This window comes from Ziziphus jujuba, chromosome 1, assembly GCF_031755915.1.
Source record: "Ziziphus jujuba cultivar Dongzao chromosome 1, ASM3175591v1".
Lineage (NCBI taxonomy): Eukaryota > Viridiplantae > Streptophyta > Magnoliopsida > Rosales > Rhamnaceae > Ziziphus > Ziziphus jujuba.
Genome location: NC_083379.1, coordinates 3,038,794 through 3,162,532, shown reverse-complemented (window position 1 = coordinate 3,162,532; position 123,739 = coordinate 3,038,794). Strand labels below are relative to the sequence as shown.

At 32.2% G+C, this 123,739-nt stretch overlaps 7 protein-coding genes, 1 long non-coding RNA gene and 3 pseudogenes across 11 annotated transcripts in view; 5 read left to right on the top strand and 6 right to left on the bottom strand.

The window, feature by feature from the left end:
- Positions 1-22,139: 22,139 nt before the first annotated feature.
- Positions 22,140-23,025, bottom strand: LOC132799285 (uncharacterized; annotated as a pseudogene).
- A 12,860-nt stretch (positions 23,026-35,885) lies between these two features.
- On the bottom strand, positions 35,886-41,453 carry LOC132799550 (uncharacterized; annotated as a pseudogene).
- Positions 41,454-43,090: 1,637 nt separating this feature from the next.
- Positions 43,091-48,938, top strand: LOC107404084 (vicianin hydrolase-like; annotated as a pseudogene).
- A 1,189-nt stretch (positions 48,939-50,127) lies between these two features.
- On the bottom strand, positions 50,128-56,393 carry LOC132799286 (uncharacterized). Its single transcript, XM_060811620.1, has 7 exons — positions 56,253-56,393; positions 55,346-55,426; positions 54,975-55,018; positions 54,542-54,599; positions 54,279-54,460; positions 53,662-53,741; positions 50,128-50,807 (listed from the first exon to the last, which is right to left on the bottom strand). The coding sequence occupies exons 1-6, from the start codon at positions 56,391-56,393 to the stop codon at positions 53,666-53,668; spliced, it is 582 nt and encodes a 193-aa protein (XP_060667603.1). The 3' UTR covers positions 50,128-50,807; positions 53,662-53,665.
- Positions 56,394-60,706: 4,313 nt separating this feature from the next.
- On the top strand, positions 60,707-65,399 carry LOC107404100 (vicianin hydrolase). Its single transcript, XM_060812470.1, has 13 exons — positions 60,707-60,981; positions 61,152-61,221; positions 61,697-61,755; positions 61,952-62,027; positions 62,240-62,317; positions 62,449-62,536; positions 62,621-62,874; positions 62,983-63,097; positions 63,249-63,463; positions 63,548-63,579; positions 64,519-64,639; positions 64,804-64,912; positions 65,082-65,399. The coding sequence occupies exons 1-13, from the start codon at positions 60,820-60,822 to the stop codon at positions 65,248-65,250; spliced, it is 1,548 nt and encodes a 515-aa protein (XP_060668453.1). The 5' UTR covers positions 60,707-60,819; the 3' UTR covers positions 65,251-65,399.
- A 13,400-nt stretch (positions 65,400-78,799) lies between these two features.
- On the top strand, positions 78,800-85,392 carry LOC107403645 (vicianin hydrolase-like). Its single transcript, XM_048467471.2, has 13 exons — positions 78,800-79,020; positions 79,292-79,361; positions 81,287-81,345; positions 81,453-81,528; positions 81,832-81,909; positions 83,044-83,131; positions 83,244-83,496; positions 83,704-83,819; positions 83,927-84,144; positions 84,311-84,342; positions 84,613-84,715; positions 84,838-84,946; positions 85,032-85,392. The coding sequence occupies exons 1-13, from the start codon at positions 78,856-78,858 to the stop codon at positions 85,198-85,200; spliced, it is 1,536 nt and encodes a 511-aa protein (XP_048323428.2). The 5' UTR covers positions 78,800-78,855; the 3' UTR covers positions 85,201-85,392.
- A 1,719-nt stretch (positions 85,393-87,111) lies between these two features.
- Positions 87,112-91,748, top strand: LOC107409957 (beta-glucosidase 17-like). Its single transcript, XM_048467470.2, has 13 exons — positions 87,112-87,410; positions 87,547-87,616; positions 88,682-88,740; positions 88,899-88,974; positions 89,073-89,150; positions 89,244-89,331; positions 89,474-89,726; positions 89,983-90,098; positions 90,350-90,570; positions 90,721-90,752; positions 90,853-90,952; positions 91,074-91,176; positions 91,411-91,748. Exons 1-13 carry the CDS (start codon positions 87,255-87,257, stop codon positions 91,619-91,621), a joined length of 1,563 nt encoding a protein of 520 aa, XP_048323427.2. The 5' UTR covers positions 87,112-87,254; the 3' UTR covers positions 91,622-91,748.
- Positions 91,749-100,474: 8,726 nt separating this feature from the next.
- On the bottom strand, positions 100,475-102,792 carry LOC125420667 (uncharacterized). The gene is made up of 2 exons (XR_007238893.2): positions 101,793-102,792; positions 100,475-101,662 (listed from the first exon to the last, which is right to left on the bottom strand). It is a non-coding gene; the product is annotated as an uncharacterized LOC125420667 (long non-coding RNA).
- A 216-nt stretch (positions 102,793-103,008) lies between these two features.
- LOC107410178 (O-fucosyltransferase 20) lies at positions 103,009-107,706 on the top strand. Its single transcript, XM_016017616.4, has 6 exons — positions 103,009-103,923; positions 104,233-104,401; positions 104,979-105,068; positions 105,346-105,629; positions 105,746-106,004; positions 106,199-107,706. Exons 1-6 carry the CDS (start codon positions 103,259-103,261, stop codon positions 106,427-106,429), a joined length of 1,698 nt encoding a protein of 565 aa, XP_015873102.2. The 5' UTR covers positions 103,009-103,258; the 3' UTR covers positions 106,430-107,706.
- A 13-nt stretch (positions 107,707-107,719) lies between these two features.
- On the bottom strand, positions 107,720-113,666 carry LOC107410360 (linoleate 13S-lipoxygenase 2-1, chloroplastic). Its single transcript, XM_016017780.4, has 9 exons — positions 113,181-113,666; positions 110,611-110,879; positions 110,269-110,506; positions 109,864-110,184; positions 109,689-109,774; positions 109,438-109,548; positions 109,052-109,353; positions 108,684-108,950; positions 107,720-108,579 (listed from the first exon to the last, which is right to left on the bottom strand). The coding sequence occupies exons 1-9, from the start codon at positions 113,578-113,580 to the stop codon at positions 107,820-107,822; spliced, it is 2,754 nt and encodes a 917-aa protein (XP_015873266.3). The 5' UTR covers positions 113,581-113,666; the 3' UTR covers positions 107,720-107,819.
- An 8,519-nt stretch (positions 113,667-122,185) lies between these two features.
- Positions 122,186-123,739, bottom strand: part of LOC107410287 (3-isopropylmalate dehydratase large subunit, chloroplastic-like) — a 4,876-nt gene continuing 3,322 nt past the window's right edge. For 3 of the 4 annotated variants that reach the window (XM_016017712.4, XM_025069586.3, XM_016017704.4), the window contains exons 12-15: positions 123,553-123,684; positions 123,177-123,224; positions 122,890-123,048; positions 122,186-122,602 (exon numbers count right to left, since the gene is read on the bottom strand). In XM_016017712.4, the coding sequence (XP_015873198.2) occupies positions 122,462-122,602; positions 122,890-123,048; positions 123,177-123,224; positions 123,553-123,684 (480 nt within the window). In that variant the 3' untranslated portion in view covers positions 122,186-122,461. The remainder of the gene's footprint in view (positions 122,603-122,889; positions 123,049-123,176; positions 123,225-123,552; positions 123,685-123,739) is intronic. The other variant, XR_009640845.1, reaches the window with a different exon arrangement.

The window sequence follows — 123,739 nt, the reverse complement described above, 5'->3', positions numbered from 1 at the left end:
TATATATATATATATATATATATATATGTACATATACAAATAGTGTCACTATACCGGTTTGGGAACTTACAAACTAGTGTCACTTGTCATGTGCAATTGAAGCTGGCTCACTACTTTAATTTTTTTTTTTTCCCAAAAAACAATCTATTTCACTTGTTTTTTTGTTCCCACCTCTCCCCATCTGTAAGTCAAATTAGAAAGGAATAACGTGACATCTCTATTTAAGTCAAGTGAGACATGGCAATTGAAGGTGGAGGTCTGATATTTATAACATTATTGTTTTGTTTAATCTACTGTCAAACTAAAATGGAATCCGCAATTCTAAAATAAAATTAAAAAAGAAAAAGAGTCATATTTTTCAAAATTTTCATCAATCACCGAACTTTTTAAATCAAGTTAACAAGGAGTAAATCTTTTAGGGTAAAAGGACCAGGATATTGGCTACACAATAGTTGTGTACAGTTTCAACACTAGCACTAGTTTTGGTAGAACTAATAAAAGTTGAAGGGTGTGGTTTGGAGGATTGGATTTAATTCTCTCTCTCTCCCTTTAATTCAAAATAGATAACTTGGTTTGGTGATTCCTTCCTTTTGAGGAATTGCTACATTTTTATGCTTGCTTTCTGGTTTTGTAACTTTTAATAGACATTCATAAAGGCCTAGTGTTGTAATTTACAATTACAACACGACACCCTTAACTAAAATAGAAATATTGCTAAAAATTTGACAATCAAATAGGTAAACCCACGAAGCCCAAGTATTTTCCAATTGCAATGTCTAATTTAGTAGGGAGAGTAAAGATAACGCGCAAAGTCCAATTCATGGTTAGTAGCTACATACAATTCCTTACCGAACATTCTTGGGTTCCTGACAACCTGGCTAGCCACCGAAGAGCTTCAGAACCCAACCCGACCGATGAATGGTTGGTAAACAATTTGATACCTTGACACGATAAATTTTTTATTTTTTATTTTTTGTTTAAATCTACAACCAGTCTAATAATCTCAATAATAATAATAATAATTTAGACCCACATTAGCCCTCTTTAATATCTTAAAATAAGCTGGAGATAAAATCTTCTTTATCCACCAGACAATACATTTAAAATAAGCCCAAGTTCTTTATCCACAACCTGCAACATTTTTTTAATTAAAAGGAAAATTTAAATTTAAATTTCTTCATTTTTGTTTCAATACTATTAGATCTATGCTTAAGAAAAATCATAATAAAACTCATCTATTAGTTTTTTTAATTAATTTTTAGAATTAAAATCATAAATATAATTATAGTAAAATTAAAAGAATTTAAATAAAATTTACCTTGGCTTCTTGACTATCCATGAGGAATCAGAGAGCTCGTATTGTATGTAAAGGATAACTGCAGGAATCTGCCAGTTTATATTACTGAAAATGGTTAACCAATCATTTCTTATATATGATATATTACTGAAAATGGTAAACCAATCGTTTCTTATATATGATCCATTAATATGTAAATAATAATATTTTGCTATTTAAAAGTTGCTATTTTTTTATTTTTTTGAAAGAACTATATAGATATAGAAATATATATATTCTAAAAGAACAATTTGTTGTGCCTTTAAAAAAACATTTAACGATGTTGCAGGTTTTCCCGAGGCAAATAATAGCACATTGCCAGTGAAGGAAGCACCCAAGGGTAGTATGAGGATAAGATACCTCCATGACCATCTCCTATATCTTTCAAAATCAATCATGTGAGTGTTCAATAGTGAGTGTTCAATTATTTTTTTTATATGGGGAAAAGGAAGATAATTAAGCAAATAATATTTTTAAGTCTATTTATCCAAAAAAAAGAATGGATTTCAATATTAGTAATTTTTGGTTTCATGGAGGGTGTAATATAAAAGGATATTACATATGAGCATTTCATGACAGTTTCGAATGGGTAGAAGGCTACAGCATTCGGTTTGGCCTCACTTACGTAGATTTCAAAAACAATTTAAAAAGATACCTCAAATACTCTGCTTATTTGTTGAAGCTGTTCCTCTTCAATTAATTAATATTTGTAATAGTCCACCCGCTCTACCTCTTCTGTAAAATCAAATCACCGGAACATTTACTTATATATTTGATATTTCTCTAATATTATCAATTTTTTAATCAAGAATATATTTCTATTTTACAATTTTGATACGGAAGATGGGAATATTTGAATTAAGAATACCTTTGCATAAGAAAAATTATTGGGGTGTTGGGGTTGCCCCTGTGAAGACATATTTTCTTTTTATTTGAACAATAATTGATGAGAAACTATAGTTAATAATATAGCAATTAATTAGCGACACGATGAATTAATAACACATAAATGATGATGATGATGAGTTTGGCTAATAGTCCATTATCGTTGATGATTTATGAATTAATATAGACATCTTGTATAATCCGTTCAGCCTTCATAGACAATTCATACAATATCAAAGTCCTTTGCTTTTTCATGCAGAAAAGTCGTATTTTAATTCTCCACTCTCAATATAAACAAGAAAAGCCTTATCACATAAGAGATAAGAATATATGAGAGCAAAGGGAAGCCAATCAATAGAAATTATGAACAAAAAACGTTGTCTGGTTTAATTTGTATTGGTGCTCAAACTAAAGATTGCTTTGCAATGCCAAGTACACTATAGCAAAAAGGATAATGTGAATGTTAGAGAGACGGCCAACAAGGACTCGATAGAAAATTTCAAATTTTTACGGTGGTTGGCAACACATTTTGTGGATCTGCCAAGTAGACTGTAGCAAAAAGGATAATGTGAATGTTGGAGAGACGGCCAACAAGGACTTGACAAAAATTTCAAATTTTTACGGTGGTTGGCAACACATTTTGTGGATCCCACGCTACACCACGTACATGACTCTGAGTGTTAGCTGCAACTACGAGTTTATGAGACCTTTAGGCTTTAGCTATTAGCTGTAAACTTTCCTTGTCTAGACAAAAATAAATAAAATATTCATTTTACTTTAATGTTTTTATTTTTTTTTCCTTTTCAAATCATTAAATTTAGAAGTCAAAGATTCACCTTTTTTTGGCAATGAAGTCAAAGATTTGCTTGCTGTCATTATACAAGATAAAAGTAATTTTGGTAGTATAAAGAGTTCGTAATATTGAATTGTTAGGAATTATCTAGTTTATTTTAATATTTAAATTTCTTTTGGAAGATATATGTCAATAAATATATTAAAAATTGAACCTTAATAAATTTGTAGAAATTAAAATAGTTATCCTTAAAACTTCATTTTCAATAAAAAAAATAATGTGTAAAACCAAATAAAGTAATTACTATGAGTCTTATTTTTATTGTTCATGTCATTCTGTTTTCAAAATCTATTAGGAGAGAGATGAATTTTAATTTATATTAATTACTTACTAAATAATTCAGAAATCGAAAAAAATTTAGTAATTTAGAAATCATGCCTTTTACCTTTATCTAATGCTTTAAAATAATCTAATTTTATTAATTGAATTTAAAATAGTTTAATCCAATATGAATACATTTTGCAACTCAATGTGTTCTTTAGTCTATCATTCATATTCACCCAAAAAATAAAAAATAAAATTATACCAATATCTTTTATTGGCAAAGAGAGATTTCATGTCAGGACTCGTCCAGAATTCTTTCCCGGAACCCTAGACAAGCCCTAATCCCAGGGAAATACCACCGAACCTTCCAACGGAAAATCCAGCAGCACCTCCCCTAAGGGTAAGACTTACCAAAAATTACCTGCACTGAAAACACACTTCTATACTCATCCCCTTATTCCTCCCGCAAAACTACAAATTGATTCCACAATTTACAGCACTTCATGACAATAACAACAGTCCAGTGCATAAATAAAACATAAGTGTCCAAATAGTATACAGAGCTTTATGAAATGCTAATCAACAGAAATACAACAAAGATGAAAGAAATAATACAACTGAAATGAATTAGTACAAAGGTACTTCTCGAAACACGATAGCAGCGGAAAATTGGTTCGCTCCGGAAGAACGTCTACCACCCCTTGCACCTAAGGGAACGGAACTTAAAAACGTGAGATGCTAATCATCTCAATGAGTGACCCTAACTACTGAACACTTTTAATGATAATAATAATAATAATATTACAAATAAGGGAATTGAATTAATACCAACAATTAATAAATAAATAATAACAGTTGGAAATGAAAATTTTCCCTCAAAACTCTCACCAATCACTCCGTTGGAAATGTTCCCTTTTTAAAACGATTTCACAAAACCCGATATTCGTACTTCCCGAAAACCAAGGGATCAAACCATTTGATAAACAATAAATAAATAAATACCCCAATATATAATTAAAATGTAATAAATTATAATAAACAATTTTTGAACACCTTTGGGGTTTTAAACTTTATCTGAAAAAAATTACACTTGACACACCACACCATATACCGGCGATGCCCTCTGATACCCAGCGTCCTGAGCACCGACTGGCGGGGAGATTAAAGAGAGAAACTTGCAAACGGCACTTCGGCGTCCCGACAGTACCGCTGCTGAAACCATCATCCCGGCCAAGGAGGGGGGCGGCTGTGGCCAATAACAAACTTGCCTGCCCACGGTCCAATGGCAACTCACGGGAGAAATAATAATACTTGCGCGCTGAACCACATATATATATACCAGAACACCAATACTGTATGAATGCGTCTAAAATAATTATTAAACCAACTGTACCGTTTTCCAAAATTACCGTGGGAAATATATCAAAATTTCACACTTACCATCCCACATATTTTTATTTAACAAACCGGTATGAAAACATTGATAACAAATAAAACCAAAATTTTCTCGTAATACAAGGTTCAACAGATAAAATACCGTGGGCATAATTATAAAATTAAACCACTAATTTAACAAATATTTTCATAAAATATTTAAACCAATTATGCCCAAAATAATAGTTAAAACCACATATGACTATTACCGAAATATACTTTGCTCATGCATAATAAATAAATTAAACCACAATAAAACCATAACTAAATTGTACCACATGAGCATAATTTAAATACCAATTAAACATAATTAATTGCCCAAAATATTTTTGAAGGTGGGTCACTCACCTTAAGCGCGTAAATCAGCTAAGACTGGCGGGTTTTGACTCCTCAATTCTCCCAAACCATCACGAATTGGCGGAAAAGGATGCCGGATTCGGGTTCAGGAGGTCGAACACAGTGGACAAAGACCGGCGGTGCGACTGGGTACTCGCCGGAACAGTAACTTCCGGCGAGCCGCCGCGGTCACCGGCAACCGTCGTCGGCGGCGGCGCGTGCAATGGCCGTTGGCTGAGATTTTTTGCAGATTTGTAGATCGAGGGGAGAGGATTCCAACGGGACCGGCGATGAGGCAAACGGAGGTCGGACGGCTGAGAAATCGGGGTTTGAAGATTTTCGGCACCTCGCCGGAAAACACTTCGATCCCGGCGCGTCGGAGGTCCGGTGGCCGTGAAATTTGGTGGGCTGGTCGGAAATGAGGAGGTGGTGAGGGGTGGCTGGCACGTGTGGCTGGAAAACGGCCGGAAAGGGGTCAAACGGCGGTGGCCGGCGGTGGAGGGAAAAATCGCCGCCGAACTTCGCCGCCTCGATCCGGGAGCGTCCGGCGGCCAGCGGTCGTGAGATTTTGGGGTTTGGCTGGAAATGAGGAGAGGCTTCCGTCTGGTCGGCGCGTGTAACGAGAATCGGCCGAAAAATTGGTCGGAATCCGGCGGCCAGCGGTCGTGAGATTTTGGGGTTTGGCTGGAAATGAGGAGAGGCTTCCGTCTGGCCGACGCGTGTAACAAGAATCGGCTGAAAAATTGGTCGGAATCCGACGGCCGGTCGGTTTCTCTCTCTCTCTCTCTCTCTCTCCTCTCTCTCTTTCTCTCTCTTCCCCGAGATTTTTGTCAAATAAAAGCCACAGTGGTGACACTGTTCATCCATGTGGACCAATCAGGTGATGACACATGGCATTTAACTGTTCATCGACTCAAAAACATTAAAATATTACGGTATCCGGCAAACTTCACGCGTCCATAACTTTTTAACCGGATGTCCGTTTTAAGCGTGCCGCTAGTCTGTGAACTCGTATCGACGAGCACTCCACAACCATGCATGATTCAAAGCTCATTTCTCCATAAATAAAGAGTCAACTCAGGCACCTCTTGGACAGTTTGGACCTCAACTTGTTTTGCTCATAACTTTCAAACCGTAGCTCCGTTTTCAACATGCTACTAGTCTACGAACTCGTGCCAACGTGTACTTCGTAACGGTACCTCAGTCAACCTAGAATTCCATCCGGGTCAAAAAGTCAACTTTTGATCCCTTGGTCAACGGTCAAAGTCAACAGTCAACAGTCAACCTCGATCAACGTGCAAAAATTCCGACATGGTTCGGGATGGAGTGTTACATTTCATAACAATATTTTTTATTGCCAAAAGAGGAAATTTATTTGTCTGGGCATGTTTGGCTCTAGGTTCACCGACGCACAAAATAGGAACATTTAATCGAGCTTGCTTTTTCCAGTATAAGACTCACCATATGCTATTTCTGACGATCGATCAGATTTATGTTTTTGGCTATATGATTGTTATTTGACTCCAGAGCAACAATATTGTATTCATTATTGTGGTATTTTATATAGTTAGAATCTGTAAACAGTTTTTTTTTTTTTTTTTTTTTTTGATAAATACGATGCACTATATATATGAAGATAAAAATTCACATGAGATTAGGCTCAATGAGATATTCTTTCTTCTAAAATCTATCTAGTCTTTTATCTAATTTCATTTTTATACCTTTCTACTCTATATATATATATATTTACATACGATAACATTAGGCGACAACATTAAGACCAAAATCATCTTATCAATTTTTAGCAAAAATTAATATTGTATTTTTCTATTAAAATATAGAGTCCACTAATAATTAAGATTAAATCGAAAGTAAAACTATCATATTACAATTAATCAGAATAAAACAGTTTCATATGTGTATTGTTTAATCTGAATAATCTACTTTTGAAATTACTCCACATTGCAAATCTTGAGCCTATAAATAATAATAATTTATTAGTTATTTTAACTTGCATAAAGTAGCTAATTTTCAGAGTTGGGCAGATCATTATGTCCTCCATTGCAGAAGAAAAATAAATAAAGGCTCTCCTTTTCACCAAATAAAAAAATAAACAAGAGAATTATTAATTATAGATCAAATATATGTAGTTGACTAGGGTAATTAATTAAAGAAAAAGGCAGAAGCACGTTTTGGTTGAAAGCAAATCCGGAGGTTTTCTATGGAGGTAGGTGTGCAAGTGGACTTGTCGATCGCCTAAGATTATATATATGTGAAAGAAATAATACGTATCTATAATATCTTTTTATTTTAATCGATAAGAGAACCCATGTAACACTCCGTCCCGAACCATGTCGGAATTTTTGTACGTTGATCGAGGTTGACCGTTGACTTTGACTTTGACCGTTGACCGAAAGGGTCAAAAGTTGACTTTTTGACTTGGATGGAATTCTAGGTTGACTGAGATACCGTTACGAAGTACACATTGGCACGAGTTCAAAGACTAGTAGCACATTGAAAACGGAGCTACGGTTTGAAAGTTATGAGCAAAACAAGTGGAGGTCCAAAACTGTCCAAGGGGTGCCGGAGTTGACTTTTTATTCATGCAAAGTTGAGCTTTGATTCATGCATGGTTGTGAAGTACTAGTTGATACGAGTCCGTAGACTAGCGGCACGTCCGATTTAGACATGTGGTTTGAAAGTTATGAACCTGTAGAGTTTTTCAAATACAATATTATTTTAATATTATTTTTAAACGCGTAACGATGTGCCACGTGTGACTTAATAAATGTGACCATGTGTCACCATGGTGAGATGCCACATGTCAACCATGCTTAATACCAAATTATTTTATTGTTATTTTATATAATAATATTATTTTTAATATTATTTAATTATTTTTATTTTCTTTTTTTCTTTTTCTTTTTCTTTTTTTTTCTTTTCTTTTCCCCCACGTGGGAAAAAAGGGGACCCAGCCCGAATTTCTTCTTCTTCTTCTTCTTCTTCTTCTTCCTTTCCCTTCCTTTCTCCCTCTCAGGTCTTGCCATCTTTTTTAATTCCGGCTACCACCTTGCTACACGCGTCGGCCAGTAATGAGCGGAGGGAGGAGGCGAGCTCGGCCGTAAAATCTCACTGTCACCGGCCGCCGGACGCGCCTAGATTGGGCCTGTGAAGTCGCGGCGGCGGGTTGAATTTTTTCCGGCGATTCAGCCGTATTCCGGCCAGCCCAGTCCAAATTGCCACCCCTCTCCCCCTATTTTGGATCCTTTGAGTTCAAATATGGCCTTCAATTTCCAAAATTCGATGTGGTTTGTGAGATGCGAAGGAATCAAAACCGGCCGAAGCTTTCCGGCCAAATTCCGATCACCGCCGGTCGAATTGAACTCAATGGAGGTGGGTAATGTGATCCTCATCTCACAAGCTTTCCATAAACATATAATTTGTCAATTTTGGATAACGTTTGTGTTTGACCCCCCGGATATCGGGTATTATTTATCCGAATAAAATATTAATTTATTTGGCTGTGTGTGAATTGTGTTCTAGGAGCACGGGTGAGTCATGGAATTGATCCCATGGTGGATCTTGGATTAATTGCGTGCTCTGGGTGAGTGACCCACCTTTGAAAATAGTTTTGGGGTAATTAATTATATTTATGTCGTGTTAATTTGATATCTGCAGTTATGCTCATGTGGTGTACTTTAAATATAATCGGGAAAAATATTATTTTATATATATTTACCCATTGGTGCTATATGGAATTTTGGGGTCATTAAGAAATTCCCGATTATTATTTTATTGTGATTAAATGGTATTTATTACACATGAGCAAGTATTTTCAGCAATTAATTGTGTCTGGATTTTAATATTATTTTCGGGCATAATTGGTTTAAATATTTTGTGAAAATATTTGTTTAATTTGGTGGTTTAATTTTATAATTATGCCCTTGGTATATTATTTGTTGAACCTCGTATTATGAGAAAAATTATTGTTTTACTGTTATCGATGTTTTCGTACTGAGTTGTTAAATGAAAATATGTGGGATGGTAAATGTGAAAATTTGTATATTTCCCACGGTGATTTTGGAAAAACGGTACGGTTATAATTAATTTAATAATTATTTTAGACGCACTCATACAGTATTGGTGTTCTGGTATATATGTGGTTTAGCGCGCAAGTATTATGTCTCCCGTGAGTTGCCATTGGACCGTGGGCAGGCAGGTTTGATATAGTGCACATAGCCGCCCCCCTCCTTGGCCAGGATGACGGTTTCAGCAGCGGTACTGTCGGGACGCCGAAGTACCGTTTGCAAGTTTCTCTCTTTAATCTCCCCGCCAGTCGGTGCTCGGGACGCTAGGTATCGGAGGGCATCACTGGTATATGGTGTGGTGCGTCAAGTATAAATTTTTCGGATAGAAATTTCAAACCCCAAAGAGTACAAAAATTATTTATTATAATTTATTACATTTTATTTATTTTTGGGGTATTTAATTATTGTTTATTAAGTTGTTTAATCCCTTGGTTTTCGGGAAGTACAAATATCGGGTTTTGTGAAAATGTTTTAAAAGGGGAACATTTCCAACGGAGTGAATAGTGAGGGTTTTGAGAGAAAGTATTACTCCAATTGTTTATTTATTTATTTAATTGTTCGGTATTGAGTAATTAAATTCCTTTATTTGGTATATTATTAATATTAAAGGTGTTCAGTAGATAGGGTCATTCACTGAGATGATTAGCATCTCACGTTTTTAAATTCCGTTCCCCTAGGTCCAGGTTGGGAGACGTTGATTGTCTGGGGCGAGCCCAACGTCTCAGTTCGTTGCCGAAAGTCCAAGAAATATTTCTTCCCTTTTTCCTCTCCATCCTGTATTACTTCTTATCTGTCATCGTATTAATTTCATATTTATTTGTATAATGCTCTGTATACTGTATTGGACATGTAGTTGTTATTTATGCACTGAGTTGCTGTTATTCTTTGAAGTGCTGTAAATTTGTGGAATCAATTTGTAGTATTGTGGGAGGAATAAGGGGATGCTTTTAGAAGTGTGTTTTCAGTGCAGGAAATTTTTGGTAAGTCATACCCTTAGGGGAGGTGCTGTCGAATTTTCCGTTGGAAAGTTCGGTGGTATTTTCCTGGGATCAGGGCTTGTCTAGGGTTCCGGGAAGGAATTCTGGACGGGTCCTGACAACCCATGTGATCCTTCTTTTGACATTAATTGATGGTTCCCTAAAACATTACTTGGAAGGTGTTTGCAATTGATTATGGTCATTAGATATTTTCACATGTTTTTAAACATCTCATTTAACAATAAATTTCATCACTAACAGCTAGGATGTCTATTCAACAATGTTAATATGTCAGTTTTTATCTATGTATTTTATATATTATATATATATATATTAAAAAAAAAAAACTCTAAAACATACATGCTCTAGAAAACTAGCTTCTCCAATATTCTTTTCTTCATAAAATTTCTTCAAATTTGAACAAATAATTACTGGTCGCTTGACCTTAACCAGGCTAACTAAACTTTGGATTCGATATCATCTACCTACTCATCTAAATTTAGTTCATGCATTGAGTTTAGAGCCAGCTAAATTAAGATTTGATCCTACTTTTTTTGTTTTTTTTTCTTTAACATTTAATTGGTGTTGAAAGAATTAGTAATTATTTATATAAAAGAGTTTTAGAAGTTTAATGTACTTATAAAAACTACTAATATATTTAAAATTATTTTGAAATTTCACCTTTCTAGTAATACGGAGGCTGTAAATAAGGTTCTACTTTTAAATTATGAAGATGTTTTGATGGGGTAATTTATTGTGTACAATTATGTACGTACGTCTGCTTTTGCTCTGTTTTTTAGCAAATTTCTAGTGCTCTCATAAATAAACTCCCAAGATACATCTTCTATGTGGGACCCACATATGGGGTCTATTTGAATGTATTGTGTTGTTTTACCTTTTTCTAAAGTTTTTATTTTTTATTTATTTTTTTATTTTTTTAAAGATGTTTTCTTTTTATCATGAAAGTCTAGCATAATTAATTTTAACGTGAAACATGAAGAAATGGGCCATAGAACTTTTAGACACTTAATTGAACACGATAATACTGATTGCAATTTCTAATCTACTGTGTTCGTGGATTTCTTTCTAAAAGAAGAATGCTTAATTGAATAAAAAAAATCTTTAAATAATAAAAAGGAACAATTTCATGGATATTCTCTTAATTAAAGATCTCATAATTAAGCACAATACTAATGGTCGGTTCTCGTAGTCCTTGGCTGACTCTGTTTATAAAGATCAATGCTGATTTAAATTAATTAAAAGCTATAATTTTATGGATGTGATGTGCTCTTAAAGTTGATACGCCCCGTTTGGTAGTGCATAGAACTTCTAAAAGCTATACTAGTGTTATCCTTATATTTGGTCGGATTAAATAGCACCTAATAGTTAAAATGATTGTTAATTTGTTCCCCCCCAAAAAAAAAAAAAAAAAATTTAATAATATGGGAAATTTGTATTTATTTTTAAAAAAATTCGAAGTTATTTTTAAGTTTTTCCAAAAGTTTCAACAATTTTTTTTTTTTGAAAGTTTTTTATTAATCTCAAAGAATAATGGAATTTTCTTTTCTACTTTTTCTTCCTTGTACACTTTATTTTCTTGAAGTCCATTATTTTTATTCTCATTTCAATCAGTTTATTCCACATCTCTTTATTTATGGTAAACTAAAGAAATTAAATTATTTTATATCGAAGTTGAACGAAGCGAGGAGGCTCACCATAGTGGACGACTAGCGCGAATTAAGAGTTTAACATCACAAACAACCACATCAAAGCTATTAATATGGTATGATTCTGAAAATTATTTTAACGGTATATAACAAGAAAGAAGCAACTAGTACGTTTGATACATAATACTATACTATATTAATTTTGTCGAACTGGATTGAACTTTATAGCAATACTGTACAAAGTTTAATATAACTGTATTAATATTGTACAACATTTTGTGTAGGAGTATATTATACTTTAATTTATTTTGCAAAAAAAAATATATATATATCTTTGTCAAACTAAAATTGATTGCTATTATTCATTTAATTCTCTTAATAGTAATATTACTCAAAATAGAAAAATTAATTTATTATTAATATCCATATAAATTTTTTTATAAATTAGAAAAATAAATTCATTTTTTAATGTTACTCATGTAACTTTTAAAAAATAATTACATTATTCTTAAAAATAAAAAAAAATGAAATAGTCGCTTAGGTATTAACCCAAACCCATGAATTTATTTCGTGCACTTTAATCCACTTAAATAGTGAAGCCTACAACATTTTGTGTGCCCAGACAATCATGTTTGTCAGGACCCGTCCAGAATTCTTCCCCAGAATTCTACACAAGCCCTGATCCCAGGAAAATACCACCGAACCTTCCAACGGAAAATCCGGCAGCACCTCCCTTAAGGGTAGGACTAACCAACAATTACATGCACTGAAAACACACTTCTATAAACATCCCCTTATTCCTTCCGCAAAACTACAAGTTGTTTCCACAATTTACAACACTTCACAACAATAACAACAGCCCAGTGCATAAATAATAACTACATGTCCAATACAGTATATAGAGCATTATACAACAATTGTTGAATTTATACAATGACAGATAAGAAGTAATACAGGATGGAGAGGAAAAAAGGGAAGAAATACTTCTTGGACTTTCGGCAACGAACTGAGACGTTGGGCTCGCCCCGGACAATCAACGTCTCCAACCTGGACCTAGGGGAACGGAATTTAAAAACGTGAGATGCTAATCATCTCAGTGAGTGACCCTATCTACTGAACACCTTTAATATTTACAATATACCAAATAAAGGGATTTAATTAATCAATACCGAACAATTAAATGAATAAATAAATAAACAATTGAAGTAATATTTTCTCTCAAAACCCTCACTATTCACTCCATTGGAAAAGTTCCCCTTTTAAAATATTTTCACAAAACCCGATATTCGTACCTCCCAAAAACCAAGGGATCAAACCATTTGATAAACAATAAATAAATAAATACCCCAATATATAATTAAAATGTAATAAATCATAATAAATAATTTTTGAACACTTTTGGGGTTTGAAACTTTATCTGAAAATTTCACTTGATGCACCACACCATATACCAGTGATGGCCTCCGATACCCAGCATCCCGAGCACCGACTAGCGAGGAGATTAAAGAGAAAAACTTGCAAACGGCACTTCGGCGTCCCAATAGTACCGTTGCTGAAACCGTCATCCCGGCCAAGGGAGGGGCGGCTGTGGCCAATATCAAACTTGCCTGCCCACGGTCCAATGGCAACCACGGGAGACATAATACTTGCGCGCTAAACCACATAATACTTGCGCGGTAAACCACGTGTACATACACCAGAACACCAATACTATATGAGTGCGTCTAAAATAATTATTAAACCAACTGTACCGTTTTCCAAAATTACCGTGGGAAATATATTAAATTTTTACACTTACCATATTTAACAAACCGGTACGAAAACATCGATAACCAACAAACCATAATTTTTCTCGTAATACGATGTTCAACAAATAAAATACCGTGGGCATAATTATAAAATTAAACCACCAATTTAAACAAATATTTTCATAAAATATTTAAACCAATTATGCCCAAAAATAATACTTAAACCACGTACGATTATTACCGAAATAAATTAAATCACAATAAAACCATAACTAATTAATACCACATGAGCATAATTTAAATACCAATTAAACATAATTAATTGCCCAAAATATTTTTAAAGGTGGGTCACTCACCTGGAGCACGCAATTAAACCATGATCCACGATGGGATCAATTCCATGACTCACCGGTGCTCCTAGAACACAATTCACGCATAGTCAAATAAATTAATATTTTATTCGAATAAATAATACCCGGTACCCGGGGGGTCAAACACAAACGTTAACAAAAATGGTCAAATAATATACCGAATCGAAGCTTGTGGAACGAGGATCGCATTACCGGTCTCCATCGACCCCAATTCCGCCGGTGGTGGCCAGAATTTGGCCGGAAAGTTTCGGCCGGTCTTGATTCCTTCGCATCTCACAAACCACTTCGAATTTTGGAAATTGGAGGCCATATTTGGACTCAAAGGACCCAAAATAGGGGGAGAGTGGTGGAAATTTGGATTGGGTTGGCCGGAATACACAAGAAAAGAGGAGAGAGAAATTTTTCCGGCCGGCGGCTTCTCCGGCCCGATCGGAGCGCGTCCGGCGGCCGGTGACCGTGAAAATTGGCGGCCGAGCTCGCCTCCTCCCTCCGCTCATCACTAGCTGACGCTTGTGGGTAATGGGTGGCCGGAAATTAAAAATACGGTGAGGCAGAGAGGGAGAAAGGAAAGGAAAGGAAGAAGAAAAGAAGAAGAAGGAAGAAGAAGAAGAAGAAGAAGAAGGAGAACGGGGCGGGCTCCCCTTTTTTCCCACATGGGGAAAAAGAAAAAAAAGAAAAAAGAAAAGAAAAAGAAAGAAAAAGAAAGAAAAGAAAATAAAATAATTTAATTAAATAATATTAAAAATAATATTATTATATCAATTAACAATAATAAAATAATTTGGTAACAAGCATGGTTGACATGTGGCTTCTCAACATGGTGACACATGGTCACCTTCATTAAGTCGCACGTGGCACATCATTACACGTTCAAAAATAATATTAAAATAATACAGTATTTGAAAAACTCTACAGGTCCATAACTTTCAAACCACATGTCCAAATCGGACGTGCCGCTAGTCTACGGTCCCGTATCGACTAGCACTTTACAACCATGCATGAGTCAAAGCTCAACTTTACATGAATAAAAAGTCAACTCCGGCACCCCTTGGACAATTTGGACCTTAACTTGTTTTGCTCATAACTTTCAAACCATAGCTCCGTTTTCAACATGCTACTAGTCTACGAACTCGTGCCAACGTGTACTTCATAACGGTACCTCAGTCAACCTAGAATTCCAATCGGGTCAAAAAGTCAACTTTTAACCCATTCGGTCAACGGTCAACAGTCAACCTCGGTCAACGTGCAAAAATTCCGACATGGTTCGGGACGGGGTGTTACAATGTTAGCGTTGCCAAACACGGAATTGGGGTATTTAGTACAATCCTACCTTTTATATGGTGTGCCAAAGCCATTCTTAACACATATATTTATATATATATATATATATATATATGGAAATTCTATGGTGAGGACGGTCCGCATAAGGACCGCAATATTAGTGACGGTTTTTCATAGTATTAACGATGGATTTTTAGAAAATCGTCACCAATACTATGAAAAACTGTCACCAATACTACGGTCCGCATGAGGACCGTCCGCACCATAGACGGACTGTATATATATATATACACATAAATGACATAGTAAGATATTTATGAAAATCCAATGGTCTTTATTCTCTCACGTTTTTGGTCCGTAAAGAATGCATGCGGTCGATCCTTACTCTAGACTTTCCCTATATATATATATATACAGAGAGGCTAGCCTGAGGACCGACCGCATGGGTTATATGCGGACCAAACATGTGATGAAATTTTCTGCCCTTCGATTTGCACTGCTGGCATCTATGGCCCAACTTCAAAGCAACTCTCACGTGAGAATGGCTGGCCAAATTTCCCCTGAGCCCTTCCCGCTCACATTCCCGCTCTCACCAGCTCAAAAGGACTTTGCCAAAATTTCCAATCGCACCAGCAGCAACCAGCATTGCCATCCTTGCAAACCCATCAGATTGCACCACCATACAGAGAGGCTAGCCTGAGGACCGACCGCATGCCTTACGTGTGGTCCAAAAATGTGATTAAAATTGGGCCCTCCGATCTGCACATTTGGCATCAACAGTCCTGGACAAAAGCTAGTCTCACTTGAGAATTCTCTTCTCTTCTCCCATTCGCAGCTTTGTTTCTCTGGCCAGATCTCCCATTTCCCATTTGTAAATTCCCTTCTCTTCTCCTCCCATTTCTCCTCCCATTCGCAGCTTCGTTTCTCTTCTCCATTCCAGTGACGTTGCAAGCCACCGATCTCCAATTCTTGGGATAGCCGTTCAGCCCCACCCATGCCAGCCCTACCCCAGATAAAATCTGCAACTTCTTTGCTGCTTCCATCGGTCACCGGCCAGCTCTACCCCAGATTTTCATCATTTTCCTTTTGCTTATCTTTGTTTTTGTTCTTTATAAATGAAATTCAGCAATCTGTGTTACTATAGTTTCAGATCGGTTACCAGAACAGTGGAGGAAAATATTTAAATTATTTTGACTTTTTTTTTTTGGTTCCCTATGAATATTGATAAGGTCTGTGTCGAAATGGTTTAATTTGTTTTTCATATTGAGAAGAGCTTTTTGTTCCCTCAACATCCAGATATGATTTATCAATAAATAGGCTTGTTGAAAGTTCAAACTTGGCTGCTTCTACCGGCCAGCCCTGCCCCTGATTTTCAACTGTTTCCACTATCGAGAGTGGTAAATTCATTTGGGCAAAAGAAGGGGAAGCTAAACTAGAAAAAATAGATGTACTTATCGGTGAATTTCATCGTTTATCTTTGCAAGTGGAGAAATCTAATAATATGCTTGAAGCAATTCAGAAAAATACCAAGAAGAGCGACTAATATGACATTAAGACTGTCATATTTCTTGTACTTTTATTATTTATTTTCTTTAAAATGTTAGCCTAGTAATGTAGTCAAGCAATATATATGTTTTTTCAGTTGGTAAACTAATTATGTAGCACCATATGTATCCTGTTAAGCTCGCTGTATGTTTTGTTTCTATTATGTTGATGTTCAGATTCCTATTTTGGTGAAGCTTTATCTGTACCTCTTGCCGTACAGCCATGCCTCCCTCTCTCTCTCTTTCCATAATTCATTACAGCTTGCATGGCTTTGGAAAAAGCAAATAATCTTAGTTTAGTTTATTCATTGTTACAGCTTGCATGGCTATTGCTGGTGCTGCCGAGCTTGCTGTGTTGCTGCTGTTGCTGTTGCTGGTGCTGCTGTATTGCTGCTGGTGCTGTTGCTGGTGCTGCTGCGCTTGCTGTGTTGCTGCTGGTGCTGTTGCTGGTGCTCCTGTATTGCTGTTGGTGCTGTTGCTGGTGCTGCCGAGCTTGTTGTTGCTGCTGCCGAGATTGCTGTGTTGCTGCTGGTGCTGTTGCTAGTGCTCCTGTATTGCTGCTGGTGCTGCTGAGCTTGCTGTGTTGCTGCTTGTGCTGTCGCTGGTGCTGCTGTATTGCTGCTGGTACTGCTGCCGAGCTTGCTGTGTTGCCGCTGATGCTGTTGCCGAACTATGTTGCTGCCGAGATACTGTTTACGTGCACTGTTCACGTGCACTGTTCACCTGTGGTTAAACATCCTTTTTTTTTTTAGATTTTTTTTTTTTGGCTAAAATACCTGTGTGTAAACATTAATCTATGCAAAGGCTATTAAAAGAATAAAAATAGAAAGCAATGATATCAATTTAATCTATTAACTCTATGTTTTATGCATATTAAGGGGATTATAATTATTCAAAGTTCTTATTCAAGACTAAACTAAGCAGTTTTGGAAACAAAACACAATAGGATATATATACATATGTCTTTGTGTGTGTGTGTGTGTATGTGTGTGTGTGTGTAGATATAGGAATTACAGAATAAAATTACTTTGTGTTCCAATTATAACAAACTTATTTTCTCTTGTACAGCATGCATGGATTGGCCATTCGTATACTCAAAAAACAAGTGGTGTAAATATCTCTTTTGTGTTAGTATTATGATATACTAAGTGAATTGATTATTACACAATGAACAGTATGCGTGAACAGTGGTATTTATACACCAGGAAAGAAAAACAACATGCATACATTCATGCTTTTTCTGCGAAAAGTATCATTTTCTAAATTTTCGAAAATCATCATGAAGATTGGCCTTCGTTCAAGTTATTTCTCAACCCAAATCACAATCCCACATTTAACAATTTCAACTATGCAAGACTACATAAAATCACCAACATAAAAAACAGAACGAAAAAAAAAATTACAAAACATAAACTCACTCACTCACAGATACGAAGAGCCAGAATACAGACATGTAGAGTAGAAGATTATGAGCTGGTGGGTACAGAGAAGGGTGGCAATCGTGGTGCGAGCTAGTGCATTTGCAAGATGGCAATGCTGTGGCAATGGTGGTGCGATCTAGTGGGTTTGCAAGGATGGCAATGCTGGTTGCTGCTGGTGCGATTGGAAATTTTGCCAAAGTCCTTTCGAGCTGGTGAGAGCGAGAATGTGAAAGGGAAGGGCTCAGAGGAAATTTGGCCAGCCATTCTCACGTGAGAGTTGCTTTGAAGTTGGGCCGTAAATGCCAGCAGTGCAAATCGAAGGGCAGGAAATTTCATCACATGTTTGGTCCGCATATAACCCATGCGGTCGGTCCTCAAGCTAGCCTCTCTGTATATATATATATATATATATATAAATAGAAAGAGACTGAAGAAGAAGGTCGAGGAGTGTTGGATTGGAGCGAAGAAGCGGGAAATCGGGGGGGCAAAAAAAAAAAAAGGGAAACGATGCTGCTAAGTTCGACGGTGATCGGAGCTCTGCTCGGATTAGGAATGCAGATGTATTCCAATGCCCTCCGCAAGCTACCTTACATGCGCCGTACGATTTACCCTCAAATTTTTTTTTCTAACCCTAATTATCCCTGTTTGTTTCCTTAGAATCTTTTTTTTTTTTTGGGTTTAAAATTTCTCTCATTTTTGAATTTATTCTTGAAATTTTGGTGTTTATCTAATTCAGATCCTTAGCACGTGCTGGGGATGGGACTTGGGGCAGTGTTCGTAAACCAGCTGGTGAAATGGGATGCCAAGCTGCAGGAAAACCTCGATAAGATGCTCGAGAAGGCCAAAGCTGCCAATGAGCGTCGCTATTTCGGTAGTCAATTTTCTCTTTCCTATTCAAAATTAGTTCCTTTTTCGCTCAAATTTTTTAACTATTTTTTGTATGATCAAGATTGGATTCATATAGGGTAGCGCAATTTGCAGGAATTTGTATTTGAAGGACCTAGATGTCCTTCTTCTCCTTTGTGCCATGCTTATTTACGATGTGGGTTGGGGTTAGAAAATTTAAGCAACGTAAATTGACTCTTCCATTTCCTATTATTTTCGTTTTCGTAACTATTCTATTACTTTTTAGTTATTACGATACAATTCATACTAGTTTTTAGTGTTTCTTTTGCAACTACCCCATGTTTTTTCTTTGGAAGTCTTAACTATTTTGGTTTTCAAGTAATAATTTTAGGATTAGAGATGGATATTAATTCTAGAGTTGGGCAATACCGATCAAATAGTAGATATTGAATTGTCATTTGAAGTGAAAGCCGAGGGACTTTGAGATTGAGTTTATTGAAATTAGTATCACAAATAATAAAGGGAAGCAAAGCCTTAACTTGAATTTTGAGCAATGATTGATGATTATTTAAGTTTGAGATTAGGCATTGACAGAGTTGGTTGATCACTCATCAATTGTTTTTCTCTTTTTGATTTTGGTCTTCACCTACTTGTTATCACTGTCTGACCGTATTGTAAGCGAAATTTGTGCTTGGACATTGTGTTGCCCTTATTTTCTACGTGATCTTCTGAGACTTGCTCTTAGTAAGCTAGTCTGCTGTCCATCATGCTGGTTTTATTGCAGGAAGTTCTCTGGGAAACTGTAACTATATTCTTTTGGTGGTTCTCACTTGGTGTCGTTTTAATATTCTGGAAACCTAATGTATGAAGTGGACATGTTCCACCATGCTTTCCAAGTTACAAAAATGAAGTTGATTATACTAATTTTTAATATTTATTTTTTATAGGTTATTTAGCTCTTGTTTGGCTTTGTACTTTCTTTTTTTCCCTTTATTTTTAAAAACTTTTTAAACTACATTATTGTGGTTTTAAACTAGAGAACATGTTTTGAGTACATGCCAGTTGTTTTCTCTATAAAATGTTTACTTCTTCAATTCAATCTTCTTATTCCTCTTCACCTTCTTCCCTTTGTCTCACCCAATGTCTATGGATCTTTCACTATAAAGTGGATCAAGGGGATTCTATCCTTGATTTGACCTTGCCACATTGGTAAGGATCCAATACTCCTGATGTAGGAGTATCCTATTAGCATGTGATGATATGAGGTTAAAGTGGTCTCTGCTCGAGTACTTGATGGGCTTGCCATGTAGTATTGTGTCTGGCAATACTTGTGGTTTCCATGGTTGCTTTCAAATCCTCTTTGCTTGTATGAAACTATGGGGGATAACACTAAGGTGTTTTTCCATTTTAGAGGTTGGATTTTAGCATGTGGTATTGTGCAAGTTGAAAAACATAACAGATGCAACACTAATGGTTTTAAGATGAGTGGATTGCCAGAGTAGGTGGTCTTTAAGATTTGGACGCTATTTTTCGGTTATCTTGAACCCAGAACTCAAGCATATTTACTCTAACTTGAATCTTTTTCCTTGTTTTGCTATTTATTATTTATTTATTCGTTATTGTTAAGTGTTCTTTCTAGCATCTCATCTTTGCCAATTATTAAAATTGTTAATTGGAAAGATTTTTCTTTTTGCTGTGTCAAATTGGTATATTGTCTAATAATTTGACTCTACCCTTTATTAAGACTCTTTACACAATGTTCTATTTACTCTATCCCACTTTACGTTGGTAAGAATACTTGTCTATATTAATTAGAGATGTATGTTTGTTCATATAAATGCTATTTATATTTAATGTGTTACATATTTGCTTCATATATATGTATGAAATTATTTGTTTATTTGATACATTTGGAATAAAATGTTCTCTCAAGCATTGAGAGTTTAATAATTTCAATAACATGCAGATGAAGATGATGCTTAGCTTGTGTCGCTAATGATTGCGGGATTTTCAGGGAACATTTTCATTTTTTGCGAGAATGACGGTCCTGAAAGTTATGGGCGCTTGTTTGCTTCAAATTAGTTCATCTGTTTGTAACGCATTAGAGACCTCATTTCCCCCCCCCCCCCCCCCCCCCCTTCATTTTATAAATTTTGCTACACATAAAAGATGCTTGAATGATGTAAGCTGGTGGATGCAGTAATCACTGTGCGCGCTAATAAACTAAACAAATGGAGCGAAATTTTTCTTGCTGTAACATCGTGTGTTTATATAGGGTAAACATATATGGCCAATGCAATGTAAACATGCATTAGGTGGAAAACGTCAAAAATAATATTATAAGGTTAAGGAAAATATTTAACATTGTCTTGTTAAAATATATATATATATATATATATATATTCATCTTCATGAAAAACGTACGAGGACTTTTAATTTTTATAAATTTTTTAACTTTATTGGATTCTAGACTCCAAATATAGAGGTTTGGTTAGACCAAACATAGAAATATAATTTTAGAATAAGAATATACAAATAAGAATTTCCTATAAGTGGATTTTTCTTTCATAAAACAAAATTCCTTTTCGTGTTTCTTTACTTGTCCTTGGAATGTTCTAAATGAAGGCTTATAGATTCTAGTGTTGGCTTTTTTCCCTTTTGATGATGATTTTTCAAAAAATCATAGCTAAAAATCTTTTTTGATTTTTGATTTTTGATTTTTTGAATTTTTGTCTTTAGTATGTTCATTCTCTTTTTTTTTTTTTTTGTTTTTTTTTTTTGCCCCCTAAGGTCAATCTTTGTTATTCCATTTATTTTTTCCCTTTTGAGCATTGTCCTGGAATTGATCCTAAGTAGAAAGATTTTTTTTTTTTTGTTTTTTTTGGGGGGGTGGGGTTAAGGGGCAAGTGGTGGATTTGCTTGCTTAATTAGGTTCTATGAATTTCAACTAGATACGTACCCGTACGATGCACGGTATATACAATTGTTATATATTATTTTGATAGTAAATGTAAAAATGAATTATAATCAAATCATATATAAAGTATCATAAAAATAATATTAAACTAAAATTTTCAATTCAACATAATTAATTTAAATTTTCAAAAACTTTTTCAAAGACCACATTAGTGGTTGAATTGGTAGGTTTTCCATCTTTATCACAAATTAATATCTTCAATCATTTTCTAGTTGTAACTCTGGAGACTACAACATATAACTGTCCATGACTGAAAACTGGTCTTTTAAGAAAAAGTTCGAGATGCAAAAGAGGTCAACCTTGGCTCTTATTAATAGTCATAACATGTGATACAACCAAAGGATATTGTCTTCTTTTAAACTTAAAAGGAAACCTTGCATCCGATGGAGTTAAAGTCATTTTTGAAATAAAAACTTTAAACCTCAGCATTGCTTCCTAAAATAACTTTTCACTTCGAGAACATGATTGCCAAGCCTTGTAATGACCAATCTAGTCCCATTACACAACCTCAAAGAATGATCGACACTTCTTAATAGCATAACAGGGACATCGACCTTCAATTTCAACTGATGATTAGGTATCCCGGAGCATTTTATAGCATTCAAAAATTCAGGTGTTTGAAGATCTCCTATAAGATCAATGTTCGAATCAAATCTACAAGTTGCATCAGAACATAAATATGTATTTTCCTCAGTTCGATTAAGGAACTCACGTAGTCATTTATGGATTCAACAATGTCAAGGGTTGGAGCAAGTATGGCTCTTTCTTGCAAATATGATGGGTCATTAATATTCTCTGAGAAAGAATGATACGTGCTATTTATAATAGATGCAGCTGAATCATCTGTATCCTTTATCAAAAGATCATCAGGTATATCAATCATTGCATGACCATCATTCGGACTGCCAATTATTCCATCTCCACTACTTGATATCCATTCTGAAAAAGCCTTCAATTCATCCTTGTCAATGTCCGAGTCAATACTTTGAAGTCTCATGTTCTTTGTCAACTTCAAAACCTTACAATATTTTCACGAATATGATGAGTTTAAAGTTGGGAGACTAATGTCTTGCCTACTTCCTTTTGGGATAACAGGCAAAATTTGTTTGAAAGCTCCTCCAAACACAACAGTATTACCTACAAAAGGTTGCTCCAAACTTATTAGATTGCTAAATCTTAAAATATCTCTCATAGTCCTATCCAACGCTTCAAAATAATATCTATTCATCATAGGTGCTTCACCCCAAATGATAAGTTCGGTTTTGACAATTAACTCAGCAAGTGGACTACCTTCCTTAATGTTGCAAGTTGAATCTTCATTTAGAGCAAGAGGCATAGCAAACCTTGAATGTGCTGTCCTACCTGCTGGCAGAAGAGGAGATGCTATACCACTCGATGCTACAGTCAACACAATTTTCCCCTTCGATCTCAATGCTGCTGATAGAGTTTTCTAGATAAAATTTTTCCTAGTACCTCTATATCCATACACAAAGAATATACCAAATTTGACACCTTCAACAGCACCCATGATTTACACTCGAATCGATCTTTCCTCCCATGGATGTAAGAGAAAACATGCTGTTGTATGACCGAATATTTTCAAGAAAATGCTTGCTTTTGTCGTCTGCACCATAAAGTTGATACTTAAGAATTTAAGGAGGGTCTTGCAACATTGGAAGCTCCCCTTTCCCTTGCATACAACACAAAGAGAATTTTGATTTTGATGAATTGTAATCCTTTCTAACTCTTTCATCATACCAAAATAATGCACCACAAAATTCACATTTATTGCAAGGATCTCCGATATCTCAATGGTCTGCATTAAATTCATAAAGGGTAAATACTATTAAAATTCACATATAAGCAATTTTGAAATAAAAACAATAAAATCCTAAAAACATACCCATAGTTGAGAAGTCACCGCATTCCACTTCATCCCCTAAAAAAAGGTACAACAATTAGTAAGTAATCAAATTATAATAGTACATTTGCTTATGACAATTGGAATTCTGTATAATAATAATTGTACCATCATATTTGCAATCACCACTCCTTGTGACATCAGAATTTATAGGATTTTCATTACCTACAACATAGCAAACTAATGAGACTAAATAAATAATCATATAGTTTTAAATTAAAAAAATTAAAATAAGTAACTAATGTACTTTAAAAGGTTATAATACACCAATAATATTCGATTGAATATTATGTACTGGCAAATCTATTTCCACGATCACTTCTGAAACAATAATTATGGATTTGACTAAAAAAGTCAATTAATAGTATTAATTTAAATAACCGAATTTTTTTTTCATAAAGCACCGTACCATTATTTAAGTTGCATGCGTTTTTTGAAAAACCTTTAGAAACATGTTTATCTAAAGAAGTATTTGACATTGCAGTAAAACCTTCAACGGTATCCATTATTATTATGTGCTTCCCAGAAGATAGTGCATTTAATGGTGTAGATGCTTTGTTGCATTTATCATATCCAAAACTCCCTTGAGAGAAGTTGGTATTATTGACAAATGTGCAATGCCCTCCTTCTCTTTGCAAAAGTGCCACAAAATTGATATTTTCTATTAGTAAATCTTTATCTTTTGAAACTGCTAAAATGTAAATTAAATAAATAAATATACCATATGTGACATCACTTAAAGGGGTTCTTGGGCAACTTTGTGAGCTTCTTAACAAATCTTGACTTTGACAAATAGCCTTTGTGTTTGGTGAAACAAAACGACCATCTTATGCTCTTGTTTGAGATGGTATATTTTCTGTATGTTGTCCAAATATAGTTACTATGAGCATGTTACAAGGAGAAATTGTAAATCATTGTATACAACATGTATATTCTTTTTGTATTTGCATAACATAGTCTTCCTTAAAAGAAAAAAAAAATTACAAATTTATTTGTCCTTTTTACAAAAGTGTTTGATAAATATAATTTTGGAATATACTATAAAGCTAAAGCCATGCTCCAAGCATTTCTTCTATTTTTCTACTAAATTGTATTCTCATTTTTTTGACTAATTATTTATGTTACATAATAAATTCTAATAATAATAATAATGATGTATATTTAAAATACAAAATAATAGTCTAAATATAAAATTACAAAGTATATAATAAATAAATAAATAAATATATATATATATATATGTATATCTATTTAACAAAAGCTTCCAAGAATTTAAAGATTGGATTAATAAAAAAATAATGAAAAAAAAAACTAACCATCATATGTACAATGTGATCTTTGGCGCTTTTGAGATCTGATCTATATTCTTTTCATTCTTGCTTCTTTTTTGGACTGTGCATCCATTATCAATCTTTAACACAAAATAAATTTGACTGTTTTGATCGGTGCAATTATTGATTTGACCTTAGAGTAAGAACACAAAATAACTCTGGAGACTACAACATATAACTGTCCATGACTGAAAACTGGTTTTTTAGGAAAAACTTTGACATGCGAAAAAGGTTGACCTTGGCTCTTATTAATAGTCATAGCATGTGATACAACCAAAGGATATTGTCTTATTTTAAACTTAAAAGGCAACCTTGGGTCCGATGAAGTTAAAGTCATTTTTGGAATAAAAACTTTAAACCCCGGCATTGCTTCCTAAAGGATACGTGCTATTTACAATAGATGCAGCTGAATCTTCTGTATCCTTTATCAAAAGATCATCAGGTATATCAATCATTGCATGACCATCATTCAGACCGCCAGTTGTTCCATCTCCACTACTTGATATCCATTCTGAAAAAGCCTTCAATTCATCCTTGTCAATGTCCGAGTCAATACTTTGAAGTCTCATGTTCTTTGTCAACTTCAAAACTTTACAATATTTCCACAAATATGATGAGTTTAAAGTTGCAAGAACAATGTCTTGCCTACTTCTTTTTGGGATAACAGGCAAATTTGTCTGAAATCTCCTCCAAACACAACCGTTTTACCTCCGAAAGATTGCTCCAAACTTAGTGGATTGCTAAATCTTAAAATATCCCTCATAGTCCTGTCCAACACTTCAAAAAAATATCTATTCATCATAGGTGCTTCATCCCAAATGTCAGGGCCCATCTAAAATTCCTCACCGGAACCCTAGACAAGCCCTGATCCCAGGGAAATACCACCGAACCTTCCAACGGAAAATCCGGCAGCACCTCCCCTAAGGGTAGGACTAACCAAAAATTTCCTGCACTGAAAACACACTTCTGTAAACATCTCCTTATTCCTCCCACGTTACTACAATTTGATTCCACAACTTTACAGCACTACAAATGAATAACAGTAATCAGTGCATAATTAATAATAAATGTCCAATACAATATGCAGAGCATTATACAAATAAATATGAAATTAATACGATGACAGATAAAGAAGTAATACAAGATGAAGAGGAAAAAGGGAAGAAATACTTCTTGGACTTTCGGCACTCAACTGAGACGTCGGGCTCTCTCCGGACGATCAACGTCTCCCAACCTGGACCTAGGGGAACGACATTTAAAAATATGAGATGCTAATCATCTCAGTGAGTGACCTTATCTACTGTACACTTTTAATATTAATAATATAACAATAAAAGGAATTTAATTACTCAATACCAACAATTAAATAAATAAATAAATGATAAACATTTGAAAGTAATATTTTCTCTCAAAACCCTCACTATTCACTCCGTTGGAAATGTTTCCCTTTTAAAACATTTTCACAAAACCCGTTATTTGTATTTTCCGAAAACCAAGAGATCAATTAATTTAATAAATAATAATTAAATAACCCAAATATAAATAAAATGTAATAAAATATAATAAATAATTTTTGAACACTTTAGGGTTTGAAATTTCTATCCGAAATTTTATACTTGACGCACCACACCATATACCAGTGATGCCCTCCGATATCCAGCGTCCCGAGCACCGACTGGTGAGGAGGTTAAAGAGAGAAACTTGCATACGGTGCTTCGGCGTCCCGACAGCGCCGCTGCTGAAACCGTCATCCCGGCCACGGAGGGGGACAGCTGATGCGCAATATATAAGACTTGCCTGCCCTCGATCCAATGGCAACTCACGGGAGACATAATAACTTGCGCGCTAATCCACATATACAACCAGAACACCAATACTGTATGAGTGCGTCTAAAACCAACTATTAAATTAATTATTACCGTACCGATTTTCCAAAAATCACCGTGGGAAATATACCAGTTTTCAAATTCACCATCCCACATTTTCCTTTAACATTTCCGGTACGAAACCATCGATAACGATATACAAATAATTTTTCTCGTAGCACAAAGTCCATCAAATAATATTCCACGGGCATAATTATCATATTTAAAACCACCAATCCAAACAAATATTTTCCTTAAAATATTTAAACCAATTGTGCCCAAAACAAATAATATAAAAATCCAAACACAATTAATTAATGAAAATACTTTGCTCATGTGTAATAAATACAATTAAATCACAATAATAAAAATTGGGGATTTCTTAATAACCCAAAATTCCGTTTGGCACAAATAAACATATACGTACTTATAAAATAATATTTTTCCACAATTATAATTAAATTTCCACCATATAAGCGTAATTCCAGATATCAATTTAACACCAAATAAATATAATTAATTACCCCAAAATAGTTTTCAAGGTGGGTCACTCACCTGGAGCACGCAATTAACCTAAGATCCTCCATCGGATCAATTCTACGACACACACGTGCTCCTAGAACAATAATTCACACACAGTCAAATAAATTAATATTTTATTCGGGTAAATAATATTCGGTACCCGGGGGTTAAACACAAACGTTAACCAAAATTGACAAATTATAAGTCTATGGAAAGCTTGTGAGATAAGGATCACATTACCGACCTCCATTGAGCTCAATTCAACCGGCGGTGGCCGGAATTTGGCCGGAAAGCTTTGGCCGAATTTAAACTTGAGGGATCTCTCAAACGGTGGGGATTTTAGGCAACCTAGCCCCTGAAATGGACTCAGAAGGGTCGAAAATGGTGGGATAGAGGTATGGAGTGAGCTGGGTTGGCCGAAAACGGCGAGAATCGCCGGAAAAACTTAACCCGCCGCTGCCGACTTCACCGGCCCGATCTGGGCGCATCCGGTGGCGTCTGGCCGGGAAACTTGGAGTTCGGGGTCGCTGGGAACTGGGCTTCATCGGTGGCCGCCGTGTGTGGCTTGGGGTGGCCGGTGGTGGAGGGGAAAAATGGCCGTCGCCGGCCTGTTGGCCGTGAAATTTGGGTGGTCGGTCGGAATTGAGGAGGTGGTGAGGGGTGGCTGGCACATGTGGCCACCCACCATTTTGCCAAAATAAAAGCCACCATGGGTGACACTGTTCACCCACGTGGACCTCTCAGACGTCGACACGTGGCATTTCACTGTTCACCGATTCAAAAATATTAAAATATTACGGTAGTCGGAAACTTCACACGTCCATAACTTTTTAACTAGATGTCCAATTTAAGAGTGCCGCTAGTCTAGGAACTCATATCGACGAGTACTTTACAACCACGTGAAAGTCAAAACAAAATTCTACAACCATAAAAAGTCAACTCTAGGCACCTTTTCGACAGTTTGAATCCCGACTTGTTTTCCCCATAACTTTCAAACCGTAGCTCCGTTTTCGACGCACTACTAGTCTACAAACTCGTGCCAATGTGTACTTCGTAACGGTACCTCATTCATCCTAGAATTCCATCCGAGTCAAAAAGTCAACGTTTGACCCCTTCGGTCAACGGTCAACCTCGGTCAAAGTTGGAAAATTTCCGTTGTACTTTGGGACGGGGTGTTACACCAAATGATAAGTTCGGTTTTGACAATCAACTCAGCAAGTGGACTACCTTGTTTAATGTTGCAAGTTGAATCTTCATTTGGAGCAAGAGGTATAGCAAACCTTGAATGTGCTGTCCTACCTCCTGTTAGAAAAAGAAATGCTATACCACTCGATGCTACAGTCAACACAATTTTTCCCTTTGATATCAATGCTACTGATAGAGTTTTCTAGATAAAAGTTTTCCCAGTACCTCTATATCCATACACAAAGAATATACCAGATTTGATACCTTCAACAGCACCCATAATTGTTTCATAAACACTTTTTTATTCAACTGTGAGATTTGATACAAACTTATTATGGTCTTCAGCCAAAGCAATTCTATCATAACGCAGCTCGTCCTGTATAAGCCTATTTTGGCAGCAAGAAACATCAATGGTACCAAGGAAATGCATCATTGGAAAATACGAAGACTTTTTCCACTGCTCCGTAAGATCTTCTCAATCTCTAGAAAAGTGTAATTTTTTATCTCTTCGTTAGTTAGATGCAAATCTGTCAAGTAGAATAAATAAACAATTAAATTATACTAATCATTATTATTATGTAAATAAAAACATTAAAGAACATATAAAACCTTGATGATGGAGCATGTTGCATTGTCTGTAGAGTATATCATCTGATAGATACCGCCAACTTTGTTCCCAAACAAATTCAGGCCTCGTTAACGAATCTGACAGCAACAAAGTTGCAAATAGATTTCTCAAATAATATGCAGATCCTCAATGGCTTGCTTCAGCTATACCATCAAAATATTCTTTATCATCATCTAACAAACCAAGTGCATAGTAAGCATCTCTCAAAGAATTATATTGAATGCCATTTATATTCACTATTTCTTCAAAATTTCTTGATCCCCGAACTATGTTAAGAAGTATTCTCAAATAGTACATGTCACCGCATCTTGGAGGCACAAAAAACATTCATCCAATTGCAAATCCACGCTTCCTTGGATGCCACTCCCTTTCTGAACTCTTCCATACAAATCTAGTAGGAAACTCTGCATAAGTCAACTCCCTCGCTTCAACATATTTTTTATTTACATCATCAAAGCTGAAAACATCAATTTGCTCACGGTATTTCGATTTATGATAGCATCAATCGAATCAGTGTCTAGAAATATTATGTTTTTCTCATTGGGAAGATGGAAATTCAATCGCTCAACCGCAGGATCTCTATAATGAATATCAAAACCAAAAATTCTCCAATCTGCCTCGCATGGTGAAATATACCTGCAATCATAGTACATATTATTTCATCTATGTGACCATGCACATTACTATCATTAGCGCTTTGATGCGAATCCACCCGAGACAGCTCGACCAACAACCCGCTCGGGTGCTGACCCATTACAAATGAAGGTGGGGCTGATCACTAGGGCCCAAGCCAAGAAGTTCAAGGACAATCTTGCTGTCTTCATACAAGGAATAAGTCATAGTCAAGAGGGGTTGACCATATCTAAAGAACAAAGGCCTGTTTTACTCATACAAGCAATAGAAGCCAAAACGGGGTCGGGTGACGTTTTTGGTAACAATAAAGAGGCCGGGTTGTATGAATTGGAACCCCATCTTTATGGGTTTAATTTATATGGAGGATGAGTCATAGAAACTAGCCAAAGCAGCTTCAAAGCCGACCAACAAGGAGGTTTGCGCACAAGGAGAAGGAAAGGCCGGATTTGCTGTATTCTTCGCGGGCTTTACTGTATTTTACTGTATTAGCCTTTTCTCTTACTTCCAAGCAAGGGCAACGTGGGGAACTTCACAATAAGCTTATTTGGCATCCTACAAAGCATATTGAAGCTGATTTGGAGGTCACTTGGGTCAAAGAATTGGTCAAAGTCAATGTAGTCAAAAAGTTAGTATTTTAGTTTCCTAATTTTATTCTACTTTTTATTTTAGGAAACTACCATTATTTTTAGTTTCTATTTATTTATTTTCTGGACAAATAAGATTAGGAAAGTTATTATTTTATTATTTTCTTTGTAAATTAATTAATTCCTAATTCAAAATAAAGGAATTAATTAATCCAAATTAGATTAGGAAAAGGAAAGTTTCGGCCAAGGTAGAATTCTTCATTGAGTGGCCGGTTTTTCCTAGGGTTTTTAGGGTTTATTTTGTTTCTTTCAAAGCCTATTTAAAGGCTTATTTTTCATTAATAAGATAACTTTAAACTTTGATTTGATTAAGAAAATACTTGTGAGATTAATTATCTCTTTGTTCTTTGAGAACACCTAAAACACCATTAGAGAATTGGTTGTTTTAGCTTGACTTATCAATAGGTTTTCCATCCCCTATTGTGGCGTCTACATTATTCCAAGGTTTCTAACCACAGGTTGGTTAGGGGTTGAGGTCCATTCCATTAGAACTTGAACTTAATTAAAGATCCGAGCTAATATAATACGGGTTTAGGAGCAGGTCGTCCTAGGTTCGTATCACGCTTCCATAAAAAGTTGCGGTGACCCAATCATGTCTTTTATTGACATATTTAAAAAGATACTTAATACATCTTGACTGATTACACCACTCAACATTCATATGAGCACCATACTTCAAAAGTAAGTAACGATTATGCGGAACGACATATCTATTATCCAAGGCAATTCCATTCTTTTCAATTTTTCTTCCGTTGTCTCTCCTTCTATAAATTGGATATCCATCTTCATCAATTGTAGTGCAATAAACATACCTTTTGGGGAAATATTTTGTACATCTTCCATCCATTATACATGGAGAATTTTTTCTTAAGCTGCCGCATGGCCATGCATCATCAAATTTTTAATTACAACATAGTATTCTGGATCATTTGCTTCATCGGGAATTTCGACTGAAATGATCTTATCAATATCTTCACCTGTTGGACATTTGTCTTCTTGATATAAAAAAAGCAGTGTATGTGCATGTGGCAATCCATGTTTTTGGAACTCAACGGTGTATATTATTGGAGCAACGTATTTTAATATTAAAATTATGATAGCAAACATATATCATCAATTATATATATATATATATATTGTTGTAAGATTATATTTATATTAGTTAAATAATATTATTTAAAGGATGCAATTTATAAAAAAACATTCATGAAATAAATATGAAAAATTACGTGCTTTGACTTTTCCAAATATCTTGTTTTGTCTAAGATCTTTTACCAACTGATCTTGCTTGACTTTGAATACTTACAAAGTATATCTAGCCGGTCTTCAGGTTTTAAACCTCTACTTTCTACAAAACGAACAACCTCTGGCCATTTTGGACTACATGTAAGTGTGATAAAAAGAAGAAGGCAATTTAACACGTTTTCTTTGTGAAGAAACATCTGTTTCTCCTCTTAAAATTGCTTCCGCCAAACCTCTATACATTTCGTATCTCAATTCTTTTTTATGGTACGTATATATGATAGACGCGATGATTCAACCATCGTATATGCATCAACTAAAAATTATTGGAACAATCTTTTTAAGAATAAAATATTTGGGGACTCATTATCTCTTTCTTGCAATCTATAGACAAAGAATTCTCTCATGCTTAACCATTTCCTTCTAGCAGATGATTTTGTGTTTGACTGCTTTAGTGGAACATCCTCTCGATATCCATCCTGGCCATATGGAAAAACCAAAGGGTAATTGAGGTCCAAGATATGAAGCGTTTAATTCGTTGATCCGTTTCAACTCTTCAGTTTGAGTTTCAACTATAATGTCTCTATCAGCCGGAGATGTTTCAAAGTCGCCAACTACCAAAGTTGCAACTTCTGCTATAGTTGGTAAATTGTACATCCTTCCGTTTCCTTCTCTCCTTGCAATGAGTCTGAACTTCAAATTTGAGGAGCCATGTTGTCGAATTGTATCCCTTACCATTCTAAATGACTTAACTAAAACATTATGCTCATCAAGCATCATCTTCAAGTCATGAACAATCTCAGTGTGCAGTTTTTTGATGTCGAAATTTTGGCTGATACATATATAAAAATAACAATCATTGTTAGCATAAGTAGTTATATATATTAGTATGCAAAACAAAAATTTCGGAAAACACTGATTACCTGACAGCTTGTATTCTATTTGATATTTCATTTTTAGTGTCATAAATATACAATTGCGCAAACTTTGGCAGTGAACCTTTTGGCGGCAATAAAATTCCAATCTTATGGTAATTTTAACCATGTAACCTAAATACAGGAGGCCCTCATCCACGATTTACACTTGAATAGATCTTTCCTCCCATGGATGTAAAAGAAAAAATGCTGTTGTATGCCGAATATTTTCAAGGAAATGCTTGCTTTTGTCGTCTGCACCATAAAGTAGATACTTAAGAATTTAAGGAGGGTCTTGCATCATTGGAAGCTCTACGTTCCCTTGCATACAACACAAACAGAATTTTGGTTTTGATGAATTGTAATCCTTTCTAACCCTTTCATCATACCAAAATAATGCACCACAAAATTCACATTTATTGCAAGGATCTCCGATATCCTAATAGTCTGCATTAAATTCATAAAGGGTGAATACTATTAAAATTCACATATAAGCAATATAAGCAATATAAGCAATTTTGAAATAAAAACAATAAAATCCTAAAAATATACCCATAGTTGAGAAGTCACCGCATTCCACTTCATCCCCGAAAAAAAGATAAAACAATTAGTAAATAATCAAATTATAATAGTACATTTGCTTATGACAATTGGAATTCTGTATAACAATAATTGTACCATCATATCCGCAATCACCACTCCTTGTGAAATCAGAATTGATAGGATTTTCATTACCTACAACATAGCAAACTAATGAGACTAAATAAATAATCATATAGTTTTAAATTAAAAAAATTAAAATAATTAACTAATGTACTTTAAAAGGTTAGAATACACCAATAATATTTGATTGAAAATTATGTACTGGCAAATCTATTTCCATGATCACTTCTGGAACAATAATTATGGATTTAACTAAAAAAGTAAATTAATAGTATTAATTTAAATAACTGAATTTTTTTTTTTTATAAAGCGCCGTACCATTATTTAAGTTGCATGTGTTTTCTGAAAAACCTTGAGAAACATATTTATCTGAAGAAGTATTTGACATTGCATTAAAACCTTCAACGGTAGATCCATTATTATTATGTGCTTCCCAAAAGATAGTGCATTTAATGGTGTAGATGCTTTGTTGCATTTATCATATCCAAAACTCCCTTGAGAGAAGTTGGTATTATTGACAAATGTGCAATGCCCTCCTTCTCTTTGCAAAAGTGCCACAAAATTGATATTTTCTATTAGTAAATCTTTATCTTTTGAAACTGCTAAAATGTAAATTAAATAAATAAATAAATAATCATACCATATGTGGCATCACTCAAAAAGGGTTCTTGAGCAACTTTGTGAGCTTCTTAACAAATCTTGACTTTGACAAATAGCCTTTGTGTTTGGTGAAACAAAACAACCATCTAATGCTCTTGTTTGAGACGGTATATTTTCTGTATGTTGACCAAATATAGTTACTATGAGCATGTTACAAAGAGAAATTGTAAATCATTGTATACAACATGTATATTCTTTTTGTATTTGCATAACATAGTCTTCCTTAAAAGAAAAAAAAAATTACAAATTTATTTGCCCTTTTTACAAAAATATTTTACAAATATAATTTTAGAATATACTATAAAGCTAAAGCCATGCTCCAAGCATTTCTTCTATTTTTCTACTAAATTGTATTCTCAATTTTTTGACTAATTATTTATGTTACATAATAAATTCTAATAATAAGAATAATGATGAACATTTAAAATACAAAATAATAGTCTAAATATAAAATTACAAAGTATATAATAAAATATATATATATATATATATATTTATATCTATTTAACAAAAGCTTCCAAGAATTTAAAGATTGGATTAATAAAGAAATAATGAAAAATAAACTAATCATCATATGTACAATGTGATCTTTGGCGCTTTTGAGATCTAATCTGTATTCTTTTCATTCTTGCTTTTTTTTTTTGGGACTGTGCATCCATTATCAATCTTTAACACAAAATAAATTTGACTGTTTTGATCGGTGCAATTGCTGATTTGACCTTAGAGTAAGAACACAAAAGTGTATGAAATAATTAGTTTACCTTTAACAATTATCAATGATAAAAAACCCAAATAATAGACCTTGTACAAAAAAAGAAAAGTTACCCATTTGTTTTATTTCTTTATGTTAATCAACAACCCGAATAAAAAGAAAATTTCTTTTTTTGTTATATTTTTTAAAAGTGAGATTCTGTTTCTGATCATTTTTTTTCATCATTTGCAACTTGTGTTTTTTTTCTTTTCTTTTTTTTTTAAACTACAATTCGTTCCAATGGAGAAAAAAAAAAAAAAGAACATAGACCTATAGCACTTAATTTAGTATATAATTATATAGAATCAGATTTTTTTTTTTTAATTTTCTTTTTCATTTCTCTATTTAGGTAAACATTTGTAGGCCAAATTATAATGTACTTTAAAAAATAATAAAAAAAGTTATGATTCTCTAATATATTATTTCACAAAGCAGTTTTATCTTTTATGAAATTTTATCTTTTGAAACATAATCTTATTATTTCACAAATGTAATTGCTTTATGGCCTAAAAAAAAGGAAAAAAAAATTACTAATATATATAAAGAGAAAATTGGTCAATTTTACGTATAAACCTGCCAATTTTACAATACAAAATTGGTCATTCGCATTTTAGCAACCAAATATTTATAAGCTAGCTTCTATTTAGTACCTCAAGTCTTATTGGCATGAAAAAAAAAATAGAGAGAGAAAAAAAATAGTATCACGGAGTTAATGTGTCTGTGTATTAGTTAGGTATTTGCAAAATATACACCTGAAAGGGTAGATACAACATTATATATATTGTTATTTAAACCATGACATTCATTCAATAATTTTTGAAGCAAGACAAAACATGTGTAAGATAACAACCACGAGATTTGTCTTTTCTCAAACTATATAAATAGAGAATAACCGGGCTTGCTAATGTGGGTTTCTCTTCAAAAAACACATTACAAAAACATATATGTGTGCAGAAAAGAGAAACCATTTCTGATGGTTGTAATACTGATTAGACATGCACAAAAAGAAGTCATGTATAGAGCAAAGTAGACTTATATATATGATGTTAACAAACAAATTAAACTTCTTCTTTTTTCCTTGAATATGTATGCGCTTCACTCTAACATTTTCTTAATAAAAAGCAGACGGTCCTCTAGTGCAAGAACTCGTTCAAAATTTGTCTTCTATGTATCCTTATAGGCCCGCACAACATCCACTATTGGAGCTCCACAAATTGGGCATTTTCCACTGCTCCATTGCAACTCATGTGCACACTTTAGACAAGTGCACATATGCCCACATCTGAAACAATACAACAAAATTTTATACATACATACATATATATATATATATATCCAAATATATTTTGAATGTTTAATCAAGGAAAAAAGTTTGTAAACTTCAAAATTAAGCAAGTACCTATACAAAAGTGAACACCTCGTAGCATATACAACAATTGCCTTTCTTTGGTGCCACTTCACGTGATGTTCCTTCTGCTTGAACTGCAATATTCAATTTCCATATGTACTTTTTATATAATAATTATGTACCAAAAAGAACACAGTTTTTAATTGTTGAATTATTGGAGTATAAATGAATGGAAGAAGAATGCTTAACAATGAGCCTATTTCATAATTAGAAGAAATTAATAGAACTAAATGTACAAACCTGAATTAACTTCCTGTTTAATGGATTGTTGCATGGTCATCTGCATGTCCATGCAAACCTTTATTGACTTTTTCAGCTCAGACATTTCATGAGACAGTTGCTCCATATGCCTTCTCAAATCGTATATCGCTTCCAGTTCCTATATCCAGTTAACAAAAATCCAATAGAATTTTGTTAATTTCAACATAAAATTGAGAATCATAGACAGAAAGCAACTGAAACAGATTTAAAAAGAAAAATTAAAAAGTACTTACAATTGAAGAAGTAATTCTGGCCGGAGAGCATTGCGTAGTACCATGATAGTAAGTTTGAGAAGGTAAATGTTGGTGTGGAGATGGAGTTGGAGATGTGGATGTAGCCAGATCAGACTCATCACCCACTTCGTTGTCCTGGTATCCCCATGAACCAAGTAGAGATGATGGAGGGATTTGCAGTGAAGAAGTGGATTGGTTAATATAATCACTGCCCTCTTGATATTGACCACTAATTACGATTTCTTCTTCTTCTTCCTCTTCCTCTTCCTCATCATTCTCCTCCTTCTCTTCCTCTTGTAGATTTTGTTGTTGCTGTTGTTCTTGTTCCTCCTCCTTCTCCAATTCTTGTTGATGTTGTTGTTGAGTTTCTGCTAGATGCATGCGCCTTTGCAGGAAAGTCATCAATTGTTCATGGTTTTGTTCCTCATCTTCTTCTTCGTTTTCTTGACGTACTTGTCTTTCCAAGTGAGTCACCATTAATCTCTCTATTTTTTCTCTAAAGGCACTGCAATGAAAATTTGATACTGTTCTTCTGCAATGGATGCGTACATAGATCACAAACTCATCACGTTGATGGAATGTATAAAAACACATTCTATATAAATATTTTTGTAATTATGAGTCATGAAATTGTAGATTAGATAATCAGTGCTCATATGTGAATCCACCCATGCTACCTATTTTTGAATTCACTATACTTAGACCTATATTCGAGTTTAAAATAAGGGAATGGGAAAAGGGTGGAGGAAGTTTTACCTTTCGAGTAACCGACATATCTCATTCTCTGAATTGCAGTTAAGCATCTTTTGGTACCATGCTTTCCTACGATCTTCCCAGTGGCTCCTTGGACGTGAGATATCACTAATCCAATCATAGTTGGTTTCTGAATATTGCTGGTAATTGTCTTCGACTTCTTCTACTGCATCATTTGTATCCCAACCATCAGACAACGTGGTTGAATCTGTTGTTTTTTGCGACTCAACGTTTCCGGTCTCTGAAATTGTTCCTTGCCGTATAACATCAGAACTTGGATTCAAATTTTCTTGAAGATCTTCAATTGCATACGACACTGAATTTTGTTCAAGCACTGGACTTTGCTGCTCAGTGCAATTAGCTTCATGAATGTGTGCACCTTCATTAGGTGTAATGGGGATGGAAGAATTGTCCGAATCTATGGTGTCATTTGCTATCTCCCTTTGAGGGCTTCTTGAATCAGTCTGATTATCACTGTGAGCTGTTGCACCCTGCTGATCGACACCATTATCGAATCGCTCCCTGGATTCGATGGAGGGATAATTTGTATCCATATAGGCCCGCACAACATCCACTATTGGAGCTCGACAAATTGGGCATTTTCCACTGCTCCGCTGCAACTCATGTGCACACTTTAGACAAGTGCACATATGCCCACATCTGAAACAATACAACAAAATTTTATACATACATACAAATATATATATATATATATATCCAAATATATTTTGAATGTTTAATCAAGGAAAAAAGTTTGTAAACTTCAAAATTAAGCAAGTACCTATACAAAAGTGAGTCAACTTTCACCTCGTAGCATATACAACAATTGCCTTTCTTTGGTGCCCCTTCACGTGATGTTCCTTCTCCTTGAGCTGCAATATTCAGTTTCCATATATACTTTTTATATAATAATTACGTACCAAAAAGAACACAGTTTTTAATTGTTGAATTATTGGAGTATAAATGAATGGAAGAAGAAAGATTAACAATGAGCCTATTTCATAATTAGAAGAAATTAATAGAACTAAATGTACAAACCTGAATTAACTTCCTGTTTAATGGATTGTTGCATGGTCATCTGCATGTCCATGCAAACCTTCATTGATTTTCTCAGCTCAGACATTTCATGAGACAGTTGCTCCATATGCCTTCTCAAATCGTATATCGCTTCCAGTTCCTATATCCAGTTAACAAAAATCCAATAGAATTTTGTTAATTTCAACATAAAATTGAGAATCATACTGAAACAGATTTAAAAAGAAAAATTAAAAAGTACTTACAATTGAAGAAGTAATTCTGGCCGGAGAGCATTGCGTAGTACCATGATAGTAAGTTTGAGAAGGTAAATGTTGGTGTGGAGATGGAGTTGGAGATGTGGATGTAGCCAGATCAGACTCATCACCCACTTCGTTGTCCTGGTATCCCCATGAACCAAGTAGAGATGATGGAGGGATTTGCAGTGAAGAAGTGGATTGGTTAATATAATCACTGCCCTCTTGATATTGACCACTAATTACGATTTCTTCTTCTTCTTCCTCTTCCTCTTCCTCATCATTCTCCTCCTTCTCTTCCTCTTGTAGATGTTGTTGTTGCTGTTGTTCTTGTTCCTCCTCCTCCAATTCTTGTTGATGTTGTTGTTGAGTTTCTGCCAGATGCACGCGCCTTTGCAGGAAAGTCATCAATTGTTCATTGTTTTGTTCCTCATCTTCTTCTTCATTTTCTTGACGTACTTGTCTTTCTAAGTGAGTCACCATTAATCTGTCGATTCTGTCTCTAAAGGCACTGCAAAGAATATTTGATACTGTTCTTCTGCAATGGATGCATACGCAGATCACAAACTCATCTCAGTGATGGAATGTATAAAAACACATATTCTATAAATATTTTTCTAATTATGAGTCATGAAATTGTAGATTAGATGATCAGTGTTCATATGTGAATCCACCCATGCTACCTATTTTTGAATTCACTATACTTAGACCTATCTTGAAGTTTAAAATAAGGGAATGGGAAAAGGGTGGAGGAAGTTTTACCTTTCGCGTAACCGACACATCTCATTCTCTGAATTGCAGACTTCTTCTGCTGCATCATTTGTATACCAACCATCAAACAACGTGGTTGAATCTGTTGTTTTTTGCGACTCAAGGTTTCCGGTCTCTGAAATTGTTCCTTTCCATGTAACATCAGAACTTGGATTCAAATTTTCTTGAAGATCTTCACTTGCATACGACAATGAATTTTGTTCAAGCACTGGACTTTGCTGCTCAGTGCAATTAGCTTCATGATTGTGTGCACCTTCATTAGGTGTAATGGGGATGGAAGAATTGTCCGAATCTATGGTGTCGTTTGCTATCTCCCTTTGAGGCCTTCTTGATGGAGGGATAATTTATGTTAGTAATGGTACAAAAATAATGCATATGATACAAATACACACACATGTTTGTTACAAATAATGCATTCAAACCTTTAATGAAATGCAAATTCTCAAAATACAAGATTTTAGTGAAAAAAGGATTTACCTCAAATGCATGATGGTAGAACTTTGTGGTTGTTTATTGAATTGAGATGATCTTGATTCTGGGCCTTCTTGCTCGTGAATTGCAATGTTGCTCTGTAGCAATCTATGCCGCAATAAAGACTGCACACAAATAAGCAAAAACAGAGCATGCTATGTTCTTAGAAATAGTACTAAATTCAATAGCAATCAATAAATGGAATGTTATTCGATATGAAAGTCAGGACAATCATTGCCACTTGAGTTGTTGTTGTTCCCTTAAAAGTGTTGGTACAAACGAGACTGCATTACCTGAATTTGATCTTTTTGTGGGAATCTCGAAACCAGTCTGCGATCGACCAATTTTTCAAGCTCTCCATTCCTGTCACGCTCTATTTGCATAGGCAAATCATTAAAAGCCTGTCTCCCTCTGATCCGAGGTGAATATCTAACAGGAGAAAAGCCTCTGTGCTCTAATTGATCCGGAGTAGAGGAACATTCGTGCTCGCCAGACGGTGATGCATTGGTGCTAGAGTTATCATCACTCAAAGAAGATATTGAACTCTGTACCTGATTAGCAGCTGTGAATCTCCTAATAATATCTGCCACTCTTACCCTTTCACTTTCTCCTGAATCCAGACTTTGTTCTTGAGACGAAGAACAACATGGTTGATCGCTTTGGGCATTCCTTTCGCCATTCCAAGCCGAAAAAGAATCCTCAGTCGCGGGGCAAACATCGAATCTTTCATCAACAGATGAAGCTGTAGAGGATGCAATCTCATTACAACTAGTGCCAGAATCACACCTGCTTGCATTGGAGTTCATACTATGAGACTTGCTTAGCCTTCTCTCCCATATTTGTACAAGAGAAGAAGCCCTAAGGCTTGAGATTTCACCGAGACTATCTGATCTAACCAGACCATTGTTATCTTCTCTCCTAGAAGTTGATGGCCCTGGTGATGAAGTTGGCGAATTTGCCAACCCCAAGGTGTCGACGTCGTTTGTTGGTGGTGCTTCAATGGTTGGCACCATTTCTTTAGCATCTCTTGCACCCGACCTTCCGAGAATCCGTGCCTGTCTTGAGCTAATCCATGAAGAATCTGGATCGTTGATTTGTTGTTGGTTCTGTGAGGTTTCAGGAGAGATTGAAACGCAAGTCTGGAGGTGGTTTCTGACCAAGTTCTTCAAGTTCTTTTGCAATGCTGTTTGCGTGGCTCTGGCATTACTCTCTGCTCTGCATCGATCTCGCCGGTTGTGATCCCTCAAAACACAACCAAATGGTGCACACGAAGCCATTTCAACCTGAGAGGAAGCCATTTTTTTTTTTTCCTAATCAATGCTAACAAAAAATTTACATGTTTGTTTTTGTATTTTTATATTTAATATGTCAGCCAAAAAAAATGCATTGAAAAACAGGCAAAGAAAGAGAAAGGAAAGCAATTTTAGACCTTGTGAAATGGGAGAGACGTATCCAATTGCCCGTTTGCAATTTTGCGATATAGCCTCCTTGTACAGCTGCTAGGGGCAAGACTACAGAGAAACACAAACCAAAAAACATTGAGAAATAAACAAAGTTTTCATATTGTTAAGTAATCTAACAGAAAATGTTTATGGACCAAAGTGGTGAAACTAATGAAAGATTTATGTGTTTTTTCAGCTTTTCAGCGACAGAAAGCAAGAGTGAGACTATAAAAGAGTGTTTATTTATAATTAGGCATTTATTTGGTAATAAAATGTAAAGGGAAACTTTTGGCAAGGAAATGGAATAAAAAGGAGAAATTGGTTTCAAGCCGGTGGTGATGTAGCATAATATATGCAATCTATGGACGCAAATTGCCTACTATAACCTGTGTTTGCTATTTATATCTTTTAATTCTTTGACCATTTTACTGATTTCAAGGCTAATTCATTATGTTACCATTTTTTCAATACTAGCCTTGGGTTAATAAAATGTAAAGGGAAACTTTTGGCAAGGAAATGGAATAAAAAGGAGAAATTGGTTTAGAGCCGGTGATGTAGCATAATATATGTAATCTATGAATGAAAATTGCCTCCTATAACCTGTGTTTGCTATTTAATCTTTTAATTCTTTGACTATTTTACTGATTTCAAGGCTAATTCATTTTGTTACCATTTTTTCAATACTAGCCTTGGGTTTGTTCTGATAGCATTACCTTATATGCCACATTTAAAATTTGTGGCCCATCAAAACCGTACCAAGTAAGGATTTCACAATTTTACCTTATATGGTGGATTTGCTTGGTTAATTAGGTTCTATGAATTCCAATACTGGCTTTGTTCTTTATCTCTATCTTCTCGAATTCAAAAAATGATTATTTTTATTTTTTTATTTTATTAGGGTTTTTGTATACACAGTTACAGGAGTTGGCTTAGACTTATAACGTTATGAGTACACACGTGCATAGCACGTTGGTCATATATCTATATATATGTATATCTATATATGTAAAGTTAAATAGATAAAGAAAACGATAGATGAAGAATGCACAAAGTCCACCCAAATGGCCTGACACGGGCAACGTGCTATCAAACAAAAATGAACGAAAAAGCAAACGACTTTTAAACTTTTCATAAAAATTATAATTAGAAAATATTTTATTGTACAAACTTTAAAATCGATATTTTTTAAAAAATAATATAAATATATACAATAAAAATTAATATTTTTTTAAAAAAATAATTTTGATGTAATTTGTATGCGGATCGATTTGTACCGTAAAATTATTTTTATTATTAATTTCTATTTCAAATAATTTTTGTTTTTATTTCTATTTTTTCATAAATATTTTTTTTTATGATTTTAGTTAAAAATTATTTTACAAATCTATAAAAAATTGTCTAAACATTTTCAAAAATACTAAAAGGTTTAGACCTTAAAAATTACTTTTATCAGAAATTTTGTCAAATTGAACTTTAATATTATTGAACCCGACACCTAAAGCATTTTTTCTTTTTTTTCTTTTTTTTTCCTCTCTTTCCAGCTTTAAAGTCTATATATGACGGAACAAGGTGACATCCGTTCAGCAACTAGCTAGAGAAGTAAGACATGGCAATTGAAGGTGGTGTTTCGGTGTTCTGGCTGATGGCCTTAGTGGTGTTTACCAGCACTACAAGCAGTGGAGAAGCAGTGAAACCCAGTCATTACTCAATGCCCTTTAACAGAACTAGTTTCCACCCCATTTCATATTTGGAGCTGGTTCTGCTGCTTACCAGGTATATAAATCTTCATCTTCACGCTATATGTTGTACACATATTGCAGCTCAATTTCTTCCAGTGGATATACATATATACATGCAGTTGCAGGGAATTATATATATCTCAAAGTAAATAATAATATTTAATAAGTTCTTTTTCTTTTTCTTTTTTTTTTGGGATAAAATTTAATAAGTTCTTCATTTATAATTTATATATTGAGATCTTGAATTTGATTTCTCAGTCTGAAGGAGCAGCTCTTCAATATGGAAAGGGACCAAGCGTTTGGGATACTTTTACTAGAAATCATCCAGGTTCTCTCTCTCTTTGTCTCTCTTCTATCTGAAAGTATTTCCTTCTCTAATCCATTCAATTAATGTCTCTTTATACACAATTATGCATAACGTGAAAGAAAGTGATTTTCTTTTTTTTCTTTTTTTTTTGGGGGGGTGCTAATCTAGTTTCTTTATGTTATTTATGAAGTACAAGTATAATTCTTCTTTGGTTCTATAAATCGTTTATTCTTGTTTGGAATTTATACGAATTAATCAGTCTTTTTTTTTTTCGTTTTTTTTTTTGGGGGGGGGGGGGGGGGGGGGGGGATCCTATACGAATTAATAGTTGAATAGGTAAGTTTCGAGTGACAGCCAGTCGTTCTTTTTTTTTTTTTTTTTTTCTTCAATAGTTGATTTATTGAAAGTAAAAGGCATTTTAATGGTAGATATCACTTTTAGAATTCAACATTTGCATGGATTATTGAACATTTAAATGCAACGACAACTTTAAAATTTTAATATTTTAACTTCCAATAACAAATGCTAACAGATATTATTGTTAAATTATAAATTCTATTTTATTGAAATAGGATCCACGTTTTGCCAACCAAAAGCAAATCGTCATGTTGAAAGTAGAATATAGTTATCGGACCCACGTACTTTAATTTAATGGTGCCAAATGTGCTGCTAAATTTGACCTCAAATTTTTCATTGTGGACATCCAATGGAAAAATAATGCCAAAATTTGGAAATGACATTGGATGCTCGTAGCCTAAAATCAAAATTAAGGCAGGTGCTTCGTCAGTCTTGCTTTTTTCTGCTAGGTAGGACACTCGCTTTGCTTTGCTGGTTGACACATTGCCTACTGACTATTTTGATAGTGTCTAATGATCTTATAATACATTACCAGTAAATTGTAATACAAAGTAATTTATCAAAAGATTAATTTTTATCAAATTAAGGAATCTACATTGTCAAAAAAATAATAATAATAATAAAAATTTAAAAACAACTATTAAAAGAGTGATCCTTACCTTTTTGTTTGTTTTTTATTTTTATTTTTTATTATTATTTGTCGTTGTCGTTTCACTGGCGTGCTTACTAATTAAACGAAACATGTATTAAAGTTTTTAGTTGAATAGTCGGAAGGCACAAAATATTTTGGGTATGTCATTTTGTTTACCGATCTACTTAAAAAAATTAAAAGAAAATAAGGTAAGAAGGTAAACGTTTTCAAACCATTTTAATATTATTTTCTCTGAGTTTATTCTATTACTTGAACATTTTCTAATTCGGACATGTTTTCCATGAATAATTCTATGAATAGTAATTTGTCAAAACACAACTTTTTGGACATTTCTGAATAATTCTGGTACTTCAAAATTTTCTAATAATTGTTGGACATGCTTTTCATGAATCGTAATATGTTTAAACACAACTTTTTGGTAATCTTATCTTTGTAAAATTTAAAACACTTTTAGTAAAACTCCTGCCGGAAGCATTATAAAATTTAAATCTACTCAGCCAGCGAAGCTTAAGATAAAAACCAATGACAGAGATGGCATATTTGTGAATAATTAATGTACAAAAAAATATAAATAAAAACCAAAATTTTTATATGTGAACAGTTTTGCTATTTGTCGCAGTTAAGTGCGGGTATTTAATCTATTATTTTTATATTAAAATTTAAAGACTAAACTATTTAATAGTTATGATTTAAATTGTCATATAATATGTAAGTTTCATTAGTTATCGTTCATTACTAATGATAAATAATATTTTTTATATGACAATGATGAGTCAACAAAAATGTTTGAGGAAATTAAGAATTTTTTTTTTTTTTGGGTAATCATTAATGTAGTTGGTTGTTAAGCTCAATGAATGAGGATGTTGAGTCTTACATTTATCACAAGTGATAATTTTGTTACCAATAGGACCATTGCTAACATGCTTATTGCTTGTTGTTTGTTTTTAATTATGTATTGATTTTTTATTTTAAAAATCTAATTTAGAAAAATAAACTTTTACATACAATCATTTATTTAAATTATCAAATAACATATAAATATTCAACTAATGATTGTCATAAATGGTAACAAATAGCATTTTGAAAGAATATTTATAGAAATTGAAAAGGAAAAAAAACAAAAAAAGAAGAAGCTAAGCTTGATTATAATAATAATAATAATAACAACAACAACAATAATGATAATCCAATTACTAAAATTTCCTATTAATTAATATACTGTTCAGTTGATTATGCAAGTCTTTGGACAAATTTAATGGTGATATGCAGAAAAGATTGAGGATAGAAGCTCAGGGATTGTAGCTGATGATTTTTATCATCATTACAAGGTATTGCCCTGCCTTATAGTCTATGATAATTAAACACGAAATGTTGCCAGAAAATTATCTACAAATAAGTTCACGAATAAATCAAATTAATGTTACACAGGAGGATATAAAACTTATGAAAAAAATTGGTCTGGACTCCTTCAGATTCTTCATATCATGGCCTAGGCTATTACCTAGTAAGATTACATTTCCTATAAACCTTAATTTTTAGACCATTTGTATATCTAAAATGGTTAATTACGCCCCACCCAATTCACCCTGTAATTAAATGTGACAAATAAATTTTAACCTTTTTATGTGCAGCTGGAAAAGTTAAAGGTGGAGTTAACAAACAAGGAATTCAATTCTATAACAACGTCATCAATGAGCTCCTTTCTAATGGTCATATTCAATTTCATTGCATCTAAAATTTTTTTCACAAAAATGATGCTATTAAGTATATGTCTCTAATTAATTGGTTATACTCTTAAACAGGAATAGTGCCCTTTGTGACACTCTTCCATTGGGATTTATCACAAGCTCTTGAAGATGAATATGGTGGATTTCTAAGCCCTAAGATTGTGTAAGTCACATAAGATTACAAATCAAGTTAATTTAACACCATAAATTAATTGATTAACACTCCACCATTTTGAATTTGTGTTTTTATCACTAATTTAAAACAGAGAAGATTTTAGAGAATATGCACAGCTTGCGTTTAAAACATTTGGAGATCGGGTCAAGAATTGGGCCACCCTGAACGAGCCCAGTGTTTATTGCATAAATGGGTATAATGGTGGTGCGTCAGCTCCTGGTCGGTGTTCAGACTACGTGGCAAATTGTAAGGCCGGAAACTCTGCCACGGAGCCTAATATTGTGGGCCATCATCTCCTCCTTGCCCATGCATAGGCTGTCAAACTGTATAAGCAAAAGTACAAGGTTTGTGTATGCTAGTTTACATCATTCATCAATCATATTCAAAATCTCTTTCTGATTGAATTTTATACGTTAATTTGTTGATTGATAAAATTTTATTGATGACACATTTATTTTTTACCTCCAAACTATGCAAAAAGAAACAAATAATCGAATAATGTTATATTCTCACTTCTAATTAACATTTTTTTAATATATATCATAATATTTTTCTTATGGAGACCCAGAGCTTAATTACAAGATTTGAGTACATGCAGGCGTCTCAAAAGGGAAAAATAGGAATTACATTAGTTACCAACTGGTATCAACCAAAATTCAAAACAGAGTCCAGCCGCAAAGCTGCCTTTAGAGCCTTGGACTTTGTTCTGGGATGGTGAGTCAATGTTGTTTAAATGCCTACAAAATCATGTATATTATTAATCTTTATGTCTCATGATTTTCTTTCTTTATTTTTATTATTTTTATTATTTTTATTTTATTCTTTCTTATACTATACGTTTGAGGATTCAAATTCTAAATCATAATCCAAAAAAATAGTGTTGCCAATGTTTCCGCGCAATATATCTCAAAAAAATTAGAGTAAATTAAAGTTGGATCAATTACTTATTGTCATTAACATTTGTTTATCAATGATTTTGTAGGTTCCTTGATCCTATTACATATGGCGATTATCCGAAAATCATGAAATCGTTGTTGGGAAGTAGGCTGCCAAAATTCACAAAGGCTCAATCGGTCGCTCTAAAAGGGTCAATAGATTTTCTTGGCGTGAATTATTATACTACCAATTACGCGGATGCTACAACCCCTGCTACTGTCAACCACAGTTTCTTCGTAGATATGCAAGCTACTCTCACAGGTATGCTGATCAAAATTATATCTCATTATCTAATTAGATCAATGAAATTATGTTACTAGCATTTATAATTATAATCACTTTCATTTTCTTGCCACAGCGGAGAAAAATGGGGTATCAATCGGTCAACGTGTATGTACTACACTCACATTTTTACCAATTTTTTTTTTTTTTTCATCGAGCAAAAAATTATATATATGCAATTTTATTGATATTTAATTGAATGGTATCACAGACTGATGTCGGCTGGCTTTACATATATCCGAGAGGAATTCGTGAGCTTCTGATATATATAAAGCATAAATACAAGAATCCACCAGTATACGTCAATGAAAACGGTAATCAAACATTAATTTCATTAACCTATTGTTGAAAATAGATAGAAATATTTTTTTATTACTTTCTTAAAAATTAAGGTGAAGTTATTATTTTAACGTATACTATGTATAATACATATTTTTGAAGGTGTTGCCGAGGCAAATAATAGCACCGTGCCTGTAAAGAAGGCTATCAAGGATGGTACAAGGATAAGATACCTGCATGGCCATCTCACCTATCTTCTACAATCCATCAAGTGAGTTAATACAACTTTCATGACTATCTATATATATATATATATATATATATATATATATGCATATATACATATATATACCATTTAATAATATATTAATTCTAGAATAAACTTCTTCATAATATTCTTATTAGAAAGTAGAGGGAAATCAAAGAAACATTAATTTTAACAATTTTGATGTCAGTGTTTCTGCCTACAAGGTCAAAAATAAAAATAAAAAAAGTGATTCGACCATATATGCTATGCATGGTGAAAGCATTAAATAATTTTAATGTGTGATTTTTTGTAGGGAGGGTGCGAATGTGAAAGGATATTATGTATGGTCATTTTTTGACGATTTCGAATGGAGTTCTGGTTACACTATTCGATTTGGCCTCACATACATTGATTTCAAAAACTATTTGAAGAGACATCTCAAGTACTCTGCTTATTGGTTGAAGATGTTCCTCCTCAACTGAAATGATAATAAATAATAATAATTCAGACACCCTCTTTTCTTTCTTAAAATAAGGTGGAGATAAACATCTTCTTTATCCACCAATCAATATCCAACTAGATGGATTCTACTATAATTGTATGTTGCATCTTTGTTGTTAATGGAAAGTTTCATTTATTATATCTATGGATACTTTACCAAAGAAATATCAGTAAATATTACCCCCAAAAAAAATCAGTAGAGAAAAAGAAAAAAAAAAAATATATATATATATATATATATATCAATATAAAGTTAACATAGAAAGTAAAACCTGCCAAATCAATTTTTCATTTTAGATGGTAAAATGTGGTCCACCTGTGAGAATGACCTTTTTACCTGGCGCTATGCCGGTTACAAACTTACAACAACTGGTGCCACATGCCATGAGCAGCTGAAGCCGTTTCACTGCAGCTTCTTCTTTTTTTTTTTTTTCTTTTTTCTATTTTATTATTATTATTTTTACATGAAGTCTAATGTTATTGAATCTGACATCCATGAGTAAATTACCAAACAAAGGACTCCAAAATTAAAATAATCTATTTTATTTATTTTTGTTCCTATCTCTACCCAACTAAGTGGGAACAAGGTAACATCGATCTCAGTTTAAGCAGCTAGAGAAGTCGAGTGAGACATGGCAATTGAAGGTGGAGGTTTGATCTTCTACCTCATGGCCTTCGTGGTGTTTACTAGTACTAGTAGTGGTGAAGCTGTGAAACTCAGTCATAATTCAATGCCCTTCAATAGATCCAGTTTTCAACTCATTTCTTACACGGCGCTGCTTTTGTAGCTTACTAGGTATATATTGTTGGGGAAATTAGTATGTAAAAACTAAGTATTAAATTAAAAAATAATTAAACATAAATGTGATTAAACGAATAAAATAATTACATATTATAATAAATAGAGTTTATAGAAAATCAGTTTAGCTCGAGGTTAGAGTTGAATTTTATGTTCTTAAGATGAATTGCCCTACTCAAGTGCTTATGGTTTTATGGTAATCATTTCCCAAGAAATAACGATCTCTCTTGATGATAGTAGCACTTCGAATTATCAAAATCAACGAATTAAATTTGACTTGAACTCCCCACATATGCATTTTTAATGGTTTGATCACTTACCGATGATTTTTAATGCTACATTTAGCATGTTATTGGTTGGAACACACATGATTGAAGTTGCCGGATGGAATTGTTGTGAGTCTTTTACGACGGTGTACAAATGTCAATTACCGATGATGCATTGGTCATTACCATTGGGCAGTAATATCATCCATGCAATAGTAAGAAACATACAAGCAACTGAACCAAAAACTGAAGACGGAATGATATGTTATCAAAACAATACGACAGATGAATTTGACAATAAAAGAACACATAAAGCCAACGTCTATTACGCCAAAACACACGTTACACGGTTAACCAACTAATTGCATTCCTGACTACATTTCATACACACGCATACCACATAACATGGCCTCATTGTTTGAATATAGCATCATGCGATTGATGGGCGTTCGTTTCAGTGGTGCTGTTGGTTGTTAGTGCTATCAAAAGGTACGGCGGCGGAGCATGATCTGCTTCTGTGACCAACCTGTTTGCACCTCCCGCATCTATATTGATGACGCTCCTCTCCTTGAGATTGAATCCTCTTCTTTCTCGGTCTTCCTAACTGTTTGCCAATTTGAGGTGGAAGTACAACCTGGTTTATGACATCATCTGGAGCATGTCACTGACTTTTATCTCCAAGTGGATATATGGTTTCCGAATATGCATCACGGAGTGAGTCAACTGAGTAATGCACCGAGCAAAGGAAATATGGAGAGATATGTCCATGCTTACATGCTGCAATTGCATGGACACAAGGAAATCCATCAATGTCAAATTCCTTGCATGAGCACGTCTTATTTTCTAAGTTAACAACTCCAACGAACATGCCATGGCCAACAACTTGAAACTCATATAAGTTCATTGGCATAACACGTAAGCCTCTGCCATTATTTGAGCGGTCCTGCATGATTTTTTCCAACCAATTAGTAACAGGAGTTTGCATTGCAGCAGCGTTAGTTCGACGTTCATACCACCACCTTTGCAAGACATCACGAATGTGATCTAGTAATGGCAAAACAGGTTTATCCCTAGCATCAATAAGCACAAAGTTCATGCTCTCTGCAATGTTAGTTGTCATTATGTTGTATCTATTGCCCGGAAAATGTGATCTAGCCCATTTTGAAGGACTTGCATCCTTGAGATATTGTACAGCTTCAATACTAACCCCTTCTAAAAGAAGCATGGCCTTATCAAAATCCTCAACAATATATGCTCTAGCTGCATCATTAAAAGTTAATATAATCGCGTTGACATTACCTTTAAACTTCTTAGCACGTAAATTTGTACCAAGATGATATGTGCAGTGGCCATGGTGATTATTAGGGAAAACTGTACGTATTGCTTTTGCAATACTCTTGTGTCTATTCGATATAAAAGCTATATTCGGATCATCCCCAAACGCTTCTTTAAAGCTCTCAAAAAACTAGGTGTAAGCCGCATCCGTCTCCCCAGGGCCTATTCCATAAGCAAGTGGATAAATTTGATTGTTCCCATCTAAACATGATGCAATATATAACAAACCTCTATATCTATTCTTCAGTGTAGTTCCATCGACAGCTACAATTCTCCGCATATGCTGGAACCCTCTAATGCTAGCTCCAAGTGCCATGAAAAAATATAAAAATCTGTTTTGATCATCAGTTTCAATTCGAGTAAACGTGCCCGGATTTTTGCTCTTCAAAACGTGACTCCATAAAGGAAGTTTTGCATATGAATCTTCTGGCGTGCTCCACAAACCTGATAGTGCAACTTTCTTAGCGGCCCATGCTTTGTTGTAGCTTATGTTTACTCCGTAATTAGAGCGAATGTCATGCACGATATCTCGAGGTTTGTATTGCCTTGAAATCCCATCAAACATTGGCTGGATGATGTCTCCGATAACTGAACTTGTTGCTTGACGATGATCCCATTTCATGATATTTAAAGAGCAAATATGCTCATCCTTGAAGGCCCTAATCATGAAGGCCTTTGTATTATCACCATGTAGTTTGGTAGCACGCATTCGCCACATGCAATTGTCGTTTGCACATACAACCTCATATCGGACTCTATCCGACTTCTAGACCTTGAATTCAAAATTTCTCCTTAGTGCATAAAGACTAATCTTCTTCTGTAGCGCATTCTTACTCGTAAAGATTTGGTTGATTCGAATGATTTCATGGGCATTGACGGATGAGAAGCGATGGTTAACCCTAAGTTCAGCCATGGTTGTGGTAGAATCCTGTCGAATGTCCAAATGGTTTTCGGTACAAAGAGAGGCAAGCACATCATCATTCACATTATCAATTGGACTACTACCATAAGGAGACTCACCGTGTTGACTATCACCAGCTGAAAGTCCAGAATGTTGGGTCCAACAAATGTCTCGTAACCCATCTTCACTACGATCAGTGTTGACCTCAACCTTAAATTGTTCATCTTGATCATAATCATGTCCACGATATTCATTCATATCATTAATGTTGAAGTGCTCATTATCATGATCATGTTCCACAGATTGCACATTGTTTTCACAAATTTGATTTTCAAAGAATCCAGATTGAGTTTCTGGCACATGAAGTTCGGTCGTTGGGGACTGCATGTCGGCATCAGAGGTACAAGTAGCTATCTCGGGAACTGCAGATAGTGGGGCATTAGTCATAAATCCTGAACTTGTAGGTATCCTATTCACAACACATCCAGCAGTATTAATACTCTTTGGAACCCTGGATAACACATCAACAATAAGTGGATAGAATATAGTCAATACATTTCACTTAAAATGAAATATAGTCAATACATTTCACTTGCAAGAATATAGTCAATACATTTCACTTAAAATGAAATACATAATTTAAAAAATAAAATAAAATACCATTGGTTCCATTAGGAAATTGAGCATTCCCAAGTGCAATATGACCCTTGAGGACCTGTAAAATAAAGCAAACAAAATTACTTTGCAAGACTCAAAAAAATATAATAATAATAATGATAATAAAAAGGAAAAAAAAAATAGATTAGCACTTACTGCAGTATAGCATTTTCAACTATATCACTTTTTAACAAGAACATTTGAAAGTAGTTAATAAAGTAGGAATTAACATATCCATGTCAAAGTTCATTTTAAAAGTGGACAACCCTTTATTTCTCTTGATATATTGGAATTTGTTATGCATCAAATGTCATGCTAGCTTTTGAAAGTGGTTGCTAAAGTAGGAATTAGCATATCCATGTCAAAGTTCATTTGAAATTGGAAAACACTTTATTTATCTTTATATGGTGAAATTTGCCATGCTTGCAATCATTCCATCATTATTTGATTAGTGTGTATTGAAACTGCACAAGCAGAGCATTGCATGCAAACACATAGAAATATACACAAGTTGTGTACTGACAAATTGTCTGATACGGTTTATGTCCTTTTACATTCCTCTTTCAGGAAATATTTAGGCCACAATACATCTCAACTGGTATCTCAATCAAATGTTAGATGTTGCATAACAACCTAAAAAAACCAAAAAAAAAAAAAAAAAAAAAAAAAAAAACAGAAATCAAAAAATGAACTTACAATTGCTTTTTCTTAGTCACTTCGTCTCCTTCCAAGAAGTAACCAGAAACCCCATATATCTCCTACGTCCGTATATGCACTAAAAGCTTAGACATCTTTTTATTTTTAGTTTTTCGTTTTATTGTTTTCATAAAAAGCTTTTCCTCAAAAAAGGATATATTGACTACTTGTCTAAGAAATAAACAAATGCACAAGTTTCACGGATTACCTGCTTATCCAACCAGACAAGATATTGCACCACTGCAACGCCATCTCGAATGTGTGCTTTTTTCAAACCTTCCAACTCCACTGGGTTCCAAGTTTTTAAATTATCAGTTGTAAATAAGATAAGGAAAAATCAGAATTCAAACTAAATAAATTGATTGCAAAAAATTTATTCATTCTAAGATATCAAATTGCAAACAAAAAATTAAACGTGACATGTTTTTACTGGAAAATGAACAAAAGTCAAATCTTTGGATAAAATCATAGGTTTAATTATATCAAGTTTTTAAATATTTTAAATTTCCTCGTTATAAAGGGTTGTCTGACTATTTGAGGGCTATCTCTAATTTGCATTGCCACCTTGTCTTTTAAAAGGCAAGGTATAAAGTTCAATAAAGCATCTAGGATAAGAAGAAACCATCCCTTGAAAAGAACAAACTTGTAAGAACTGCCAAATTTAAAAATAACTTCTTGTCTTCTACATATTGTCTCAAAAATATGAAATGGACATTTTACATATTACATATTGACATATGTCCAACTGTACGCACCAATCAAAATATGTATCTTAAATATGAACAGAAATCCATGACAAGAAATGCACGGTCAAGTTTAACATACCTATCAAACATGCTCTGTAGTATGCACCAATTTAAGGTCCACTCAAGGGTTTTAGTCAGTATCAAACGACGGCACTTTCCCTTTGAACCAGATTTGACAGTTGGACCAGCACCAGGGACCCATTTTGAGATTGGAAATGCAAGTACTCCCTTGTTAAGCATTCCGATCAAGTAGTTTTCCTTCTGCATCAATTGCATCACCACATCATGAGCAGAAAGATCCTTAACCACACAAAGCTGTTGCAAACTTTGTAGCTGGACAACCTTTTCAAGAATCGCTGCCCATGGCATGGTTTGAATTTTATTATCTGTAATATCAAGACTGCAAGAAAAAATCTTGGTCATTGTCCTAAAAAAATGATACATTCAGTATAATCACCACCAAATATTGCTGTATATCAAATTTTGAGTCATACCTATTGTAATAGAAATGGCGGAATCCAAGAGTTACTCTTCCTATTAATCATTTTAGAAATTGATTCCTAAATATATATATTCCTTTTTCCAAAAAGAATGTTTATACAAAGCAAAAAGGGAGCACAGGACAAGACAAGCTCGCTTAGTTCAACATTTGATAACCCAAACCCACAGAAGGCATCTGCAATACTTTTTTGTGAAGCTTCCCAAATGCAGGCAAACATATCAAAACTCTCAGATTTTCACCAGGTATTTGACATTACCACAGGGAAGAACCTACCCAACCAAATGCAAATCTTGTTGTTGATGCCTTGTCTGGCAAGCCTGCATCATCCATTAACACATTCGAAAGAGTCAGTACAAAGAGTAATAACACCTTGGCCTGAAACTCAAAACATTTAAAATTATGTATATAGCATCTAAGAAATTATTCAAAAAATCTAGAGTGATTTCCTAACACAAACAGAGGTCCTTCATTATGACCAAAGATGAACACAAAATTTGGACAAAGGTATTGAGAAATTAATTATAATTATTATTGTTCAGAAGTTTGTTCTTTCTTCTCTAAACTTTTTTTTTTTAACCCCTTCATGTCATGACTGTTTAAGAACCTTCTAATGCATTTTACCAATATCTGCTCGGCATGGTTACCTTTCTAGGGGGATATATTCGGGTTCTCCAACAAAAGGCTTCTGATTCCTCCCTCAGTCTGCAATATTGAAGACAGATTTTCTGATGAGTACTTAAAGAAAGCAATAGAACAAGATAAATTTCCTTGCTTATGGAATTTATTAATCTGGCACTAATTATAGTTGCATACAGACTTGATACTACATCATAATTACTACAACAATTGAAAGTCTGCATATACTAACAAATTTTCTACCCAAAAAATGATGGAAAGCGACAAAATAAAAGGAGGTTCAGGACCACTCATTCATTCTCATCTCTGGTGCTGCTAGTGTAACACCCCGTCCCAAATCGCACCGGAATCCGTGCACGTTGACCGAGGTTGACCGTTGACCGAGCGGGTCAAAAATTGACTTTTTGCTCCAGTTGGAATTTCCAGTTGACCAGGGTACCGTGGCGAAGTGCATAATGCCCCGAGTTCGTAGACTAGTAGCACGTCGAAAACGGAGCTACAATTTGAAAGTTATGGGCAAAACAAGTTGAAGTGCAAACAGTCCAAAAGGTGCTGGGAGTTGACTTTTTCTTGAGATGTAATTTTGTTTTGACTTTAGTATGGTTGTAAAGTACTCGTCGATATGAGTTCATAGACTAGCGGCATGCTTGAATCAGACGTTTGGTTAAAAAGTTATGGACATTTGAAATTCGCCGGATACCGTATTATTTTATTATATCTGGCTTAAGTGCATAGTGACGCCATGTGTCGGCTTCTGATTGGTCCACGTTGCATGAACAGTGTCACACTGTGGCTTTTATTTGATAAAATTCTCGGGGAAGAGAGAGAAAGAGAGAGAGAAGAGAGAAAAAGAGAGAGAATCCGACCGGCCACCGGAGATTTTCAAATTTTTTGGCCCATCTACTGTACACATACCGGCCAGAAAGATTCCCCTCCCCATTTCCGGCAAAACCTCAAAGTTTCACGGCGATTGGCTGCCGGACGTGCTCGGATCGAGCGTTCGAAGATCGGCGGTGACTTTTTCCCTCCATCGTCGGCTACCGCCGATTGGCCCATTTCGGGCCATTTTCCGGCCACACGCACCAGCTAGCCAACACCACCTCCTCAAGTCCGGCCGACCCACCAAGTTTCACGGCCACCGGACCACCGATGCGCCGGGATCGGAACTTTTTCTGGCGAGGGGCCGGAATTCTTCAAACCGTGATTTCTCCGCCGTCCGGCCTCCGTTTGCCTCACCGCTGATCCCGTTAGATTGCTCTCCCCTCGATCTACAAATCTGCAAAAAATCACAGCCAACAGCCACCGCACGCGCCGCCGCTTGCGACGGTTGCCGGTGACCGCGACGGCTCGTCGAAAGTTACTGTTCCGGCGAGTACCCAGTTTCCCGATCGGCTCCTGTCCACTGTGTTTGATCTCCTGAACCCGAATCCGACATCCGTTTCCGCCAATTCGCGACGGTTTGGGAGAATTGCGGAGCCGAAACCCGAAAAGCTTTCCGACGAGATTCCGACCCCGTTGGGTCCGATCAACGGAAAGTAAGACCGAATCAGTGATCCTCATCACCCGAGCTTCGATTCGGTATATAACTCGTAACTTTTAGATATCGTTTGGTGTTCGCTCCCCGGGTACCCATTTGGGAATTACCCGAATAAAGTATTAATATTTTTGGTTGGTACACTGTAGTTGTTTACGTGCGCGTACGAGTGGTGGAGTTGATCCTGCGGAGGATCTTAGTTGATTTACGCGCTCAAGATGAGTGACCCACCTTCAAAAAATATTTTGGGCAATTAATTATGTTTAATTGGTATTTAAATTATGCTCATGTGGTGCGATTTAATTATGAATTTTATTGTGGTTTAATTTATTTATTATGCATGAGCAAAGTGTATTTCGGTAATATTCGTACGTGGTTTAAGTATTATTTTCGGGCATAATTAGGTTAAATATTTTATGAAAATATTTGTTTGAATTTTATAAATTATGCCCGCGGTATTTTTATTGTTGAACCTCGTACTTCGAGAAAATTGTGGTTTATGTGTTATCGATGGTTCGTATCGATTTGTTAAATAAAAATATGTGGGATGGTAAGTGTGAGAATTTAATGTATTTCCCACGGTAATTTTGGAAAACGGTACGGTTGGTTAAAAATGTTTATTTTTAGACGCACTCATACAGTATTGGTGTTCTGGTGTATGGACACGTGGTAGCGCGCAAGTATCATCTGGTTTAGCGCGCATGTATTATTTCTCCCGTTGTTGCCATTGGACCGTGGGCAGGCAAGTTTGTTATTGGCCACAGCCGCCCCCCTCCTTAGCCGGGATGATGGTTTCAGCAGCGGTACTGTCGGGACGCCGAAGTGCCGTTTGCAAGTTTCTCTCTTTAACCCCCCCCCCCCCCCCCCGCCAGTCAGTGCTCGGGACGCTGGGTATCGGAGGGCATCACCGGTATATGGTGTGGTGCGCCAGGTGTAATTTGCAAATAATGTTTTAAACCCCAAAGGTGTTCAAAAATTATTTACTATAATTTATTACCTTTTAATTATATATTGGGGTATGTATTTACTTATTTATTGTTTATCAAATGGTTTAATCCCTTGGTTTTCGGGAAGTACGTACGTCGGGTTTTGTGAAAAGGTTTTAAAAAGGGAACATTTCAAACGAAGCGATTGGTGAGAGTTTTGAGGGAAATTATTATTTCCAACAGTTATTATTATTTATTTATTAATTGTTGGTATTTATTCAATTTCCTTAATTGTTATTATTATTTTATTATCATTAAAAGTGTTCAGTAGTTAGGGTCACTCATTGAGATGATTAGCATCTCACGTTTTCAAGTTTCGTTCCCTTAGGTGCAAGTGGTGGTAGGCGTTCTTCCGGAGCGAACCAAATTTTTCCGCTGCTGTTGTGTTTCGAGAAGTACTTCTGTACTCTTTCATTTCAGTGTATTATTTCTTTCATCCTTGTTGTATTTCTGTTGTTTAGCACTTCTTAAAGCTCTGTATACTATTGGGACACTTATGTTTTATTTATGCACTGGACTGTTGTTATTGTTGAGAAGTGCTGAAATTTGTGGAACAACTTGTAGTTTTGTGGGAGGAATAAGGGGGTGATTATAGAAGTGTGTTTTCAGTGCAGGTAATTTGTGGTAAGTCCATCCCTTAGGGGAGGTTCTGCCGGATTTTCCATTGGAGGGTCCGGTAGGATTTCCCAGGGATCAGGGCTTGTCTAGGGTTCCGGTGAGGAATTTTGGACGGGTCCTGACAGCTAGTGCAGGTGTTAGAGCAGCTGCAGGGAACACTTCAATTGTTGGCACTTAAAAATTTTCCAGAATATGACTTCCTTGGTTGAGACATTGTGAGACCGTTTTGTAGTTGGCTGCAACAAATCATCTGAGAGGTCTCTGACGTACGCAGCTTCTTCTGAAGCCTTAACAATCTAGAAAAACAGTTTGGCTGATTCTCTGGTTCGCGGAAACATAAAACAAGGGTTGAAGAAACACCAAAGGAACAAAAAGAAATAACAACGAGAAGGTTGAAAAAGGATATTAAATTAAATTTTTGAGTAATGTAATGTTTTTTTTTTCTTAAAAAAACAAAAGGCAGAGGAAACGAAAAGACGATGGAGAGGGGTTTGGGCTATTGGGTATTGGATTGCGTGGAAGAAAAAGGAATTTTTTGTAACGAGGTGGCAACGCAATACCCTAATTCTTTTAAAATTCTCTTTCTTCACAATACCCTAATTCCGAATTCCGAACTATCAAATTGAACAGGTATGTATGGAATTTTAGTGACCTGAGAGATAAAACCAGGTTGTTTGGCAAAAAGGCAACTAAGTGAAGAAATGTTCATGAATGAGAAGAGGTGAGCCAGCTTTAGGAGAAAGGTGATGAAGGAGAAGAGAAAGGCCGGTGAAGGAAAAAAAAAAAAAAAAAAAAAAACAGGTAAAAATATTTAATTTTGATATAAGGGTATTTTAGAATTATTGAAAAATAGAAGGATAAAATAAAAAAAATAAAAGAAGAGGAGGTATATTCAGTTAAAGCCCTGCCCGTGAAGGCAAAGGGCCAAATTCCCCTTGTTAAAGGCGTACAAGTTGTTCTGTGCGCCTTTATTAGGCCTTGCACCTAACGTACCATCAGTGAGAGGTACCTTTAAAAAGAAGATACACAATTATGAAGTTTGAGAAATTAGTTTTTTTTTTTCTTTGTTGGGCTAATCTATTCTATTTATGGTTTTTTTTTTTTTGGCTTAAATATTTATGTTATTTATGAAGTATACTTGTGATTCTTCTTCTTTGGTCCTCTATTTTTTTTTTTTTTTAAATCCAGGTATTGGTTAAGGAACTTCCCTTTTTTTTTTTAATAACTAAATGACATTCTTCTTTTATGATTTATAAAAAATTATGAAATATATATATATATATATATATATATATTTGTATCATGTATTAAAAAGTTTTATGTACACAAACATTCGTAATATAAATTCATTGTACTCTTATAGCTCCAAAAAAAAATAAAAAAAATCATTGTACTCGGTCTATAAAGTTTTAAAAATTTACAAAATAAATCTCTATATCTAATATTCTTTATGTACTATGCGCACAAAAATCCATAATAATGAAGGCAAACTATAGTGGCACCTTTATTTTATCAGAAATGTATCTATATTTTGGTAAATTACAATAAAACCCTTTAATAATTATGTTCTTTCTTTTACAATATCACATCTTTTTTGTACATTTATATATATTCAAAATTTTGAATAATTCTTCACCTACAAATACTCATATTTTCATATAAATACAATTAAATTATAATTAACTTTAAAATATTTTTACTCACATGATTTACATGTGAAAATTTCATAAAACTACGTGTATAATATATGGAGGGGTGACCTTGCAACAAAAATTAAATTTGTAGGATTTATATAATTTCAGAAAATACAAAGCTGCTAAATTAGTACAATAGATGGTTTACTTTAACGTTTCCTAATAATAATAATAATAATTATTATTATTATTATTATTATTATTATTATTATTATTATTTTTTGGCCCATGTGTTAAACACGAGCTTAAGGAGAATTTTTTTAAAAATAAAATTAAAAAAAAAACTATGGAGACTTTTGGTCCTACTAACATTGTCACAGTATATAATATGAATGTCTCTCCCTATGCCTACTAACTATTAAAGAAAATTATAAAAGAAATAAATGAATGGCAATTAATTTGAACAATTTTTTATGAATTTAAATTTTTTAAAACAAATGATGATTATAAATCATAGATTCAGAATTCAACAGTTGCATTCAAAAATAAAAAAATATATAAAAGATCCAAAAGAAATCTGGCCTACATTTAAGAGGAATATTATAAAAAAAATAAAAAATAAATAAAATATTGGTAATTTAACTCTAGCTAACTCTTGGCTCTATAAATGAAGGATTAAGGAGATTGTGCAAGCAGAAAAGTAGCAAACCATGGCGATTGAAGGTCCTTTATTCTTCTTCGCCGTCTTCTTCCTAGCCTTTGCCTTGGCAAGCACTACTGAAGCTGTGAAGCCGAGTCATTATTCAATGCCATTTAACAGAAGCAGTTTTCCGGCCGATTTCGTATTCGGAGCTGGTTCTTCAGCTTACCAGGTATGAACCTTCAATGTCATGAATTGGAGTTTCTCATTAATATTTATTCATCATTAAGTTGGACGTCGCATTATATATGCAGACAGAGAGCAAACCGTTGCTTTTTAATTGTCAATAATATATATTATCGTCTCTACTTTGTTTTGTTTTCGACATATACAAATTTTCAGTGTGAAGGAGCAGCACTTCTTTATGGAAGAGGACCGAGTATATGGGATACTTTCACTAAAAAACATCCAGGTATAGAAAAGGTTGAAACTTTTTTTTTTTTTTCCTACAGTTTATAATATTACATATGCTATTGCAATTCCAGCTGTTAATCTTTATGCTTCAAGACATACTTTTCTATTACCAAAAGCTTTATAGTAATTTAATATTATAAGTACCACCTACAGTATTCTATTCAATCCATATGGCTAGCTACTTTTTTTCGAGAATTTTAGATTGATTATCAAAATACGACACATTGGCCATCTGACATAAATTCTTAAATTAAAGCTTTCTAATTTAAAATAACTGGATATCAGAATATAAAAAAAGCATATATATGCAATTTATCGTTTTGTTTGTTGTCTAATTAAGATCTTTATTAATGTCATTATCCACAATAGTTGATGGATTTTCTTGGATTTTCCTTCTTCACCAATTTGGTTGAAAATGCTATACAAAGTAATTAAATCCCATGTATATGACATATTTTATGATGGCATGGCAGAAAAAATTTCAGACGGAAGCTCAGGGGTCAAAGCTGATGATTTTTATCATCGTTACAAAGTAATTAAATTTCTTAATCAAATTCCTTAATCATATTACATATAACATATAAGTAAATCATGATATATATATATATAGGATTCGATTTGAAAATTATTTTTATTTTGTATATATCATATGATCATTGGATAAATCATGATTTTTATATATAAGGATATATTGCAATTTAGAACTAATGTCATAATATAACATACAGGAGGACATTAAACTGATGAAAAAGATTGGTCTAAACACTTTCAGATTCTCCATTTCGTGGTCCAGAGTACTGCCTAGTAAGATTACCGTGTGTGTATATATATATATATATATATATATTTTTTTTTTTTTTGTGAAATAAAATTAACAAATTTGCTATAATTAAGCTCCACGTGCAAAATATTTTCGTTGCGACCCATTTGGATGTCTAAAATCTAATTTGGTAATTGCAGCCACCTAACTTTACTATGAATATTGAGACTTTTTGGTCAAATTCTTTGTTCTGCAGCTGGAAAAGTTAAAGAGGGAGTGAACCAACAAGGGGTTCGATTCTATAATAATCTAATCAATGAGCTCCTTTCGAATGGTACAACTAATTCAACTTTTCCCTAAAATCACACAAGCCCATTGATTTTTTTAAAACCAAATCTGGTCCAATTTGAATGATTAAGGCCTTAATGTCTCTAACTATACTCCTTTGTTTTTTTTTTGGGGCAGGAATAATACCCTTTGTGACACTCTTTCATTGGGATTTGCCACAAGCTCTTGAAGATGAATATGGTGGATTTCTAAGTGAGAAGATTGTGTAAGTTTATCATGACCAATCAAAATCAATTTATCCCATGTATAAATTATCCAAAAAAATTTGATGAGAAATTTTAAATAACAGGGAAGATTATCGAGAATATGCAGATTTTATCTTCAAAACATTTGGTGATCTGGTCAAGCATTGGGTCACTATAAATGAACCAAGTATTTTTACAGTGTACGGATACAATGGAGGTAATTTTGCACCTGGCAGATGTTCAAACTACGTCGGAAATTGTACCGCCGGAGATTCTGCCAAAGAGCCCTACATTGTTGGCCATCATTTACTTTTTGCTCATGCAGCTACTGTGAAGTTGTACAGAGAAAAGTATGAGGTTCGTATATTTATAATTGTGACTAATACCTTTAGTTACAAAAAGTAAGCAATTTTAGACATTGCAAATATTTTTCTTGGTTTTGGCAATATATATTAATATTTGGTACTATCTCAAAAGGGAAGAATTGGAATTACATTAGTGACGAGATGGTTTGAACCCAAATATAATACTGATGCCAACCGCAAAGCAGTCTCTAGAGCCCTGGAATTCAATTTAGGATGGTGAGTAAACATAGATTATGTATAATATACCTAAAAGAATTAATCTGAAAATCTCTAATTAATATTATGAACAATGTAAAGAATTATTTCTTTTGTTTTAATTATTCCAAGTGCTTAATTGAATTTATTCAAAAAGTGATTAATTTGGTAGGTTTTTGCATCCTATTACATATGGCAACTATCCCCCAACCATGAGATCCTTATTGGGAAGTCGGCTGCCCAAGTTCACTAAGGCCCAATCTATCACTCTGAAAGGCTCGATCGATTTTCTTGGCATGAATTATTACACTGCAAATTATGTTCAACACACAAATTCCAATCCAGTCAACCATAGCTATTTCACTGATATTCAAGCTACTATTACAAGTATGCTCTAAATCATATATGATTCTCTCTCTCTCTCTCTCTCTCTTGTTTTACTCAAAAATAATTTCCACATTCTTGCCACAGCCCACAAAGATGGAGTCTCTATTGGTGGACCGGTTAGACCTGGCAATTTGGATCATGACACGGCGACACGACTCGAAAACGACACGGAATAAACGGGTTTGGGTTTATTATAAATGGGTTCGGGTCATAATCGGGTCAACCCGTTTAACACGATTATTAATCGTGTCATTTTCGGGTTGACCTATTTAACTCGAAATTGATCCGTTACGACCCATTTATTAAACGTGTCAGTTTCAACCCGACACGATTATATACCTATTACAACCCATTTAAATTTAATTTTAAATTAATATTTTATCACTAATATAATATTTAATAACTAAAAAATTTTATAAATTAAAAATTTTATAAAAATAATTTTCTATTACTAATTTTTTTAAAAACAAAAAATACATCTTTAATAAAACAAAAACATAAAAATAAAAATAAAATAAAAAAAATTTCGGGTTAATAGGTTAATTTTCGGGTTAATAGATCAATTTCAGGTTAACTGGTTAATAGGTCAACACGACCCGTTAAAATAATCGTGTTAAACGGGTCGTGTCGTGTTGACCTGTTTATAAACAGATCGGGTTAGTGTTTTAGGTACCTGACACGATTAATAAATGGGTCGTGTTCGGGTTAGCCATTTTTGACACGATTATTAAACGGGTTGACACGAACACGACCCACCAACCCGAATTGCCAGGTATAGGACCGGTATGGCTCTTTCCTCTTTTCTCTTTTATTTTATTTTACTGACATTGGAAGTAGAAAAATTCGAATTCAAACTCTTTATTTGAAAAACAATAGACTCTGTTAGTAATTGTTTGAAAAGATCTTTTATCTCCTTCATTAATTGGTGTAAAGAGTGTTCGTTTAGCTGCTAAAAATAGAAATATATTATAAATGTAAATTAGTTCCTCATAACTTCATTTTGGTAATTTATGTAACCTAGCATAAATTCTCATTTTATTAACACGAAGAGTAAGTTTGAAATTGTATCACAAACTGCTGTGAGTTGGCTTTTTGACTATCCAAGAGGAATTAGAGAGCTCATGTTGTATATAAAGAATAACTACAAGAATCCGCCAGTTTATATTACTGAAAATGGTAAACCAATCATTATTCATATATGAACCAATATTACGCAAATACTAATATATATATTTTTATTTAAAAGTTGTTTTTTTTTTAAAAGAAAATTTTAAATAATTATATATATTCTAAAAGAACAATTTGTTGTGCCTTTAAAAGAACATTGAATAATGTTGCAGGTTTTCCTGAGGCAAATAATAGCACACTGCCTGTGAAGGAGGCCCTCAAGGATAGTAGAAGGATAAAATACCTCCATGGCCATCTCCTATATCTTTCAAAATCCATCAAGTGAGTGCATAGTTATTATTCTAATTTCTTTTTTTTTGCGCTACAATTATTATTCTAATTAAATATGAGGCAAAGGTTGATAATTAAACATTAATATTTTTTAGTTGTGAAATCTATTTATCCAAATTAAAGAATGGATTTTAACATTTTTATTAATTTTTGAATACAGGGAGGGTGTAAATGTGAAAGGATATTATGCATGGGCATTCCATGACAATTTTGAATGGGCTTCTGGCTATACTATTCGGTTTGGCCTCACTTACATAGACTTTAAAAACAATTTGAAAAGATACCTCAAGTACTCAGCTTATTGGTTGAAAATGTTCCTCCTCAACTGAAATAACATTTGTAATATTTGATCCACCCGGCCTGCCCCGCCTCGTTTGTAAAATGAATAAGCGGAATGTTTAAATGTTTGATAATATTTCTGCGGTATTATTAATCTTTTAATTAAGACGATATTTCTATTTTATATTTTTATGTAAGAGATGGGAAGATTTGAATTAAGAATATCATTGCACTAGAAAAGCTACAGATTGTCCCCGTGAACACCTATTTTACATTTATTTGAACAATAATTTCTGAGAAACTATGGTTAATACAGCAATTAATTAGTGAAACTTAATAATTAGATGGAGTAACCTATACTGTTGAATCATATTCTTATCATATCTACATAAAATTTAATTTATTTAAATGCGATTCGTTAAGTATTCATGAATAAATAAATAAACATGAACTCATTCGTCAAATTATTATCTAATCTATCATTCAATTTGTTCATCCATTAAAAATATACATAAATTAAAAAATTCAAATTTAGCTATATTTCAAATAATAAAATGAAGTTTTTTAAATGTTACAAGTTGATTTTTTTAAAAATTAAATTAATGCATTTTTAAATACTTAACTAAATATTTTTAATATTATAAAACTTACATATTTATAAATATTCCTCCTTAATAGGCTTATAATATGTTCATCATATTTTACCAATTAAGAACAATTAATTTATTAAATTTTATTGGATAATACTAAAATATAAATCTAATAAAATATCGTTAACCTAAATACATAAATTTAAATTAGTATGCAGTTTTTATGTTTCGTTATTTGAGATTTTACCAAATCTATCGTAATAGAACTTCATTGGTATATGATGATGATGGTGAGTTTGACTGGTAGTCGGTTACCGTTAATAATTTATTAATTAAGATAGACACCTTGTATAATCCGATTCAGTATTGAAGTCCTCTGTTTACTCAAAAAGAAAAAAAAAAAAAAAAAAAAAAGTTCATCTGCTATGTCGTACAGGAAAGCTGTTTTTTAATTCACCACTCTTAGTATGAAAAAGAAATAAATAAAATTAGTTTCCTTACCCGAAGTCTTAGACATGCATGGGCTTTCCAAAACTTTGGGCTTGAAAAAAAAATTTTGTTCATTTTGATGCTACTGTGTCACTCCTCCTTGTTGCCAGACACTCTCTGGAACTCAGCCCAATTTCTTCATGTGTGTTGTTGCCATTCAATACAGGTGAATTTTTATAGAATTTGTTTACTTTGCCACCCAAAAAAAAAAAAAAAGCCTCTCTTTTTATTAAAAAATAAGAGAATCTTCATATTTACTCTTTTACTTATTTTATGTTTTACATTTTTTTCTTTATTGTATTAATCTATATAAACGATTGTCAACGACAAAGAGACGGCCAACAATAACTTATAAAAATTTCAATATAGTCCAAATTTTTAGAGTGGTTGGCAACTCATTCTGTGGATCCCACACTATACCACGCACAAAACGATGAGTGTTTGAATGGTGTGATCGATCAACTTTGAGATGAGTGTTTGAATGGTGTGATCGATCAACTTTGAGTTTTTGAGCTAGACAGAACTAAATAAAATATTCATCTTACTTTAGTTTTTATTTATTTATTTATTTATTATTATTTTTTTTAATTCAACTGGGATCATTATACAAGAAATAATAGCTTTGCTAATACAAATTTTAAAGACTTTTCCTAATTAGTTATTAAATAATTTGGAAAACAAAGAATCTATCATGTATATATTGTTACCCTATTCATAACAACTTCATATACAGCTTTTACCATCACTTGGCCCCTAAAATGATTTAAGTTGATTGAATTGAATTTAAAATAGTTTAATCCAATGCAAGCATATATATAATTATAATCACTTTCATTTTCTCACCATAGGAGAAAAAAATGGAGCCGCAATCTCTATCAGTGTGTATGTATTATACTCTCATCTTTTAATTTAGCGAAAAATTATATATATATATATATATATATATATATATATGCAATTTTATTGATATTTAATTGAATGGTATTATAGACTGACGTCAATTGGCGTTACAAATCCCGGGAGGAATTGAAGAGCTTTTAATATATAAAAAACATAGATACAAGAATCCACCAGTATACATCACTGAAAGTGGTAATAAAACATTTATTTTATTAATTTATTGTTGAAAATATAAAAACGTATTTTTCATTACCTTCTTGAAAATCAAGGTGAAGTTGTTATGTAAAACTATATACTCCCTGTAATATATATTTTAGAAGGTGTTGCTGAGGCAAACAATAGCACCTTGCCTGTGAAGGAGGCTACGGAGGATAGTAAGGATAGATACCTCCCTGGCCATCCCACTATCTTCTACGACCATCAAGCGAGCTAATACAACTTTCATGACCATATACATATATATATATATATATATATATATATATATATACAAATAGGATAGTATTAACTAATCCATTTAATTTCATGTGTTAATTTTTTTATAAAAAAATTAATATTAAAAATCTAATATGGAAGAAATATTCTTTTAAAGATAAATATTTAAATTTTTATGAAATTATATAGTTCCATTTTTAATATATATATTAGTATGTCTTCTAATATAAATTGAAAGATAGTTTTTAGAAAATCGTTTTTGTATACGTATATAACATTAAGTAATATATTCTAAAATAAATTTTTTTATAATATTTTTATTAATAATTAAAGAAAAATTTTAAAAATAATAATAATTTTAACAATTCAATGTTATTATTTCTGCCTAAAAGGTCAAAAAAGAAAAAGAAAAGTAATTCGACCAACATATGCTATGTATGATGAATGCACTAACTAAGCAGGAAGACTGAATGTGAAGGGATACCATTATGGTCATTTCTTCACGATTTGGAATGGGTTTCTGTTTACACCATTCCTTTTGGCCTCACAAATATTTATTTCAAAAACAATTTGAAAAGACATCTCAAATACTCTGCTTTTTTTTTTTTTGGTTAAATATCTCAAATACTCTGCTTGTTGGTTGAAGATGCTTTCAAGCCCATATTTGCGCTCCTTTCTTTCTTACATAAGCTGGAGATGAAAATCTTCTTTGCCTACGTACAAATCAGTATCTTACTAGACAGAGTCTACTATAATTGCATGTTGCATCTTCCTTATGAATGCAAAGTTTCATTTATTATATGATTATGTCTATATATGGATATTTTACAAAAGGAATATCAATGAAGGTCAAAAAAAAAAAAAGAGCACAAAATATTAACATAGAGTTAACATAGAAAGTAAAACCTACCCATTCAAATTTTCATCCCCAAAAAAAAAAAAAAAGATAAATAAATAAATCAAATTTTCGTATTAAATGGTAAAATGGGTTCTAGCATCCATATTGAGATTAGAATTTTAATACCCGTGAGAAGAACCTTTTTACCAGGCGCTATACCGGTTTGGGAACTCACAAACTAGTGTCACTTGTCATGTGCAATTGAAGCTGGCTCACTACTTTAATTTTATTTTTTTTTTTCCCAAAAAACAATCTATTTCACTTGTTTTTTTGTTCCCACCTCTCCCCATCTGTAAGTCAAATTAGAAAGGAATAACGTGACATCTCTATTTAAGTCAAGTGAGACATGGCAATTGAAGGTGGAGGTCTGATATCTATAACATTGTTGTTTTGTTTAATCTATAACATTATTGTTTTGTTTAATCTGCTGTCAAACTAAAATGGAATCCGCAATTCTAAAATAAAATTAAGAAAGAAAAAGAATCATATTTTTCAAAATTTTCATCAATCACCGAACTTTTTAAATTAAGTTAACAAGGAGTAAATCTTTTAGGGTAAATGGATCAAGATATTGGCTACACAATAGTGGTGTACAGTTTCAACACTAGCACTAGTTTTGGTAGAACTAATAAAAGTTGAAGGGTGTGGTTTGGAGGAATGGATTTAATTCTCTCTCTCTCCCTTTAATTCAAAATAGATAACTTGGTTTGGTGATTCCTTCCTTTTGAGGAATTGCTACATTTTTCTGCTTGGTTTCTGGTTTTGTAACTTTTAATAGACATTCATAAAGGCCTAGTGTTGTAATTTACAATTACAACACGACACCCTTAACTAAAATAGAAATATTGCTAAAAATTTGACAATCAAATTGGTAAACCCGCAAAGCCCAAGTTTTTTCCAATTGCAATGTCTAATTTAGTAGGGAGAGTAAAGATAAAGCGCAAAGTCAAATTCATGGTTAGTAGCTACATACAATTCCTTAACGAACATTCTTGGGTTCCTGACAACCTGGCTAGCCACCGAAGAGCTTCGGAACCCAACCTGACCGATGAATGGTTGGTAAACAATTTGATACCTTGACACGATAATTTTTTCTTTTTTTTTTTTGTTTAAATCTACAACCAGTCTGATAATCTCAATAATAATAATAATTTAAACCCACATTAGCACTCTTTAATTTCTTAAAATAAGCTGGAGATAAAATCTTCTTTATCCACCAGATAATACATTTAAAATAAGCCCAAGTTCTTTATCCACAACCTGCAACATTTTTTTAATTAAAAGGAAAATTTAAATTTAAATTTCTTCATTTTTATTTCAATACTATTAGATCTATGCTTAAGAAAAATCATAATAAAACTCATCTATTAGTTTTTTTAATTAATTTTTAGAATTAAAATCATAAATATAATTATAGTAAAATTAAAAGAATTTAAATAAAATTTACCTTGGCTTCTTGACTATCCAAGAGAAATTAGAGAACTCGTATTGTATATAAAGGATAACTACAGGAATCTGCCAGTTTATATTACTGAAAATGGTTAACCAATCATTTCTTATATATGATATATTACTGAAAATGGTAAACCAATTGTTTCTTATATATGATCCATTAATGTGTAAATACTAATATTTTGCTATTTAAAAGTTGCTATTTTTTTATTTTTTTTAAAAGAACTATATATATTTTGAAAAAACATTTAACGATGTTGCAGGTTTTCCCGAGGCAAATAATAGCACATTGCCAGTGAAGGAAGCACCCAAGGGTAGTATGATGAGGATAAGATACCTCCATGACCATCTCCTATATCTTTCAAAATCAATCATGTGAGTGTTTAATAGTGAGTGTTCAATTATTTTTTTTATATGGGGAAAAGGAAGGTAATTAAGCAAATAATATTTTTAAGTCTATTTATCCAAAATAAAGAATGGATTTCAATATTAGTAATTTTTGGTTTCAGGGAGGGTGTAATATAAAAGGATATTACGTATGAGCATTTCATGACAGTTTCGAATGGGTAGAAGGCTACAGCATTCGGTTTGGCCTCACTTACGTAGATTTCAAAAACAATTTAAAAAGATACCTCAAATACTCTGCTTATTTGTTGAAGCTGTTCCTCTTCAATTAAATTAATTAATATTTGTAATAGTCCACCCGCTCTACCTCTTCTGTAAAATCAAATCACCGGAACATTTACTTATATATTTGATATTTCTCTAATATTATCAATTTTTTAATCAAGAATATATTTCTATTTTACAATTTTGATACCGAAGATGGGAATATTTGAATTAAGAATATCTTTGCATAAGAAAAATTACTGGGGTGTTGGGGTTGCCCATGTGAAGACATATTTTCTTTTTATTTGAACAATAATTGATGAGAAACTATAGTTAATAATATAGCAATTAATTAGCGACACGATGAATTAATAACACATAATTGATGATGATGATGATGAGTTTGGCTAGTAGTTCGTTATCGTTGATGATTTATGAATTAATATAGACATCTTGTATAATCCGTTCAGTCTTCAAAGATAATTTATACAGTATCAAAGTCCTTTGCTTTTTCATGCAGAGAAGCCGTATTTTAATTCTCCACACTCAATATAAACAAGAAAAGCCTTATCACATAAGAGATAAGAATATATGAGAGCAAAGGGAAGCCAATCAATAGAAATTATGAACAAAAAACGTTGTCTGGTTTATTTAGTATTGGTGCTCAAACTAAAGATTGCTTTGCAATGCCAAGTACACTATAGCAAAAAGGATAATGTGAATGTTAGAGAGACGGCCAACAAGGACGCGATAAAAAATTTCAAATTTTTACGGTGGTTGGCAACACATTTTGTGGATCTGCCAAGTAGACTGTAGCAAAAAGGATAATGTGAATGTTGGAGAGACGGCCAACAAGGACTTGACAAAATTTTCAAATTTTTACGGTGGTTGGCAACACATTTTGTGGATCCCACACTACACCACGTACATGACTCTGAGTGTTAGCTGTAACTACGAGTTTATGAGACCTTTAGGCTTTAGCTATTAGCTGTAAACTTTCCTTGTCTAGACAAAAATAAATATAATATTCATTTTACTTTAATGTTTTTATTTTTTTTTTCCTTTTCAAATCATTAAATTTAGAAGTCAAACATTCACCTTTTTTTGGCAATGAAGTCAAAGATTTGCTTGCTGTCATTATACAAGATAAAAGTAATTTTGGTAGTATAAAGAGTTCGTAATATTGAATTGTTAGGAATTATCTAGTTTATTTTAATATTTAAATTTCTTTTGGAAGATATATGTCAATAAATATATTAAAAATTGAACCTTAATAAATTTGTAGAAATTAAAATAGTTATCCTTAAAACTTCATTTTCAATAAAAAAAATAATGTGTAAAACCAACTAAATTAATTACTATGAATCTTATTTTTATTGTTCATGTCATTCTGTTTTCAAAATCTATTAGGAGAGAGATGAATTTTGATTTATATTAATTACTTACTAAATAATTCAGAAATCGAAAAAAATTTATAATTTAGAAATCATGCCTTTTACCGTTATCTAATGCTTTAAAATAATCTAATTTGATTGACTGAATTTAAAATAGTTTAATCCAATATGAATAAATTTTGCAACTCAATGTGTTCTTTAGTCTATCATTCATATTCACCCAAAAAATAAAAAATAAAATTATACCAATATCTTTTATTGGCAAAGAGAGATTTCATAACAATATTTTTTATTGCCAAAAGAGGAAATTTATTTGTCTGGGCATGTTTGGCTCTAGGTTCACCGACGCACAAAATAGGAACATTTGATCGAGCTTGCTTTTTCCAGTATAAGACTCACCATATGCTATTTCTGACGATCGATCAGATTTATGTTTTTGGCTATATGATTGTTATTTGACTCCAGAGCAACACTATTGTATTCATTATTGTGGTATTTTATATAGTTAGAATCTGTAAACAGTTTTTTTTTTTTTTTTTTGATAAATACGATGCATTATATATATGAAGATAAAAATTCACATGAGATTAGGCTCAATGAGATATTCTTTCTTCTAAAATCTATTTAGTCTTTTATCTAATTTCATTTTTATACCTTTCTACTCTATATATATATATTTACATACGATAACATTAGGCGACAACATTAAGACCAAAATCATCTTATCAATTTTCAGCAAAAATTAATATTGTATTTTTCTATTAAAATATAGAGTCCACTAATAATTAAGATTAAATCGGAAGAAAAACTATCATATCACAATTGATCAGAATAAAACAATTTCATATGTGTATTGTTTAATCTGAATAATCAACTTTTGAAATTACTCAACATTGCAAATCTTGAGCCTATAAATAATAATAATTTATTAGTTATTTTAACCTGCATAAAGTAGCTAATTTTCAGAGTTGGGCAGATCATTATGTCCTCCATTGCAGAAGAAAAATAAATAAAGGCTCTCCTTTTCACCAAATAAAAAAATAAACGCTCTCCTCGCTGACCCAACTTTTTTGCTTTTTCAAACAACAAATGTTTAGAGAATTTATCGAAAAAGAAACAAATAATTGGGGAATAAAAAGTCTGGAAAGCAAATTGTAATGGACCCACTTAAAAAAATAAAAATAATTTGATTTTCTTCTTCAGATTAATAGCATTAAAATCATCAAAATAATCTATACTGAAAAATCGTCAAAATAAAATAATTATTCACTTTTTTTAAGGGAAATGTGGCCACGTAAAAATAAACCTATCACTTTATGCAAATAATTGCATCAATCCACATTTGTCGTCGAGTCATTCTCTGCATGCAAAAGTACATCACAATGTTACAAGTACAGCCCCCATTTCTTCTTCTTCTTAAAAAAACAAAAATCAATTTCTCACTCTTTTTTTTTTTTTTTGGGGGGTTTTTTCTCTCGACCGTAAATTCAGCTTGATCTTGAATCCATTTTAAATTTTGAAAATGCTATTTTATTATCAATTATAATTTATTAATTTTTATTATTAACGCTTCTCACAATCCATATTAAATCATTTTTTTTAAATAATCATTTATTATTTAAGTGACATAAATTTGTTTTTGTTTATATCCAATACTTTTCACCAAAAGAATGTAAAATTTATTCTGCGCCACAACATTTTTTTAAGGAAAAAAAAAATAGAGGAATTAAGAAGAAGAAGAAGAAAATAACTCCAAAGTAAAAAATATTATAAATGCATTTTCAAAGCAAACAAAATTAAATTTATTATATTTCAAATGAAAAACAAGAGAATTATTAATTATAGATCAAATATATGTAGTTGACTAGGGTAATTAATTAAAGAAAAAGGCAGAAGCACGTTTTGGTTGAAAGCAAATCCGGAGGTTTTCTATGGAGGTAGGTGTGCAAGTGGACTTGTCGATCGCCTAAGATTATATATATGTGAAAGAAATAATACGTATCTGTAATATCTTTTTATTTTAATCGATAAGAGAACCCATGTGATCCTTCTTTTGACATTAATTGATGGTTCCCTAAAACATTTCTTGGAAGGTGTTTGCAATTGATTATGGTCATTAGATACTTTCACATGTTTTTAAACACCTCATTTAACAATGAATTTCATCACTAACAGCTAGGATGTCTATTCAACAATGTTAATATGTCAATTTTTATCTACGTATTTTATATATTTTATATATATATATATATATAAATACTCTAAAACATACATGCTTTAGAAAACTAGCTTCTCCAATATTCTTTTCTTCATAAAATTTCTTCAAATTTGAACAAATAATTACTGATCGCTTGACCTTAACCAGGCTAACTAAACTTGGGATTCGATATCATCTACCTACTCATCTAAATTTAGTTCATGCATTGAGTTTAGAGCCAGCTAGACTAAGATTTGATCCTACTTTTTTTGTTTTTTGTTTTTTTTTAACATTTAATTGGTGTTGAAAGAATTAGTAATTATTTATATAAAAGAGTTTTAGAAGTTTAATGTACTTATAAAAACTACTAATATATTTAAAAATTATTTTGAAATTTCACCTTTCTAGTAATATGGAGGCTGTAAATAAGGTTCTACTTCTAAATTATGAAGTTGTTTTGATGGGGTAATTTATTGTGTACAATTATGTACGTACGTCTGTTTTTTAGCAAATTTCTAGTGCTCTCATAAATAAACTCCCAAGATACATCTTCTATATGGGACCCATATATGGGGTCTATTTGAATGTATTGTGTTGTTTTACCTTTTTCTAAAGTTTTTATTTTTTATTTATTTATTTATTTTTTTAAAGATGTTTTCTTTTTATCATGAAAGTCTAGCATAATTAATTTTAACGTGAAACATGAAGAAATGGGCCATAGAACTTTTAGACACTTAATTGAACACGATAATACTGATTGCAATTTCTAATCTACTGTGTTCGTGGATTTCTTTCTAAAAGAAGAATGCTTAATTGAATAAAAAAAATCTTTAAATAATAAAAAGGAACAAATTCATGGATATTCTCTTAATTAAAGATCTCATAATTAAGCACAATACTAATGGTCGGTTCTCGTAGTCCTTGGCTGACTCTGTTTATAAAGATCAATGCTGATTTAAATTAATTAAAAGCTATAATTTTATGGATGTGATGTGCTCTTAAAGTTGATACACCCCGTTTGGTAGTGCATAGAACTTCTAAAAGCGCTATACCAGTGTTATCCTTATATTTGGTCGGATTAAATAGCACTTAATAGTTAAAATGATTGTTAATTTGTTCCCCAAAAAAAAAAAAAAAAAGAAAGAAAGAAAGAAAGAAAAAAAGTTAATAATATGGGAAATTTGTATTTATTTTTTAAAAAATTCGAAGTCATTTTTAAGTTTTTCCAAAAGTTTCAACAATTTTTTTTTTTTGAAAGTTTTTTATTAATCTCAAAGAATAATGGAATTTTCTTTTCTTCTTTTTCTTCCTTGCACACTTTATTTTCTTGAAGTCCATTATTTTTATTCTCATTTCAATCAGTTTATTCCACATCTCCTTATTTATGGTAAACTAAAGAAATTAAATTATTTTATATCGAAGTTGAACGAAGCGAGGACGCTCACTAGTGGACGACTAGCGCGAATTAAGAGTTTAACATCACAAACAACCACATCAAAGCTATTAATATGGTATGATTCTGAAAATTATTTTAACGGTATATAACAAGAAAGAAGCAACTAGTACGTTTGGTACGTAATACTATACTATATTAATTTTGTCGAACTGGATTGAACTTTATAGCAATACTGTACAACGTTTAATATAACTGTATTAATACTGTACAACATTTTGTGTAGGAGTATATTATACTTTAATTTATTTTGCAAAAAAAAAAAAATTATCTTTATCAAACTGAAATTGATTGCTATTATTCATTTAATTTTCTAAATAATAATATTACTCAAAATAGAAAAATTAATTTATTATTAATATCCATATAAATTTTTTTATAAATTAGAAAAATAAATTCATCTTTTAATGTTACTCATGTAACTGTTAAAAAATAATTACATTATTCTTAAAAATAAAATAAAGTGTTTGGCCAAAAAAAAAAAATTATGAAACCGCTTTTTGATTATTTTATTCTTGAGAAATCATATATTTGATAATTCTAAAAAAAAGTAATTCGGTTATTTTAAGAAATGACTTTCTAAAATTAAGCCCCAAATACTTTTCCGTAAATATTAACCATATAATGTGCACGAGAAGCACGGTTCATGAAAATTTATATTAATACCAAAAATTTCCTCATACAAAATTGAAATCTCCATCGATATCCAGGCATGCCATTCTAATATTTTCCTTTGAGTCTCAGCGAGCCGCCAGCTTTTAATAAAAATAAGGCCTTTTTTTAATGATGTTTTTTTAATTTTAAAAAAGTATAATTTTCAACATAAAGAGTATTTTGAAGAAATTTAAAAAATAGATAATGAGATTTTTTAGACAACTTCAATAATGTTTTTTATAAATATTTTTTTTGTTTTAGATTTCCGTATAAACAATTTTGATCCACGTTTCCTTTTTTCTTCTCCACCCCATATCAAAGTACTATTTTAAAAAATTAAAATATGAAATTATAATTAATAAATTTGATTATAAGTGTGCATAGTTATTGTAGAATAATAAATGAATTTATTAAAAAAATTATATAGAAAATAATGTTCTCTATATTTAAAGAGTCACTTTTTATTTTGACTTTTAATTTAAAAAATTCTATATGAAAATAGGCATAATTTTTTAAAACAAAAAAGACAAAGCTTTTAAAATACCTGTTAGAGATATTCTAAAAGCTCATTATAATTTTTATAGAAGCATCATTATTACAAGCATACTTACCAATAAAAAACTTATAAAAAAAAGTTCAAGATGCATCCAAATATAAAGATTGTTTATTAGTTCAAGTAATTATATGAAACTATTTCCATCAATCGAATTCAGAAAAGTAATTTTCTTAAAATGTATATCAAAATATAATAGCTTTAAGGGTTGATACAATACTAGAAAAAATGGCTGCTTAATTAATTAAATGTATCAAATTATATTGTAATTGCAATTTTAAAATTTGCTGTTGTCAATTTAAAATATTTACATATAGCTTTCGTAATTACAACTTCAAAATTTATATATATATATATATATATATATATAAATTTGAAGTTGCAATTTGCAACAATAAAATATCATAGTTTGAAAAGAATATATATTTACATATATATTTTCAAGATTTTTTTATTACCAAAATATTTGTATATGTACAGTATATATTTTGCTATTTGTTGCCATACAGATATCTGCAGATCCGTAGAGATTTTTTTGTCCCTTACTGAGGGAACATATGTTCTATCATAATGTGTATGCCATGATTTATAACCCAATCAACTATTTTTTTAAATTTATATTAAACTTCTACTCTTTATCTGACTTTTATTCATTTAATTATTTATTTATTTTTTCAATATCAGAAATAAAGAAGGTCACATGTCAACATTCCTCATGATCTAAAAACACCATTCTATCTTGGATTGATTTAATTCAGCGTCAAGCCAATTCATAGAAGAATTTAATGATGTAAATATTTCTCTACTTCTTGCAATTATTGAGTTCTTTTTTTGTTGGTAAAATATTAATGAGTGATTTAAAAGTAAAGATTTGATCATTAAGATATTTGGAACCTTGTTTGAAATCTAAAAACGCATCAGATATAATTTTTGCCCTCGTAGAATGATAACAAATATTCAAAAAATGATAGTTTCGATAATAGATAATTTTCAACTCAAGAAATATATAAAGTATATCTAAAGCCATCAAAAACGTATAAAATATTTTGATAAGGTATGACCAATTGTGCAATCATCATCATCTTGGTGTTTAATACTATAAATTCTATGCTTAAAAACCTATGACCGTATTGATTTGGTTTCCTAGTATACACATTCAGGTCTAAATTCAAATTTTAATGTGGATGAAATTTTTTCAAATTTAATATTGCTATGAAAAAATAAAAAAGGTTGATGAGCAAAATTTCCCCAATAATTATGTGGTATCAATGCAAAAAATAGAAACTCTTTCCCAGCTGTGTCCCATGTATATATTCTTTCCTTTTTGGCACAAAAAGTTTCATGATGCAACAATTGGATCGAACCCCTAACGTTAACATCCAAATAGTTTGTCCAAAAATTATGTGATTTCCAAAAAAGGAAAGAACAATAAAACAAAATTACGTAAGAAAGACATGGGCGAACTGCCAATTAACATGCGCGCTCTTCCCATGTCTGAAATGGGCCAACCCATAATACCAATTTTTTCATGCTTTATCATATTTTTATTTATTTTTTTGTGGGTGAAATTATCATATTTTTATTTGGTTGATATGCTTCTTGTGATTTGCTATTAAAATAAGTTATAACTTCATGAATCATACAATAAGGACAATTTTTATAAATATTTTTATTGGTCAGTTATTAGGAGCTTTATATACTTCAACAAAATTTTTCCAAAATACTGTATAATTAAATAAATAAATTTAGGACCAGAAGTTTCCCAAAGAATGTTAAAGATAACTTTCATAATGCATAATATCCACGTTGGAAGCCTCCCATTTTTGGTCTTGGTGGTTGTGTGGTTGGTCCACATCATCGAGAACAAAGATGAAGAGAAAAGATGAATGATTTTTTTTTTCCCCATTATAATCTGTGTTTTTAAGAATAAAATAAAGATAATTCCCTCTTGTGAGTCTATAAATAGGCTGATTGGCAATAGAGTTTAGCAGCAAACTAGCTTAGCTAGCACCCAAATCTAGAGGTGAAGACATGGCATTAATTAAAGCCTCTTCCATCTTCTTCTTTTGCTTCCTTGCTCTGGCTAGCTTCTTAGCTTCCATTGAAGGAACTCAACCTACCCATCACGTTACTCATCTTAACAGATCCACTTTTCCAAAAGATTTCATTTTCGGTGCTGGCTCAGCTGCTTACCAGGTACCACAAACAAATTTTTTTCTTTTTTCTTTTTTTTTACCAGTGATAACCACACACTTTATATATAAATATGGAAATTCTCTTATTCAAATTTTATAATAGAATAATTCTAGAGAAAAGAGTGATCTACGATTCTGAGTGAGAGACTTGTGTTTGTGGTTTGTGAATTCCATCTAATTTGCTATTCTGAAGAAGAACATGTTCAAGCTTCTATTAATTTGTTTGATTTATTCTTTGTTTCCTTTTTTTTTTTTTTTTTTTTTTCCATCAGTCTGAAGGAGCAGCACATATAGATGGAAGGGGACCTAGTATATGGGATGTTTTCACAAGGGAACAAAAAGGTCTCTTAATCTCTCTAATCTCTTCAATCAATCCTTGAACCTCTTTGCACACCAGATTTCATATGTTATGTATATTCTTTTCTATCAGAAAATAAAATAAAATAAAATGCATAAATGAGGTCAATTATTATTATTATTATTATTGATGAACAAGGTCAGTTAGTATAAAGAACGGCGTATTCACGCTATCGAATTAAACAATGATATATAATAAATGAACCGCTCTATACATGCATATTACATTATTATAGATTTACCCCCAAAAAAAAAAAAATTCGCATTATTATAGTCCTTTTTGTGCTTTAATGCAATCACTGTTACCAATGAATATATATATATGTATGTATATATGTATATATGTATATATGTATTGCATTGTTGTAATCATTCAATGAAAATGGAAGGACGCTGCATTATTATAGTCATTCAATGAAAATGGAAGGAAGCTGCATTATTACACGTACTTTTAGGAGTGTACATTTCATCATTCCATTTTATTAAATAATTATTTTATGTAGTTTGTTAACAGAAAGTTTAGAAATTTCTTAATTCTCCCCTTGCTTTATGTTGCTCATACATTTTGTTTTTCTTATTCATTTCAAATTTTCCACAGCTATATGATACAGCTTTTTAAGACATTAGTATATTATCATTAATTTGTTATTGTTATTAGTTATTGTATACTACATATTTTTATTTTTTAAAATAGTAATTTTGCTATTAAACTATGTTCAATTTATATTATGGATATATAATCATTATTTACTAGCACTCATCAGAAACCCATCATTGATCAATATTCTAAGCTAATGATAATGTGAGAAATGAAATTATCCATACATAAAATTTCGTGGTCCAATCAATTTGTTCCAATGTGGTTACACATCTTATCTTCTAAGCAGATTATAATGTCTACAGTTTCAGTCTCAGCCTCTGTCCTACCTCGAAAATCAAAATCAATTTCACCGTAGTTAAATAAACAAATAAACAGTATAATTGAGAGAACATATCACAAATTAGTCGTCTACCCCAATGTTTAAAAACATATATATATATATATATATATATGTGTGTAGGAAGAACTTTCAACCCAAAAGTCTTGTTTAATGTTTCAGCAAAAAAAAAAAAAAAGTCTTGTTTAATGAGTACTTACCAAAAAGTCTCGTTTAGGAAGTACCTATAACTAATTATAGGGTCATGTCAAATAATCAGCAATCAGAAAATAATGTTGAACCCCATACCAAAAGCCTAAAAGAAAACTACTCCAAAATTGAACAACTTTATTTACAGAGCCAGAGAGGTTAAACGAAGACCTTATTTAGATAGCATCAAGAACAGGATCCTTCCATATATGCATATATATAATTTCGCTAAAAAATTCGCCAATTCTATACTATAACAAACACGTCAACAATTTTATTTTGATCAATAAACTAACATAGGATTAATGTCCATTAGAATATGTATATATATATATATATATATATAGATATATTTGCTAAAAGAACAGGATCCTTCTATTGTGCCTTGATAATTTCAAGTATCACATGGCTCTATTATTTATGTTTTTCTTATGTTTTCATGACAACAAGGTGGACACATTATTCTAATTTCTAAGGAGATAAAAATCGTATTTAGTGTAAGAAGTAACTTTTGCAGACTAGAATATCCAATGAAATAGATTATGTAGTTCGTTCTCTGTACTGTCTTTTATAGAGTCTTTTTCTGGTAATATGTCATCATACATTGTGTCTTGTAAAGAAAATGAAGAGTTTTATTTGCTAGCCAAATCAGTGAAAAGCAGATCTAATTTTTTTGCTTGTTGAAAAGTCCAAATTTATTGTCTTAAAAAAAAAAAAGAAAAAAAGTTGTACCTTTTATTTTTTTATTTATTTCCTAATAAAACTTCAATGGTGGAATGACAGAAAAAATTGCTGATGGTAGCAATGGGGATGTAGCTGATGACTTTTATCATCGTTATAAGGTATGAATTTGTGAGAATTTACAACCAATTTTTTTTTTTTATATATAAGTAATATTCTGATTTGGTCATGTTCTGTTCTCCATTGATAATGATTAATATTATTACAGGACGACATCAAATTGATGAAAAAAATTGGTTTGAATTCCTATAGATTCTCCATTTCATGGTCCAGAATATTACCAAGTAAGATTATCATGATTAATTAATCTCCACCTTTCATTCATATTCAATTAAAGAATGTTAAATGGAACTCAAGTGAGTTATATAACACCACCGGATTAATTTTTTTATTTTTATTTTTTTGGTTGTTGTATCGTAGAAATGGTCAATTTCAAACAATGCATATTCGGCCATCACTTTGTTCAGGCCCATATGAATAAAATATAATATAAAAGATAGAAACTGGTTGGTAAGATTGTAATAAATACTTCACGTATTATCATGCACGGCATTGAATATTTTTTTGTATTTTTTATTGGCTTTCAGAAGGCAAGCTCAGTGGGGGTGTGAATCCCCTCGGCATCAAATTCTACAACAACCTCATCAACGAGCTCCTTGCCAATGGTGATAATTCTTCCAACAACTCACTCTTTTCTATTTGTATAAACAAATTATTTTATAGTTCACTTTTATACATTTATCATCATCCGTCACTTCTTCGAAATAATTTCGCATTATATATGTATATATATATATATAGAGAGAGAGAGAGAGAGAATAATTCTTATCAAAATATTGTGACAGTTTTTTTTTTTTAATTAAAATGTCATTTTTCAATTTTTGAATTTATCAAAATATTATGGTTGTTTTATATTAAAACATCATTTTTTTTTTTACTTTTAAATTACTTAAATATAAAATTATTTTCAAAGTTTCAATGAGTTAGACAGAATTCAATTTACTTTTTTTGGATTTTATTTTTTAGGATTTTAACACTTTACCTAAACTTAACTTAGACTACTAAAATATTTTTAAATTTTAATTTTTCAAGCAATTTAATGATTAATATTAAATGTTTAATAATTTTTTCACTATAATATTTTAATAGGAGGTTGACTATATATATATATATATATATATAACAAATATAAGCTTGTATTTGGTATATATCTTTATTTTGAAATATATACATATATACAAAAATAATATGATAAATGATTTATAAAAAGAGATAATAAAGGATAGCATCCACAACCAAATTTATGTGATATTTGTAATTTAACGATTGTAAATAGTTTTTTTCTCTCATAATCTTTTTTTTTAAATCTCTTATCATATTTAAATTTAAATCTTATCATACATTTTTAGTACAATATAATTTTTTTTATTAAGGCATATATATATATATATATATATGAAAACCCGTGTTTAACTTCTATTTAATATAGTTGGTACGTCTTTTTATAAAAATAAAAATATACAGAATAGTTGTTGCAAAATAAAGGAAAAATATACACACACACACACACATATAAAGATTGGTTATTCTTTATCTTGACTTTTCTACCATCAAATGTTAAATTCTGAAAAGTTTAACAGTTTGTTTTTCTACATATATACTATGATAATTTTTTTTTTCATTTCACTTGTAAAATTATTTTTTTTAAAAAAATATTAATAAATAAATATTATTTTAGTACATGACTAAAGAAAATATGATATTTGGGCTGGGCCTCTAAATATAATTGCTTTGAGTAGGTCTCCAACCCTTCGTCACACTCTTCCATTTCGATTTACCACAAGCACTTCAGGAGGAGTATGGTGGTTTCTTAAGCCCAAAAATAGTGTAAGTGATTAATTAAAATTTTTTTTTCGAAATTTAACTTAAAAAAAAAATGGGCTCCAAATTAAATTTTTGAAATGAAAACATAATTTTATAAATTTTATGTGATTAACAGGAAAGATTTCACGGACTTCGCGGATATTTGCTTCAAATCATTCGGTGATAGAGTGAAGCTTTGGGCCACCATGAACGAGCCCAATGGGGCGGCCATAAACGGGTACAGTAGTGGTATCGGAGCACCCGGTAGGTGTTCCAGCTATGCCGGAAACTGTACCGCCGGTAACTCGGCAACTGAGCCCTATATCGTTGCCCACAATATGCTTATTTCCCATGCTTCTGCTGTCAAATTATACAGACAGAAATACAAGGTTAGTAGAATAATAAAATTTGAGACAAAATTATTAAAAAAAATAATAATAATAATTTATTATTATTTTGAGGAAGCAAAATTATTGTTATTATTTTTTTGAGAAAATGAAATTATTTAGTGTTTTTCTTTTTTAATATATAATTGAACAATGATTTTTAGATGAAACTTTTATGTTATACTAAGACAAGTTAAAATTAATTCGCAGCCATACCAGAAGGGTCAAATTGGAATTACACTTGTGACCCATTGGTTTGAACCAAAACACAACACATCTTCTAGCCGTTTGGCTGCATCCAGAGCCCTTGATTTCTTTTTGGGATGGTGAGACCTTTTTTATTTATTTTTCTAATCAGTTTTTTTATGTTATTTTATTGTTTTTCCTTAAAATATTGAAATTAATTATTTGTTATCCTAAATGAATATTAAAGGTTTGCCCATCCAATAACATACGGTGACTACCCAGAAAGTATAAAATCTATTGTGGCAAACAGACTGCCCAAGTTCACAGGAGCTGAAGCTAAGTTGCTAAGAGGTTCTATTGATTTCTTTGGAATAAATTATTACACCACAAATTATGCAGAAAGTGCTCCTTTGGCGAGTCCTCTCAACCGCAGCTATGTTGCTGACAGACAAACCACTCTCACCAGTAAGCTTCATTCTTATTAATATATATATATATATATATATATACATGTGTGTGTGTGTGTGTGTGTGTGTGTGTACGTACACAAAATCATATTAATTAATTCATTCATAATCACCTTAATTTAACAATTTTTTCTTGTATTCTATCCTCTAATCAACACCAATAGCTGAGAAGAATGGAAAACCCATTGGCACTCCGGTACTCTCTCTCTCTCTCTCTCTATATATATATATATATATATATATATATATCTATACTAAAATGGTTGCATGTCCTTCGTTATAACATTTACATCTAATATTAAATAACATATAATAACAGTGTGAAAATACTAGATGCTTAATTATGGAAGTAACAGGTCCACTGTAGTAAATATATATATATATATAACTATCTATCTCTCTATATACGTATTTTGTATATTTATGTCTTAATTGATACATAAATTAAATTTACTGATGAATACAGACTGCTTTGAGCTGGCTTTTCATCTATCCACAAGGACTTAAAGATCTTTTGGTCTATATTAAGAATACCTACAAGAACCCACCAATTTACATTACAGAAAATGGTAATAAAGTTTTACTACAAAAGTTTTTATTTTTTATTTTTTATTATTATATCTTTGCTTCTAAATTTCAAAAGGGTATTCAGTATTTAGACCTGAAAACCAAAATTCAAATTGTTATCCAGGAATGGCGGACGTGAGAAACGATTCTATACCTGTTAAAGTGGCTATCAAGGACAGCTTGAGGATAAGATACCATCATGGCCATATCTCGTCTGTTTTGCAAGCTCTCAAGTGGGTTTCCTTTCAATTTATCTATTGCAAATGACCAATAATAAATATATAATTTTTTAAATATTGAAATTAATTAATTTTGCAGGCAAGGTGCTAATGTAAAAGCATACTTTGTATGGTCATATTTCGATGACTTTGAATGGGATGCTGGCTTTACGGTTCGTTTTGGCATTTGTTATGTGGATTTCAAGGACAACTTGAAAAGATATCTAAAATATTCGGCCTACTGGCTTAAGATGTTCCTCCTTAATTAAATGGAGAATAATTTATTTGTATGAGTGAGTCATGGAATCATGAGAGAGTGAAGCCAAATAAGACGTGACAAAATCTTTGTTATAAAGATATTTGGCATTTGTGCGTGTTCGTTTGTACTTTTGTTGCATTATGCACCAAGATTTTCCAACTGCCCAATGTTATCAATAAATTATTAATATGTTTAGCTCGTCTTTGATATTTTCTCTATTTGTATTTTCACTTTTTCAGGTTTATTATGATATAATGACGGATTCACCAAAGTACTCATGACAAAATTCTTCAAAGAAATTTGTAAAACCTGTGGTGTCCTTGATTATGTACAGTTACCATTTGTCAAAAAGCTTATAAGAATATTTGACAATAAACTTAATTATATATACAAATGCATAAAACAAAAATTAGAAATGAAAAATAATAAATGTAGATAACAATATATATATATATATATATATATATGTATAAGGGGTGTTAAAAAAGTTTATAATAATATATATATATATATATTTTCCAATTAACTTGTATTTTTCTTTTTTTCTTTTTATTTTTTTTATTTTTTAAAGAAACTACCCTACTGCAAGTCTAACAGTTAAATACACTGGTTAACACCTAAATATTTTTTCAAAACAACAAAGATGCGGTAGTAAAAACTTAAAGGGGCTTAACTAATAATTATTTGAAATCTGTTTTTTGTCTTCCCAAAAAAAAATAAAAAATTCCATCGTCATTATAATCTTCGTATTTGTTGAATAAATAATTTTTCAAACCATATTTACTTGCTTAATTAATACTCCAAAATAGATATAAAAACATCAAATAAAGTAAAATAATATAAACAAGAAACTCACAAAAAAGAACGGAGGGAATGGAGAATAAAGGTGACCCACTTTTTTTTTTTTTTTTCATTTCTTTTTTCTCTGGCGAAAAATGAAGGTGGCCGACTTTCAAATTCTTCTATAAAGCTACTTTTATCAAGTCCAAAATTAAAAGGGAAAAAAAAAATAAAATAAAAAACTACAATGAACCAACTCACTCAAGAACAGACAATTAGGCCCTACAAGCCACTGTGTGGAATCAATACACCATTGTTAGCGGTTGTGATTAAAGTACATCAAAGAGAAGGATTAACATATTGTTACATCAAAGAGAAGGATTAACATATTGTTACAGAAAGCTTCTCATAAAGAAAAAGAAAGCTAGGGAGTAGTGAACAAGAAAGGTGTCGCTTGCTGGCGTTTGGGAAAACCGATTGGGATGCTGCAAATTTTTAATTGAGTTGTGGGCTTTTAGTCCTTTCACTCACTAACGTGAACACCGTCAGTTTCTTAGTTGGGAAGACTGGTAAGTGCAACAGAAAATAAAATTTATAGGCATGTTTATGAAGCAATTAAAAAAAAAAGAAAAGGGGTATTTGAGTAATTGACCCTTATTTTATTTTTCATGCCCAGCATCCTTTCATATCATAATTAAATTAAAACTTAATTGTTGTTGCCGAACAGCGGATATGGTATAAGATTTTTTGCTCCAACTAAAATGGTTGAGACATTTAATTAAACCATTCATCAAAAAAGAGACAGTTAATTAACCACATACAATCAATTTATATTTATATCGTAGGACAGCTTTGATTTTTAGGGGCCACGTTCTTATTAATTTCCAACTACAACAAAGTGATCAATCTCAAATTTTTTTTTATACACATCTCAAAATTATTTATATACATATTTGGAATGGAAATTATATAAAAAAATTAGCTACTCTTTTATTTACTTATTTTTTTCCATCCTTTATTCAGGCTAAGAGGAAGTATTTTAGCCCTAGAAACCAAAAAAGATGTTGAAATAAAATAAACAATAAAGACAAAATGGTTTCTGTTTCAACTTACATTTTGTCGAATATTATATATCCAATGGTTACGATTTGTGAGGGGTATATCATGAATATCTATATATTAATTGTATTGTCTCGTACGAATCTTGTCATATAAATAATAATAATAATAATAATAATAATAAGCAACTGCCAAGAGTGGTATCCGAGTTGTAAAGGTTTAGAAATGGGAAGCAGAACGCATTTGCAGGGCAAGTCCTGTGTCTTCAACCTTCTAGTTCCAGCTCTGGCCTTTCTTTTCACTTCCGCTCAAGCTCTTACTCTTAGCAGGACTAGTTTTCCAAATTCTTTCATATTCGGAGCTGCATCAAGTGCTTACCAGGTGTGTGTGTGTGTGTGTGTGTGTGTGTGTGTGTGTGTGTGTGTATTATGCAAACTGGCTTCGTTATTATGTTTCCCTTTCGGATCGATTGGCATTAATTACAGGGCATTTTACTTTCATTTTTGTTTGATTGAAGTATGAAGGAGCAGCACATGCATATGGGAAAGGATCTAGCATATGGGACACATTTACTAGCACTCATCCAGGTTTCTCCCTCCCTCCCTCTCTCTCTCTCTCTCTCTCTCTCTCTCTCTCTCTCTCTCTCTCATACCAACTAATCATAATTTCTTTGTATTTGCTTTTTTATTATTATTTTTTCTGTTGCTTTGAGTTGTTGATGGTTGATTTTTTTTTTTTTTTTTTTAAATTTTTAGTAAGGGTGAAAATGTTTACGATTTCATTACTTACACTATTTTCTGTTGCAAAAGCAGCTTACTTTTTTTCATATCCTTGTCGACCAAGAGGCTATCCAGTTTTCTCATTTCTGTATTCTGCACATCCTGGTGAAGGAGGATAATGTTAATAAATAAATAAATAAATAAATTAAAAATTTAAAGAAAACAGATCATAAATATTATAACCAAGCCAGGGCTAGGCCCAGCAATAGTAAGCACATGTCTGGGCTGTTGGTAGTAGAAATCCGACATCCCTGTCAGCAGGAATGGAAAATGATTAGACAGAGCACTTTTTAGGATAGTAGAGAGGGATAGCTGAAGCTAATTAGCACTATGAAATAGTGCATCAATATAAGACTACATATCTGTGAGCATATCACTCTCCCATAATTAGTTTAGAGTCCCATTTGATCTTAGTTTAGATTCTCCATTCTCTATTTGCTATTAGATTATGCTTTGGGCTTTGTCTGAGCTACCAAATGGGCCATTTCGAGCCCAAAACCTCGTAAAAATTGAGAAAGTGGACATTGCCATTAGGATTGAAATGGATCTTTCATTTCTACAATTTTTATTGCGTTAAAAAAAAAAAAAAAAAAACTCAGAATTGTTTAAGAATCTATGGAACTCATGTAGAAAAGAAAAATGCTATAAGAAACGCTCTATGGTTTATCATGCTTGCTTGTTTGGTGTAATCAATTAATGCACTATTGATGATATTGTTTTTGTTTTTGGTCAGCCATCCGTCCTGTTTTATTTAATGCTCCATCTTTTACATTAGTTTTGGCGATGCGATTTCAGTCCTCAATTAATGCTTCATCTTGCTACGTTAATTTTTCTTTTCTAACCAATTACCACTTACAATTATCAATTTGACAGAAAAGATTTTAGACCACAGTTCAGGAATTATAGCCGATGAGTTCTATTACCAATACAAGGTATGAAAAACAAATTTACTAATCTCTAAGAATATTTCCCAAACGATGACTTTGAAATGATTGTGGAAAATCTCTGAAAATGTTATTCATGCCATATATTTCCTATGGATTTGGTAATTTGTTATTGATATAATGATTGAAAATGATCATATATATAGGAGGACATTGCCCTCCTGAAAGATATTGGTTTCGATTCATTTAGATTCTCAATCTCATGGTCAAGAGTATTACCAAGTAAGTTCTCAAATCAGTTTAATTATTATTATTATTATTTTTACTTTACTTTTTTTGGAGTCAATGTGAATATTTTGAAACTCAACACTCTTAATTAGGAGGGAGAATAACTGGAGGAGTAAACCAGGAGGGTGTCAAATTCTACAACAACCTCATAGACCAACTTCTATCAAATGGTAATTAAGTAATTTGATCCAACCCACATATATAATATTATATTTTTTCCTTAAATATTCTAAATAACTATGTTCAATTAACTTTACAAGCAGGTATTAAACCTTTAGTGACATTGTTCCACTGGGATCTTCCACAAGCCCTTGATGATGAGTATGGTGGATTCTTGAGCCCTAACATCGTGTAAGACATATATATATATACATATATGTTATATTATATTGGTCAGAAATTGGCAAATAAAAGGAAAGGAAGGGAAAAGAAAATGCTTATCTACTACTTTAGTCAGCGGCTAATTAATTAGCTCTTCCAAAAAAATATGTAGGAATGATTATAGGGACTATGCGGAGTTTTGCTTCAGAGAATTTGGCGACAGAGTAAAGACGTGGATCACTCTGAATGAACCAAATTATTTCAGTAGTGATGGATATGCAAGTGGTTTTAGAGCACCAGGTCGATGTTCCAAGTATATTGGAAATTGCACTGCTGGAAACTCAGCCACTGAACCTTATTTGGTAGCTCACCACTTGATTCTTGCTCATGCAACTGCAGTTCAATTGTATAGACACAAGTACCAGGTTTTGCGCTTGCTTTTTTTTTTTTTAACCCATGAATTTAAATATGGTAAATATTAATTATTTACTAATCCTAAATAATATTATATATATTTGTGTCAATTTTGACGTGTTATGAATATGTTTTTACTTTATGTTAGGAACCATAAAACTTTATTTAATTGATCATGTGGCACATTAAGTAGTCGGCACATTTGCAGCTAAATCTGCTCTCGAAATTATGTGACATAATTTTTTCCTTTTCGGTGGTATTGTTTAGGCATTTCAGAAGGGATCCATTGGGATAACGATAGGGAGTGAATGGATGGTACCAAAATTCCAAACAGTTGAATGCATCAAAGCAGCCTCAAGAGCTATGGATTTCATATTTGGATGGTGAGAAAGAAGATTTCTCACTTTAATTTTAACTCACAATGAAGCCATTTGATTCATTTACAATATAATGCCATTTAGAAATTCTAGGTTGGAATTTGGGTTAAGATCTTGTGTAACTTTTTTTACTTTCCATTTTTTCTTATAGTTTACTAATTTGAACACAGCCTAATTCCATAGGTAGAACTTTTATGTAATCAACATCGATCAATTTACTGCTATATAACATGATTAACATTTTAATTTTTATTTAGGATTGTCCATCCAGTCACATACGGTGAGTACCCGAAAACAATGAGATCCTTGGTGGGAAATCGATTGCCAAAATTTACAGAAGCAGAATCCAAAATGATAAAAGGATCTTTTGATTTCATTGGTGCTAATTATTACACTGCAAGCTATGCTGAAGCCGATTCTTCTTTCTCAACCATCACCAATCCAAGTTATACAACTGACATGAATGTTACCCTTACCAGTAAGCCATATATCTGGCTCAAATTTAATCCAGTTTCCATTGATAACAACAATATTAATTTGGATAAATATTTATTTTTTATGAACTCTCAAGATTAATTTATATATTTAACCTTTTTTTTTTTTTTTTTTTTTGGTGCAATATATATAGAAGAGAAAGATGGCATTCCTATTGGCCAACCGGTAGTCTCTATCTCTTTCTGATTTCTAGTTTTACAACTTGATTTCAATATCAGATTACTGAAAAAGTTCTTAATTGATTTTACTTCTTTTTTTCTTTAAGACCGCTAGCTGGCTTTACATTTACCCGAAAGGAATCGAAGAATTTATGTTATATATAAAAAGAAATTACAACAATCCTGCAATTTACATCACTGAGAATGGTAAGACAATTTCAACCTAATAAATCAATCCATAGTAATTACTCTTTTTTATCATTTTTAAATATGTTGATTAATTTCTTGAGAATTAACAAATTGACATATATTTTGTATGCTATTTCAGGAGTTATTGATGATACAAACGTAGCACTCAAAGATAAATTGAATGATAGCACAAGGATAAGCTACCACCATCAACATCTATCACATGTTTTGAAAGCTATCAAGTAAGTGCCATTAATTTTTCACAAATTAATATTAATTTGATTGTATTTCAATATTTTTTCTTTTCCTTTCCCAACATAAATTTCATCCTCTGGTTGGAATTAATTTTTGATCAAATTTTTCAATGTATAGGTATCTTGTCTGTTTGTATTTGAACTTGATTGTATTGAATAGAAAAGTGAGTGAATTTAATGAATATATGGTAATTAATGAGAGTAAGGGTTAATTTTTGGCAGGGGTGGAGCTGATGTGAGAGGATATTATGTATGGTCATTTCTTGATAATTTTGAATGGGAATTGGGTTACACTGTTCGATTTGGCCTCGTTTACATTGACTATAAAAACAAGTTGCAAAGATACATGAAAAACTCTGCTCGGTGGTTCAAGAATTTCCTCCAAAAGGACATTGATGTCAAAATTCACCCTTCTTTGCTGTATTCCGAGTGATTTATGGTACTTATAATTTGCTTATCTATGTAGTACTATTTTATTCAAGATAGAGAACGAATCTAGGATGATGTATTTAATATGAAGTGAAATAAAATAAAGAATGACATGGGTAAATTAAAGGCCATGGAACCAAAACCAAATTCCCACTTTTTGGGTTGAGTTACGGTTTGGACGAAAAACAGAGAATCCTGGGGAAATTGTTTTGTAAGAAAAAAAAAAATTATGTTATCAAATTCTGGAATTCAACAAATCAACATATACATCTTATAATGGACGGTCCATAGGATAAATATTAGCAAATTCAAGTAAAGATAAGATATTTTATCAAAAAAAAAAAAAAAAAAAAGGAGTAAAGAAAAGATATTTTTGCTACTCATATTTTTGAAATAAGCACAAGGGCACTCATAAAAACTCTTTTCTATTTTTTTTTTTTTTTTGGCTACTCATTTTAACTGTTAAATAATGTGTATAAGGAACCGCTCATATGCATGATTGCATAAGGAAGAAAAAAATAAAAAATAAAATAAAAAGGACCAATCATCAGAAGAAAAATAAACTTGAGCAACTAAAAAGCGCTGGAAAGTTTGCAAATATCAGGAAAAATTAGGTAACTAGATGTCCAAATACAATCAAATTGAGCAAAGCTTAGTTGGCCCGATTATAAGCAAAGCTTAAATGCCTTTTTTGTTATTATTACTTTTAGGGGCGTCTGGAAAACTTGCCGACCCTGTACTTAATTAGCCCAAATACAAGCAAAACTCAAGCAACGATTAATTCCCTAGTCACCAGCTTAATTATTATATTTCTGATATCAATTGATGTGATAATAGAATTAATCTTAAGTAAGTTTTAGACAAAAAAAAAAAGAATTAATCTTAAGTAAAAGTAGAACAAAATGCAAACCAAGGAAATAATGTCAAATTAATTGGTATGTAAATTTTGGTAAACTAATAAATTGGCTCTTCATAATCGAAGTCTTAAATGTGCAAGGATGGTTTTGTATGCACACAAAACAATCCACCTCATAATAAAATCAGTCCCAATAACACTCTTGGTACCCTCCACATTTTTTTTTTTTCTTCTGAAATTTAAGCATTTCACCATTTTTTAAACTTAGTTATTTCTTGTTGAATAAGAAATTTAGAAGAAAACAGAAATAATAATAATAATAATAAAAAAGTTACAGTAAAAGATAGGGAGGAATTAATTAAAAATAAATAAAAAAGTCTTATAGATGTATAAAAGCTTACTTATAATGTCTTAGGAAAACAAGCAAAAATAAAACAAAATAAATGTTTATTTCACGGTGTATATAGAAACAGAACCAGGCATCCGATCTTTGCTCTCTTAGTTGGCCCAAATGCAAGCATATCCTAATTCTATAAAACATAAAAGGAAAAGGAAAGTTTTCCATCTTCTCAAAGGGGATATTAATGTAGATATCTATAATTCCTTAGGATGTACATATATGTAAAAAATAAAATAAATTATAAAATGAGCAAATGTAACCACCCTTCATCCTTGGTCATCCTTTTCAATATAGTTGTCCCAAATAAATGTAAAACCCAAACTTAAATTGTCATTTGACTTGGCTGTACCATTGAAACCCACTGGTTAACTCTGTTGCAGGTAATGGGGACCTAAGCTGACACACAACCTTTTGGTCAGTTTGTCTTTTGCCAAACCAAACCATTATTTCGGTAATATATCTCCAGTAAATCCTATTTTGAAGGAAATTCAAAACGAATGAAGCATGGAAATTCAAAAAGTAATTTAACATTTCCTTGTAACTTAGAATTATACAGGGTAATATGTAAGTCTGTTTTTATTATTATTATTATTATTTTGCTTCCCAATGTGTTGCCTCATTATGCAATGGATAAATGAGGTGAATTATGAAGGCATATGGATCCAGAGCCACATAAATACTAGGCTAAATAATGCACCTCCCTGAAAAGAAAAGTGCTGCAATATAATTTCAAGGATAAAATTTTATCCCCAAAAGCAAAAGTTGGAAAGAGCCAAAGAAGATGGGTTGAGAAAATTTAAGGCCACTAAAAGAAGACATAAAATAAATGGCACATGCGAAAGGGGACATTACTCACATGAGAGAAACATGGTGTGGCCTGTACTTTGCTTCCTCAATTCATAGCAATCTCAGTTTGGTTCCTTATGAAGCAGTCAGCTACACCTTCTTATCTTATCCTATTCCTCCTCTAATCATTTCTCATACATTTCCAATCAACATTTAATTCCAATTATTTACATTATGGGTCATTGTTTGGGCATACCGTCATTGTTTTGTCTAAACAGAGAAGACTTTTCCCATCTTCACTGCCAAATTTACCCTTCAACAAAAGAGAATGTTGGAGAAACTTATGAAGAGATGAGTTCGACAAAATGGTCATTTTTCTTTTTGTTTTTGGTATAAAAAAAATTGCCAAAGGAGCGACTCACTTCTAGGTTTTTATTGAATCCTATTGGATACATGCAAGGAGGAAATGCATGTCTACCACCCCATGATTGTTATATCTCAAGACCAAGCTCTAAATTATACCGAAACTTTTGGTTCATGGCATGTCTATCTAGCAGGGTGCATATGGGGTAGGAAAAGAGTCACTTTCCTTTCACTTTTTTCTTAATCCTAACTCCTAAGCGCTTGGAAGATTGAGTTACTTGTGAATCCAATCACTTTTTGCTAATTTAACCCCAATATGGATCTCCATTATTTGGTATTTGTTTTGCTTGTTAATTAATTGGTATTTAATTAATCAGAGCAAATCTAACTCCAAGTTGCTTGACACAAGTCCCAAGGGACATCCAAAGACTAAATCTCATGCAAATTTCTATAATTTAGGACAAAACGGACTATAGATTTCACAGAGCTCACATGGGAAATGGCCCCAAACATGCACTTCAATTTTATATTTTTATCTTTTTGGGTTTTGCTTTTAAATTGTATTAAAAAAAAGGGTTTTCCTTTTTCTATTTTTTTATTTTTTATTTTTTCTTGTTGGGTCACCTTGAGAATGTGATAGTGGGGAAGGAGATCTGGTCCAGCTTCAACATCTGGCGCCATTCTAAGTATTCTTGCAACAGGTATAAAGGTTTCCTTGGCCGGGAAAAAGCAGGAATAATGACTGTAAACTCATATTTTCTTCTATTATACTGAATGTACTATAATAGCCAAAATATGAAGTGGTGACCATGTTATAATAATTGATTTGAAATTTCTGAACCGTTATTATGATATCTTAACAAGCAATACATATATATATATATATATACACATATTTATCATATCTTAAGAAGAAAGTAAATTATAACATATATAATAAAATTGGGTTTGGAAATCTAGCTGATTATTGTAGCTATTGATTTCAAATTATGTCCATTAAAGCACTGATTCTTTAGAATTCAGTCCTCAAAGCAAAAGACATAAAAAGGGGAAAAATTGTGTTGATTTGTTCTGATCATAGAAAAGAAGAAATGGATTGGTTTTGTCTTTCTTTCTATCTGTCTCTCTCTGTTTGAGGGTTTAGGTGAACCCAAATAATGTCATTGAAGTTATAATTGATCCATCCAAGACAACTACCATTTTCCTATAATTCTCTTTTCATTATATAAAAAAGTATGGTTGTTCAACGCAAAGCCAAAATGATGATTTTAACCTCCCAACAGCCGTTTTTGTTTTATATGTAAGTTATTTTTAACTTATATAAGATAAAATAAAAAATAATGTGACCCCATCTAGAAATTATATTTTGACAATAATTTGCTAATGATTCAATAATATTACCCCCACTATATTGCGGACCAAATTAAAGAAAAAAAATTTACCCTAAATGTATATAACATGGAAGCTAGATAAAATTATATAATTAATTTATTGGAGATGTATGGTCCTCACCGGAACAATTCACGTGGCAATTACTTCTACTTTTTGATCCCCGACATATCCTGGATGATTCTTCTTCCTTCTTCTTGATTCTTCTTCTTCTTTTGTTTATTTATTTTTTTAAAATCTTAATTATGAAGAAGTATAGACACTGTAATTAGATATTCTGGAACCAGTTATACTTGTAAGATATAAATCTTTTCTCCTCTACTTCAACGTATATCCAAAAAAAAAAAATATTGTTATGAAAGTAAAATTTTATTTCACCAACAAGAGTGTGCTAATGACATTATATATGTTAATTGTGCAAGTTTTTGAGGTTAATTAGCAACTTCGTTTTTGTGAGCATATACATGCATTTTGCTTAAACCCTTGAACCTTGGGCATTTCGATAATTGATTGCTTGACACAAGATTAGTTGAACAATATTACTTTACCTTAACTCTTCTTTCCTCTATATGAGAGCACTTAAGAGTGAAACAAATTATTATAATTATTATTATTATTATTATGTCTTGAAATGAAACAAAGTAGCCAATTGCTTATTTGTTTTGAGCCAACCATTCTTTTCTGTGCGTCTTATTTCATGGGAAATAAATGACAACCGAAAATTCCACAAAGTGGCAAAGATGGCCAGCTACTCCAAGCAGCCCAACTAATTTCACCGGACAAATGACATAATTACAAAGTTGGTAGTAGCAATATCTCAATCAACCAATACACAATATATTAAACAACTAACTATTTATTAATCAAAAGTTGTTAAGCAATGACAATTACAACTTAATTAACTTTCTTTAAAATAATATTGATATAAATGGATCATATTGGAAAATCGAATATTTTGAGCCCACAGGGGCCAACTCAATTTTCCCACAAATATATTCCAGAATATCCTATCTATTTAGTCAAATTTTGAATTGGTCAAATAATGCACCAGTAAAAAAGAAAAACACAAATTATTTTTATTTATAAAATTAAAATAATAATTGATCATGAGAAGAACTACTCGATTTATTTATATTTTAGATTCGTATTTCCTACATTTTTCACATCATATATGAGGCATTGCAGTAGGGATATGCGTGCACATCTCACAAGCTGCATGGTAGTGTTGGCTTATATATAAAAATCAAACTTGTGAATCATAAAATTAAATATTAACATGATGCTTACATTGGAACTACCGTACTTTAGCATGTGTATATTTATCAATTTTATTTATCATTATCGTCCTGCTTTTTGATTTTTTAATTTATAGAATATACGTAGGCATGATATACACCAACAAAAAAATTCCAATAATAGAGTTGAAAACTTCTTTTATAATTGGATGTTGGCCAGCCTATATGCATATATATACATATATATCAGAATTTATAAAATTATAATGGAAATACATACTTAATTTTATGAGATATAATTGGTCGACGACGGGGCTTGGGCGGTTTTTACTCTCTCTCTCTCTCTCTCTCTATTTATTATTATTACCATTGTCATTATCATTATTATTTTTTATTTTTTTGGTTGTTTTGTTTTAGTCTGCATATATGACGTGTGGTGTGTGATTAATTAGTGATATTGATAAATATTACATGAAGCCAAGAAAGTATGCGACAATGTAAAGGGAAATATGATGTAGAAACACTCAGCTGCACAAGATTTTTCCTAAAATGAGAATTTAATCAAAGAAAAATACTTGAAATTGCACAATTTAGATGGAAATATCTCATTGGCTTGACGACCTGGACAATATATATTTCAAATATGTCATTATTTCCTAACTCCACCAATTTCTCCCACAAAACAAACTTGGGGCCATAATCGAGTTGTGCCAAACACATACCAATTCTATTATTCAACCAAATATACTTTTAAATGTTAACAATAAAGTCCAACATTTAAAGCCAAAGTTGGCCTACCAGTCACTATTTTCACGAGAGTATAAAAAATCGTTTCGTGGAGAGATCATATATATATATATATATATATATCTAGGAAATCTTTTTTGGCGTTTAATTTCTTTAAGGAATATAATGATTTTTGCTTCTTCCACACACAATGTACACTTTCAACCACATAAATTGATAATAGTAATATAGTATAACAATAAGGATGAGAATGATGGCATAAAATTGGCCTCTCAACTAATGGGAAGACCAAAATTTGGAAATTGGAGGTCGAAATTTCATATTACATTTTTTGCCCTTCTCTTCACAAGCGATTAATTTACCTAAGCTTTTAACTCTTTACCATAAATAGTGGCCCGGTTTATTACCTGTCCATGCACGCATGGAACGTCCTTGTAATAGACTCTAAAAGGTAGGTGATGTAGTTAGTTTGAAACATATAATATATATGTGTTTTATTTATAATAAAATATTATTTGTTAGTATATAAGTTTAGATGTTAGTCTTAAATTTTAATTAGGAAATTGGATTTTTTTTTTAATTTACAGATAATTTTATTACTTAAATTTGTTTTCCCCCAAAACACACACACACATATATAATGGCTACGTGAATTGTAAAAGAACGTTATTATGATAAATAATATTTAAGTTTTTCGCAATTTTTGTTTCGTTATTCTACGGATTAAATAACTTTCTGAATCTTTAATTTTGAGTTATTAGCTAATCAACAGATTTTTATTTATTTATTTAAAAAGCCTCAGAACGAGCTGAGGAGCTGAGGATTACAAAGAAATATTCCTGCCTAGCAAAAGAACATACTAGATTATTATTGATAGTTTTTGTGAGATTTATTGTTTATTTGACACTTCTGAGGCTACATCAGTGGGTCTCTTTTGAAGGAAGACATCAGTAGGTCTCTTTTGATGGAATAAACTAAGCAAATATGCTAGTATGGTTATGTTATCATTTCGAGTTTCAATATGTGATGGAGATTGATCTGAATCTTTGATTCTGTTTTTTTTTTTTTTTTTAATTCTTATCCCTGTTTACCAATGTTATTGTTCTAATTTACTAAAAATATTAATATAAATTAAAATAAATCAAGTGAAAAAAAAAACTATTTTTAAAATCGAAATAGAAATAGAAAAAAAAAATAGAAGATTTTCATCTAAAAATTTTAAGCTAATATTATTAAATCAACATGATAAGAAGATGATTGGATATATATATGAAAATAAGTAGGTCAATTTAGTAATTTGAAACAATAAGACTGCTATGTACTTTGGACAAAAATAATTTTTACCTCGATACTTGTTATATTTTTGGCAATGACTAGCAATAATGTATATGTAGAATTTAGAAACATAAATTGCAAAACTTAATTCATATAACGTTTGAAAAAGGAGATCATGAGTTGGGATTTCTATAAATGTTTATAAAATTCTATTGCTAATAATTAGCACCTATGGAGCCAATTTTTTTTTTTTTTTTTTGGGCTGAATGAGTTGCCTCTTTCAATTCCTGTGTAATCAGAAGAAGATAGAAGTAGAAAACAGCCCGTGAAGAGCTCTGTACAACCACCGAAAAATGCACATAGCTTTCTACTACCGTAGAAAAAATGCACATAGCTCTCTACGCCTTTGATAAAGCTGTCTTTTTTTGGTGGGAATATGAAAATTATTATTTTATACTTTGCTGTGTATTTGGCAAATAGATATAAATTTATTTTTGAAGATCACAAAAACGAATGAGAGCAGTTTCACTTTTTAAGCTGTGATGGGTTTAAAAAACAAAAAGAAAGAAAAAAGGAAACGTGGTTAACGATAAAATCAGAAAAATGTGAAAAATTCTTAAAGATCTAAATTGTTGGCTGAAAAAGTGAAGGCGTGTATTTTGACCCAATAACCCAAATTCAAATCCGTGTTTGGTTTTTGGTTTTAATGACGAATGAGTTAACTACAGATTTTTTTTACCTTAGAGCCTAGGCCAAGCCAGCCATGAATGATTGAAGCATTGAAAGTTAGAGAGAGAAAGAGAAAGAAAGAGAGAGTAATAATAAGAAATAGACATTCAAAAATCAAAATGAGGGAGACCAATGCAGAATGACAAAGAGCACAGCTGGAGCCAATGGGGATTGTTGGGGTCCGTGTATGTATGTCAATGTGTCAGTCACTGCCTTCCCACCACACGCTCATTGTTGCGTGCGCCAAACGCTTTCTACTGTCGCATGTTGGTGTTTTCCACTCACTCTCTTATCTATTTCCTATTCAATTCGTTTTCATTTGAAAATAGATTTTTTTTTTGACTTTTTTAAAAATAAAAAATAAAAATTTATTTGATAAATATATAAGTGGCTTTTAGTTATGTGCCAAGGAAAATATATTTGCTTTAAATTTTCAAAGAGGAATATGAAATGGCACAATCATATGATACAGAGTGCATGGTCCATGTTAGTTGTGTATATTGGTTTTGCTTTTGTATAAATTAGAATTTTAGACACATTTCATGTTCTACTCTTTAACTTTTTTTTCTTTATAATGACCGACGAATGAATTTCAGTTCCAAATGTCTTAACTTTTTTTTTTTTTTTATAATGACCGACGAATGAATTTCAGTTCCAAATGTCTTAACTTTTTTTTTTTTTATAATGACCGACGAATGAATTTCAGTTCCAAATGTCATACCCAAAATAAAAGTTCTGCCACCTTCTAAATACTACAAAAAATAAATAAATAAAATTATTTTTGATTTAGTGGGAGAAGAGGAATTTTCACTCAATTACTAATCCACTAATGAGCTGTTGAGTATTAGTTACGAATGCATAAGAGAAATTTTCAACTATGATGTGTCATGCAATCTTTTTGTCAAAATTGTTATCACTATTAGGTTTTAAATAATTGTTTTATTTAGATAAGCTAAACGTAAACCTTTACAACCCCAAATGGACATCTTTAGTTGTTTAATAGTTAGGTGTTGTTTTTTATAATCAATGCTGATGTTAAACATGCGTACGGGTGTTTTTAATACTAATTCTGAAGTATGAAAAGCTAACTAGTTATAATTTTTTTTTTTTAATATATACATATATATATATATATATAGAGAGAGAGAGAGAGAGAGAGAGAGATTTGAAAACAACTTCGAAATATCTTTTATGAAAATCAATAAGAAAACAAAAACATGCTTATTATAAACATTCAGAGTCCATCGGGGACACCTTCAAACTTTATCCTGTGGGTGGGAAAAATTTCAAGTACTCCCGGCGTATGGAGTGCTCAGTACTACTGCCTTTCAAAGTTTGACACCTGTGTAACTTTCCCCATCCCGTAAACCACTTGAAAACGGCGCAAGACATTTGTTTTTCCCTATTCCTTCCGTTTTAGATTGCTGTCAATTCCTATTTTTGTCGCAACTTTTTTCTTCCCCATTGAACCCGCAGCAAATAAAGGCTAAACTAAATCCCAATTTTCTTCCTTCCACAAGTACAGACTCCACTAGCTAATTGGAATTGCAGCGCAATAGTTTAGTTTAAATTTTTATGAAACCAACCATAGTAGAATGTGGTAGAAGAGAAACAAACTATTTATTTTAAAATTTATCTTAAAAACATCAAACATAATTAAATTTTATGAAAATAAAAATATTTTAAAAAAAAATAGCAAAGGTCTGCGGTAAAAAATAATAATTATATATATAGACTTATATTTAAATTAATAAAAAATATAATTTACAGATAAATCAAAATTATTATTTAAAAAACAATTAAATATTCAATCAGTTCAGCAATCCACGCTAATTATTTAGAAATTTATCAAAGCAAACTATAAGAATATGATATTACTATATTGAGATAAATTAATTGATATCTTTCTTTTAGCCAAGCTTTTGGAAATCTTTATTTCATTTTTCTGGAAACATGAATAGTTTTTTTACAAAGTTTACATTTTATTATTATTTTTTTAATTTTGGAAGGAGGATTTTTTTTTAATTTTTTATAATTTTATAATTTTAGGAAGTATAGAGTAATGCTTTGACGAAGAAACTCACAAACCGGTAAATGTCCAGAGATTCTGCTTGGAAAAAAAAAGAAAAAAAAAAAATTGAACATATAGAGATAACGTTGCCGTTTCAAACGGTTTACCCAATCCAAAAATGTTATACACGTGTCAAAAATTGAGAGACAGTAGTACTGAGCACTGCATACGCCGGGAGTACTTGAAAATTTTCCCTGTGGGTGAGAGCAAAAGAAACAATGTCAAAACCAATGAAGGGCGGTGAAAACCGAGGACGAAATGGTTGAAGTTAAAATGAAAACCCTTTTATCCATCTGGTGGGTCAGATATTTTGTTTTGGTCTACCTCGGACTAAGTAGCTTCAAGGGCGGCATAAAAACCAGGAAACTGAAAAGCAAGGAAGAAAACCGAAAAACTGGAAGGAGCCCATGTGGCACGGGGTTGAGAAGTCATTATCTGCCATGTGGCACTCCTGCCAGCGTGGCAGTATGAAGCAGTAGGATAGAGCTGGCAATGGCAGCCGAGCCTGAGAAGTGAGAGAGCACAGTCAGTCAGAGAGAGACTATGTCAGAGGGGGATGATTGTAAAGGAAGCATTGTGGGGCGTTAGAGAACCCAATGCCAGGTCAGCATCCCCCACATCCCAGCCTGGTTATGGAATGGCGGCAATAAAGCACGCCTCCCTTCTCCTCTCCCTAACTGCTTTTTCATCTTCTTCTTCTTCTTATTTATTTATTATTTTGTTATACGTATATATGTATATATGTTGGAACAGCTGGCTTCAACATTACACGACACGACTCCTCCTCGAATTGGTAGACGCACCCTACTTGCCTTTCCCCATATTTTTCTTCTCCTTCTCCTTTACCAAATTATTTTGACATAAAAAAAAAATATATATATATTCCTAGATGAAGTATTTTTTTAAAAGAAAGAAAATAATTCAAACTCTTTTAACTTTTGGGAGAAAAAAAAAAAATAATAATAATAAAGGTAGTTTTGTTACTAGTTTATTATTTGTTCTCCTATGGACAAATTGGGATGGATTTGTTTGGTAAAGTATATGGAATGCTACAATATTGCTGTAATATTATAAGCATTTAAAAAAAAATTATTTAACTAATAAAATTCAAAAATTCCTTCCTTGGGAAAAAATCTATATCGGATTCTATCAAGCTTGGGTTAAAAAAATGTTCCATCTCTCACTTTAATATATATATCTAAAAAGGAAAAACAAAAAACCAATATCATATTGTTAGATTGCATTGGATCTCATATATACGAGTTACTATAAAAAAAATTTTAAACAAAAAAATATATATAATTATTAATTACAAAACTTAATTATTCATTGTGTCAGAAAGTATTAATATGAATATCATGAGGGGTTGGTAATTGTCATTTTAAGGTGGACATGTAATTTATGATAAATGGTCTGAGAAAGAAAAATTAAAACGCTAGGATAAGGATTCTTGTACTAAAAAAAAAAAAAAAAAAAAAAATCCCACTTGGTTATAAGAGCCAGGGAGGTGGTATTTTTGAATTGAGCCACAAACACGGACCAGAACAGAGCTACTCCTTTTTTCCTAATAAATAATACAAACGCGTCTCCAGAGGCTGAGACCAGACTTTGCGTTCCCGCCGCCTGTTTCATTCTCTCTCTCTCTCTCTCTCTCTGTGTCTCTGTGTCTGTCTCTGCAAGCTTGAAAAAGCTCATAGTAAACGTAAAGAGAACAGAACTAGAAAGCAAGAAACAGAGCTCGTTTTGTAAACGAAGAAAAAGAAAACAGAGCACTCTTCTCTGGCTCTCAAATGGCAAAGCCAAAGAACAATGCCAAGAAACTTTCCTACATCTCTGTTCCATCCCAGATCATTAGTTCTTTGTCATCGTCTTCTCTGCAATCTCTTCTACTTTCCCCGAAAAAATCTTCCAAGAATAGGTTGTATAGCTTCTTCACTACCTATAGGAGTCCAAGATTCTGGTTTTTCACTCTGTTCCTCTTTGGTCTTTTCGGTATGATGAAGTTGGGTTTCAATGTTGACCCTTTGGTTCCATTTCCTTCTTCATATCCATGTTTTACGGGTCAATCTCCAGTCTTGAGCTCTGATAGGTCTTCAAAACTCCGTAGGACTATCGCTTCAAGTGGCGAAAATGGTGGGAAAATGGAAGCTTTAACCGATCTTAGCCTCCCGAGGGTATCGAAATCAAATGGGTATTCGGAAGATGAGCAAAAAAGTGAATTTTGGAAGCAACCGGATGGATTGGGGTACAAGCCGTGCTTGAGTTTCAGCAGAGAGTACAAAAAAACGAGTGGAGGGATCGTGAAAAATAGGAGAAAATATCTGATGGTTGTCGTTTCAGGTGGAATGAATCAGCAAAGGAATCAGATTGTGGATGCAGTGGTTATTGCAAGGATTCTTGGGGCTGCTTTGGTAGTTCCTGTTTTGCAAGTCAATGTCATTTGGGGTGACGAAAGGTAAAGAAACGATAATGCTAATTTTGCTCTTTCTTGCTTACATTACCATCATTTTTTTTTTTAATAGTTCAGTATTAATTTTAATCAATCATTATTTATCCTAAAATCGGGAAATCATGCAAATTTCCTTTCTGTTTAGTTTGAGAGACATAGATCCCTTTCCATTTTTCTCCCCGCCTTATTTCCATTTATGCTTCGCCTGTTTTGCTGTTTATTACTATTTTTGGATTTTTGTTTTCTTTTCCTTTCTAGTGACCATTCATTTTCTGTTTTGTATTGTGTTTTATTTATTTATTTATTTTTTTGCAGTGAGTTTTCTGATATATTTGATTTGGAGCACTTCAAGAAAGTTCTTGCCGATGATGTGCGAATAGTTTCGTCACTGCCATCGACACATATAATGACAAGGCCAGTGGAGGAGAAGCGGACTCCGCTTCATGCCTCGCCTAATTGGATCCGCTCACGCTATCTCAAAAGGGTAAGAAAAAGCGCTCCCTTTTGTACTTGCTTTTGAAGCAACTACGTTACACTTTCCTTGATTGCTTGCAACGAAGAGGTTGTGATTTATAGGTTAAGGCAAGATGAAATATTGAATTAGAAATGGAAAAAATTCTTTGCAAAGCTGTTGGTATGTTATTTGGCATCAATGACCCACAACTTGTTGTTTGTTTTTGTGGAATTGAAACTTATTTGTGGGCCTAGAGAAGTGTTTGTGTTTTTAATCAATGGAGAAGAATCTAATTAGTCCCTTTTGCGGCCAAGTAAGAATGACGTTTTTGGTTAAGTAGTTTACTAATGTTGTATAAAGAGACTCCAGTGGTCTAATCACTATGGCCCGAAGTTTTTGCCTATGATTTATGTGTCCCATCATTAGAGTGGTTCAGGAATCAGGATTTCAAAAATTGGCCGTGTTTGACCATTTATAAGATTTTTAGTTTATTTGTGTTTTGCTTTTTTCTTTTTTTTTTTGGGAGGTTTAGGGTTTGCTTTCTTTTGAATTCGGATTGGTCCAAAGGTGTATAATTGATGCTAATATCTGCTTTGTTTCTATACAGATTAATAGGGAAGGGGTTCTACTGTTAAGAGGTTTGGATTCAAGACTCTCTAACGATCTTCCTTCTGATCTTCAGAAACTTCGATGCAAGGTATTGGAGAATATATTTTGTTATCTCACTCTTAAGTATGTATCCTAACCTAACATTATTATGAATTTCTATTAAGAATTTCCCAATTTATGTCTCAACCTACAGTTTAGTTCAAACTGAAAACCCCATTTCATTACTCTTGCAAGAATTCATTATCTCCAACTGTATATTTCTGTCATATTTCACTAATTTCCAGTTTGTAGTGGCGCTATACACTGAATCCTGTTAAAGTGCTAGAAATTAAAGATTCTAATAAGTTGTTTTTGCATGAATTTAGGTTGCTTTCCATGCGTTGAGGTTTGCGCCACCAATATTGGAACTTGGTAACAAGCTTGCTGATAGGATGCGGAGCAAAGGACCCTACCTTGCTCTTCATCTTCGAATGGAGAAGGATGTATGGGTGAGGACAGGCTGTCTACCTGGTTTGAGCCATGAATATGATGAGATGATAAGCAATGAGAGGAAACAACGCCCAGAACTTCTGACTGCAAGATCAAACATGACTTACCATGACAGAAAGCTTGCCGGTCTCTGCCCATTGAATGCCTTGGAGGTGACTAGGTAAAAATTTATGTTTCATTTCTGAACATTATCATTCATAGCATTTCAATAAGCTTTTCACTTTTAGGGTATTTATGCCTGTCACTTTTTCTTACTAAATGCATTGTTTATTTCAGGCTGCTTAAAGCTTTAGGAGCTCCCAAAAATGCTAGGATATATTGGGCTGGTGGCCAGCCACTTGGTGGAAAAGAAGCCTTGGATCCATTATTCCACGAATTTCCTGATTTATACAATAAAGAAGATCTTGCTTTGCCTGGTGAACTAGAGCTGTTTGCTAATAGAGCTTCTTTCATGGCTGCCATTGACTATATTGTTAGTGAGAAAAGTGATGTCTTCATGCCGTCTCATGGTGGAAATATGGGACATGCCCTTCAGGTATCATAGTCTTTCATGTCTTCTTTTGATCTCAGATTTTAATGAAAGATAGGATAATATGGATTATGAAAAGCAAAATTATGTTGGACAGATTCTGTGCAGACTAATAGGATGAAACATATATATATATATATATATATCAAGCTCTTATTTTAACTTGATTTTACTAAGTGTGGAAGTTGTTCTTTGTGCAGGGACAACGGGCTTATGCAGGGCACAAGAAGTATATAACCCCAAATAAAAGACAGATGCTCCCTCATTTTATGAATTCTTCACTTCCTGAAGCAGAGTTCAATAGTATCATAAAGAGTTTGCACCGGGAGTCGTTAGGACAGCCGGAGCTTAGGATTGGCAAGGCTGGAAGGGATGTTACCAAGTATCCCATCCCCGAGTGTATGTGCAACAATTCGCGTGGCCATTCATAGTCATGAGCTACATAGCCAAAGTCTTCCAACTTGATAGTTTTTCACTGCAAAAGAGTTCCTTCACTGAGAACAGGGAAGTTTTGGTGAATACTTTGGACCGGAGTCATTCGAAAAGCAAGTTTTCTTTTTTCAGGACAATGATGGTTCTTTCGCTTGCAATTTTTGAACTGCAGCTAGGCATTGAGGTTCTTACCTGCTTATATATTTATTCATATGCTGAGGCCAAGATGGATATCTATGAATCACACAGTTTTACGACTATACCTATAATTCTTTGATTCTTTTATAGGAATAATTCTTTCACAATATATGTTCTTTTTCTTTTGTTCTTTCACTTACGTTCCTTGTACCACATCTACATTTCTGTATCATAGGACATACGTGTAAATTTGTATTATATAATAATATACATATATATATATATATAAAATTTAGTGTTACAAATTTCTTTGTTCAAATATATATTATTCTCAGTATCTGTTTATTCGTCCAGTACATTGATTACTTAACCATCAAGTTGTAATATTGATTTCCAAGTCGTTGTACCTAATTATTTGCCAGAAAAGTAAAACTAGTTTCTTTAAGGAGCTACTTGGACTAGGAGCAAACTTTTAAAAAGGAATGGTTCTTCAACAATTTTAACATAACATCAGAAAAACGTGAATCATACATTTGACATTTTCTTAAGAGAATCGAGTGAATAATCCACTAGCTTAGTTGCCTTGGCACATGGTCCTTCAATTTTTTTGGGGGGTGAGTTGAGATTTTAAACGTAAACAAAAATGGTATCATTGGTTTCTCATTCTCGGTTGCGTATACCATGCAAATGCCTCCTCTGTTTTTCCTTCTATTGGACTATAACGATTTTCTTTCTTTCTTTATTTTTTTTTTTTTCCAACAAAAGGAATGTTGAACAAAGTCTAATGGGAATGTCAAGATGTATCATATGGATGAGTGCAATAGTTGTACTACATCATTGAGAAACTAGTCTATTTGAAGGATTAAATTAGACAAGGCTAAAGAAAACAAAAAAAGAGTACAGATTACTCCATTAATCAATCAATTGTTTCACTAATATTGAGAAAGGATATGAAACTTCACTTTTAAGAAATCTTTTTCAAAATCCATTCTTCTCCGCAAGTTTATTATTTTTCCTTTCTGGTGTATATATTATTCAGTCTGCATTGTTTAACAAGGATAACAAGCCACCGTTCCACCGAGAAAAGAAAGACAAACTACAAGTTATTCCAGTCATTATATATATATATATATATATATATAAACTACAAGTTTATTCCAATCATTATATATATATATATATATATTCTTAGTTTGGGACATCGTAGATTTTGAATTCATAAAATTCACCCAAATTAATATGGTAGATACTTTAGATAGAAATGCTGTTAGGGACTCCCTTGCCAGTCACCCCAGCCTTGGAAAATGGCTTCAGAAGCTCGTACGGAACAACCCCAGCACCAGCTCTGTTTTTCAAACGCAAATCGCTATTCCTCTCATCGATAACCTCTTCGAGCTTCTTCAACCTCCCATTGAACCTCTCGAAAGCGGCTCTGATGGCATCGTTTTCTTCCCAAGACGGCTCCATGTTCTCACCCAGATACTCCTCGTCCGGCGAATGGTTCGACAACACGTCCAGCACCGCCATCACTTTCGTCGCTTGGATCTGAGATGGGAAGCACATTAGCAGAGCCACTTCTGGTTTTTTCAAGAAGTGTCGGAAATTTTCCTCAGATGGGTTCTCTGTTGGCATGTTGGTCCGAGCTATGGTGGGTCTGTTGGGGAAATACCCGGCGTACGTGTACTGACCGAAGTTCACTGCCGCATGGTGTCCTGCTGTGACCCAGATCATGGTGGTCAGGATTTGGATTAGATCTTTTGGTGTTTTGAGGATTGGCCACCATGGCTCGTCTTTTTTGTCTTCGTGACCTTTTGTTCTAATTTCTGTCCACCATGATTGAAGCTCCTTGTCGGATTCAACCATGGTTGGTTCTAGGTAGTACTGGGTCACATAGTCACTGACCCATTGTTTAATGGCGTCCCAGAGGATTAGACCGTCATTGGCAAATGGGTAATCTTTGATTGTTAGCTTCAAACCATGCTCTGCTGTTGGATCCTCAACTGCCATTCCTCTGGAAAGTAGATCGAAGAAAGTTTAATTTTTTTAATATAAAAATTGGCGATTAAAATCGGCTTCATTACTTAGTTTTGGGTTCGATGAAATTTGAACTTTTACCTTCTAATGAGATCTGCTGGCAAAGCTTCCATGTCGAAACGCCATAGCTGGTCATAAGCAGCTGAACTGAGCTCAATTGAATACTTTCCCGGTGAGAAGGTGGACTCTATGATTCCCCCAGCATTGATGAGGCTCTCCCTAGCAAATGCATTGATTTCCATTGTGTATCGAAAATGAGGATGTAATAGTCTGTAGATTGGATGCATTGCGCTTAATTGTCTGTTTGTTGCTATTATGTATGGCTCAGTGCAACAGTGAGTTCTTAACCTGGATAATTATGTATAAAACATGGTTTTAATTAGACCTTTTAATCATTGTTTTGAGATAAAATGCAATGTCATTGACGGAGAGTGAGAATTAATTACTACCAGTGAATGACAAGCTGATGATAGCCAGAGTCATGTGCACAGACATGAGCTTTAGCCAGTCTCCATAACCAGCAACCAGTAGCATCCCAAGTGGGAGTGAAAACTTGCTTCCATTGTGGTTTGTCATCAATGGGTGGTCTAGCGAGTTCAATAGCAATAGGCCTTAGTGTTTCTTCCTCTGTGAGGAAGAAGAGCGTTCGGGAACCATATAAGGTTGTTCCTTCAATCTCTCTTACTTTGTTCACATAAGGCATGAATAGATCATGATAATCTAACATAAACAGCTTCTTTCTTTTCAAGGCCTGCAAGAAATTTGTTGATCGTTCTCAAAAAAGTTGTAATATGAGAAGAGTGATATGTTAGATGCATATTCATGATCTTCTAACCTCATTGACGGTCATGATTCCTCTAATCTCGCGTTCCACTAGTTCTGTAGTGATCAATGATTCAGGTGGGCCATAGATCTGTGGGTCTAGTTTACTTTTCAATGGCCATTCCTACATGGAATAAAGTCAAGAGAATCATGAAATGGTTTTTTTTTTTTTTTTTTTTTTTTTTTTTTTGGGGGGGGTGTGGGGGATGGGGCTCTTATTTTATGAATAGGAGTTTGAATCATGAAATGAGAAACTAAGCTTACAGTAACTAATTGTATGCAATATGGGTTTAGACCAGCTAAAGTTTGCCTAGAAAATTCTTCATCTTTGAACCAAGCAAATTTATCCCCTGCAATAATATGAAATTTGTTATAAAACAAAATAAGAGAGGCAAAGAGAAAGAAAGAGAAAATTATGTATGGGAAAAAACAGACATACTTTCAATTATTTCAGGAGTCTCAAAAAGCAAAAGATCTCCTTCCCCATCGGTAATAGCCTTCACTAATCTGGGTAAAACAGACTGAAAAAGGCCATTGGTTTTGGGCTTAGGCATTGTGACCCCTTCATTAAACAGAGAATCTATAGCTGTGAAGTATGGAAATCCCAGGTGAGGATCAAGCAGTGAAATCTCAATCTGAGGAAGCAATGCATGAACCACAGATCGCAATGTCTTGGCAGCGAATGTGAGCTGCTTAACCTCTGAGAATGCCTCATCCCTTGGCACATACACGCTGCTGCTTCTTTTTTCTGACAAAGTGTCTGCATATATAGTTATGACACTACATAAAAACCACATGTATATATTTTCAAGCAAAATTGTTAAGAAAGTGGAAATTTGATTACCCTTTTTGCAGTGTGGACGTCCTGTTCTGCAGCGTCTAGGATATGGGTGTTGCTTTCCACCAAGAACTGGGCGTGCCAATTCACTGCTTTTATCAGGATCTCCAAGGTCATTATATGCATCATAATCATAAATCCTCTCATATGTCTTTCTCTCTCCCTCTCCATTGCCTCTCAGGTTTTGCAGCTCCAATTCCCTCAGCTTCTTCAAACCACTTGGTGTCTCTGATGGTAAGTAGGACTGCACTTTCATTGTTCACAATTCACATGAATTAATGTTAATTGATTAACTAGTTAATTAATTGTGCATTTACAATTGGAGAAACAGGAAGTAATTAAATAGACCTTGTTGGCAAAGAAAATTCTCTTTTTGGGGTTGTCATGCTTGGAGTGAACCCATGAATTACATGTAAAGTTAAGTGGGCCATTTGGAAGGCCATCGAGGACTATGTTCTTGAGGTGAATCTCCTTGTGGTGTTCATTCTCCACCAAAACTGCTCCAATTTCTCCAAAGCCTGCTGGGATTGTGAAGCTGCTCTCATATTTCACTTCGTCGTTTTGTTGGCTGATTTTATGAGCATAACTCTTAATTGTTTCCTTCTCCTGCCCTGAATCTATAACAATCAGAATTAACAAATTATTAACATTAGATTTTATTATAATTAACAGTAAGCTGTTATCTCCTAAACAACTTTACTAACTCATGCTAAGCAATTTGTTGTTTAGAAAAAAAATTATTTTAGTAAACTAATAGAAAAAGAACGGGTAAAAAACTTTAAAAAACCAACTTTTTTGACAATGCCTTTTGTCACAGAATAAAAATGGTTAATAAATTAAAAAATATTTTTTTGTTTCTTGGTGAACAAAAATATGTTTTTGATCACCACAGTTGACAAAATGCTAGGTTTCGTAGCATATATATGACTCGTTAAGTTATCAAATATATATTTGTAGCTAAACTTTTAGCTCGTGACTAATACTTTTAATAATTATATTTCATATACTTCAGTCTAGCTAATAATTTGTTATTATTATTTTTTATAGCGGTTTTACTAATTTTTGTGATGTGGTAATATCAACAAGAAATTATTTAATAGATTTATCCTATGTAAGATTTATCTCACAAATACATGTGGAGTCTACAAATGAGATTCATGTAAGTCTCACAGGGGTCTACACATTTTACTCTCCAAATTTTGCTAGATTTTACACTAATAAAATTTATAATAAAAGGTAATTTACTGAAACAGTACCTACCCTATTTTGTTTCTATATTTATTGCAAAGTCTAGTTTCTCAATGTGGTGATTCAACTGATATAATATTATTATAATATTCTATTATTTAAGAAAATATAAAGATTCTAAATATATATATATATATATATATATAATAAAGGAAATTTAGAATTTGTTTATCATATACTAATGGCCTTTGGTCTTTTAAACTTTGTAAAATAAGTACTTTTTAGTTATTGATGCATATATATCTATATATATATATTTTGTTGGAATTATTGATGCATATTTTATTTTTAAGAAACGTGGAGGGTAAATGCGCTTGCCTTTAAATTTTACGATTTTTTAAAGAAAATTTATATATATTATAAAATTTACAGATTTTAAAAACAAGATTTTTCTACATTATTACTCATAAAATTGGGATTGGGAATTTTTTTTCATAAAGAGACTGAAAATATTACAAAAAAATAAACTAATTAACATATATACCCTAGCTTTTGATTTTCAGCAAAAGAAAAAAAAATAATTTCCATCAATAATTATGTTATGTAGTCTGAGATTAATGGATACTTACTCCAAATTATTTAAAAATGTCTTTCTCAAATTCAAATAAATATGTATCCTATATTAATAAACCTATAAAAACCTTATAAGTTTACCATCGAATCAGAAATGCATCCAACTCCAGTTATATACATATATATATATATATATATATATAAATATATATATGCCGCTTAACACAACTTCCCTCCTATTGCCAAAATAAATGTATAAATAACTTCCCTAATACCTAAAACCCATTTTCAGGTTAGGAAGTTATGATGAATATCATATTTTATAAGATTAAATATCTTACTCTTAATTACGTCTGAAAACCACATTTGCCTTTTACAAATATATTTGCGAGTGAGAAATACTATATATACAACTAAACTATGGTCATGGTAGTGTCTATGTGGACACAAAATATATATGGCATATACTCGGTGCTTATATTTATGTATGTATATACATATATAGATATACAAAATTTATCTTTTTGAAAATCTTCTATTCTATTATTTTATTTTGAAAAATTTACATAGCAAATGTTATTAGTGACACTTTTTTAAATAATTTAAAATAATAAAATTTTTTATCTTTTTTTATACATTTAAATGACATGAATTACTCATGATAACATTAAAAATTCGATTAATTCAGGTGTTATATTATCTTATCTTTCAATATATATGAACGAGGGGAGAGTTTTGAAGATCAAAATCTTTTTCTGACGCGTGGAACGGGATTACCAAACTCAACAACCCTGATTCTCAAATCACCCACTGGTCTGCCGAAGGAATATTCAAGGATATTGAGGACTTAGCAAAGAAAATACAAAGAGTTCATTTTGCTTGGACCCCGCGGGACAATAATTTTCTAGCTGATTTTGTGTGTAAATGGAGCCAAAGGAACGATATTACTGGCTACTTATCTTGTAATATGTTACCGTTCATATTCTCAGTTTTTGTAACCCAGGAGAGTGGCTTGATAGCCAACTCCTTCTGAAAGTGTATCTTTCGGGCTCTTTTGGTTCTTATAAAACCGTATTTTCGTAGCAAAAAAAAAAAAAAAAAAAAAGCTGTGACAACAGTAACAGTGAAGTCTATCAAGTGCAATATATAGTGCTTACTAGAATCGAGCTCTGTGCTAACAAACTGCAAGAGGAAAGTCTTTCCAAGCAAATCAGTAATTTCATCGAGTGGCCGTGTGATCCCAATGTTCGAGAAAAACCCTCCCACCGTCGCCTGAACTGTTACTGTTGCCTTTATTTTCACTGCCTTGTCTGCTACAGTACTACTAGTACTCACCCTGGACACAGCTGGTGACTCAACTGGTTTTACATTTTTGGAACTACAAAGTATGCAACTTTTCCTATATTTTCTAGGAAAATTTTGGTGTTTGGGAAGGAATTGGAGGAACGGGTTGGCACCATTGTTCCTCATCATGAGGATATTATTGGAAGGGAGTTTTGGTAAGAGAGAAAAGGATATTGGAGCATTGTTGAGTCTCTGAATCTGATAGTTGCTCATTTTTATTTTACTGAAGGAGAGAAGAAGAAGTAGCTAGTAGAGCTAGAAGGTGAGGGTGATAGACTATGTTTTGCTTTCAAAGAGTAAGACAAATTTATAGACAAAATAAAGATAGCTAGCTAGCTGGAGAGAAATGGAATAAAAAAAGACCGTATTGGTGGATTTGGCAATAATGTATTTATTATATAATTCGGAGCCAATTTCTTTGATTTAGTACATGTAAATCATGTGCTCCTAACTTTACTTGATTTGGATTTTTGTTTTTAACTACAAAAAAAAAGTGTCATAGTTAATAAACAGTGAGATATACGAAGTAGAAAATTTATATTCAAAGTAGCTGGGAAGAAATAGGAGAACAAGCTAGCTAGGATGATGTGAGTAATTATATATATATACATATATATATATATATATGGAAATTCTATGGTGAAGACGGTCTGTATGAGGACTGCAGTATTAGTGACGATTTTTCATAATATTAATGACGGTTTTTTAAAAAATCGTCATCAATACTGTGGTCCGCATAAAAACCATCCGCACCATAGATGGACTGTATATATATATATATATATATATATTTGTTGTTATTTGGTACCGATGGAATTTAGTGTGGCTTTTCCCTAACTTCTCTTGATTTGGGTTTTTGTTTTAACTACAAAAGAAGTGCCATATAAATTCCTCAAGTTTTGTTATAAATTAACATTGTAGCTAAAAGGATTTCCAAAAAAAAAAATTGTAGCTAAAAAAACAATAACGAAAGGGTTGGTAAGAAAATTAAATACGTAAATTACAGATTGAAACATTTGATAGCTAGTTGATTGATTTCATAGTAATTTGTTTTTGAAATAAATAAATAAATTTAAGTTATCAGCACCATTGGTGCCTCAAATTTTTCAAGAATTTGCACCTTCATCACTAAACTAAAAAAGTAAGTCGATTTATCTTTTAACTTTTTAATGGTCTTTCCAGAGGCAACATTTGGCAAATTTAAGGGAATCATTTAACCAGTTACCATAGTATATAAAGCAGTAATATTTTCAGTTTAAACAGTGTGAGCAATACTTTAAATTATCTAAATGTTTACTTGAAAAGTCCTTGCATGAGTTGATAAAATGCCCTAAAATGAGGCATTCTCTTTACTTTTCATACATCGATGCAGGCCATCTTTGACTTTAGGATAATTCTTTTTTTTTTTTTTTTCTCCCCCCCCTCACTATATGTATATATATTGTTAGATTTTGAACGAATAATTATACATGTTAGATCCTAACCAAAAAAAAAAAAAAAAAAAGGAATTATACAAGTTACATGACTTCAAAATGGACAAAAGAAAAAAAATAATATATGTGCATGCTATAGTTCTTTATTTATCTCTTGAATCCACATAAATATATCAGACAAAAATAGATTTTGTGGTGGAGAAGATAAAATTATTATACGTACGTTTGGCAAGATATTATGGTGGGTTTGTGAATGGAATGGAATAATATATAATTTACATATACAGATAGGGCCCTTTTTTTGGGATAAAAATACAGATAGGGGCATTAGGGAATAGGAAGATATGAATGCTACATATATAGCAGAAATATTGGAAGATATGGGATATGAGTGCCCATGCTTTGTAAAATCTCTCATTTAATTCCTCCAAATCCAATTGTCTGCTAAAATTGATGGATTGGTCCACATCTCCACCGCCAAGTTTGATCGTGATTGGACGTGAAATAATACACCAATTTTCCGAAACACATCTACATTGAAAACAACAACCCAAATAACCAATAATAACAGACGTATTAAAGTTGTTTATCATATTTTAAATTCTAGCTAAATTTTGTTTCTGTTGGCCTTTTTTTTATTTTTTATTTTTGGTAATGATGTTTCAGTTAGTCTGGGATTCGCTCTCTATTAGCAATTTGTATTATACACGAGTTTCCAAACTATTAGCGTTATTAGTTTTTTATTAATATCCAGAACTTAATGATCTTTGTAAATACGATATTTGAATAAGACATGCACCATTGTATGCCCACCCCTAAAGTGGAAAACTAGTGCATTGTAGTTTTAGTTTTGGTACAATTATTTAATTTTTGGGTGGTGGTGGTTGCTTATTTGATGAATGTAAAAAAGTCATTTAATAACAAACTATTATTTGGGTGGTGATGAATTTAAAAATATCATTCAGTAACAAACTATCATATATATAATTAGTTGTCATGTTATGTATAATTTTACCATTGATAATATATATATACATTAATTCATGATAAAAAAAAATTAAAATGCATTCAAGATTGTGCAACACTGTCCGTCATGGGAATAGAAAATATCAACTACTTCTGTAGGATTAATTCTTATCTCTCATACAGATCTTTTTTAAAATATATATATATATATATATATATTGTTGATATCATGGATTATTTTTCATTAACAATGTCAAAGAAAAATAAATGCAAACCTGAAATTTTATGATCATTTTACCATGTTGATTTGAAAATAAGTTTATCAGTATATATATTTGTTTGCCATAACATATATGTAAATTAGGAAAACATATTTTATATATAAACTTTAAGGGAAAATAAATAAGGGTATATTACATTATACATTTTTGAAAATTTTTTTATTACAACTGAATACCTCTGTGTTAATATTTTTATAATTTTATGAAAATATTTGATTGTAATTAAAAAAAATTTAAAAAATATATAGTATAATATACCCAAATAAATAACTAAAAAAAAATTAAAAAAAAAAACAAATAGTCAATAGAGGTGAGATAGCATGGTTAGCCATGATACGAATTAATAATGGACGTCAATCATAACGACTATGATATCATATAATGGAAATCAATAATAATCTACTGTGTTAAAGCCCCCACCTATATTAACTTTTTTGAAAATGTTAAAAGTCTTTATTATTTATTTATAGTAAATTCTTCATCTCAAAATTCAATTAACTTTTATTTTTTTATTGGGTTTAAGGAAATCATTGAAAAAAATCATTGCCAGTGATGTCTCCAAGTTATATATAAATATAAATGTGAGTAAATTACACATTTAACTTCTGGTTTTTTAGTGGGATTACGGAAAATGTTTTTAATCATTGAAAAAAATCATTGTCAGTAATGTCTCCAAGCTATATATAAATATGGGTAAATTACACAAATGTACCTTGTAGTTTAAATCAGTAATGTCTCAAAGCTATATATAAATGTGGGTAAACTACACAAATGTACCTTGCAGTTTAAACCATTTGCACACAAACCATTCACTTTTTGCTTATTACACACACTCCTTTCTATGTTTGAGTTTTCTTGCAATGACCGCCCTCTTATTGCAATTTGTGTTCACAATGTCAGATTTTAAAAGTGAAATGACATTATCATCCCTCTTTATGCCATAAACGAAGCTATAAGACAGCGTATAGAGAGGGATTTTGTAGATTAAGGTCCCCAAAAGCTTCAGATTTCAGATTTTCTCAATTTGAATAATATATGTGAGAAAAATGGGTGTAAATCAAGTTCTTCAATTTATTTAATTAGGGAAGAAATCAATTGAGTAATTCAAACAAGTGATAATATAGAGTCCAATTTGGTGCTCAGATTTGTAAAGAAATACAAAGTTTGCAGGAAATTAATGGAGTATGAAAGATGGAAACCATCGACTGCAGAGGGTAAAACAGTATTAATATGCAGTGTCAAAGGTACTTTTGTCATTTTAAAAAATATTCATGCTTGACCACCTATTTAACAGTTTGACTGGCAGAAGGATGGTCAGTGCAACAAAACTCAAACATGAAGGGACTATGTGCAATAACTGAAAAAGTGAATGGTTTATGTGTAAAAAGTGTAAACAACGGGTGGTGTGTGCATAATTTAATCATATAAATATCAGTCTTAAGAAAGAAATGTAAAAGCGGAATATATTATCGGGAAATTTTTTCAATTGTTCTGTGGTTTTAGTATCCTTAAATCAATTATGTGAGAAAATAATTTTTTTCTTAACTTTATTTTTCACTTCAATCTCCCTTTTATCTTAATTATGATTTGAATATATATTATATATAGTTCTTTTTTTTTCTTTTTTTTGAAAGGACAAAAAATTTATAAAATATATTTTTAATTAACACAAATCAAGCGCAATTTTCAAAACTGAATTGCTGCATTATTAATTATTTGTAATATTCTATCTCATAACCAAATTTCACTTTTTTGGTTAATGAGAATTATTCCTTTATATGTCGTCAGGGAATTATATTAGCAGTCACAAAAATTATCATCTTAAAAAGTTAAAATAATATCAATAGTATTTATTTCTTTATTTTAGAAGTCCATTCATTATTTATGTTATTAATATATCTTCTTCTTCTTGTCTTTTTTTTTTTTTTTTTTTTTTGGTCCCAAAGAAATTGTATTTCAACCGACATACCACGCGCTTCAAAGTTAGACAAGGTAGGCTAAATCACGGGAATTTTTTCCTTTTGTGAACACAATAAGAGTCATATATGAACTCCCTTTGTCCAAAATTATGAATGGTTCATAAATTATAATCATAAATGCAATATTGTCACGTTGATCATTCAGCCTATTCACCCCAAAAAAAAAAAAAAAATGATCATGTAGCCTAAATAATTTGAAAAGATATATCTAGTTTGGTAGGATTTCAAATCATGCTATGACATCGTATTGGCAGGTTTAATCCAATAGTAAAAATACTACTGAAAATACATTTCAAATTTTTGGATCAAAGTTTGATGTGGCAGACTCTCACAATTGTAATTTATGTAGATAAATATATATATATATATATATATATAAACAAAACTCTATACCCTATCTCATAAATGCCAGTTTAAAATGTGTTTTTGTAATTGACCCTATAAATGTCAGTTTCAGAAGCTGAAGTGCCACTATCAGTTGAGAAAGAAATGTGAAAGTAAAATATATTCTCGGGAAAACTTTTCAAGTGTTTTGTGGTTTTAGACTTTTAGCATCCTAAATCAATTATGTGAGAAAACAATTTATCTATTTATTATTATTTTTTTCCCCCCAATCCCTCTCTCTCTTAATTAGGTATGCAATTTTAAAACTGAACTGCATTATAAAATATTGTAATATTCTATCCCATACCAAATTTCACCTTTCTTTTTTATGAGATTTACTACTCCATTTCTTCAGAAACTATAATAACAGTCACAAAAAGTATCATCTTAAAATAAGAACAATATTATTTATTTATTTTAGATGTCGAATTGTTGGTTACATATATATATATATATATATAGATAGAGTTGCTGTAGAGAGGACTGGTTTCCTCTGTTAGGTGTGTTGGCACCTTTTTTGAAAAAAAAAAAAAAAAAAAGGGAAAACAGCAATTTCTCATAGCAATTTCTTTCTCTCTCCCGCCCATCATTCTACCATTTCAATTAAACGGTGTGTTTCCATCTTTTTTGAAGGAAAAAAAAAAAAAAAAAAAACAAAATGCGTTTTCTCCTTTTCTCCGTCCAGTACTGTTTTTTTTTTTTTTGTTTTTCTTTTTTAGATCTCTAAACTAGAACCAGCTCCAGCTTTTCTTCCTTTTTTTCCTCGCACCCAGTTTTAACTTTTTTTTTTTTCACCCACTTGCCGGCCAGCAATCACATAGTATTTTCAGATTTTTTTTTTTTTTATTCTGTATTTTGATCTGCTTAGATTTTTTATTTTTCAATAATCTATAATATGTGTTTGTTTTTTTTTTTTTTTTTCTTTTACGTTTATTTTTTAGTGCGTTTGTTGCTTGCTTATTTGAGTGCATTTTTTACTCTTTTGCCAAGAGTAACAAAGGTCTCAGCTCTCAAGCGAGGAGACATAAGAAAATATGTACCTTCTTCAAAATCAACTTAAAAGGTATTTAATTTAAATATAAAATGTATATTAATTTAACATAAAAAAATGTTTTGCTTTTTTTTTATTTCTTAAAAAAAAAAAGATGCCACCGCACCTAACAGAGAAAAGAAACTGCAGTTGATGGTACACTCCAAGACATGTGCACCAGTCCTTTCTGCAGCAACTCTCTCTCTCTCTCTCTATATATATATATATATATGTTTGTATAGTCAACAAGGGCGGAGCCAAGATTCCATTTTTAGGGGGGCCAAGTTACAAACTTTTTTTAATCTCTGATTTTTATTTATTTTGAATGTTCAAATGTTATTGATGATATAGTTTTTCTACCATATCTATAATCCCTAAAAAAAATTTGATAACTAGTTTTTATAAACTTTTATATAATTTATTTTATTTTAAGGTTTAGATAGATCTATTAGAAAATTTCATTCAGTTTGTTTCCAAAAAAAAAAAGGAAAAATTCTATTGGAATAATATAAGAGAATATACTTTAATGGATAAAATTGATAACCAACAAAAACTAAGATATTTGTTTTAAAAATGATAACAATCAAATAAAAATATAATTTAACAGATAAAATGTCAATAGTGAACTAAAAGATAAAGTAACGAAAAATAAAAATTTTCCAAAATACTACCTATTAATCACAAAAGGACATTACATTAATTTTTTTCCACTAAACCATAAGTATACTATAAATAAAAAAATATATAAATCAAAATTTTCATTACTTTAACTAAATTTTCTAATTATTAATAAAAAAAAATAAATATTGTAATTTGGAATAAAAACTAATTTATATAGATATTGTATATCAATTTAGTGGGGCCAAATATATTATTTAAGACAATAATACAACTATCATGCTAAAAAAAATTCAAAAAATAATATATATTAAAAAATAAAATAAAATCGTTAGGGGAGCCATGATCCCTAGGCCATAAGTAGTCCTGGCTTTAATAGTCAAACTTATATTAGAATGATATAATGTTCATTATATTAAAGGTTGGAATTAGAAATTTAAAAGTAGTAAAAAATAGATTTAATGACATATTAAAATTTTATTTAATTAAAATAAACTATATCAAAATTTAACAATTGATAAGTATAATTTTAAATTTTAAACTTTATGGGATCTTAAGGTTCAAAAATAAAATTTTAACATTAATTGTGATGTTAAAGATCTAATTTGTTTATATCAATTTTTTTTTTCTTGGTCTCAAAGAAATTCTATTTCAACCAACATAAGACACGCTCCCAAGTTAGAATAGGTGGAGTGATGGAAGAAAATTATTATAAATGTCTAAATGATAAAAAAAGTTTAGAAAAAAAAATAATAAGAGGTGGATGTGAACTTCCTTTGTCCAAAATCACAAATCATAATCATAAATGCAATACTGTCACATTGATCATGCAGCCTCAATAATGTCGAGATATATATGATTTGCCAGGATTTCAAATCATGCTATCATATCGGTAGCTTTGGCAGACATTCATCTCTCCCAATTGTAATATATGTTGATCAAGATAAAAAAATAATAATAATACAATAATAAAACTAAAAAAAAAAAAATACCATATGCCCCATCTCATTTATCATGTCGATCATTTCCCATACATTTATCTTCATCATATATATATATATATATATATGCTTACAGAGATGATATTTTACCAAGAAAAAAATCTAATCACAAAAATGATATAATCATATATAGTGGTCACCGTTTTATTTAACTTTTATGTTAATCATGACCACTATATATGATCATGTCATTTTTGTGATTAAATTTTTTTCTTGGTAAAATGTCATCTCTGTAAGCATATATATATATATATATATATAATATCCATATGCTTACAAAAATGATGTGATCATATTTATAGTGACAAGATATTTTTGTTTCGAAATCGAAATTTAATTGGCTACATAAATGTTGCCATGAAAAACATATTTTGATATCCATTACCATACACACACTTATATTGGATTTTGATATGCTGGAAACTTCTATTATATACTTTGTGCTAAGATTGTAGATTTGAGGCTATACCTAGCGCCTGAAAAACTAGCCTATACGTTTGGATATGTTGAAAAGATCGATTTTGAAACGGTATGTATAATTTGTTGGTGTAACAAATCTTTGGAATTAATGCGGAAGTCCAAGTGCAAGTTTGCCATGGAACACATTCTAAAGGAAACTTTTGGGAGGTACTTAAAGCTTGTTGTAAGAAAGTCTTAACTCCACGGAATAAAGTCTCTAAAGATGGAATAGCCAACATAAAGTCTGAAATAAAGTCTCTGAAGTCTGAAATAGCTCCGAATAAGTCCAAAATAAAGTCTGAAAAGATGGATGAAATTGAAACATTTTTCAATGTTTTTGTGCCCGGCTATGTGACTTACATGCAGAATTTGGGTTCTAGACTAAAGAATAATATATACTTTTCATAGAAAAATAATTTGATGGGAATTTAACTATACTGTTGGGACCTGTGAAAATTTTCCTGCATGACTGCCTACACATAACCCCCAGTGCCAAAAAGTTGTTGCTCATAAGCACCCAAAAAAAACATTCAAAAATCAACAACAGCAAAGCTTGATCCATTGCAATTCTACTATTTCTTTAAACAGAGATCCTTTGCTCCTACTATTACTGGCTTAGATTTTTATGTGAATAATCCAATAGGCTTCTCTCAGTTGGATAAAAAACTGAAAAACAAAAATAGTCATTAGATTTCATAAAAAGTAGATCATAATTCACAATGGTTATCATACAAAACCAAAATGCCAGTCATCTTTCCCTACATACCCTCACCATTTATTTGAAATAGGGTACCAACGTCACAATATGTATTGGCATTTTTATATGGATATGATAATCCACTATCAATATTTAGCTCCATCTTTTACCACTTGATTTACAGCAGTAACAGTAGAAATACAACATACAATAATGTTCATGGAAATCATGTGTTATATATATTGGCTAGTGCAAGAATTTTCGGGGATCAGTGACGAAACCAGTCAGAGCAGATGCTGCTGCTGTGTATGGGGAGGCAAGATATATCTGGCCTTCCTTGTGTCCCATTCGGCCAGGGAAGTTCCTGTTTGTTGTTGACACACATACCTGTGCCCATCTCTCAACAGTTAGATATAAATGATAATGGACAAGAAATTAATTACAAGGATATCGATGGTAAAGATTTATGATTTTCCAAACCAACTAAATTCTCATTTGCTACCATGGTTAATTGTTCAAGCAACTTTTAAATTCTGTATTTATATTAACCTTTTTTTCAATGATTATAACTGTAACATATTATTTTACTTTCATGTCAGAAAAGGTCAAGCCAGGTTGAGTAGCCAGTGTTATGCTTTTCAAAAGAGAAAAGAGAGAAATATAAAAAAACTTGCCTGTGGTACATTCATACGTGCATAAGTGTCTCTAGGGCCACCCATACAAGCAGCACAACTAGGATTTGCAGGTGTATCACAACCAGCTTCCTCAAATATTTGAGAACAGGTTTTCCCGCCAGATCCTGGTACTGGAAGACTATAAATGTCCACCCAAACCTGTAAAAATTTCGAGGTACAAAATCAAAAGTATATTGATAAACGAATTTATTCGAATCCCCAAAAATCCTGAACTATTTGCAAGTCCAATCATTTGAAAACTAACTTAAATATGTAGCATTACTTACCTTTTGAGTAGCAGGGACAAGGAAGGTAGGAACTTTGACCTTTTTTCCCTGCAGTTACAAAAAGTACATTTTTAAGCCTAAGAAGATTTAGGTAAGTTATATAACTGTATATATCATATATGTATATATATGGAAGCAAAAGAATTATTTCTCAAGATGACAGAAGTCACTTGGCATTATATCAGCCTACAGGGGACTTTGAACCACTCCTACATTTCAGGGAATTGGAGAGGATATAGTGTGAGAGAAAGCTACCTCAGTTCAAATGGTCTATACGTAGGCCACTAGACCTCTGATGGACCACAATACTTGCATCACCATATGATAATGATCGATATTCAATTATCTATATAATATAGGACTAGAGATAACTTACTGAAGCTAGGAAGACTTTTGCTGCAGCAAGAAAATCCTCTGTTTTACCACCAGTACAAGATCCAATATATACTCTATCAATTTTCACATCTTTGCATTCTCTAGCTAAAGCACGATTGTCAGGAGAATAAGGCTACACAAACCAATTGGCCAAATTAGTCATAGTTAAAATTTTAAAATAAATAAAT

Coding starts and splice junctions, on each gene's coding strand:
- LOC132799286 (XM_060811620.1), bottom strand. CDS start 56,393: ATGGGCCAATCGGCGGTAGCCGACGATGGAGGGAAAAAGTCACCGCCG. Junction 55,019..55,345: donor GAATATATCCCCCTAGAAAG/GTAACCATGCCG, acceptor TGGATGATGCAG/GCTTGCCAGACAAGGCATCA. Junction 54,600..54,974: donor CAAGATTTGCATTTGGTTGG/GTAGGTTCTTCC, acceptor TTTTTCTTGCAG/TCTTGATATTACAGATAATA.
- LOC107404100 (XM_060812470.1), top strand. CDS start 60,820: ATGGCGATTGAAGGTCCTTTATTCTTCTTCGCCGTCTTCTTCCTAGCC. Junction 62,318..62,448: donor CAATGAGCTCCTTTCGAATG/GTACAACTAATT, acceptor TTTTTGGGGCAG/GAATAATACCCTTTGTGACA. Junction 64,640..64,803: donor AGTTTATATTACTGAAAATG/GTAAACCAATCA, acceptor ATAATGTTGCAG/GTTTTCCTGAGGCAAATAAT.
- LOC107403645 (XM_048467471.2), top strand. CDS start 78,856: ATGGCATTAATTAAAGCCTCTTCCATCTTCTTCTTTTGCTTCCTTGCT. Junction 81,910..83,043: donor CAACGAGCTCCTTGCCAATG/GTGATAATTCTT, acceptor TGCTTTGAGTAG/GTCTCCAACCCTTCGTCACA. Junction 84,145..84,310: donor CAGACAAACCACTCTCACCA/GTAAGCTTCATT, acceptor CAACACCAATAG/CTGAGAAGAATGGAAAACCC.
- LOC107409957 (XM_048467470.2), top strand. CDS start 87,255: ATGGGAAGCAGAACGCATTTGCAGGGCAAGTCCTGTGTCTTCAACCTT. Junction 89,151..89,243: donor AGACCAACTTCTATCAAATG/GTAATTAAGTAA, acceptor CTTTACAAGCAG/GTATTAAACCTTTAGTGACA. Junction 91,177..91,410: donor CATGTTTTGAAAGCTATCAA/GTAAGTGCCATT, acceptor AATTTTTGGCAG/GGGTGGAGCTGATGTGAGAG.
- LOC107410178 (XM_016017616.4), top strand. CDS start 103,259: ATGGCAAAGCCAAAGAACAATGCCAAGAAACTTTCCTACATCTCTGTT. Junction 104,402..104,978: donor GCTCACGCTATCTCAAAAGG/GTAAGAAAAAGC, acceptor GTTTCTATACAG/ATTAATAGGGAAGGGGTTCT. Junction 106,005..106,198: donor ATATGGGACATGCCCTTCAG/GTATCATAGTCT, acceptor TTCTTTGTGCAG/GGACAACGGGCTTATGCAGG.
- LOC107410360 (XM_016017780.4), bottom strand. CDS start 113,580: ATGAGCAACTATCAGATTCAGAGACTCAACAATGCTCCAATATCCTTT. Junction 110,185..110,268: donor ACGTCCACACTGCAAAAAGG/GTAATCAAATTT, acceptor CTATATATGCAG/ACACTTTGTCAGAAAAAAGA. Junction 109,354..109,437: donor GAATCATGACCGTCAATGAG/GTTAGAAGATCA, acceptor AATTTCTTGCAG/GCCTTGAAAAGAAAGAAGCT.